At 42.5% G+C, this 144,179-nt stretch overlaps 1 protein-coding gene across 1 annotated transcript; it reads right to left on the reverse strand.

The window, feature by feature from the left end:
* Positions 1 to 15,476: 15,476 nt before the first annotated feature.
* On the reverse strand, positions 15,477 to 111,873 carry PARM1 (prostate androgen-regulated mucin-like protein 1). Its single transcript, XM_029235638.1, has 4 exons — positions 111,579 to 111,873; positions 47,150 to 47,845; positions 27,263 to 27,341; positions 15,477 to 15,783 (listed from the first exon to the last, which is right to left on the reverse strand). Exons 1-4 carry the CDS (start codon positions 111,619 to 111,621, stop codon positions 15,699 to 15,701), a joined length of 903 nt encoding a protein of 300 aa, XP_029091471.1. The 5' UTR covers positions 111,622 to 111,873; the 3' UTR covers positions 15,477 to 15,698.
* Positions 111,874 to 144,179: the final 32,306 nt, after the last annotated feature.

Genomic DNA, 144,179 nt, shown 5'->3' on the forward strand with positions numbered 1-144,179 from the left:
GTCACCTGGAATAGCTGGCCATGAAATAGGCCACAGGTTCTCATTTTAAAAAGTAGAGTGAAAGTCGTAAATACAAATAGTGGCTACTTAGTGCCTTAAGTTCAGTGTATTACGTAAAAAATTGGGCAGAAGTAAAACCTACTGACGGTAGGCAGAACACAGAGAGCCTGTTGCGTGGGTGGCAGTGGAATTGTTCAATGTGTAAACAGTGGTGATCTGGGATGCTCCGTAGCTGACACCATGACTTTGGGCCCCAAGAAGAGAATCCAACTGGGCCTGCCTGTCTTCTGACTTATAGAACTGGGTGTTGTTTTAGGCTGTTAAATTTATGGTAATTTTTTACAGCAAAAGAAAATGAATACAATTTGTTCCAGAGGGTTGGAAATAAACCCTAAGGAGATCCAGGGGCCCACAGCATCAATGTAATTTTTAGTCTAATGGTCTGGAGCACTCTGGAACATTCTCTCTAGTTGTGGGCAGATTATTGCCTCTTGCACTTCCCACCACCAGGAAAGAAGACAATGCCTGATAGGTGTCTCTGCTCTCTGGGTGCAGCACACTGGGAATGTTGATTCAATCCATTTACGGGGTGACATGGAAGATGGCCAGCTCTGTGTGGGTCTCAGAGCAGACAAGGGATCTGCAGTAGGTCCAGGCTCACGGGCCCTTTCACACTGGGTTTGGCACCTATTCCAAACATGGGTTTGCCTTTTCTGCTGGCAAGGCCTCGGCCAGCACCACTGACCGAGGCTCACGAAGTGCTTGATCCATAAACGTGGGCTCCCACATAAAATTGCATTGGCTCAAGAGACCAACCCTATGCAGCAAAGGAGGTGAATGGTGGGTACGTGACCATGGTGTCTACAGTCCTATCACATACCCCACCCCCCCACAGGCTGCTGGACCCACAGCACACGGGCGCAGTCTGTTGGAGATCCAGCTGAGGTGCCATCTTGGAGAGAACACTCTGTGCATATGGGACGCCATCCTCTAAGATGGAGCCGATGCTTCAAGTCATTACATATTATATGGTGCTGTGTTTGCAAGATGTGGAAGGTATGGATCCTGAAAGCAAAACGTGAAAGCAGTAGTGACTTTGCTAACATCAGCCCCGGTGGCCCCTTTGGGGGGTTTGTGCTTCCCTTCTCCGCAACTTTGGATTCTAACGTTTCATTGTCTTGGTTCTTAAAGGGATGATGGGTTCATCAAGGAACACAGCAAGACCCTATTAAGGTCATTAACAGGATTTAGCTCCTGCTCGGTTACTTTAAAGATCTTTCTCCAAGAGACCAGCAGGCAAAGAGAGTAGTCACCATACTGGCAGGAGTAATTGACCCTGACCATCAGGCAGAGGTAGGGCAGCTAGTGGCAGGAAGAATATATCTGACACTCAGGTGATCCACTTGGGATGCTCTTGGTAACTGTTTGCCCAGTTTTGATGGTAAATGTAGCAGCAAACACAGCCTGGGAAGGTCATGGTGACCAGTGGCCCATGGCCACTCTCTTTTTAAAAAATGTATTTTATTGAAGTATAGTTGAATTACAATGTTGTGTTAATTTCTGCTGTATAGCAAAGTGATCCAGTTATACATATATATATATATATATATATATATATATATATATATACATTCTTTTTCATACTCTTTTCCATTATGGTTTATCACAGGATATTGAACGTAGTTCCCTGTGCTGTACAGTAGGACTTTGTTGTTTATTCACCCTATATATAATAGCTTGAATCTGCTAATCCCAAACTCTCAATCCATCCCTTCTCCCCGTCCCTCCTCGGCAACCACAAATCTGTTCTCTATGTCTGTGAGTCTGTTTCCGTTTTGTAGATAAGTTCATTTGTGTCGTATTTTAGATTCCACATATAAGTCATATCATATGGTATTAGTCTTTCTCTTTCTGCCTTCAGTTAGTATGATAATCTCTAGGTCCATCCACGTTGCTGCAAATGGCATTATTTCATTCTTTTTTATGGCTGAGTAATATTCTATGGTATAGATGTACCACATCTTCTTTATCCATTCATCTTTCGATGGACATTTAGGTTGTTTCCATGTCTTGGCTATTGTGAATAGTGCTGCTATGAATATAGGGGTGCATGTATCTCTTTGAATTGTAGTTTTGTAGAGATATATGCCAAAGAGTGGGATTCTTTGGATCATATGGCAACTCTATTTTTCGTTTTTTGAGGAACCTCCATACTGTTTTCCACAGTACTGTAGCTGCACCAATTTATATTCCCACCAACAGTGTAGGAAGACTCCCTTTTCTCCATCCCTCTCCAGCATTTGTTATTTGTAGATTTTTTAACGGTGGCCATTCTGACTGGTGTGAGGTGATACCTCACTGTAGTTTTGATTTGCATTTCTCTAATAATTAGTGATGTTGAGCATATTTTCACATGCCTGTTGGTCATGGCCACTCTTATCCAGAGATAAGTGTCTGTGTCATCTCTGTAACCTAGCCACCTAGACCAGCAGAGGCGCTAGTTGAGGGCAGAGAGATTCTAGAATAGGTGGTGGAGGACAGGCAGAATGAGTGTCTGTTACTGCCTGTTCAATGGCAGGGATGGCAGCTTTTCTTACTAACCTTCCTCTTGTAAGATTCTCCTAGGAAAAGAAGCCAAACAGAATACTGGAAGATTTTCTTCCAGAATTTATTAGATGAAGCAAGTGGATCCAAGGGGAGCAAGGAGTTATCTACACGGGATGCCACGGTGTGCCACCCAGATCCCCCTCCAGCTTGTTTCATTCATTCCCCCAGCTGGAAAGAGTGTTGGTGGCAGGTAGCTCTCAGAGAGTTCCCTTTCTGGGACTTTCTGTAGGATGGAGAGAGCTGCCTTGTGCAAAGTTATGCAGAGGAGAGCCTGTCATTAATACCCCAATTTGAGACAACTTTGGAGGATCACCTCAGCCCCAGAGCTTCCTGTGGGATTGACTGAGACCTTTGTTGCCATGGTATTGCAATTCCAATTCACCTCTCCCCATCCCCAATCACTCCCCAATAAGCCTCTTGCACACAAATCTCTATCTGGGAGTATGACTCTTGAATTTCCGACCAGTGACAGAAGGATTGTGCCAGATTGTATCCCACTAGAAATACATGAAATGATAGTTTCATCGCAGAATCTCTGGTATTGGATACCTTGGTTTTTAAAGTTGAGGATTTTTTTATCGTGGTTATCTATAAACTTATGACGCAATATGGTGCACTAGTTTTATTTAGAATTTAAAAAATTACTAGCAAGGTTGAAAATATTCTTACATGTTCATTTGTAAAATGTTTCTAGGCATGACTACTATTGGACCTGGTCTTTATATGTCATTTGGGTCAATGGCCATTTCTTTGTCACTTTCCTACTACTTTCATGTGGCATACAGCAGAAGATTTTGACGCACGCTCGTCTTGTTTACCGTCAAATAAGACACTACTTTGTCCTCCAACTTCGCAAATTCCTAGAAGGGCAAATTCATGAAATTGGGTTGGGAATATGCTCAATATAAATAAGTTGTTTATTAAAGGGCTGTGAACATACCTCATGGCTTCTCTTCGTTTAAGCTTTTCAAGCTTGTGACTTCAACTCTTCCAAGGCTAGGCTATTTTCTCTGGATTCAGGGCTACATATTTTAGGACTAAATGTGCAGACATGTCACTCAGCATCCATGGCTCTGTATTGGGATCCCCTTCAGACTGACAAAAACTTCAGCTTTTATCTAATTTCATTAGGAAAGATTAAACAATATTAGGATATTTAGAAGCCTTTTCAAAAGTCAGAAATACTTTAATAACCCTCCAAACCGTACTGACATTTAAAAACTTGATTATGCAAAGAACTTCGTCTCTGGGACATGGGATTGCTGACTGCCAAAAATAATTCAGTTGAGACCTGGAATCTTTTTTTTAGCTCCAAGAGAAGCGCTGTTAGTAGGATTAGTTAACAGACCCGAATCCCCATTTTGAGCAAAGACATCATATGTGATTAATGTAATATTTGGAAACAGATACCCCATAACTTAGGATGGCTTAACTTGAGAAGTTCAAATCTTTACAGGCTTATCATAAATAGCACTTTAACCATAATGAACAAACTTTGTATTTATGAATACCTAATAGCTGAAGCTGATGTGCTTTTCGAATAGACTTAAGTCAATGCAAATAATCAGTGACAGCACAAGGCGGTGTGTTGATTTGAAAGGTGAAAACAACTTTTGATTATATGAATTCATGATTGGCTAAAGAGCATGCATGCTCTGAACTAAGCTATAAATTCTTAGCTTATCAATAAGGCATTGGTTGTCACTTTAAAAAAGTCTTATGAACAGAGCTTGGGAAACCAACGGGAAAAGGTGGTAAGTGGAGTAAAGGATGGGTTAGTCATTCAGAAAGATACCTGGCTGGCAAATTTCAGATTTCAGGGGAAGCTGAAGGGGCTGATATAAAGACAGGGAAGGCTTCTCTGGAGAAGTGAGCTGATGTCTTCAAAGATGAAGGGTACTGTTAAGATAGGTGCTTCATGCTTTTGAAAAAGGAGCAGGGTGGTCTCTGTAAGAGAAGTCACCTTTGAAACTCCTCCCTTAGAGTTGACCATTCACACTCATTCACTCATCAGTGGAAAATTCTTCCCCAAGAGAACCAAATATTGAACACTTCCAGGGTCCCTAGAGCAGTGAAAACTGCTGACTGTGATTACTAAGAAAATTCCCAGGAAAAGACAACATCTTCAGTCCAATTTTCAGGAACCAAACAGCCTATGCCCACCCTCACCCTCAAGATATTTTAAAATATAGATTTATATTCTGTGTTTGTTTTTACATATTAAATATGTTTGTCAAAGTGTGTATCCAAAGCGAGGGTGTTTTCCCATGATTATTTTATATTTTAATTATATGGAATGGATTTTATGGAGTGAAAGTCCAATTCAAGAGTCAACTCTGGGACTCTCCTAGCTGTCATCCACAAACTTTATTGTATATCATGTGTCAATAATATTTGCATTTCTAATTCCAGTTTGTCATACCTTCTGAGGCACGGAGAAAGGAAAAGAAGAAATGAGGGTTAACAGCCATTGAGCAGTGCTCAGTTTGCAGACAATATGCATAAAATATCTTACTTAGTCTTTATAAGCACCATTGCCAAGTAAGTATTATCATCTACATTCTTTTAGGGGAGGAATCTGAGGCTCAGGGAGGTTAAGCAGTGTGTCCAGGGTCATCAAAGTTAGTAATTGGCAGAACTGGGACCTAACTGCAGGTTTATTTTTGGAGGCTGCTTTTACCAATAATCTATCCTATAAGAAGATAAAGGTATGGCATTACATTATTAATTTGAAAGTGACCTTTGTGAGTTTTACTTCTTTTTATCCAAAATATGCCTAGCTCCTTGCTGGGTACACAGTAGAAGACCAACGGGGCTAGGTGAGGAAATGGATAAAGCATGACATTTGGAACTGTAGCTCTCAGGCTCCAGAGCCAACCCCCGGGGCTCAATTCCTGGATTCACCACTAAACAAAAACGTACCCTGTGGCAAGTCTGTTTATTCATATGGCAAAATGGGGATACTACTACTTATCTTTCAGGGTGGTTGTAAGGATTAATTGAGTTGATGCTACTAAATTACTTAAAATAGTGTCTGGTACATAATCAGTTCTCAGTGAATATCACTTTTTTTTTTTTTCCGATACACGGGCCTCTCACTGTTGGGGCCTCTCCCGTTGCGGAGCACAGGCTCCGGACGCACAGGCTCAGCGGCCATGGCTCACGGGCCCAGCCGCTCCGCGGCATGTGGGATCTTCCTGGACCAGGGCACGAACCCGCGTTCCCTGCATCGGCAGGCGGACTCTCAACCACTGCGCCACCAGGGAAGCCCTGAATATTAGTTTTTATTATGACTGATCAGACAGATTCTGTCAGATTGTAGGTATGTGAACTTGGGTAAGCCTCAGTTTCCTCATCTGTAAAATATGGAAAAATAATTTGTCTTGCATGGCTATTTTATTTAGCAAGCATAGCTTTTGTCTGCATTCAGCAGGTATTAATTCACTTAACGCTGGGTAGCAGCCTAAAGAGGCAGGTACCCTTCTGATCCCCATTTCACAGATGAAGAAACTGAGGCACTGAGAGGGTAAATGTTTTTTTCAAGGTAATACAACTGGTAATTAGTTGAATTGAGATTCAAACCCAGACACTCCAGCTCAGAGTTTGAATTTGTAATGATGACTCAATGCTACAGATGTAATGAAATAATATTTGTAAAGCATTTGTCCAGTTCCTGACACATAGCAGAAGCTTAGTAGGTATCAGCTCTTCTCCCATCTTCTCAATAAATACCTTTTGAAATTCTCATGGGATGCTAAATGATGTGAATTTATCAGCTGGTCTACTTGCTTTCCTAACATGTCCAAGCTTGTGTGATAGCAACATCTCTGTGCTCTTTGGGGGTACCCAGAAATATGTGAACATCTTTCCCTCAGATTAGGCCCATCTTAGATCATCTTTTCTGTTAACGCGTTGGAGTACCAGGAAGAAAGACATCAACGTGCACTCATGCGTGTGCAGTGATATCCTGGAGAGCAGCTGTCAGCGATGACAGTTTGCAGCAGAACAGCTGGAGGGCAGAGCTGATGTTTCTAATGACTGAGAACAAGTAATGGAAGTAAGGCAGCCAAAGAGATGGTGCCCGCAGCAGTGCACACCGCCCCACGCTACTGTTCAGAGTTCCCTGATGAGGAAGCCGTAAGAATTCCAGGTGGGACAATTCTGTGCCGTGCAGGACTGTCCTTAGAAAATCAACCTGGATTATCTCACACGTTGTCGGATTTGTAGCATTCTTCACTCTCAGATACGAAATGCCAGTAACTCCACTGGTCATACCAACGACTAAAATTCAAAAGTAAGCTATGCTTCCACACGTTGCTTCCCTGCCGTTAAGAGGTGGTGTATCACCTCTGTTGAGAACTGCTTCTGGTCAGGCCCACGGGGCTCACCTGGGATTATGAGTAGAAGGCTTCATTTTATATTGCCTTGCAGCTTACAGTCAGGGGGCAGCCTGGAAACCTTAGCATCAGCGCCCCCTGGGAGCTTATTACAAATGCAGAATTTATGCCCCACCCCCAGACTATGACTCAAAATCTGCATTTTAACAAGATCCCCTGTGATTTGCATGCACATTAAAGTTTGAGAAGCATTATCATACTATTAGAAGATGGGCTTTGGAGTAAGAAGGACGGGATTGAAATCGAGACTGCCTCTTACTAGCTCTGCGACCATGGGAGGGTCACTTAACCTTTCTGAGCCTCAGTTTCTCCATTCTGGAGGAGAAGAGGTCAACAGCCAGGTGACGCTGGGAACCCTTGAAAGGCAACGGAAGTCTCAAAACTGTGCCCCCATGAGGAGGGCTGCTCGGTGAGCTTGACTGCTTTTCAGAAATGGATGTTCAGGAGGAGACAGCACAACCGCTCAAACAGCCTCTGGGCCTCAGGACCTGAGATTTAATCCCGTATTTCATTGATCACTTATCAGTTCCAGAGCTTGTTTTCCTGGCTCAGCAAACCCATCTGCAGCCTGGAGTGTCCTCATAGGTGGGAGGTCGATTGGAGGGATGCGGAGGGCAGTGTGGCTGTTGGAACTTCCACGGTGAAAGTGAAAAATTAAAGGAAACCCTGCTCATCCCAGCAGGTCGCTTTATCATGCTCCAGCTTTCGGAAATCTGCATCCTTCTCCTCACAAGACCGCAAGCAGAGGCAGGGAGCTGGGAGCCATCGGTGGGTGGATGGGGGCAGGGATGGCCATGGCTCTGCCTGCAGCAAGCAAAATGCTGAGAGGGGTCTTGAACCCTTTGTCTATCTTCTCCCACCACCTTTTTTTTTTTTTTTTTTGCGATACGCGGGCCTCTCGCCGCTGTGGCCTCGCCCGCTGCGGAGCGCAGGCTCCGGATGCGCAGGCTCAGCGGCCATGGCTCACGGGCCCAGCCGCTCCCCTCACCTTCTTTTTCTATTTGTTGGGAGTGGATGAGTGGGCTGGAGGGCTAGTGGGAGGGGAGAGGGAAGGGCAATCAAAGTAGGGAGGGGAGAGGATTTGGTACATTTTATGCAATGTGAGCTGTTCTCTCTCCCTCTCTCTCTTCCGTGTTCATTTAAAATTTAGGTCAAAATAAAAATATATGCATTTTGTGGGTTCATAAAACTTCATTTACTGTATCTTTAAAGAAAACAGAAGTAACAGCAATAAAAGTAATGATTTAATGACTATGAGCAAGACAAAGCAATAGCGTCCAGTTCAGTAGCTCCCTTTCTCCAGTCCCCAAGTTGTACTCACATTTTGACAGAACATTTGCGTTGCCACGTAAAGAACCACGACCGGAGGAGATGGTGGCTGAGGATAAAAGGAGCCTGCGAGTGGAAGAAGCAAGCTATGGACAGCAACGTGTCACGTGACTCGCTGCTGAAAGGAAGTTTTTTGTACCTATGTATATTCTCCTCCTTGCTTTGATAGGGATATAGGTATATATATTAACCAGTTCCTTTTCTCTCCTTTCTCATGCCCCCTCTAGCCAATATAAAGCAGCTAACCCTATACTTTGGCATTTAAGTCACAGGAAAGCAAAGGAATATTGCATCTGAACTAGGAATGAATATTCTCGGAGATAAGGTGACATATGGGAGGCAGTGTCTTTCTTTTCCAGGAGCAGGTGAGCGTATCCTCAGTTATGTAAGGGACAGTCGTATCACATTAGGGATAACATGATGTTATGTCTTCTGGGGGAAGTTCTAATCTGGGGAAAGACGAATGGACTGTACTGTCTGTTCAGCTCAGCGTCGTTACCACCCTGTGCTCTGCAATACAGAGGAGAGGGCAGGAGCCACGCTTCTTGCAATTCCCTTTCCTGAAAGGTTCTGGCTAGAACTCGTCCGTAAGAGGTTCTCAGGTACAATATGGAAAAGGCAAGGCCATTCTCCGGAAGCTGTCGCCAGCAGGTGTGTGGGCAGCTGCGGCCCCCCCCCCCCGTGAGCTCCTGAGAATGACCTGCATCACTACTGCAGCCTGAGACATTGCAGCCTCCCGGAGACCCAAGAATGTCAGCAGTTATTTGGCACGGTTTCCCTCACCTCTTCTCCTCCCGCTCTCGCAAAGCCCGCGTAAGACTCTCATTTCTATCTGAAATCCTTAACTTCATAGTAAGATTTTAATATACATCCCAGAAATTCAAGGAAAAGTGTTTTTTGTTTTTTTTTTCCCCTGGTGAACCCTAGTTACAGGGCTGAATGTCCTGGCACAGGGGCTGAGCTGTGGGCATTTGTGTCTCACACCACCCGACAACATCTGGCTTCTGACTGACTGGAACTTTTCAACACTCTGCCCAGCAGTGTTTGTTGCGGTGGTTTCTGTCCAAGTGTCAAGGGAGACATGGTCAGTGGGGGAATAAGAGGGCGGTCTGGACCATCTGACCGTAGCTGCTGTGTGGTCTGGGGCCTGGGAAGGGTCAGCCTGGAGTCCCCTGCTGTTGATTACGGTGGTTGTCAGGTGGGTGACCTTGGCTGGCAGTGCCAGAATCTACACAGAGGCAGCTTAGAGTCTGGTCGGCCGGGTGCCCTGAGAGTGGCCCCCTGGCTACTCTAGAAACCTTCCTATAGGCAGGGATCTTGCTTCTGCAGTGGGTACCCAGCCTCGGGTTGTCCCACTGGGTTCACTGGGATGGCTGGCCCAGTGTACGTGCCAGGAACCTCTGGCACACAGTGAGGGCTCCGTGGAAGTGGTCAAGGGCATGGACTCTGGAGGTCCACTGGTGATATCTGAATTCTGCCCCACCACTTACCAGCTGTATGACCTGGGGCAAGCTTCTAAACCTTTTGGCCCTTAGTCTTCTCATCTGTACCGATGGGGATATTAACAATATCTCTTCACAGGGATGTTAATCCATGTAAAATGCTTAGAACGGTATCTTTGACACAGTTAGTCTATGTGAGAATAAGCATTATTATGACGACCCCAAGGAAAGACGAGTTAGCGCAATGATGGAGCCTTCAGACAAGAGGGGACAGTGACACCAATGGCAGCGTCGCTAGTCCAAGGCTGCTGGGGACTCACATCCGACCTGGGGAGAGCAGGGAGGCTGCATGGGGACAATAAGAGAGAGGTTTTCACTAAAACGCTGGGTGACAGCGGGGGCCTGTGCTCTTGCAGAACTGGGGGGAGGGGAGGCAGTCTTCCCCTTGGTAGAGAACACTGCCCAGCAGGGCAGCAGGAGTCAGCAGAAGGGTGACAGTGCCTGGCAGGGGGTACGTGCTCAGGAGCTGACTGGGCTCGCTCTGGGGTCCATACCAGGCACCCTCGAGATGGCCCAAAATAGCTGAGGGGGACTTTGCAAGGGATCTGACAGTTTTAAGACCTGGGTTATATTTACATCAGATACCAGTCCCGTGGGTGGAAATGGCTCTGCTGACAGACAGACCTGGTTTGAATCCCACCTCTGCCACTTACTAAACTGTAAATGCTTGGATAGCAGGGGGCGTCGCATTCACTGTGGAGCACACAGAAGGATTCAGTCCATGCGTGAATGAATTTAATATCCTGGAACTTCAGTTTCCCCATCTGTAAGATGGCAAGAGTGTAATGACCCCTAAAGCTGATGCAAGGGTTACATTAGACAATTGCCCACAGGCACCTAAAATTCCTAGTGAAGAAAATGTAGTCCATTCTACACTTGCCAAAGACTACATCCTTTTTTTTTTTTTTTTTTTTTTTTTTTCGGTACGCAGGTCCGGCCCAGCGGCCATGGCTCACGGGCCCAGCCGCTCCGCGGCATGTGGGATCTTCCCGGACCGGGGCACGAACCCGTGTCCCCTGCATCGGCAGGCGGACTCTCAACCACTGCGCCACCAGGGAAGCCCCAAAGACTACATCTTTTAAGAGAAGAGGTCATACCTCTTACAGGTGTTTTCCCAATCTGATCAGTGTTTTTCAGTGTCATTCATGACTCAGTCCTTTCTGACAAAAATCAAAATATAGCTACTAGCTATTGGTGCATACTGTTGAATAGTAGGAGAGTAAAAGACTGAAGACAGGTTACTCAGTGATTGAAACAGATTATGACCTGACTTGGAAAAGCTATAATACAGGGAAAAAATTAATCTGGAACCAAAAATTCATAATATGTAAACACTACACATTATTATTAGGCTTTTTCTTTCTATACACACGTAATGTGTTTTCCAACCAATCCTGTTCAGGCAAGGTTGGAATAATGGAGTTGTTACTTGCTTTCGTGCCCATGGCAGGTCTTCGAGAAATGACCGAATGATCAACGGTGAAGGGTCTGTTTCACGTCTGGTTCTCTTTGTTCATCTTGAGTCCTCCCCAGCAATCCTCCATGCTGTGCCACTGGAAGCCAGGTACCTAAACATATTAAATCTGACCTCGATTTTAAATCCATCATCAAATCAACTTGCTCTAGCTTGCAGGTGGATCCGCTGCTCTCCTGTGTTGCAAGATACATGGGCTTTGTTATTGCTGCGTTCTTCAGAATCAGAATAGTCTTTGGTTGGCTTCTGGAGGTGGAAATTATATCCTGGATGATTGAAGTTGCTTGCTATTTAACTGTCGGATGGATGGGTATGCTGAATTATTTGAAGGAGAGCAAAGCAAGTATCAAATGTACTGCTACTGCCTTAACGTGACTTAACATGGATCACTACCTGTTATTGAATCAAAGTGTTTATTTTTATAACTATTTTATAAGGCATGGTCTACGGTTAAGAGTAAAATCATTGCTTGGAAAGTTTCTTCATTTCTGACATCCTTCAATTCTGTTTCAAGATCAGAGAGAACTTCCCACTCTGCAGAAAGTATTATTTATTGATGTGGGATAAATTTTCTCTAAGAACAAGCCAGGACTACTTAATCTGAGCAGTACTGAGCATAGGAACCGAATGGCTTGAATAACAAAACATATCAAAATGTGAATCAACACTGTCAGATGCAAGCTTTTAAGAACTTTAATTGATATAATTATCGTTAGTATGCAATACGTCTTACAACAAATGTAGATACAATGAGATCAAATATCAAAGAACTTGCAAGTTTTTCCATCTTGAAATGATGTTGGCTAACTCACCCCAAAAAAGCAATCTGGCATTGGTCTCTTGGTTAGCACTATTACCAATATCAACTAGCACTTTAAAATCAAAGTTGAAATGGTACATTCATTTGCCAAAAAGAGATAAAAGGCAAAGAAGGTGAATCAACGTGCAAATTAGCATCTGGCCCAGTTGCAAAATTCATTTCCCAGATGCGAGGGATTGAACCATGCACCCTTGCAAGCAAGATAAAGGGCAAACAGATGACAGTATACCAAAATCAACTCCACAAAGAACTCAGAAAACTTTGGGATGGTAAAGGCCAGGTCTACTGCTGTTAGCGTTCAGGTATCCATATGTGTTACCCTAACTCAATAGTCTGTGAGACCTATGTCCTGGGCCATCCTTTCATTCAGGGATGGAAACCATCCTTCATGGTCCCAGGAGTCAGGCGGCGGCACTGGGGGTTAGCCTGGAGTTTTAACAGCTGTCTGTATCTAGTTACTATACAGCTGTCGTTTCATAGATTTAAGTAAAAACAACACATCAGTCAAACAAGAAACTGAGATCACTTATACATTTATGTAGTACTTAAAATGTCTATAAATATTTTTCTCCAGAAATTGAAAACACTGTAGACATGATTTCATTAATCCTCACAACACATTTGTGAGGTAGCATGGGGTGAGGTCCATAGGACAGCATCACGCCCGACTAAGAAATGAAGACACAGACGTCCAGGGAGGGCAGGAGACTTCATTGGGGCCACGGTAAAAGAAAACAAACTTGAACCCCACTCTGTCATTTGCAATCTGTGATCTAGAAGAGGCTGCTGGCCTCTCTCCTGCTCTGACATTCTCTCTAATGCATTATGACTAGTCCGGTCCCTGGAGAGTACATGGTTGTTTTAGGCCAACTGGAGCCATTTCCCTTAAGTAGGCCTGAACAGACTCGCTCCCTGAGGTAAAGGACGTCAGTTATTGGCATATATTTCAGGGGTGTGTGTGTGTGTGTGTGTGAGTGTGAGTGTGTTAAGCAATATTTGTTGAATGCAGTTGTTAACATTTTTGGCCAACTCAAAAATAGAAAAATGTACTTGGCAAAATAAGGTTCAACCCATCGGTATTTTACACTAACATAACAAGGAGTGTTAGTTTATGGGAAGCTGTCACCTTGCTGAATGCATCTGCCGTAGGTCCAGATCCCTCTCTCTACCCTAAGGATCCGGAAATTAATAAGAGCAACCAACCCATCAAGTGCTCTTGTACAACAGCAGCCTTGGTAGGGAAAGATGCTAGCTGAGTCAGGGTTCCCTGGGAAGAGGCTGGTCCCTCTCACCCAGTATTTATGACTGAAGCAACACCTAGAAGACCATCTCTCCAAAGGTGCTTCATGGACGTTTTGTCAACACATCTGTGGCCGAGGGAGGAAAAAAACATATGGAATGTCCTGTCATTGTTGAATTGTCCTTTGCCGAACCGAAAGCCTATAAAGGGGGTGAGGGTAGGAAAGAAGGATAATTACTCAGGCCAAGCATGGTCAGAAGGGGTACCCTTGGTCATTCCTGGCCATTTTTCTGAGAATGTCCACTTTCTTTGTCCAATTTCTTTCAGAGCGGGGGATTGGCACATCATGGAAAGTGTCACCGGCCCTAATGTCTCTGCCCCCAGAGAAGTTTAGCCCAGCACGGTAGCGGCTGTTTTCATGTCAGTACTTTTGCTGGGCCACAGTGAGTGACAGGAGGAGTTGAGGGTCAAGTTTCTGGAAACTAAACAGAGTCATGGCAGCAGGTCCAAGTTTAGAAATAAAATATGATGCAGTTTCAAGTTCTTTATGATAGCATAGGACACTATGACACATTCTGAAACAGAACCCAATGTATATTTTCTACGCTATGAAATCAGGACTAAAATGCCGGCTGCTAATACACAGGTGTTTCAGGAGGACAGGGTTAGAGCCATGAAATAAAGCTATCTAGAAAACACACAGAAATAAAAAGGCAACCATGCACAGCAAAAACAACCCATCCACCAACACTAAATACTTTTGAGATAAAAATTGAACGAATCGTTTCATTTAGGTAAAAGTAAAAACTATCCCTAACCTGGGGCGTCTTGTTTTGTCGCAACGAGCATCACAATAAATTAGGGTTTCTCACACTCGACACTATTGACCTTTGGGGCCAGATAACTCTTAGTTGGGGTAGGCTATTCTGTACATCGTGGGATGTTTAGTGCCTCCATGGCCTCTACCCAGTGGTAGCACCCCCAGATTGTGACACTCAGAAAGTATCACCAGGCATTTTCAAATGTTCCCTGGATGGGGGAGGGGAAGCAAAATTACCTGCTGCTGAGAAGCACTGCTGGAAACGGATGCCCACAAAGATGATCAGCTCTTTCTCAAAATTCGTGATGCAGGATTTTAAAACTAGGTACCCAGGGGTGTCCATTTATCAAACAGCAGAATTAGTAAGGTAAACATTTGGGAAAAATAAACGGATTAATCACTGTGTCTGTACGGAAAAGCCTCACTGAGCAACTGCAGACAAACTGGTGCCTTTAAAAAATTAACAGCAACAAGAACAACCAGTTTACAGCCTTTATCGAACAGACAGTAAGGCAGTGAACCAGTTGCTTTGTGGGTAGAAAGCAAGGAGTCTACTGGCTCCTTCAGGCAGTGGATGTCTCTGACAGTTACTGAGGGCTGCTCTTACCTTCCCTAATGAGGTACGCGGTGTATGTTACACGGCCCTTCCCTCCCACCCTCCTCAACGCCCCCATTGCACACTCACTTCACACGTCTCTCCCTTTCTTTTCTACATCTCGCAGCCTTCTCCTGTGGAACCGCTGAAAGCTTGTGGGCTGGGGTCCCAGCTGCGGTTGACTAGAACGGGCAACCTCAGCAGAGACAGGTGTCCTGGAGGGGAGGCCAGGTAGCAGGCGGGCTGAGATCTGACAGCAGCCTGCTACTCTGCCCCTCGGCCAGCTGGCCTCCCCCAGGGCACCTTCTAGGTTCCTCTTTCCTTAATTAGGCAGCTAAGAAACTGGCATCCAGCTAGCAGAGCCGAGCAGGTGTCCTGTGGGACACAACCAGATAAATTGAGATTAAAAAGGAATCTGAGAAACCCCTGCTTCCTTACCTGCAGGGCAAACTCCTCCCAGCACTCATTGCCTTTCCCCTCATTGAGACTTAATGTAATCTCCTAAAGAAAAGTTTAAGAAATACCACACACCGAAAGTTCCCCTAAAAGTAACCCTTGACGACACAACTTGATCCCTCTTCCTGTTTCTTCTCGCAGTGGGACCTGCGCTGGGTACAGACACCTCCACCGTGGCATCCGGCCTGGACGGCTTAGGGTTGGCCCATGTCAGCTGCATGTCAGACTCCACTCACTTTTAAATAATTTTCTTTCTTTCTTTCTTTTTTTTTTTTTTTTGGTACCAGAAAGGGGAAGTTGTAGCAGCCAGAGGAGAGGGAGGAAAACAAAACAACCAAACATACAAAACAAGGCTTAGGATTGTCGCTCAATGCACATCAGGTACTTGTTATTAATTCTACTGGATAAGCACTGATAAATAAAGACAGTTATTCCTCATCCCAGGCCACCTTCCTTTGTTAGGAGTCGTCGTACAGAGGATTGTTGTAGTTTCCCCAGGACCCGTAGTCGTGGTCATCCAAGAGCCTTCCGTAGGAGGAATGCCTGGTGGGAAGGAGAAGAAGGGTGTGGTTATTTGGAGAAGTTGCCCATCTGCGGACAGCCCCGTGCCCTGGGGCGTGAACCAGGGAGAGGAGACACAATCCCTCGGTAGCAGACGCACCAAGCCGGGAGGCCCCAGTCCGCAAACACCTTGTAAGTTATGACTGATCCACTGGGAGCCCAACTGGCGCCTTCTGTTGAGATCAGCTGGCTCCTTGTCTCTCTCCTTGATCTCCAATGCTGGAGGAGGAAGAGGCCCCTTTTTCATGGCTATTTAATAAGAAGTAATGGGAAAGGGAAGGTTGCATTCCTGGCATTTTGGCTTAGGTCCTGGACTTCATCTTCCCTGAAATGGTAACGACACAACCAGAACCGCTGTTGCTCTCACCACCCCCTCCTGACCTTTATATAATGTTTTATAATCTACAAAGTTCTTCTATGTTCCGTGTTCACTTGATCCTCAGAATAAAACCATGGGCCAGGTATTGTTCATCCTTATTTCTCCGATGAGGAAAATGGGGCTCAGAGATGTTAACTGACATGCCCAAAGTCACCCAACTGAGCTATGAGTCGAGCCCTCACCTCCGGGATCTGAACCCAGTTCTCTGAGCTCAGCTCCCTGGAGCCTGCTTAGCACCTTAGCTCAGCGGCAATATGGGTTTATCCGGCTTTGCTGGCTCCTTCTGGCAACCTGTTCCACAATTAATGTTCTTTCAGAAAGAAACTGAAATCAGATGCTTATCACTCTTCCGTTTGAAGCCTTTAAGTGGCCCGTCATCCTACACAGAGTCAAAGCCAAAGTCACCACGATGGTTTGCAAAGCCCTGCAGGGTCTGGCTCCTGTTACTTTTCTGAGCAAATCAGCTACTATGCCAGTGCCTTTTGCTCGGTTCCAACCACACTGGCCTCTTTGCTCTCTCCTCTCATGCCTGACACACTCTTGCCTCAGGGTCTTTGCACTTACTGTTCCCTCAGCTTGGAGCAACTGTCCTCCAGATCTCCACATAGCTCATTCCCTCTTTTCCTTACATCTGCCCAAATGTCACCTTCTCAGGGAAGCCTTCCTTAGGAGCTCTATTTAACTTGCAATTCCCCGCCCAAAGCACTCCCTGCTTAATTTTTCTCATAGCACTCACCACCTTCTAACATGCGATACAATTTACGTATTTATTTTGTGACTGCCTCTCTCCTCAAATTAGACTATACATATGGATTATTTGCCTGTCTTGTTTGTTCTTGCCTCTATCTCCAGCACCTAGAGGAGTAAGTCCTCGATAAATGTTTGTGGCAGAAACAGTGATAGGAAATAATACATCCTGAACTTCCAATCTGTTCACAAGGTGGGAGCTGCTTCCTGGAAATGATTATGGCATTTTAAGAATAAAACCAATGACAGGATTTGGAGAACACCACAAAATGAGCATCTGGTGCCTCTGAGGTTCAGGCTAGCTTGTGAATTTTGACACCTCGCCACTGGAAATCAGGTAGGCTCTCTATAGTACAGATGAACATACCCACTTCCCCTAACTTTTTTCCCAGCTAGATATGAAAATTAAACAAAATGAAAATACAGCCCGAGAGGCACAAGAAGCATTTGCTATATACTTTTATCTGTTGCTAAAATAAGCGCTGTCACTCTTCTAAGCTTATTTACATCTGTCAGGTAGTTGAAAAGAGATGCTTGACGGGCTGGCTTCAGACTCTTAGCTTTCAAAATTCTGATTTCAGTCCCGAGGGCTGGCTCAGTTGACCCAGTCTATATACCTGGAAACTTCCACAATATAGTTTGTTTTCCCTGAAGACCCACACTCATTTCTGTGGGTGTAAGAAGGAAAGAGGTCACAAATAACACACCACTGATCTACTGATTGGCAGGAATAGGGGAGGGCAGTGTTGGTAAATGAGGTCCCGCCCATCCATCGCCAACACTTCACCCACACCTAAAACCTCCAATTCCAATCAAATTCTTTAATAGGAGGGTTGAGAAATGGAAGTTATAGACTGAACAAGTAGAAACCTAGGGATTACAAGACTGGAGCTGGGCCTAAGTTTCAGCATGACTTACTGTGACAAGTCTGGCCAAAAGGGACCCAATAGGCACCTTCTTTTATTGATAGGATACTCTGTCTCACCGCTGTGTGCTTTCTCACAGCATTTTTATATCTATCATATAATTTGATTCTCATAAAATGTCAGTTGAGCCTACAGATGTATGTCCTTGAATATATTTTTAACTCCCTGTTTCTTCATCTATAAAACGGAGAAACAAAAAAATTGCGTTAGGATTGGTGGGTGGATTAAATGAGGTAATGCATATAAAAGACCTGGCACGTAGTAAATGCACAATAAATGTTGCCCAATATTGCTTTTTAATTTTTATTATAATGAAACTTACACAAGCGCATGACAGATCTGCAAATAGAAAAGGATACTGAGTGAAAAGTGCGCCTCCCTCACTTTCTCCAGGAACTCCTGAAACTATGCCCCAGGCATAGTTATAAAACCAGCTTCTTATATTACAACTTAAAAAAAATTATTATCATGCGAGAGTGGGGTTAGAGGATTAAAAATCTTCTGGGCGTCAGGTCTTACTGCTCGTGGTTATTGTAGGCAAGACTATTTGATCAGAGCTATACCTGAATCTGCTGTATTATAAGAGATGTCTACTACACACACACTAGTAAAATAAAGGAAAAAGATGGAGCTTTCATTTTTCTTTGTCTTCTCATTTGAATGGACTGTGACTTGAGCAAAATACTGATAAATGAGGGAAGCAAAGCAAGAAATAGAGATAAACCATGTTTGGGAGTACACTGAACCTGTAGGGCATGTTTTAATGTAATAATGAGCCTAAACAAGAAGAATTGGGTGTGCTGGGATTCAAGCCAGGTTTGGATAAATCCTGTAATACTGTGGAAAGAGGAAGACAGACACATTTTGTGTGTGAGTGTGTGTGTGTGAGATAAGAAGAGAATCATTAATGATCACTTTAAACTATCTCTCTTGGTCAGAACCTCTTAAATCATGGCATGTTTTAGATGGAAATGGGGGAATTTTTCAGATTGGCATTTGTCAGGTCTAAAGTGGTGAAAAAACTCCCACTCTCGGGGCTTCCCTGGTGGTACAGTGGTTAAGAATCTGCCTGCCAATGCAAGGGACACAGGTTTGAGCCCTGGCCCGGGAAGATCCCACATGCCGCGGAGCAACTAAGCCCGTGTGCCACAACTACTGAGCCCATGTGCCACAACTACTGAAGCCCACGCACCTAGAGCCCGTGCTCCGCAACAAAGAGTAGCCCCCGCTCACCGCAACTAGAGAAAAGCCCGCACACAGCAACGAAGACCCAACACAGCCATAAATAAATAAATAAATAAATAAATAAATAAATAAATAAAAACCCCTCCCATTCTCAAGATTAAGAAGGTGGGGCTCGGCCCAAGGGATCTGGAAGACTGTCACTGTGACGTACTGGGAGAGGTGGTACTAAAACTAAGGCCTGTTGGCTCTGTACTGCAAGGCTGCTGCATTTAATTTCAATCTTAAGAGCACTCTGTATGAATGACATCCTCGTCATGTCAAGGCAGTTTCATTTACTCCATTTCTTCATAAAGACCGGCACCCAGCAAGCCAGCATAGCTAAGTTTTCCATTTGCTGTGCGTTGGCTTCCTTAGACAGTAAACCTTCCAGGGGCAGACTACGTCTTACTTTGCTTCTCATTTTCTGAATGTCTGATATGTTGCTCTTAATGCGATGGTACTTTTATAAATACTTGATAATAACTGCTTACATCCAGTAGCATATAAACAGTACACGGAGTAAATACACAGAGTTTACTTTGTCAATACCAGCGGGGATTAGTATGGCCTGTGGCAATTCATTGCGCAATATAACCATGGCAAAGTGAAAATACCTTATTAAAGAAGAGAAAGGGCCAAAGCCACCATTTTAACCTTAAAGATAGGAAGAGGAAAGAGAACTACAACTCAATTTCTCCCGTGTGATGACATGGCTTTGAAGCACTCAGTATAGGCCCACAGTCCTTGTAAATCAATGACACTGTGCTTACTGTCACTATTGTTCTAATGCGATGGATGATTTAGTTAGCTAAAAGCAGAACCTGAGGGGACAAAATAGGGAATGATTTCTGTGAAGCCCTTGCCTCATTGCTTCCTTCTCAAGTGGTTTTGCTCTAACAAAGCAACACTCCCCACCCCCCGCAGTCACCACTGGTGATGCTTTGTTGGTGACAACTGGTAAATGTGGTGTGACATTTATGGTTTGAGGCCTTCTCCACAACTGTGAAAAGGTACCTATTTTAAGATAGCTATAGCATCAATACTTAATGGAACTCAACGCTCTTTGAAAATGAATGAGGTGTTTAACTTTTTTCTGTGTTGAGACAAACATATTTTAGAAAACACCTTCTCCTTTATAAGGGTCAACCCCGGTTCTCCAGCAGGTCTCCAACTTTGTTTATTACTACTCCTTCCAAAGTCCTCTCATCTCTAGTAAAGTGAGTCTTGCCATTCAATCACTGGTGCTTATCATGTGCTAAGAAGGAGAGTTATAAAGATGAATAAGATATGGCTTAGTGCTGGGAAAACACAACTGAACTTGCAGCTCCTTGGTCATTAGCCATTAGGCCTTAGACTCTTAATCATCCACTAGCAAAGCTAGTTTGGTGCAGCTGTCACTGGCTCTTTTGTTTTCGTTGGTGGCTTTCTTTTTCTGATTGTCATTTCCCTGCCTGGCTCCTTTCATTTATTCATTGAAAAGTTATCATTGATCAGTCCTTATTTTGGGATTTGGGGAATACTTCAGTGAAGTAAGAGACAGAAATCCCTGTCCTAAGGGGGCTTACATTCTAATGGGGGAAGACACAACAAATAAGACATGAAAAATAATATGGCAGATGGTAATAAGTACAATAGAGGAAAATAAAGCAAGGAAGCAGAATGAGGGGTTCCATATGGGAAGTGGGGATTGTAATTTTGAATATGGTGATCGGGAAAGTCTCACGAAGATGTCATTTGAGCAGACACATAAAGGAGATGTGGATGAGCCATGGGGATGCCTGAGGCAGACCCTACAGACAGAGAGAACAGCATGTGCAAAGGCTCTGGGGCAGAAGCAAACAACACATCTGTGTGGTAGCTACTGACCTATAATTAAAAAAAACTTTCTATATTGGGATGGTTTTAGATTCATAGAAAAATTGCGAAGATAGTACAAAGAATTCCCATGAGCCCTTCACCCAACTTCCCTTGATGTTAACATCTGACATAACCATGGCCCATTAGTCAAAACTAAGAAATTAACATTGTGAACTACCAATTTGAAGCTAAGAAATCTGTGACCATTAGTGGTGAATTTATCTGCCCACAGTTAACCACTGCAAGTTAGTGGCAACAGTTAGAGTATCATAATTCAGTATCTTTAAATAATCACCTTTACTTTGAAGGGGCAGGTAAAATTTATTTTATATCTTAATATCATACTGGCAGACACTCATAACAGAAGAGGCCTGCACGTCGGAACACCTGCCTATTTGTCAACAAGTTCAGAGTCACGAGATAACTAGGGGAAATCTATGGTTTAACAGATTCCCATCGCTTCCCCTTCTCTAAACCTAGTTTCTCTGGAATAAACCAACACTGCTGCTGCACCCCAAACTTTCTTACCCAGAATCATTCACTCAGCCAGCAAGTATCTATAAAGCAGCTCTTATGTGTCAGGTGTTGCCAGGGGCTCTCTGACCTTCTAGTGGAGGAGACTGGCAGTGGACGCAATGATTCCAGTACAGGGAAGTGAATGGTACGAAGGAGGCATGGGCAGCATGAAATTCACTGTCTAGAGGGTGAGGGTGGGAGCTTCCCAGAGAAGATCTCTTTTGAGCTAGACAACTTGGAATTAGCCAGATAAGAAAGAGGTGAACCAAACACCTCTGGCCAGGGATCAGCACGTTCAAAAAAAACAAAGGCACGAAACAGCAGAGCATTATACCTGGGAAACTTTAGAGCCAAGTGTGTTTGGAGTGTTGGGAGGAAAGGGTAGAGTGGGGTTACTCAAAGTCTGGTCCTTGGACCAGCAGTACTGGCATCACCCGTGAGCTGGTGAGAGCTGCCACTGCATGGGCCCCACCCTGACACACTGAGTCAGAACTTATGGGGCTGAGACCCAGGAAACTGTGTTTTTAACAAGCTTGTCCACTGGTTCTTTTTGTTTTTTTTTAAATAAATTTATTTATTTATTTTTGGCTGCTTTGGTTCTTCGTTGCTGTGCGGGGCTTTCTCTAGTTGTGGCGAGCAGGGGCTACTCTTTGGTGTGGTGCATGGGCTTCTTATTGCGATGGCTTCTATTGTTGTGGAGCACAGGCTCTAGGCACGTGGGCTCAGTAGGGCTCTAGAGCGCAGGCTCAGTAGTTGTGGCGCACAGGCTTAGTTGCTCTGCGGCATGTAGGATCTTCCCGGACCAGGGCTCGAACCCGTGTCCCCTGCATTGGCAGGTGGATTCTTAACCACCACGCCACCAGGGAGGCCCTCGCCCATTGGTTCTTATGCACATTGAAGTCTTGAGAATCACTGAGGTAGAGAATCAAGTCAACTAGACCTACAGAATGCCAGAAGCTGACCGGAAAAGGTCAACCTGTAGTTAGCAAACACTAGAAGATCTTAGACTTCATGGCTGGCTCTTTATGCGCCTAGTTTTTCAACCTAACGACAACCAGGAAGAATCCAGTTGTAGAAAATGTCATCACTAGAAAGACTTAAAGCAAAACAGGTGACTTCTACAAAGATGTCTTAAGGGCAAGGCCCTGTTGTGTCTACAAATCAAGATCACATTTATTTTTGTGAAGGGAACAGCCGTGTTGTCTGTCTGGGCTACCAGCACACCTAATTATAGCAGCATCCGCGTTGCTGGCGATAGCAGATATGGTCTCCTGCCCAGGAGATTATCTCGTGGCTGAACAGTTTTGAGCCAACTTAAACAAAACAGAACTGACTTACCTCATTCTTCAATCATCACTAATTAAAGACAACCTTCTGCTAGAGGCAGGTGGGGCTTTTGCTTTCTTTCAGAGTTGCCCTGGAATAAAGATTTCTCAGAGATAGCTTCTATTAATGAATGTATGATGTGGATGCCACTTCAGAGGCGTTTAAAAAAAGCACAATTGAAATTGCCAAGATGGAACATGGAAGTCTGCACGTCAACAGGTAATTAGAAAACGGAGCTTCTGTGCCGTCTTCCTCCTCCTCCACCTCTCCTCTCTCCTTTGAATCCCTGATGCCTACGGAACGGGGTTGCTGGTGGCTACAGTTTACTGAGCACCTAAGTAGGAAGCGTATAATGACAATTACAACGAGGACAGCAGTTGGCCCTTCCATGGCCCTCACTTCAATCCCGGAACTGCGTGTTTACTGTATCATAGTTTAATCCTCATAACAAGCCTGAGTTAGGTATTAGTATTCTAGTCCTATTTTACAAACAAGGAAAGTGAGTGCAGAGTGATTAATGAACTTGCCCTAGAGTCCATATTCTTTACCATGTTATACGGTCTTTCCAGGTCATCTACATTCATTACTCCACTTCATCTTCAAGACAACCTTGAAAGATAGGTGTTATCAGCTCTATTTTTGCAGGTGAAGAAATGAAGGATCAGGGAGATTATAAATTTGCCCAAAGCCACCTAAATAGTAAGTAGAAGGGTCAGTATCGAACCTGATTGCAAAGCCCACGTTCCTCCCTCCACCCCACATTGTTGCTGGCTACAGTGCGGGGGTGGATAGTAGAAAAGAGCCTCCTTGGAAGGTTCTGGGCAGTTCATTTTTATAAATTGCATCCAAAAGCGGCTTAGGTTAGAGTGCCCTTTTTCTGGTGGTGAGGCTGCCCTTTCAAGCAGATCTTCTTTTGCCTTTGCCGGGACATCGGCTGGGCCTGGGGTGATAGGGCGTGGTTGCAGGCCAGAAGCTAATGGTTCCCTCATGGGCTGTGATTTCAGTCACTTGCTGCTCCAGCCAAGTGAGCTAAAAAAACCACAGACAACATACCTCTGTCATGTTATTGTTCTCCGAAATGTGGGACAATAGGAATGGAGGAAATTTCCAGCCAAGGCAAAGCTCAACCTTAGGTACACACACACACACACACACACACACACACACACACACACACACACACACACACACACATGCATGCACAGTTGTCAATTGAGCCAAGTGTATTTTTGATGAATGATTAGTGGGGCTTTCCAAGAATCTGGCAAAATAACACTTGAAGGGGTTTTAGCACAGCCTTGAGATGCATGAGAGCTATTAACCTCCTTATGTTATCATTTTTCCAAAATAATTACCAGAGCAGCAGAAAGAGGTTTTCCTTAGGGGGTTTCTAAACAGGGGTCTGATCACTTTATCCATCCTTAAGTTTGTAGTGCCAAAGATAAATAACAACGTTATACTTACACCATGGGGGCCTTTCTACATTAAGAGGGAGGAACTACATTACAGGGGAGAGAAACAACGACTAGTTCAATTTAATCATTCACTGAATTTATCTAGTGTTGAGAATGCTTGGAGAAAAAATATAATTTTTTAAATTTAAAAAAATTTTTTTAATTTAAAATTTAAATAAAATTTAAATAATTTTTTAAATTTTAGAATTAAATTTTATTTAATTTTTTAAAATTTAAATTTAAAAAATTTTTAAATTTTTTAAGTAAAATGTTATACAATTTTAACCAGCACTCATTAGAACCAATTTTAATGGCATGCTAACAAAATTTTCCAAACCCAGTAAGTTCTGAGATGGCAGAACTGTGTCTCATGACTGATGTGACCCCATTGCTTAGAAGAGTTCCTGGCACATGGCTAATGCTCGGTAACTATCTATTGACCAGCTGTCCTACTGGCGTTCCTTCCAGCTGACCACTTTGATGATAATGATGGCAGTGCTATGTACTTGGGAAGCAGCATCCATTAATCCTTCCAACGATGCTACCAAGTAGTTAAAATTACGGTCCTCATCTTACAGAGGAGGGAAAGTGAGGGATAGTGAAGCTCTGTTACATGCCCAGGTGATGGTAGAAGCTGCTAGAAAGTGGTAGGGCTGAGATTGGAACTGAGATCTCCCTGCTCCTGGAGTCTGAGTTCTTAGTCACTGTTCTAGTCTGTCTGTCTATCATCAGTGGTAGGCTTCAGGTGGTGAAGTTGAGTTCTTGCCTGGAGTCAAGAAGAAGAGTCCTGGGGTTATTTTAACATCATTTCTGGCAAGTGTGTGGCGAGAGGGAAGTGTTTCTATTTTGTTCCATACACTGTGGAGGCATTTTTGGTGACATAGCCCTTTGGAACTCACCACTGGTGATTCCAGAATGTCTCTAAAATTTCTCTGTAAGTTCCTTTCTTTGAGCCCCACCCAGAATCTCCCAAACACAAAAAGAAACTCTGTTACAAAGTGGGAATGAGGTACCCAGACTGGTTCATAAAAGCCAATTTAACTAATAATTAAAATACAGTGTATCTACCGTGATAAACTAGTAATTAAGCCAGACGGAAAAGGGTAGCATTCAGTAAGCTATAATTCATGAAACTGTTTGATGCTCAAGGAAATATAGACTTAATGAAGAGAAAGATTTTTTTTTAATTGGAAGACCACTGGATCCTTTCATAAAGGCTTTTAGACACAGGTAATGCTAGCACTTTAATTCCATTTTCTCTTTGAAACCTGGCTTTCCTGTTCTTTGTACTTTAGGTAGGGGTGATATTACAAGGCACTCTCATACTTGACACCAGTCATTAGATTGATTTTGTTCATGTGTAGAACAAAAGATGGAGGGAGATAAAAGGGAAGGGTGAGGGGAGGGTTCCCCACTGGGCGCTGGGCTGGGCTGGGGTGACCGGAGGAGATGAGAGAGGGCAGCAGAGGGGATGTGTGTGTAGAGATGAGAAACTAAATACGTGAGCTCCACGTGGGGAACCAGGACATGCCTCTTGAGGGAGAAGCACAGCTGTGATGAGAAAAAGTCAAGAGTGTGCATGTGTGCACAATCGTGCCTGTGTGTTCTTACGTTCAGTTGTGCATTTATTCAATTTATCGAGCATCTTCTTTATGCCAGCTCTGTGCTCACAGATAAAGTCTGGGTCCTCAGGTAGTTCACATTTTTGTGGGGAAAAGAGACAAAAGACAAGCAAACAAGCATATAAAAAAAAAACAAATAAAATCACATACAGTGAAAACAGCCAGGATGAAACTAATTAAGGCACTAGGAGAATAAATAACAAAGGCACCAAACTGGAAGGGAAGTCTCCTGGAGAATGTGACTCGAAAGCCATGTATGAGGAAGAACTAGAAGAAGAACATTTCAGGGAGAGGGACCAGCAAGAACCAAGGGCCTGGAGAGACAAAGTACCTGGTGTGTTCTAAGAACTGGATGGAAAGCCAGTGTGACTGCAGCTCAGTGGTTAACAGGGAGAGAAATGTGTGATGAGCAAGAAGACGTGGCACGGTGGGTCCATGAAGGAACTCACGCCAAGCTGAAGGGTCAGTTTAATTCTAAGGGCAGGGGGAAAGCCACTGGGGGCGTTTGAGGGAGGGAGTGACAGGTCGAAGGAGCTTCCACAAAGATGGGCTTGGCTGTTGGGAGGAGAACGCATTGGGGGGTCAGGGACCAGTTGTGCTCATCATGGTGGCATGCGTCCTCCTGTCCCTGTTATAGGCACTGGGCAGACTGGGGAACCAGACAGCCACTTGCCTTTTGGCATTTTACAGCTGGAAGGACACTCAGTGTGAGTAACGTGGTTTTTGAGAGTTTTGATTTTATAGACGGTAGACGACAAAAGTGGAGGGCTCACAGGGTACTGCAACTTTCTCTTTGGCTAAAGAAAGTAAAAACTCAACTACCATCTGTGATCACATTCTTTTCATAAGAGAAAGGATATTTTAAAACCCAAACTATAAGGATATAATCTCGGGGGGAAAAAAACCCAATTTTGTAGAAAACACTACGCTTTCCTTGTATTTTCAACATTTTGCTTTAGAAGCGGTGAGAACCTCCTTCCAGGCTGGGTACACACTCCCACATCAGTGTTCAGAACATCAGTGTTTTGGAACCATTGAGCCTGCCCATCTCGCCCATTTCACAGGTGAGACAAAGTGAGGTTCAGGAGGCATGCGGCTTTCTCAGGGTGATGATGTGAGTTAAGGGCAGAGGGCCAAGGCCCCAGTCCCCTCACTCCAGGTTCATTCTCCTTCCATTACATCATCACGCTGTATAGTCCGGATGATTTCTTCTGCTTTGCCAACTTTCAGATACTGCCCCATCTATTCCTGTCCAGGGTGCAGTACGCCGGCCATTTTCACTTCCCTGCCAAGATTTCTGAGAGCTGAGATACTTATGAAGAAACAAGAACTCAGCAAAACAGCTCACAGCCCAGAGCCTGATAAAAAGGAATTCCATTCTTTATAAAGAAGAGGAGGGTGGTGTCTTACCTGATCTTTAGATAGGCTGCAACTCCAAACACCAGCAACACCACAGCAATGACTGTCACCGTAATGGCGGCGATGCTGCCTGGGAAGGAGAAGAGGCACAGAAAGAAGATGAAGGAAGGGTGTTCACTCCAGATCATTCTGCAATGCGAAACCCAGGAGCTTAATTCTGTTATCAAAATGCTTCTCAGGCTAGGCTAAGTTCGGTAAATGGCCAATATTTATGAAGACCTTTTGTCTGGCCTTGAGTTCAGAAAACAGTTCACAGTAATATTTGATCATTTTTTTAAGAATGCCACCGATCTGTTGCTGCTGCCGCTGCCGTCTGCAGGGGTAGTGGATTTAAAATCTGCTGAAGTACTATTTTCTTCTTTCATGTGCTTTAGCTTGTCCTTCTAGCATTTGCAAAATATTGGAAGACCTAGGATGCTTAGTCAAGGGTCATGACAAAATAACGCTGTTGATTTTTTAATAAAGCAGAACCACAGCGCTATGTCAGTAGTGGCCACTTCAAAAGGGTCATCTTGGTAGGAGATGCACTAATTTTAATGATGCCATCAAATCAAAGCATTTTAAAAGAACACCTCTTTGGGTGATGTGTCCAGTTTTCAGCCCTGAAAGGTGAATCTGATTTTGTAGAGGATAAAGTCAAGTTTGGTGTATAAAATAAGGTCAAGTCTGGTAGGTAACGCTATGTTTTGTTTGTAGAAATAACCAGGCACAATTATAAAGTAACATGAAGGTTTTATTGTGTAGTTTAAAATCTGTTTCCAAAGCCACCTATTAATGGGCAGTTAAAAAACAAAAAACCCTTTGAGCACATAGCCTTGTAAGAATAACCATACTGCTTCCAGAGATTACTACTTTGGGGCACAATGCTCCTTTTGTATGAGTTGGAGGCTAATAATGTATATATTTCAGTTTTATTTCACCTCAGAAATACCAAGAATCAATTGGGCTTTTGTCTCCTCATTGTTAAAGTGACTTTTTAGCATTAAAGTTGGTACTAGGGATCCCATTTACTCGTTCAGGCCACTGAGAAATTATTTTTTACTTCAACAAATGAATGGGACTCTTAAACACATTGGAAAGAGCATCAGATCTGGAGTCTGAATATGTGGATTCAAGTGTGGTTCTATCATTAGCTGTCTGACTATGGGCTAATTACTTAACCCTGTGGACCACTCACCTGCTGTGACAGAGAAAGAAGAGCTGTTCTACCTGCCCACATAATTTGAAGAAAATTAAATGAGGTGCCCTGTGCACCAAGCTAAAGTCCTATCCAGATATACCTTCCTGGACCAGTGCCCATCTTTCATGAACTACATCGCAAAGGTGATGGATCTGTCCCACATTTTTGGAGATTTACTATTTGTGGATGGTTTTGCCACTTCTCCTTCTATTTTTTCCCCCCTCTCTTATGAATGCCTTTTGTATATTGTTCTTCTCATTAGCCCTTCCACCAAAGGAATTAGAGCAGAGCTAAGAAGCAAATGAGTCTACTCATTAACTCTTTAGTAACTCCCGCAAAGGTTTGGGTGAAAGAAGGCTACAGGAGACATGCATGCCCCTGCTGGTTATAATTTCTAAAAGGCCAGGGAAGTATTGCTAACATTGAGACTAAGACCAGAACTTGATGTGTCTACACAGACTGACCATAATGTACCATTTTAGAGCTTCCACACTTCTGGACACTCACACGCCCATCTCTTTGCTCCTAGAGTCCTTTAGGGCCAGATTGGTATAATTATCAGTACAGTTCTCTTTCCTTTTTACTATTGTCAAGGTAGAATTATGGCACTGAACACTCAAATATGAAGACTGGATCAAGTAGAGAAAGTTTGAGGTCAGTCCCCTTATGGATAACCTCTACTCTGCACTTAGCTTCTCAGCCTCCAAACTGAGCTGAAATTAGAACAATTGAAAGTTCACTGAAGCCTCTTAACAGCTCTTTTAAGAGCTTGTGAAATGAGGATTATTACTGCAAGGTAAGGTGATGGGGGTATTTCAAGATTCAAAAAGGTACACTGATTGCAATTAGGAGCTTTGAAAACTGACCTTTAAATTTAATTTCCTCCTTTCAAAAAAATGGGAGGAGAGAAAGAATATAGTTGATTTCTCTATAAGACCCTTCTTTCTTGCCCCAGGATACATTTAATTTAGGAAATCATAGGTTTGTCCTTCAAAGTTTCTTCCCTAACTCTAGGCAGTTGGATCTCCTCCAACTCTGCGATTTACTGGATATATTTAAATACCACCTCTACTGAAGATAAAACAGGCAGTTCCCCAACTCAAGTGCTGTTTCTTTTTCTTTTTTTTTGAAACAGAAGGTAGTAGAATGACCGGCTTCCTCTCCATGTGACTGGTGGCTGTCTGGCTCTCCGTGTAGACCAGTCTTCAAACAGGGCTCTTCAAGGCCACCCTTCTTGTTCACAAAGGACAGCCGTGCAACAAGAGATGGAATTAGCAGGTGATTCCCCCCATGGGCCCTTGAGGGCAGCTGAGCGAAGGGGTGTTTCTGAGGGTTCATATTGCCCCAAAGGAGGCCAAAACGTGTGAGGTGAAATAGATGGTACTTAAATATTCGGGCCACCTCCTTAACTATTCTGCCACCCACCAGCTCTTCTCAGAGGGTGCCACCATGGGGGCAAGGGTCTTCTGGAACTAGAAGGGCTTCATCAGGCCCCCAGCCTGGGAGGGCTTGTGTCCTAAGCTCGCTTTCACCTCCACGGCAGCTGCAGCTGCCCCCCTCCGAAGCAGCCGGGAAGTTCATGCTGGGAAGTTCCACGCCTCAGGGCATCGCGGTTTGAGCATCTGAGGGGTTTGCTGAGCTGACAGTAGCCGAGGGTAGCAGGACTTTATGCGGAACCGAAAAGGCCTGATTTCCTCCTTGTGAAAACAAATGCCATTTCCCCCTGAGTTCTGTTTAAAGTAAACTGGATACTTCATGACCTTTTTTTTCCCCTTAGATTCCATATATATGTGTTAGAATACGGTATTTGTTTTTCTCTGGGATAAGGAGGGTGGGAGGGAGGGAGACGTAAGAGGGAAGAGATATGGGAACATATGTATATGTATAACTGATTCACTTTGTTATAAAGCAGAAACTAACATACCATTGTAAAGCAATTATACTCCAATAAAGATGTTAAAAAGAAAAAAAAATAAAAATACAACAGGGTATTGCTTTTATCTGTATTTTCATTAGCATTCAGTCAACTCAAAAAATGTATTAATTAATTAATGACTGCATTTTGTATGTGTCAGTCATAGGATGGGTTATTACTATAATAGCAGAAATTAAAATACCATTTATAAGGAAAAAAAAATAAAGTAAATTGGAATTCCCCTTCTCGTACTTCGTCTTTCGAGGCAGGGCAGGGAGAGGAAAGATGAGGAAGGTGTGGCTAGGGCAGGGAAGCTCTGCCCTATGAGGAAGGTGTGTACACTGGGTGAGCAGTGCCCTGGGGATGGGGGATGGGGAGGTGGCTGGCATTTCTGTCTTCCTCATCTTCCCTGTTGGCACGTGTGAGTTTCAGACTGGGTGTGATTCACTCTGTGAAGCCCTGGAACCAGAAGAAATTAAGAGAGAACCGGAGGAAATTTATGTATTTTCTAAGCCGAGATGCTAGAATATTCCACTGTGCCAACATGTTCTGCCTGACCAGAGGGCTGTTGAAGAGCCACGAGCCAAAGCCTCCTTGAAGTCTGGGTCTCTCTGATGGGGTTTCTCAGGGGGCCATTTCCCCACTTTCATAACAACTCAGAACAAAAAAACAGAACAGGCTAAAGAATGATCTGTTCTACACTTGTGGGTGGTTACTTCGGTCTGGTGCTGGGCCAAGAACTTTACAGCTCCCATCTCATTGAATTCTCTTTATGAGATGAAGAGAATGATTCCCATTTGATGGATGAGCAAGTTAAGGCTCAGAGAGATTTAAGAACTTGATTCAGGTTTTATAAGCTGGTAAATGATTAAGCTGTCATTTGAACCCAGGACTATTTCCTAGGTTTTGCATGTTTAATCATTAATATACTGGTGACATCCCTGGCCCTTTTCTCAGCTTGGCCAGCTCCTACACTTTCTTTATGACAACTAAATATCAACCCTTCTGGGAAGCTTTCCTGACACCCCCAAGCAAGCTGTAGTGTTGTTGTGTGTTCTCAGCTCTTTGTGTCTGCTTCCCTTAAACACTCTGTGTTGTATTTTTGAGCTTCCCCAGACAGATTCTAATCATATTCATCTTGCATCTTATCCCCCTTCTCCCTGAACTCTCCGCACTGGGCACAGTCTCTAGCCCATAGTGGGTATTTAAATTATTTTTTTTTAATGTTGAATGATTAAAAGTAATACTGGCAAAAAAAAAAATAAAAAAGATAACTGGCAGTTTTTGAGACTAGTCACTGTGCTAAGAAGGTCCCCAAGCAGCAGCCTCTCCACCTGTCCATCGTGGAACCCCTGCTCCAGCTCTTACCTCGGCATCTACTCCTATGACTCTACAGCTATGGTCCAACTGCCCCAGTGTGTGCTTGCGAGTCCCCATGGACGACTGAGCTGGAAGAGAGTTATTTTAGGACTCTCTGTCTGAATAAAGTCAGAAAATATCCTTGAAGTAACCAGAACAAAATCGCAGAAGCCCACGCTTCTGGTTGGACCTGGTCAGACCACCCGAGGGAGAGGGTTTCCCTGGAGGGCATCACTTGCCCTGCTTCGACTCTGTTCTGTGCCCGTGCAGTCCTGGAATAAACTATGACATCATTTACAGGCTCTCTCCGCCGCCCCCAACACCTGCCTCTCTTTACTACGCTTCGGCTAGTCCTTCGCAGACACAGGACGTCCTCCACACTAGAAGGGACTCTGCTCCTGTCCAGACTACCTCCCCGTCACTTGTCCTAAAGGTGTCCTTCTGTCTTCCTGGGCTTAGCAATGTTCCCAAACCTCAAATGTTCCCCTGGGGACTCTTCTCATTGAGGGATTTCCCCCCCATTTTAAACATGAAAGAAACGTTTCATCTGACCTCTTTGGCAGGATACTTGCCAATCATATCCAAAAATGAGAATATTAGGATGTGATAGGATGAACCCGAATGACCTCCAAAAGAAAGAGCTTTCCTAGGCTCTTTAAAAAAGTTGTTATTGCTCTGAGAGAGCCGGGGACAGGGGAGGTGACGGTGGGGTGTTCTCAGGATGATAAAAGAAGGTGAGTGTCTTGCTGCTATCTGTGGATGACTTCCGGACTACATCTCATTGGGAATTCATCAGTCAGGCTTGTTTAGAATGCCCGTGTAAATGCTTTGACCAAGTTCCTGGGTATGCATGTGTGTGTGTCTGATCTATTTTGAGAAGTCTTTAACAAAACCTCTGGACTGTTTTTCAATGTTCTTACTCTTTTCTTTCCTCTTTCCCGTCTAGAGAATAGGTAAGAAACGGAAAATAGGAGCAGGTGGCCACTTCAGAGAGCGTGGTGGCTTCTTCAGTCAAGGTCACCAAGAGGAAAGGAACATTCTGTCTCAGAGGAATTCTTCCTCTTTAAACGCATGTGTCTGCAGGGCTTCCCTGGTGGCGCAGTGGTTGAGAGTCCGCCTGCCGATGCAGGGGACACGGGTTTGTGCCCCGGTCCGGGAAGATCCCGCATGCCGCGGAGCGGCTGGGCCCGTGAGCCATGGCCGCTGAGCCTGCGCGTCCGGAGCCTGTGCTCCACAACGGGAGAGGCCACAACAGTGAGAGGCCCACGTACAGCAAAAAAAAAAAAGCCAGAGTAGGGAAGAGGTGGGAATGAAGATGTTCTCTAAAGGATGGGCTGAACTTGGACAGAGAGCAATGAAATTTTTAGGCAAGAACCAGCTAGATGGAGGTACATATATACAATGGAATACTACTCAGCCATAAAAAAGAATGCAATTGGGCCATCTGTAGAGACTTGGATGGACCTAGAGACTGTCATACAGAGTGAAGTTAAGTCAGAAAGAGAAAAACAAATACCATATCCTAACACATGTATATGGAATCTAAAAAAAAAAAGGTTATGAAGAACCTAGGGACAGGGCAGGAATAATAAAGACACAGATGTAGAGAATGGACTTTAGGACACGGGTTGGGGGGAAGGGTAAGCTGGGACAAAGTGAGAGAGTGGCATGGACATATATACACTACCAAATGTAAAATAGATAGCTAGTGGGAAGCAGCTGCATAGCACAGGGAGATCAGCTGGGTGCTTTGTGACCACCTAGAGGGGTGGGATAGGGAGGGTGGGAGGGAGACGCAAGAGGGAGGGGATATGGGGATATATGTATATGTAGAGCTGATTCACTTTGTTATAGAAAAACTAACACACCATTGTAAAGCAATTGTAAAGGTGTTAAAAGAAATTAAAAAATAAAGGACATTAAAAAGAAAAAGAATAAAATAACTGATTCTTCTGAAAGTGTAGCTATTTGTTAAACTGAACTTTATAAGTAGTTATGATGCAAAATTAAAACTCCTTTATAAGGCATACAGCTTGCATGCAAATATGATACAGAACTGTTTTTTTTTTTGCGGTACGTGGGTCTCTCACTGCTGTGGCCTCTCCAGTTGCGGAGAACAGGCTCCGGACGCGCAGGCTCAGCGGCCATGGCTCACGGGCCCAGCCGCTCCGCGGCATGCGGGATCTTCCCGGACCGGGGCACGAACCCGTGTCCCCTGCATCGGCAGGCGGACTCTCAACCACTGTGCCACCAGGGAAGCCCAATACAGAACTGTTTTTAATTAGCACGATCCAAGTTTGTCTCCGTGTTAGTCCTTCTCTCTGCTGCCCCATCCCCTCAAATCTTTAAATCATTAAAGTACTGCTTAATCATTTCTTCACACAGTGGCAGAGGTAAACTTTATTAAAATTAGTCAAATATGACCACAATTGGAATCTTTTACTTCATGTTTATACTATTTCTTAAAAGCTAGTTAGTTTGCAGGATTGGTCAGTGGGCAGACTTGGGATTCAAACTCTGGGCAGGATCCCTGATATTTATACTTTTCCACTTCCTGTCATCAGAAGCCCTGGTTCGGGGACTGGCTTTACTTTTGTCTAAAAGCATTTTACCTACTTGTGTAGCATATAGTTAAAAATGTATACTAGAAACACAAATCTCTGTTGAGATAATAAAAGATTTGCATTCACCCAAGCAAGTGTGTGTTTCTTTTTTCTTCATTTCTCTCTCCTGCAGGCACATAGCTGTACTTGAAGGATGCAGGGAGCACAGGTTTGTAATCAATGCCAAACGGGGCACACAAGTCGGCACAGTTCCTGGTTACCATGGTTTTAAAATTTCCTTACTTCACTTACAATCACAATCTTTCCCAACACAAATGAAGCCTCGTTCCCACCTGGAATTTTTTATAACTACCTGTTTAGGTCGCCCAACCCCAGCTCTCCTTTGACACCTGTAATGTAAACTAGGCTGGGTTTCTAAGAATAGCAAACAGTGCCCCTCATCCCCTTTCCCTATAGCATCCTGACAAGCTGATGTCCACACAGCAGCTTCCCATCAACATCACGTCAGGGAGCACTCCTCTCACTCAGTGCTCTCCAGACCAAAAGGAGCCCACGGAGAGTAAGAATTCTTCCCGAAACAGGGGTGACCCCAACATCTGTATGCTATTAACAGACTCTCCTTAAAGACTGAATTCAGTCTTGGCTTAACAACATTTCTCAGGGGACAGCTCTAGTATTGTGCCAAGAACAGTAATAAAAGCATTAAGAAAAACAATCGTGGTCATAAAAGTCTCAGCAGCCATCCTTTACTGCAGTTCCCTGTGCCAGGCATTGAGCTAGGCAGAGCGGGGTAGGTATCTCCACTTAGGAGTTTAGCAAAAGCAGTTAACAAAAATCTATTCAACTGGTTAGTATGCAGAAATGGGATTCAACCTCTGAGGCTGGATTCCCCAAACTTATGCTTCTCTACTTTCTGTGACCAGAAGACCTGGCGTGAAGACTGGCTTTATACATGCACTAGCTGAACAGTCTTGGGCAAGTCGCTTTACTCCTTTGCGCCTCTATGGCCTCATTTGTGTCCCTATCTCTACCTGTAAAGTGAGAATTCGTTCAATCATTCACACAACTGATGTTTATTGTTTACTACGTGCCCAACTTTGATGAATCGCTTGCTTCCTCTCAGAGTGCTTTTACAAATTAAACAGTGTATTTAAAATGCTTTGTCCATCATGAAGTGCATTACAAAAGTCTCAGTCTCTGGGCATCTCTTATCCATAAAAACTCTGAAGCCAGGAAGAAACTTGAATCCAGAAAAGATCGGAGCCAGCCCTAGTATTCGAAATGATTGCGGATCTCAAGCTCAAGTTTTGCTTCCAGCCTGATCATGACCAATGGAATAATGTAATTTTACTGTTGAAAGGAAATTAAGAAGGTTCATTGCCTCTAACCCCTTCATTTTACAGATGATAACATAGAAATTAAGAGATTTGGCTGAGATCAGACTCCATCAGTGGCAGAGCTGGGACTAGATACCTTTGAATTCCTGGTTTGCCTTCTTTTAAATTTTCTACCTCTTGGTCTTATCCCAAGTAAAAGCCTTAAGCCACTGATAGCTGAGGCAATAAACAAAGACAAGACCCCATCCTCTATGTCACGACAATGTTTTCAAAATTCAAACATCTCTATACCACTCTCATGATTTTTGCCATGTCCACATCACTGATACTATTATTTTCTTAATATCTGTCCTTTTTTTTTTTTTTTTTTTTTTTGCGGTATGTGGGCCTCTCACTGCTGTGGCCTCTCCCGTTGTGGAGCACAGGCTCTGGACGCGCAGGCTCAGCGGCCATGGCTCACGGGCCCAGCCGCTCTGTGGCATGTGCGATCTTCCCGGACCAGGGCACGAAACTGTGTCCCCTGCATCGGCAGGCGGACTCTCAACCACTGTGCCACCAGGGAAGCCCTAATATCTGTCTTTTAATTAAATTATTTTTCTTTAGATACTGACTACATATAGCCACACCCTAAGCAATGATAGCTATGAAATCATGAGTTTGATGTGTTATTTTAGTTTTTTTTCAAATTCATACTGAAACAAAAACATAGATTTATTAGAATGAAAAAGGTTCATCCTCTTGCATACTACCTGTGTAGGGACTTAAATCATACTTTTGGGAACACTGCTCCCACGAACCAAATTTTCACAAAGAAACTCGGGGTGAGATGCTGGATTGGGGGTAGATCACAGCCCTCAGATCCCCTGGAGGAGGCCAGGAAGAATGGAGGGCAGAGAGTCGGGGTCATCAGGGCCAGTGTCAACACCTGTCACTACTTTAGGGAATGTGGCAGCTTCATGAATACTGCTTCTTGGTGGAGGCCAAAACAGGGGAAATGTGGCATAGAAGGGACAGCTGTCCTGACTTACCCAACCCCCGGGGTGGCAGTGCAGACATGAACAGAGACTGTATTTCTAAGACCGTGATGCTAACTAAGCCCTGATAACTGTCCCTAAACATGCTTCGTGTCAGTTTCTGCTTCTCATTCTTTCCTGCAGGGCAGAGTCACAGTGCCTGGCTTTATAAGCCTATCATAACTCTTTCAAAGTTACCTTATATCATAACTCTTTCAAAGTTACCTTGACATGAATGGGGATCTCAGCTCTGAGTCAGACCTACCCTAGACCTCTTGAGGGATGGAGGGACATCCTGGGAGATGGACATGTTGGAGAGATTTCTGGGGAATCATTTAAAAAAAAGATCAGAGAATCCCCTCTACTGTTTGTCCTGGATGAGGAGAAGTCTCCTTCTCCCCTTGTGAAAATTCTGATCTATAGTGTGAGTGGGTGAGCAGTATCATGTTAGGTCACCAAATCCTTTGACTGAAGGACAAAGATATTTCTATTCAGGAGTCAAATCAGAAAGAGGGAAAGAAATCCTGACATCTCTCTGCTATCGGAGTATCTTTAATGCAATTAGCCTTGAGAGTATCAAAAAGATACTGGAGGGCTTCCCTGGTGGCGCAGTGGTTGAGAGTCCGCCTGCCAATGCAGGGGACGCGAGTTCGTGCCCTGGTCCGGGAGTATCCCACATGCCGCGGAGCGGCTGGGCCCGTGAGCCATGGCCGCTGAGCCTGCGCATACGGAGCCTGTGCTCCGCAACGGGAGAGGCCACAACAGTGAGAGGCCCGCGTACTGCAAAAAAAAAAAAAAAAAGATACTGGAACAACTAGCCGTGTGGCAGTGGGAAGGAGGAGGTATGTGTAGGCTGAGAAGTCAGTCTTTTGTAGCCTCTGACTTTCAACTTAAGGGGCCAAGTTGGGGATCTCAACTCTGAAGTCATCCCTTTGCAAATTCCCCACAGAGAGGGGAGAATCATGTATCGCAGGTGCCATTTACCTGCATGAAGACAGAAAAAGAAGGTTTTTTGGTTGTTCTCTTTAGTATTTCCTCTATCTCTTCAGTATTCCAGTGATGAAAATGAAACATGACCACAGATAAAACAATACTGAAGGGGAAAATAAACCAGAAAAATTGGTATATGCCGTTTTTGAGACTCATCTAGTCTGCAGGTGAAGGCTCAGACCCCTTTGAGGCTCATCAGCCTTGGCAAGTAAGGCCTTCCATGCTGGCATTTTCTTGGTTCCAAGGACACGGCAAGAAGGAAGGGAGGAACTTCTTAGGGCCCAAGACAGAGTCCTAACCCTGTTTGCGATGATAAACTTGCAGTGTGCAAGTTTATCATTTTTTATCATGGAAAAATGACTCTCGCTAGGGAGCAGAGAGTCAGTTTCAGGTCACCTGTCTCAACATCTTGACAAAGGGCAGTGACACTATAATTCCTGCAGCCCAAGGACTTGGGGATCTCTCCAGAATCATTAGTTAATTTAGCTTTGCCTCCATGTAATTAATCACCTAGGCAAGGTAGGAACCTGCTTTTGGAGACTGTATTTTATTTACCAAGCTTTAATTTCTCCCAGACTCAGGATCCCAAGGTTTTAGAGTTAAAAACTTTGGAAAGAAAATAATTTCCAAACTTTGATGCCAGTTAGGGAAAGAAGGCAACCTCCAGCTCTTAATTCCCCACCCTCAGGTGCAAGTGGAGCCTGGGCAAAATCCTGTAAGCTCAGCTTTTGTATCCTCCCTCCTCCATGATTTATTTTCTCCCAGCTAGAAATCTCTAGTTGTATGCACTCTTCAACCCTTAGCTTTGGATTTTCCAAGTTTCATGAAAGTGCTACTATTTCCAATGTGAACATAGTTACTTTTCTCTTTCACACTTTTTGGATTATCCTTTTCTGTATTGTGTTATAGGCAGGTGCTAAAATGGATCTTGATTACCTAATCTTTACAGTAATAATCCTTTTGGGAGTCTTGAAGTGTTGTCACAAACATTTTATTTTTTCAAGTTAACAAAACACAAAGTCTAGAAGAGTCAAACTCTTGCTGGTAACCACACTGAGAATTAGGGACCCGACTGTAATAATAAGAGCAGCCAACATTTATTTAGTGCTATGTAAGGGACTCTTTATATACTTGTCTCATTTAACTCTAAAAAGAATCCTATAAGGCAATTATAGTACTATTATTACCCTCATTTTACAGATGAGGAAAATGTGACACTCAGTGATGAATAAACTTGCCAGGTCATCCATCCAGTAAATGGCATTGGTGAGATCTGAACCAGGCAGTCTGATGCCAAAGTTCATACTACAAGTAACACTCTTACCCTCCTAGGGCCTGGCTTTGAAATGATGCCATAATTTCACCAAACAAATATGGCAAAGTGTTTTTGATGGCCCCTTTCATGGACTTACTGAGATTTTATGACTTTAACCTAAGTTCACCTTAAATTTTGAGCCCGTGTTCTATCCCTGAAGGCCTGTGGGTCTGATGATAAAAGCAAGATACTGTTAAATAAAACTCTGTCTCTTACTGGCCGATATTTTTCTTTCCCAGGACCAGAGAACAAGGCATACCGAGGACAATATCAACCTAGTATCCATTATGTGTTCTCCTCACGCAATACTCCTGACTCAACCCACTTCAGGGGGGATGTTCTAGCACCTTTTCTGAGGAAGACAATCGGTTAGTGCTGATCTGGTCTCACTTTCCTGTTATTATTTTGAACAAAAAAAGACATGCTCTTCTGAGTCAGATTACAGTAAGTTCAGTCTGGATATGGAATCGGGAATATTCCAACCAGTTTTCCCAGTGAGCCAACAAGCCATAGATTCATTTATGATATCAGCAGCTGTGCTTACAAGCTAAATTCCACTTTCTCAGTGAAGTATTTCCAAAATCACTTTAGTCATATGTGACTAGTGAAAATATTTGAAGCAGAAAAAAAGAAAGTGTTCCATGGAGACAAAGTCTCTAAATGTAATGAAAGGTGAGACAAAGTATGCGATGGAGTTGCATTGCTACTAGATAACAATACCAATGGTAACTAGCTGATTTTATTACCTTGCCATATATTTTTCAAAGGATATTTTGGAAATATTTTAAAACCAGATTAAGATTTAGGCAGTAAAAGTAAACCAAAGGAGAAATAAAAGTAGTAGAGACAAGAATTTAGAATATTTTTTTTACCTGAAATATTATCTGACAGTTGGAGCTCCTTATGGGGGTTTACTTGCTGTAAGCAAGCTTAGAGGTTTAGCTTAAGTTTAAAGAATTGGGCACAAAAGAAAAAATGTGAGTGAGGATTTATAATCCATACTCTTGTCAGCCTTGCAGTCCACGTGGACCAAAGATAGGAGCCAGCATGATGGGAAAAGAGAGATGTGGTGGGATTATGGGAGCTTTGACATGAGAATGAGAGTGAAGAGAAGTGGGTGAATTTGGGACCTACTAAGAGTTCAAACCAACAGTTCTCGGTGATGGAAAGAACACAGAGAAGGAAGGAGGATTGGACTAAAAGATGTTGGCACCATTCACTGTTAGAGGCCAGGCCTGGGCATGTCATGATTTAATATTTGTAAAACTGAGTCTAGGATAGATACAATATTTTTTAGGATTATTGCTTTCTGATATATTTTGGGCAATCTGGAAGAATCTGATCAATAAATGTTTAATGCTCTTTTACATTTTTTTGTTAAATCCTCATTTCCCCCTTTAATATATTTTGAATAGATCATCGAAATATAATGGTCATTAACTTACTATTGTATTACTTACAATACATATATATTTTTTTACTCCTAAAATCTTTCTATGTATACTTTAAAAATGATTCTTCCCCCTTTTCTAGGAGTTAATTCATTTTTCAAATCTATATTTATCCTAAGAGTTGGTCTGGAATAAGGAGGTGTTTTGACAGCTGAAAGTCCCTTGCAGGTATGGATGCAGAGGGGATTAGATATCTGTGCCTGCCTGGTGTCCTTTCTTTCAGGGTATTTATTAGCACAGTTCGTACTGAATAAATCTGGAGTCAGACTAGCAAATTAAAGTTCAAAGGCCTTCACCCATTTTCACAATTATGAGTCCTTCTCTTTGTAATGGAAAGCATAGGACAGCGTAAGACCAGGGGCCACTTGGATTTTACAGACAAAAGAGAATACCCAGTCTGCAACAAGCCGAGTGACTATAATTTTAAAGTTTGCATATGTAGGAATTGGGGACGATTCGAGTATAACTTGGTGTGCAGTATCAGTTTATCCCTTAAGCATTCACACAGCACCATTCAGTTCAGTTCAGGACGTCACAAACACACTGTAGTCATAGCTTCCACCCTTGAAGAGCGCTGATTTAATAACCCAGACGATCCATATTTAACACATCACATCTCTCTCTCTTTTCCTTTAAAAGCAAAACAAAAACTGAAAAACGAAAATGAAAACTCGTTTCTTCTGCACAGCTGCTTTTGGATGGCTGCGGCTACCACCTGCTTCTCCTCCCATCGGGAAGCTCCACCCCTCAGGCCCAGCTGGCAGCCCTGGGCGTTTGACAACATCCCATGTGGTTCATGTCCACAGCAGGTCTGGAGGCCGTAGGTCCTTCCCAACTTTTCAGCTAGGATGGGTTCAGTGGAAGGAAGACCTGACTTCGGGTCACTCAGGAGAACTGAATTTGAATCCTGGCCTGGTCACTCAAGTGAGGACTTAAGTCACTAAACCTCTCTGTGCCTGTTTTGTCACCTACAGCAGAGATACACCATCCAGCTCACCTCGCTGGAATGTTCTGAAGATTAGATGGAGGGTTACCTGTGCGAGTCACGAGCCCAGTTCTTAGAACACGTATATTCTCAGTAAGCCTCATATGAATGTGAATCTCATTCCTTCTGCCTTGGATAATTCTAGTAAACAACTTTTGTGGTATGATAAGCCAACAACAACAACAAAACCCCTGGAAGATTGTCTCTCTTGTGTTCAGTTTATAATGAAGAAAGCTTAAAGTCAGAGCAGCTAAATGACATGGTCTGTCAGTGACAACGGCCAACCGGAAACCAGGTATAAACCGGTCTACGTGTTACCAGTCCTGAACTCCCTGCAGTTTACGTACATGGATTCCTGCCAGTTGAATATTCTTAAGTATAATTCTGAACATGTTCTGCCTCTGATCAAAAGCCTTTGGTGACTATCAATGGCTTGTCAAGTAAAGTAAGTTGCCTCATCCTGTTACTCAGGGTCCTCTAACACTTGTCCTGAAATCTTCCTTCCGGCTTCTCCTGCAATGTCTTCCTCCACACATCCTGGGATCCATCCTGGGATCCACAGGCTACTTGCCATGCTGGGTACACGCGACACTGTAAACGCCACAAGGGTGGCGATCGTCTCATTCATGGCCAAATCCTCACTGTCTAGCCAGATGCCTGACTCACAGTGAGAGCTCAATAAGAGTTCGTTGAAGATGATGGGCAGTCTTCATTATGATAAACACAGTAACAATGATAATAGCAATCACAACAACAAAATAACAACAATAATGATGCTGCTGCTGATACTGGTAAATAATAGTAAAACAACAAGCATAGACATCAACAGAGTCATAGCTCAACAGCCACTATGCTGTACATAGACCCTCGCCAGGTCTCTCTGGTGAGGGTGTGGTGAGTAGTGAGATCAGTTACAGGGGTATTTAGTTTCTTATCTCAACTAAACTTTTTAATGACCCCATCATTTGGAGACTACCCTTATCCCATTTTATTGGTGAGAAGACCAAGGCTCAGAGAGATTAAACAGCTTCCCTGGTACTGGCTGATTGCCTCTTTCATACATTTATCCAACAAGTGTCTCATTTCAAGTCTACCATGTGTCAGGCTCTGTCTCAGGGGTTGGGGATGTAACCTACATCCTCGTTGTTTGTGAGCAACGTCCTTGCTTTCATGGAGCTGACAGTCTAGTGGCAGAAAGCAGACACCTACTCAGCAAATAAATGAGATAATGTCAGCAAGTGGTAAGTGATTAAAAGGAAAGTAAAGCAGGATAAAGGGATCCATGGCGATGGATGCGATTACTGTTTCAGAGAGGGGTATGAGGAAAGGCTCCTGAGGGGATGACAGCTGAACAAAGTCCTTCCTGATGACAAGGAGCGAGCCACTGAAGACCCAGCAGGAAAATGTTTCAGGCAGAGGGAATGGTAAGTGCAAAGGCCCTGGGGCAAGAGTGTCTGCGGTCTGTTCAAGAAGCCGTAAGATTGCAGTGTGTTTGCTGGTGAAAGTGGGAGCAGGTGAGAGCACTGAGGCAGGGCGGGTTCCGAGTGTGCTGAGCACCGCAGGCATGACGCAGACTTCAGCTTTTACTCTGATTCAGAAGGGCAAGCACATGGAGTGTTAGAGCTGAGGAGGGACAGGATCTGTCCTGGGTTTTGAAAAGGGTCGCTCCGGCAAGGGTGTGGTGAGTAGTGAGATCAGTTACGGGGGTATTAAAGTCCCACAGGTGAGAGAGGACCGAGGGGTGAGAGGAAACTGGGTTCTGAGGGACCAGATGCAGCGTATGTGAGAGATGAAAGAAGTCTAGGATTATCCCACAGTTTCTGAGGGAGGACTGGACGGAGGGGTGAGGAAATCAGTAATTCATCTGATCCGTATGACATCTGAAATGCCTAAGAGCCACCCAAGTGGAGACCATGAGTTAGCTGACAGCTGGGTGTCGACATGTTTTTAGTTCAATGAAACAAAACAGGGACAGAATTTTACATCTCCGGGCTATCAGCATGTGGGTGGCATTTTTTTTTTCTTTATTTTTTTTTAAAATTTATTTTGTTTTTTTTTTACATCTTTATTGGAGTATAACTGCTTTACAATGGTGTGTTAGTTTCTGCTTTATAACAAAATGAATCAGTTATACATATACATATGTTCCCGTATCTCTTCCCTCTTGCGTCTCCCTCCCTCCCACCCCTCTAGGTGGTCACAAAGCACCGAGCTGATCTCCCTGTGCTATGCGGCTGCTTCCCACTAGTTATCTATTTTACATTTGGTTTAAGTCACGAGATGTGATGAGGTAATCTCAGGAGTGAGTGTGGGGAGAAGAGGAGAGCGTGTGTGTGGAGAGCTGCAGGAGAGGAAGACAGTGTTGGCCCTGGGGTGCTCCAGTGTAGGAAGGTGAGGGGGTGAAGTAAGGCGACAGACACGGAGAAGGAGCAGTGTGACGAACCAAGAGAGACTGTCCTGGAGGTCAAGTGGAAACAGTGCTTCAAAATGAGGGCAGTGACCATCCGTGTCAAATGCTGCTGCTAGGTCGGGTATGCCAGGACTCTGAATTAACCCTCAGAGCTGGCAGTATAGAGGGTACCAGATACCCCGACCAGAGCAATTTCTGTGCTTGCAACTGCCGGCTGGATTCTGCACCCAGGTATGTGCAGCACACAGGTGCCTGAATCTCCCCTTGCCCTGTCTTCTCCTCGGGCCGCAATTCCCTTCATCTCCTACAACTCAGTTCACGTGCTCCCTCTATCATGAAACCTTCCCTAATCCCGCCAGTCAAATCTAACTCCCATAACATTTACCTTGTTTTTGAATTATTTATTGGTGACTATGTCTGGATACTTGTTGAATGGACAAGTCCTTGGATTATAGAAATATGCTATGTGAACTCATACAGAAGAAGACAACATGCTCAACAAAAGTGCAGTATGATTACTGCCACTATGAAAGCAGCACAAGAGTCTCTAAAACAAAAACATCTGCAGACAGTCACCTGTGAGCACAGTGCCACAGGGTGCTGCCTAGTCTGCTGGGCTGATGGTGGAGCAGTGCGGCAATGCTGGTGCTTAAAGAAGACCCAACGGTGGTTTAAAGGATTTGGGCTCTGGGCCCAGCTTTACCACTGGGCGGTGTAACCTTGGGTGAGTCACTCCAAACTTCTGGGACGCAATTTCTTCACCCTTGAAATGAATAGCTTGTATCACATCTGCTCAAAGATCCTCCCACCCACCCTGGTTCATTCTCAGATCAGAAACTGAGTGGTGTTAAGAGTTACTTGTGTCCTTTCTTTTTACTTAAACTGTAAAATCTCAGAGGACAGGTCTTACGCTTATTAACACTTCTTTGCATCAAGCACCGGGTCCTGGTGGATACACAATAAATATTCTTTGATTTAACAGATCATAAGGGATGAATCCCCTTGGGTCTATGAAATGTACACTGGCCATGCTCAGTGATCTCCCTCTGACCTGTCACACCTTCCTCTCAAGTCAAGCAATCTTTCCTTCATTCATTTACCCTGGAGTTCTTACTGGGGGCCATATTCCCTAGAACTATAAAGTTCTGGTTCATGACCCAGCTCTGTCACTAATTTTGTGTCTCTTAGCCCTGCTGGCTTTGAGTTGAGGAAATCAAGACACACGGTCGAAAACACAAGCCAGAACAGTGGAACAGGGCTGTCTTGGATAATCTAGCCCATGAAACTGAGGGACTTGGAAAAAGTAGTAGGTTACGCCACATTAGGGAGTCTCTTGCATGCCAAGCTCAGAATTTGTGCTCGGTATATTGATCCACCATGTCTACGGTATCCTGGAGGGGGCAAAGGGAGGAGGAAGGGAAACCAGTTAGAAAACTGAAAAAGTAGTGCAGGTGGTCGTGAGGTCTGAACTAGGAAAGGGAAGAGATGGGGCCACTGCCTCAAGCCTGTTCTTGGATGGCAGCTTTGTTAGGGACAGACCTGAGGACCCTAAGTCAACACCCACTCTCCTCCAGGTACCGAGTCCATTCTTGAGATATTCCCTGCATGCTGGCAGCATGGAAAGTATCAGACAGAAAGTGGGGATGTGGCAGAAAGTAAAGACAGAAAGTACACATCTAAACACAGCGTGCTAAGTACTGGCCGGAGGTACAAACAGGGCGCTAATGGGGACGGGGCTACGCAGAGGAAGCTATGTTTGGACTGCGAGTGCCGGATTCCCTCCTTTTGCCTCTGCAGATCCACTCTCCACCTTTCTCCACTTTGCTCTCTGACTTGCCCTCCAGGAGGCTGAACTGTCTGCACCACAATGGGCTTCCTTGTCCTTGGCTTCTGGCTGCATATCAGAGTAGGGGGGGAGAGGGAGGGCAGAGTATAGATTCCCTTCACTCCCAGAGGTTAACCTTGAGTTAGTTGTGCCCCTCCCCCAAGAGTCCCGACTCCTCCCAGGGTGGTCTATTCTACAAGACCCTCCTTCTGGGTTCTGGTTACTATTCTCTCCTCCTAGGTCTGACTCATGACAGCTCTGCAATTATGATCCCCTGTGGTTTTCTTATACACCACCAGCTGTACCTTTGTAATTCATTCCTTTAGCCCAGTTTGATTGCATCTCTCTCTCTTGTTGGGACTCTCACTGATATACACTGGGCCTTTGAAATAAGAATTTGCAATTCTTTGGGACCTTATCCCTTAGTAAACTGTGAGCTCTTCCATGAGGAGTTATGTCTTGTTAATCTGAGCTCTGTTTCTCCCCACCTCCACTGTTTACCAGAGTTTCCATTCCTAATGGTTGTTTATCAATTATTTGTTAAAAGATGTTAATTTCTCCTCAGTCACAGCCATTTCTTTGACCCCAGCTGGTGCTGTGTGGCTCAGTCCCAAATACTCCCCTCTGAGTCCATGGCCCCTGGCAAGACGACTTAGGCACGGCCTAAAGCTCCATTTTCCCCTTCATCTGCTGGCTGCTCTCACCTCACTGCTTCTTAATCAAGAGGCCAAATGTTCCTACTAAGGCCTTTTCCTGCCCAATGCCCTGAAGTTTCCAGACTTCACCTCAATGTCAGATGCATGTGACCTCAGAAAAGACCCTAAATCTCTCTCTATCATAATTTCCAAGACTGCAAAATCAAGATAAAAATAATACTAACTTTACAGGGCTGCTGGGAGAATAAAAACAAACGTGACATTCCACAAAAGTTGTTGTCTTTCCCATGAAATATATCAGTGACTCTAAAGAATAAGCACATTCTCTCCACCCCCGGCCCTACTTTCTTTGACTGTTTCCATGAGGTAAACACTGCATTAATACATCGAGCAAAATCATAATAACAACTGACATTTCCTGAGTACTTACTCTCTTCCGGGAACTATTCTAGGCACTTTATATGTCATTTCATTTAATCTCCACAAGAACCATGTATGATACAGCTTTCTTTATCCCTATTTTACAGATGAGGAAAAATAAGGGCACCCTGATGAAGTAATTTGCCCAAGGTCAGGAGCCAGAACTGAAACCTAGGAAGCTCAACCCAAAGCCTTTGCTTAACCAGTCTCATTGGTTTACATACATGAAGACATATGTGAAGACAAATTATAAAGATTGGCCACAATTAATGAACTATCGCGGGGAAATTATTAAGAGACTAAAAGTAAAGTTTGCACTTGTGGAAATTCTTACGAATTATAATTCTGCTAGGTGTTGCACTCCAAAATTCAAACCTAATCCACTGTGTTTGGTTAGCTGAATGGCATTCTTAGCACCTCAGTGTCATCAAGGCCACGTGCTCTAGCCAGAGACTCACCTGAACTTAGCGCATGCTCCACTTCCTGCATGATCACCCCGGGCGGGGCAGTGGTGGTCCCCGTGTCTATCAGCATACAGGTCACTCTGGGGGGCACAGTTGCTTGGGCCGTGGTCTCGGTGGGCACTGGCTCGGCGGGGGCATGTGAAGTGGCTATGTGGCCAGAGATGTGCTCCTCCGCTGGGGGCTCTGATGTGGTTAGAGCTCCTGTGGGCTTGGTGCTGGCCTCAGCGGAGTTATGGTTGGTGCTCACAGAGGCAGAGGGAACCTCCTCTGGTGGTGAGGTTGATGGGGGTGAAGGTGATGAGGCTGGCGCTTGAGGGGAGGTGAGTGCGGGAGACTCAACGGGGGGCTGCGACCCTGTAGCTGCCACCCTGGCCTCGGGAGTGTCTGAAGTGTGTTCCTCGAGCGTGGGTGTTAAGTGGACCCCACCGCTTGTTGGTGAGGCGTCTGTGTCTGTGCCCTCCCAGTTGGAGGCTGGGCTGGTGGGTTCCTCTTCTCTGGGCTCTGTGGAGACGTTCTTGGCAGATGGAGATGTCCAGGCCGATGCTGTATCTGGGAGAACCGAGTTGGTGGGTGTTCCACCGGTAGGGGAGGCGGGAGGGCTTTGCGGAGAGAAGGCCGTTGGTGGGCTGCTCTTTGCCGGAAGAGAAACAGGCGAGAGGGCTGATTCAGACGCGCTCTGTAGCCTCAGTCCTGTAGAAGAGCCAGTACAAAGGTGGTTAATGTGTGAAAACCTGCGCGGCGAGGCCGTTTTACAGTATTTTCACGTCTTTCTCATTTTACACTGTGCCTCTGTAATTGTGAAGGTGACTTTAAAAATACTTTCTTCCCACTGTTGCTCTCTCCTCCCTTGGTGACTATCAGTAGGAACCAGCCTGAAGGCTCTGCAGGAGCAATTAGTGGATCGGTCAACACAAGTTAAGCCAGTACACAGCATGAACTAACCTTGTCTTCTGCTTGCTGAAAACCAGGCCCTTAAAAACCGAGACACTCTGCGGAACTGATTTTATGAGAATTCGTCTGGACAGTCGAGGGAGCTGTTGCACAACGCTTGCGGGGATGCCCAGCCTGTGTGATGGGTGTGGGGAAAAGGCATGGTTGGTGAGTGCAAAGCCAACCACTCACTGATTGGCTCGTCCCTGTCAGAGGAGCTCATTGATTGGCTGTTCCCTGCCGTAGGAGCTCACTGATTGGTTGCTCCCTGTTAGGGTTGTGAGCTCCGCAACCTTGTACAGGGATGCAAGGGTTATGGGCTTGTCCACCGGGGTGAATAAAGCTATGAGCACATTTCCTGTGGAGGAGTAAAGGGGGAGGTCCCAGATTAAAAGCTGAGAGGAAGAAGGAATCTGAAGTTTGGAAATATTTTCTTAGACTCGAACCTAGTTCTCCCAAATTCTAGCCTGGTGTCTTTACCATCATGTCATTTCGCCAAATATTCTCTTTCATATTTTGTAAAATTTAGAGTTAGTTTCCTTTCTTCATTCCTCCCTACCTCCATTTACCCAGTTTCATTCATTCATTCATTCATTCATTCATTCATTCAAGTATTTAATAAATGGCTTCTATGTACTAGCGCTCTGCTAGACCCTGAGTTTATGATTTCACTTTTTATGTAACACATCTCTTGATTGCCTCTCCACACCCCTTACCATTCCCCAACTAGCTTTTCCTCTAGTCATTTCCATCTCAGTGGATGGCAAGACCTATCAGTTGCTCAGTTGAAAACCCAGATATCCTTAATGCATCTCTTTCCCTCACTGCCCCTCCTCCATCCAATCCATCAGCAAATCATGATGACTCTACCTTAAAAAGATAGCCCGATCCAATCTCTGCTCATCACCTCCCTTATTATCTCAACATCACCTGAGCCACCAGTCACTTGTCTAGACAACTGCCACAGTCTGGTTTTTTTTTGTTTTTTTTTTTTTGCGGTACGCAGGCCTCTCACTGTTGTGGCCTCTCCCGTTGCGGAGCACAGGCTCCGGACGCGCAGGCTCAGCGGCCATGGCTCACGGGCCCAGCCGCTCCGCGGCACGTGGGATCCTCCCGGACCGGGGCACGAACCCGTGTCCCCTGCATCGGCAGGTGGACTCTCAACCACTGCGCCACCAGGGAAGCCCTGCCACAGTCTCTTAATTGGTCTTCTAGCTTCCAGATTTCTTCCTTTCAGTCTACTTTTCACATGGCAGCCAGTATAATATTTTAAAGTGGCAAATCAGATTAACTGACCAAAACCTTCCCAAGGTTGTGCTTAGAACAAAATCCAAAACTACTCCCCTATGTCATCATCCCATGTTCTCTCATCATTCTAGTTGATCTCTACTCAAATGTCAGCTCCTCCCCAGAGGAGCCTTCCCCAGACAGTCCTAACCAAAGTCATTCCTACTCCTTCCCCTTGCTTATTTTTTAAAAGATTTTTTGATTGTTAAAATATACATAACATTTTAACCATTTTTAAGTGTACAGTTCATTGGCCCTAAGTACCTTTTCACTATTGTTCAACCATCACCACCATCCATCTCCAGAACTTTTTCATCTTCCCAAACTGAAATCCTGTACCCATTAAACGATAACTCTCTATTCTTCCCTTTCCTCGGCTCCTGGAAACCACTATTCTACTTTCTATCTCTATGAATATGACTGCTTTAGGTACCTCATATAAATAGAATCATACAATATGTGCCCTTTTGTTTCTGACTTATTTCACTTATTAGCAAAATATTGTCAAGGTTCATCCATGTTACAGCACATGCCAGAATTTCCTTGCTTTCTAAGGCGAAATAATATTCCATTGTATGTATACACCACATTTTGTTTATCCATTCATCCACTGATGGCCACTTGGGTTTCTTCCATCTTTTGCCTATTGTGAATTATGCTGCTCTGAATATGTGTGCACAAATATCTGTCTGAGACCATGCTTTCAATTGTTTGGGGTCTATACACTCAAAAGTGGAATTGGTGGTTCATATGGTAATTTTATGTTTAATTTTTTGAGAAACTGTCACACCCTTTGCTCATTTTTATTTTTCATAAAATAAATAAAATAGTTTCTTCTTGAAACTACATATTATTTATTTGCCTAATTTACCTCTCTTCTACCAGAATGTAAGCTCCATAAGGGTACAGGGACCTGGTCTTATTTATTGCTGTTTCCTCCAAGCCTAGAAGAGTGCCTAGGTCATCATAATTGCTCAATAAGTACTTGAGGAAAGGAGGAAGGAAGGGGGGAAGGAAGGAAGGAAGAGAGGGAGGGAGGGAGGAAGGAAGGAGAGAGGAAAGGAGAGAGTAAGGGAGATAAGGAGAGAGGTAAAGAGGGAGCATGGAAAAATGAATTAACTTAGGAACTTTATTTAAAACAATACCCCAGTATTTCTCTACTCCCTTCAACACATCACTTAGTATGGCCACATCCATCATAGCTGCCGGGGGGCTGGCTGCCTACCTGGTGTTATTTGAAGGCAGGAAACTTGCTTAAAATGTCAACCTCTGTCCTTCCACCACAACATACACTGATGCCTGATGTCTTGTTAGGTCTTCAACTATTTAACTCTCCAAACTCTGAGGAGATTTCCTTGGGGGTAGCATATAGGTAACAGCCAAACATGATCAAGATTCATAAGGGAAAAAAAAATGGGCCAGATTTTCACACAGAGGAAGGGAGAAAAGAGGAATGCAGAGGGATGTAAGCATTTGGGATAAGATCTGCTCACTTCTTCATTCATCTGCATGACAGACTCAGTAGCTGATGGAAAATTGTGCTATAGAATTTAACCTGAAAACAGAGTTTTCTCAATATTTAACTGAATTTAACACTTGGATTGTTATCAAAATGATTGGTTTAATTTTTTTTTCTGAGAGGAAGTTACATTTTAATCAGTAAGTATCACGACAGAGGGACTTTTGTTAGCTAATTCATGATATCTGTGTATAAAGCTACAGTTTCCATCCATCTATGGGATCCTGAAAAGTTCTCTGTGTACTGACTGTATTTTCCAGTGGCTTATCATTTTAGCGATGTTGCGTGTTCATTTCTGATGGGCTTTCACCTGACCCCTGCCAAGCTGATTGGTTTAATTTTATTTAAAGGTGTTGGTCAAGACCGTAAACTACAGGAAAGTTACTCTCCTAGTAAACTGGGGGCACGCCTCCCAAATTAAGCCACATAACAGTCCATGTTTCTGTGGCTGACTTTTGGGAGCTGTGAAGTGTCAACAATTTCAGGATGAATATAGGTCAAGCGGTCTTTGAAATATGGACAAAACAACAGTTGGGACAAATATTATGAAAATATCAAATCTTCATATGTGACCTTAGAGCATACTGGCTTTGCATCCTGGTAACTCTCATAGCTCATTAAAGATTCTGAGGCCAAAAAAAAAAAGACAATGTTTAACTACTGTTTATAGTATCATATAATAGGTGGGCAGATGAAGGTAGAGCCTTAGTCTGGCAGCTGAGTCAGAGTGTTTGGAATTCTGGGATGAATGAAGAATGAGTCATATGCAAAGGAGCAAGACTTCATTCATTCATTCAAGCTTTTATTGAGTAACTTCTATGTCCATGGCCTTACCCTCAAAGAGTTCACTATCTAACAGAACAGAAAGGACACACAACTTTCTGTAATATGATGTGATAAGCATCTTATGGAATTACAAGCAAGTTGCATTGGGAGCCCCAAGGAAAGATGAATAAATATTGTATGGGGACTGTGGAATGCAAAAATATACAAAGTCATTTTCAAATGACATTTAGAAAAGTCACAGAAGAGATGACATTTGAGTTGGTTCTGAAAGGATGAGACTACACAAGATGCCATTAAAGTGTATGATATTCAGGGTGACACCTGCATTGTCATTTCCAGTGGAGCTAAAAGCTGTACTATGGAAATCATTATAGTGCTGAAAATGACATGCTGCAAGAATTAGTTTTGTGGCTGGAGACATCCATTTTCTTGTTTAATTCTGACTCGTATACTTTTATAACTCCTACCCTCCCTGCTTCCAAAGAGGACTGAGGTGGTCATTCCCGTGGCTACCTATTTAGTACTTATTTAAAGTACTTTGCAGTCTCGTTCAGATAATTCCGACTCCTAACAAACAGCAATGCATAGAAATTGTGGGACAACGCTGCTCATCTTCACTTGGACAAGGCATTAAAAGCCTCTGCTTTGCCTGTTCGATGATACATTCCATATTGCTCTGAGTACATGAGGGTTGGTCTTCATGAAGATATCCAAGGCTCAGGCACCATGAAGATATCCAAGGCTCAGGCACCATGACTTTCATCATGGAGATATCCAGGCTCAGGCGCCATGAAGATATCCAAGGCTCAGGTGCCATGACTTTCATCATGAAGATATCCAAGGCTCAGGTGCCATGACTTTCATTATGAAGATATCCAAGGCTCGGGTGCCATGAAGATATCCAAGGCTCAGGTGCCATGACTTTCATCATGAAGATATCCAAGGCTCAGGTGCCATGAAGATATCCAAGGCTCAAGTGCCATGACTTTCATCATGAAGATATCCAAGGCTCAGGCGCCATGACTATCCTAGAGAATGCTTGCTGTCCTAGTTGGCTCAGGCTGCCAGAAAAAAGTACCATAGACTAGGTGGCTTTAACAATAGAAATTTGCTTCTCACAGTTTGGAGGCTGAGAAGTCTGATGTGGGCCAATTCAGGTTCTTGTGAGAGCTCTCTGTTCCTGGCTTGTAAGTGGCAACCTTCTTGCTGTGACCTCACATGGCCTTTCCTTGGTATGTGCTTGGGGGAGAGGGTGGTGAAGAAAGCCCTCTGGTGTCTCTTCTAATAAGAACATTAATCTCATGATGTGGGCACCGCCCTCATCTAACCCTAATTACTTCCCAAAAGCTCCATCTCCAAATGCCATCCCATTGGTTTCAACATTGAGAATCACTGAGATAGCCTGAGAAAATATCATTTCTGCTTTATCATAGGTAGGACCCGTGTTTCCACAGGACTACAAAATTGATTAACTCAAACAGCTAAGGATATATCCCAGGATTTCAAAAAAATTTTTAGAGCTAGAGAGGGTCTAAGTGATGCATGATTACAGCCCCTCATTTGATAAATGAGGGAACAGACACAGGGAGGGGAAGTGATGTAATTGACCTTACACATCTAAGAGAAGAAGTTGGGCAGTGTTGCCTGGAAAGAATCATGTAGAGACAGGGCCAGAATTAGAATTCCCCACCAGCACACTGTGCCCAGCCTCAAAAAGGCCGGTAGAACGTACTTTAGCAACCACCATTATAGAATAAGCAAGGAGGAGCCCATGTGAGACTGCACAGCTAAAGAAGTTAAAATAATGTACCAACAAGGACCTACTGTATAGCACAGGGAACTATACTCAACATTTTGTAATAACCTATAAGGGAAACGCATCTGAAAAAGAATAGGCATATGTATAACTGAATCACTTAGCTGTACACCTGAAACTAACACAATATTGTAAATCCACTATACTTCCAAAAAGTCATTAAAAGTAAAAGTAAACAAAACCAACCCCCCCCCCCAAAATAATGTAGTGCCCCATACACCTTCCCACCCAAAGTAGAGCTACTTTCTGAAGAAAAGAATTAGTTCTAATATTTCCTTGAGAAAATGGCAGAGTAAATAGAATAAAGAAATTGAACCCATTAACCGCTAAATTAGAGGTGACTTTACCAGACATGGTGTCCGTGCCCAGGCAGTGACAGGCTCACGTGCCTGAAATGGAGTGACTCAAAGAAGGAAATCTCTCAGACTTGGCCCAAACGAGAGATCTAGGGGTATAAGGGCCAACTTAATCTGAAATTCCTCCTTGTAAATTTACAAATGGAAGTCTTTCCTGAAGTTTGGTCAAATTAAAGCTTTTATGTTGTAAGCATAGCTGCCAGATTGTTGCTCAGAAGAAAAGCAGATTCTTAGGTGGATAGAAAACTATTTGTTTCCATGTGTACTATCCTTTGATATGTGAAAAAAAACAGGTCTGGCTTGAGTCCGGGTTTCTTGCCTTGCTAGGAAGAGAGATTTGGGGGCTGATGGCTGGGACAGGTAGGCGAGTTCTCCCAGTGCTGAAGGGAGTTACAGGATATTCCAGGGGGGAGAGTCTGCGTTCTGTCGATGTGCTCTTGCCTCCTGCCCAACTGGGTGTCAGGAAGATAGGTCTGCAACGTTGGCAGCCGCTGGATAATGAGTGCCCTGAACTGTCACTTCTTCCTGGGTTTTGTGAGCAGCAAACTGGGTCAGTGCCAGAGTCCCAGATGGCCTGATTACCTGTGTTGCTCACCTGTTTTCTCCCCCTAATCCCCCACAGCATGTCCTCTCCTGCCCTTGGCTTGTCAAGTGCCTGAGAAAACATGTGACAAAGCTTTGGCAAATTCGGTGAAATTCGATCAAAACACAGTCAAGTGCTCTCCTGGGCGGCCAAGTCAGCCCGAGTGGTGCCTTGGCCTGCGGTCTCGGGGGATCACGCCAGGCCTGCCTCGCAGAGACCCGACAGCTGCTGAAGGTCTCCACGCTAAGGAACTGCTAACGGTCAAGGCCAACTGGACCATGTCACTCCCCTTTGAGGGTGGAGGGGAGGAAAGGAAGCCTGCACAGAGGATAAAACTTCACATCCCCACTGAGGCCTAGAAGGCTCTTTGTGATCCAAGCCCAGTGTTGCCTCTTCAGGCTTGCTCCCCACCAGATCCCAGAACAAACCAGCTTTTTTTTTTTTTTTTTTTTTTGCGGTACGCGGGCCTCTCACTGTTGTGGCCTCTCCCGTTGCGAAGGACAGGCTCCGGACGCGCAGGCTCAGCGGCCATGGCTCACGGGCCCAGCCGCTCCGCGGCATGTGGGATCTTCCCGGACCGGGGCACGAACCCGTGTCCCCTGCATCGGCAGGCGGACTCTCAACCACTGTGCCACCAGGGAAGCCCCAAACCAGCTTTCTATTGTACTCTAGTCCTTCTGCCTCAACAGCTCTCCCTCTTACGCCTGCCTGAGTTACTCCTATTCATCCTTTAGTGTTAGCTTAAGGGCCTTTGCTGATTCTTTAAATCCACCCCCCTCCTCCAGCCTCAACCCTTTATGTGCTCAGAGCACCTTGTATCTTAACTTCATAGCACTGAAATTGGCATGTAGCTAGGTAATCACTTATGGGAAGCTTTGTTTAATGCATGCCTCCCCCTTTAGACTCTAAGATTCACATGGAGTGGGGACTGTAGTGGATTTGCTCACCACATATCCTCATTGTCTGATCCGCAGTAGGAATTCAAATATATACCTATATATGAATGAGAGAATGAACCGAGGACTCTATGAAGGACACTGTGCTGACCACTTTCTATGCATCATCTCTTCAATAGTAATATCCATTGTTATCTTGGTTTCACAGATGACAAAACAGAGGATCAGAAAAGTTAAGCAACCTCCCTAAGGTCACACAGCTAGTACATGGCACAGCCGAAGCGTGAACCTGAAACTGTCGGGCTCCAGGCTAACCTTATAACCATCCCACTGTATTGTACTGGGAAATGCAAGGGTGTTTTTGAAGTCTGGGCCCCATGTTTGTATGGTAATCAAGCACCAGTTTTCCTCTGTCTCCCATAATACATTCTCTAGTGTGGGCCAATAGAGTGGGCTTTAAAAAAATTACCCGACCATGTGAACGCTTTTATTACCTTTTATCCTGCTGCAGGCTCCATAATGGATGGCCTCAGGATAAATTCCGAACTCCTTGGTTCAGCACATAACACCTTTTATGATTTCCCAACCCCACCCTTCACGAGCCTTGCGATTCTAGCCATCAGAATCAGCGTGCATTCCTGAACTGTCTGCTGTCTCCCTCCCTACATTTGCATCTGCTGTTCTTCCCACCCTGGCTCCCCTCTCCCCAGCCCAGTTCTGAGAACTCTGGAGCCTCACGTCCTCTGTGAAGATCCACCCACTTGAAAGAGCCCTTCTTCTCTGTGTGGCCACAGCACTAATCGTAGCACACATTATCCTGAGCCATTTCTCCCCATGCTTGTCTCCTATCAGGCTGGGAGCCCTAATAACAGGGACCGCAGCTTATTGTTTGTGTCCTAGTGCCTGGCCCAGAGAAAGTGCTCCATAAATATTCATTCAGTAAAAACATGGATTTTTCTACCTTTTGAAAAACAAATATTCTCTGGCTTATACGCTGGGCCGTGATGGCAGAAATGCATCTTCCCTTTGATATGTCTGTACGTTCCATAAAAACTACCAGCTAATAGGATATTTTGGACCAGTCTCTAAACATACTTCTGCTGTTTTTGCTCACTTGTTTCCACTTTGGAAACTGCAGGGATTTCTTCTCTCTGTGCATGATATAGACCAGAGTCACCAGCTATTGAAATGCTGGCCATCAGTCGGCCTAAACACAGGTGGGCCTTACCATCCCTGCACTGAATGGGCTAAACTTCAGCAAGTTTTTAAGAGAGGGAGAGAGTACAAAATAATCTTGAAATGATATGTATACTTGAACATAAAAGCTACGTCTTAATGTTGTTTAGGTTGAGTGAAGCCACTGTTTGGGACCCTCACACTTAACCAAAATTCCCCATGTTGCGTTTGGTTGGGCTGCTAAGGGCACTCCAGAAGGTTCATCTAACATCTGCAGACCCATTACTAATCAGAGTCTGGTCCAACCATATGGCATTTGAAAGCCCTCATAGGTCCAGACAGAATGTGCATGCCCCAAAGCCATCAAACTGTGTTTAAGAAGACACTTGTTCAAAGCAGAAGAGCCATATCCTCCTGAGTGTTTTGTTGATGGAAATGAGATCTAATTCTAGTCCGAAAAGAGGAAAAGACCTTCTGTTTTCCAGCCATCAAATCAGAACGGGCAGAACTGGCGTATGGCTCAATTTCTCTATGGGTGAAATCAGGACTCATGATATCATCAGGCTCCCTGTGGAGGCTGTGAGTGCTAATGAGAAAATAACGTTTGTGAAGAATGTCGTGCTTCCTGGGGAAAGGAAATACACCATTTTCTTTTCTTTTCGCCAGAAGCAGCATCTGTCTTTGTCAGTCAGATGCCCCCCAAAACTCACTATCTTTAAGTTGGAGGCTGACTGTGGTGGCCGGCCTCAGGAGGAGGCTTTGCTGAGCAGGGATGCCAGCGGATACCCGAAATTCTGGAGGAACCACATTGGGGCTTCTCTGGGTGGGGCAGCGAAGAGAAAGAGGACGTAGGGAGGGTGAGTACCTTCTCTTCGGCCGCTTTGCGGTTAAGGTAGATATGGGCGTAAGCCATGGGTAGTGAGATGGGAGAAGAAGATGACCTAACGCCTCCTTCAGGTTGAAGGGGATCTTCTGAACCAGTATTAGGTTTTGCAGTGGGCCCAGTCCCAACGTGTATGGGGTCCAGGGCAAGGGTGTACACAAAGGCCCACAATGAGGATGTGTAACTGTTACAGATTCACAGCCTGTGTTCCATCTAGAGCCCTGCAGCCTTCGGAAGAGGGGGATCCCTCTGGTGACTGGAGACTAAGGGGACCAGGGAAGTGCTGGGGCAGCGCGGGCCAAAGCCGGGCCTGGGACCACCTGAACCCAGGATGGAGACTGATACGGTTGAAAAGGAAAAAAAAGGCTTTGTGTTCGGGTGTCATAAAATGCAGCAGTCTCGGGGCTTCCCTGGTGGCGCAGTGGTTGAGAGTCCGCCTGCCGATGCAGGGGACACGGGTTTGTGCCTCGGTCTGGGAAGATCCCATATGCCGCGGAGTGGCTGGGCCCGTGAGCCATGGCCGCTGAGCCTGCGCGTCCGGAACCTGTGCTCCGCAACGGGAGAGGCCACAACAGTGAGAGGCCCGCGTACCGCAAAGATTAAAAAAAAAAAAAAATGCAGCAGTCTCTTGCCTGGTCGAAGGTCACACCCCTTCCTTCCACTCCACCTCCCACAGGCCCAAATCACAATCAAGTCATTTCTTATACCCTGCAGCCCTGGAAAGTACCAGAACTTAAGAAAGTCCATAGTATCGGTCTGCTTTGACTCTGAACCATTTCCTTCAGAGGATCTTTTTGAAGCTTAGAATTGCCCAAAGGGCTGAGGCAGCCCTGATGCCTTCTCAGCCCCACTGCCTTGTCAGCCTAAATGCCCTTGTCCATTTCTTGCCTCGCTTTGTCTCCAGCTCAGTGGGTGCACCATCCATGCCTTCTTGTTCCACGAAGAGCCAGAGCTCTTTAGGTGGTCAGCTCCATGGAAATCTGCCTTTGGCAGGACAGTTCTTGGGGGCATTCCCAGGCTGATGCATCCTGGCATTCTGACTGGTGAATCTGTAGGCAATTTGACTACTAACAGGATAACGCCCATGAAATGCAGAGAGATGTTGTATTCCTGTTTGCCTCACCACCAAAGTCCACCACTGATCACCTAGGAGTCAGACAAGAGGGCAGGGATGGCTCCAGTGCAAACACATCTCCAAGACTGGGAATATGACACAGAGGAGATTTCCTGTGCTGTAGGAGAGGGCCGCGGGGGCTTTCTGAGAGAAGAGGAATGACCCATGATATTGGTGGGCCTCCTTTCCCTTCCTGCCAACATTTTCTTCTGAGGGTTTTCTGCAAAGGTGTCAGTCAGTATGAATGGTTATGGTTACGCTTCCTAGTTTCTTTTTAAAATTTTTGTGTCCTTTTAAGACAGAAGAATAACTTATATACAATAAAATGCATACATCTTACGTGCACAAATCAATGAATTTTTACATGTGTATATACCTGCATAACCACGACTCAGATCAAGATATAGAACTTTGGGGATTGACATGTATACACTGATGTGTATAAAATGGGTGACTAATAAGAACCTGCTGTATAAAAAAATAAAGGAAAAAAAAAGATATAGAACTTTTCCAGCACCCCGGAAAGTTCCCTCGTACCTTCTCACAGACATAATCCTCTGAAGGAAACTCATTCTGACTTTCATCACTACAGATTAGCTTTGCCTGTTTTTTGAACTTCAAATCAATGGAGTCATATGGTGCGTACTCTTTCATGTCTGAATTATGAGACTCACTCACTGTGAGACTCTCTTATGTTGTTGTGTATTTTAATAACTCATCATTTCTCATTGCTGGAGAGCATTCAATTGCATGAATATACCACAATTTATTAACCCATTTTACCAATGGTAGGCTATTTCCACTTTAGGGTTATTATAAATGAAGCTGCTTGCTTCATAGCTTCTTAGCTAACACTTCTCCAATGCTTATTAAAAGCCAAATCCTGTAATACTTTTCAAGTATTAGGTCACTTAATCTTTACAATAAACCTAGGATAATTATTATTATTATCCCCATTTGACAAGTGAGCAAACTGAGGCAGAACGAGGTTAAATAACTTCCCAGGATATATAACTAGAAAGTAGTACAACTTGGATTCAAACTCTAGAAGGTAGTCTATCTCAATAACCTGTCTTCTTAACCATCTTGCTAGATAGCTGCCTGTTATTGTTAAAGCTATTAGCCAGACCACTTATTTGCTGCATGACCTTGGGCAAGTCTCTTAATTATTATCTCCTCGTTGGCCAACTTAGGATAACAACAGTACTTCCATTCATAGAGTTATTGAGAGGATTAAATAAATAATCCATATAAGGCAGAAACTGTTGCTTGACTAACCCAATAGCCATTCCCAATCCCCTCTTGCCAGTCTACCTACAGAAGCTATAAAAGCGAAATGCTCCTTTTCTAGCCTCCTTTGCACTTACAGGTGTCTATGTGCCCCAGTTCTGCAAAATGAGGTTGATGAGATATAGGCTAAGGGGTTTCTGGAAAAATTTTGCTTCCATATAAAAACAATATATAAGGAAGAGAAATTCTCTTAGTGCCTACTTGTCCCTCCTCCTTCCTACCTTTAATGTAGATGTGATGTCTGGCACAGTGGCAGCCATCTCGTGAAGCTAAGGATGAAAGTCAACCCACTAGGGATGATGGAAGTGAAAGAGAGAAAGAAACTTTCTCCTTGATGATACTGTTGATCTTGCCAAACCAGGACTAGAATGCCTGACTTCAGACTTCCTATTAAAGCAACAACAAATGCCTTTGGGGATTAAGGTATTGTTCAGGTTTTCCATTACTTGCAGTATAGATGACAGACCATGTAGAATGCTTATCACAATGCCTGGCACAAAGTAAGAGCTCAATAAATACTAGGCTATTATGTGGATCTCTGTCTAATTGGAACCTGGGCCCAAATGCCTTCACCTTCTTTAATTTGTTAATGATTTGCAAAAGGCACTTTTCAGGCGTCATTAAAGAGGAACTATTCCTCCTCCTGGCGTCAGCTGTGAGCCTCCAGGATGGAGTGCTCCCCACGTCCTTCGACAAAGCCATAGGCAGCTGGACCTGTCAGTGTTCCTGGCGGTATATTCTCTAGGCTGATGTCTACGAAAGCTGAGCCTCCTCCCACACCCACAGAATGCATCAGAAAGGAAAAAAAAAAACACCACACAGCTAAATAGGATTTGTATTTCTCCACCTTATTAAAAAAATGTTCAGAAACATCGTGCGGCAGTTTTCACCACAAGTCTTGTTAAGAACATGCGTGGGGCTAGGTGGCTGCAGCAGGCTGAGGAAGGAGAGCAAAGAGCCCTCAACAACAATCAGGGACAAGGGCCTTGGTACTGTTAGACAAGCTGGCCTGCCTTGGTCAGAGCCATGAGGTGTAAGTCATGAGACACACTCACTAGAATGGCATCCTACTCTCGTTTTTAAACTTTAAGCATCACTTAGCAGTTTACTTTTAAAATATTTGATTAGACTTTTGTTTGTCTAGATCCAGTTCAACAAATACGTATTGAGCGCCTGCTCCGACCAAGGCACCCAGGTATCTAAGTGATTATGGAGGAAGGCAGACTAGAAGAGAGAGAAATTTGTTTTATATTTCATATAGCCTTTCCATGGACAGCTGCAATTTGACTCTGTTTTCCCCTCGTGTAAGCTGACGCTTAGGGCCTTTTGCCCCTGACCTTTCCAGATAAAGACTTCTGATATTGGCACTGTCATGTTCCTCCTCTCTCACCTCTTCTCCACGCAGATTGTCTGTTTTGTCAAGTATGCTGAAAGGCCAGTGCTGTGGTCTGAATGTTTATGTCTCCCGCCTAACTTCATATGTTGAAATCCTAATGCCCAGTGTGTTGGTAATAGGAGGTGAGGTCTTTGGGAGGTGCTTACCTCGTAAGTGTGGAGCCCCCAGGAATGGGATTAGTGGCCTTATGAAAGAGACCCCACAGGACTCCTAGCCTCTTCTACCATGTGAGGACACAGAGAGAGGCTGTCGGCTAGGAAACAGGAAGAGGGCCTTCTCTGGAATGCGACCATGCTGGTGCCTTGGTTTTTGGACTTCCAGCCTCCAGAACTGTGAAAAGTAAATTTCTGTTGTTTATAGGCCACCCAGTTTGTGGAATTTTGTTACAGCAGCCCCAATGGACTAAAGAGAGAAGGGAATAAACAATTAGGTGAAAGGGATTAAGTAAGACTCTAAAGTAAGATACTCATTAATTATCATTTCTTCCCTTTAATCCTCTTTCTGCTTTTTAAGCTATCTCCTAAACAACAACAACTACACTAAAATTGTAAGTTTACAAACTCATGTGTCAGGGCAAAATTCCTAGAATCTGAAGATTATTGTCCCCTAAGACATGGAAATGAGAATGAAGTTGTTACTCACTTGAGTCAAGTTCTAGGCTGGAAGTGCAGAGGTAGAATCTGCAGCCCTGAAGCTACCTGGTTTTGTGGGTGTCGAGGCCTTCGTTCCTTGGACAAGCTGCTTCTCTTTAAGACTCAGTTTCCCTGATTATTAACCCACTTCCCCATAAGGGACCCTCAACGCTGTGCTTGGCCTCTCTGCTGAGAGGGGTCATTTTCAGAACTAGAACTGGGTGGAAGATGACAGCTGTGGATGGAACCATGCACAGCAAGACCCGACTCATCACCAGAGACTCCAGGAGGGACCTTGTGTTTTACTGTCTCCCGGAATGTGGTCCAAGTCCTGATATGCGGTCAAAGATAGATGGACCATCCCTGGAGACTGGGAACCAGGTGCCCATTTGTTCCCGAATAAAGAGAAGGGGCCAGGAGAACAGGAATCAGTCATTAGGAAGTTCCAGGTACACGTGCAAGCTAAGAGCTCACACGAAGATATGAAGAGCACAAGCTAAGGGCAGACAAATCTTGTCTCCAGTTTATGTGTGATAAGGGTAATCTATTAACTTTGTAGGAGTGAATTTTCTCTGCAGAAATGTTCCTTATAATGAACAGAATCCATTGAAATCAATATGAGGAACCATGCTTTATGTAAGAGATGTTGTGGGTAATGAATTTTAATCAAGTACGTTAAGTGACGAGGGGATCTGGCTGTTTGAAGGAATTCCATGGTGAATCCTCATTTAATGTGATTAATTACCACTTAATCTGTCACCTGTGTAAAGCATTCTGTAGCCTAAAAATCCGGACCTCAGAATCTTCTGATGAAAATCTTTGGGACCCATTAAAATACTATGCCACAGCCACTGCTGACAGATGCTATTAAACACATCAATCTGGAAGGACAGACTCTGATGACGCAAGCTGAGTTGGGTGAATTGCAGAAGCTGGATAAAAATTGGCTCTGCTGGTAGCTCAGCTTGCAGAATGATTTTGCTTTGGGTCTACTTATTTAGAATAAATGTGTAAGTGTTGCTGCTTAGAAAAGAATTATTCAAAAAGTAAAGTTGCCCATGCTATACCTCATGAACCACATCTTCCATCTATTCCTAGGTTCCCTCTGGCCACGTTGGGATTAGACAGGGACCCTCTAAATGTACACATGCTGAATTTGAGGCAGAGGCAGCTCTACCTCATGGCTTTATTTCAAAAGTAATTCCCAGGTCTAAATAACCAGCCTGGCGTTCCCTCCTGTGTTCCAGTCCTCTGGCTCCAAATGCCTTTTGGGTTTTGCCCTCAAAGTCAGTAAGTCTCTCAACTGGTTTTTCATTCCCCATCCAACCAGCTCCTCTGGGTTTATTTCTGTCATCACTCTTCCCCTTATCCAAGTTCTTTTTATTTTTAAAATAAAACTTGCATACATTTAAGGTGTACAACATGATGATTTGATAGACATATACACAATGACATGATTACTACAGTTCAGCTAATTAACAGGTCATCTCCTCACATAGTTACCATATTTTGTGTGTGATGAATCTGAAATCTGAAACACCTGAAATCTACTCTCTTAGATTTTAGCAAATCTCTCTTAGCAAATTTCCAAGATTCAATACAGTATTACTAACTACAGTCATCATGCAGTACATGAGCTGTCTAGACTTATTCGTCCTATAGAATGGATCCTATAGAACTTTGTACCCGTTGATCAATATCTCCCCATTTCCCCCACCTCCCCACCCTGGTAACCACCATTCTACTCTCTACTTCAACGTTTTTAGGTTCCACATAGAAGTGAGATCATGTAATGTTTTTCTTTTTATGTCTGGCTTTTTTCACTTAGCATAATGTCCTCGAGGTTCATCCAGGTTGCTGTAAACGGCAACATTTTCTTTATCCATTCATCCAAAGCCACACAAAGCAACCCTGGTGTTTGGGGCTGGGTATGTCTTTCCAGTAATCCTTCGGGTCCTTTTGTAAGGAGGATCTTATTCCTGTAGATATGGAGGCTACTAAGGGAAGCACTTTGTTTGCACTGTGGTGAAACACACAGACACACACACACACAGACCCCCGCACCACTACCACACCCCTCTAAATGATCCTTCAGAAAGGAAGAATTTTTTTCTGCCTAGCCAAACATACGAACTCCTCACATAGCTAACCAAAAGGAAATGGGTGGGCCGTTCCTTAGTCCATAGGACAGATGCCCTCATGTCCTTCGGCAGGGGCTATCTGCCAGCCGGACTACGGGGACACCTCTCTCTAGCTCAGAGGCTGCTTTTAGCAAACAGATTCACATCTCACCCTAAAAGCACTTATCAACTGTTAGTCAGGTCTCTGAAGGCTGGAGCAGAAGCGCTTTGCCTTGGTAAGATTATGGGGCTGTAATTGCATTCACAAGTCTTCATCCAGAAAATCTACTTTTTATTAAGTCCTGCTCAAATAATATATAGACAAGCCAAACTTATTCTTCAGAGGATCAGTAATATCTATTTGCTGTGTAATTAAATCCAGAGCATTTCAGCTTTGGCTTCTCTCTCTGAGATCTACCCTTTCATTCACAACCTAAGCAAGCAACAGCAGAATAAAAAAGATACAAGCAAACTTTCTGAACAGTACAAAGAAAAGTAATTCTCCTTCCTACGTTATGGCTGAATACACAACGTAGAAAGGAATATGCCAGGTATTAATTTTGATTTCTGGTTTCACCAGAATAAAGCCACAATCAGTCTAGCTAAATACTACTTAGCAAAGTGAGGAAAGCAAAATTCTCTTTAAAAAAAGTGGTAAAATTAGCAAGTCTGAATCTTCCAGCCTCACAAATGAGCCCCGATTCCATCATTCCAGCTGCACACAGGGCGTTTCTTCTTGGATAACACTTTATCACCAAATTCAACAGGTCCCAATCTAAACTGAGCAACTCCAAAGTAATTCTCTTAAATGCTCCCTTGATGTTTCCAATGGCACTAGTTATGTTTAATGTATTAAAAGAAAGTTTGACATAGAAACAGTGGGTACAGAGTAGTGGTTACCAGAGGCAAAGGGATGGCGGTGGAGAGCTGGGTGAAATGGGTAAAGGGGATCAACTGTGTGGAGAGAGACGGAAACTAAGTTTTTGGTGGTGACCATGTTGTGCGGTATACAGAAGTAGCAATATGATGTTGTACACATGAAACTTATATAATGATATAAATCTATGTTACCTCAATAAAAATTAAAGTCTTTTCAAAAAAAAAGTTTGATTTTTAACATCCTATCAAACTCATTCCTTGTTTATCCTTCAATTAAAAAAATTATCTGGAGTCCACTATGTATTTGATACCATGCTAAGTGTTGGGGAGAAAAGAATGAACAAGGTCATTGACCTCACGGAACTTAATATTCAGTGGAGTGGGCCAATGAGTGATGGTACAGGGCAATGTCCGAGCACGTCAGAGAGGGCCTAAGGCACACGTGGTTCAGGGTGTTAGAGCACTTTTGAGCGAAGTGACCTCTCAGATTGGATGTGAGGGGTGAGTAGACGTTAGTCCATGAAGAACAGGGAGGAAGGTGGAAAGGATGGGGAACATTTTAAAGGGAAAGAGCATCATCTACAAAATCCCAGAATGAGAGAGTATGAAGTCTTATGTCTGGAACCTAGAATGCAAAATGATCCGGGACCAGATTATGTTGGGCCTCAGAAGGCACGTAGTAGTTCTGGAGTTTATCCCAGTGATTTTGAACAGAAGTGTGATGGGATCAGCTCTGGGCTTTTGGTAGATCACCCGGTTGAGGGTACAGCATTGATTGGAGGCTGGCAAGTGTGGAACCAGGGAAAGCAGCAAGAGGCTGTTTCAGAGAAGAGGAGTCACTGTCCTGGACTCGGGTAGTGGCCACGGAGACGAAGAGAAAGGAGGGACTTGGAATGTGTCTTGGACTGGGCTCCTTTAATATCACTCTCAGTACCATCATGTGGCCTGCACAGAGTCAGTGCGTGAGGATCTGCAGAGCGTACACAGAAATCTGGGGCCAGATGGCTCTGTTCAAACCCTGCCTCTGTTCCTCATTAGCTTTGTGACCATGGGTAAGTTATTTAACTTCTTGGGGCCTCAAATGTAAAATAGGGATAATAATAGTGTATATTCCATAGTAAATAAACATTAAATGCATAGTTAATACATGTAAGCATTTAGAATGGTGCCAGGAACATATGAAGCACTCAACAAATATTAATTATTATTATTATTAATGTGTTTGGTATTGTCATTTCCTTTATTCACAATCTCATCAAACTTCACCCAGTCTACTCCAAAATGGCATCTAAAATAGCCTTCCCACCTTATTCTTCCCTTACCTAATTCTACTCTGTACATGACTTCTAGATTAATCTTCAAGACATCTTTCACCATGTCATTCCCTTTTCCAGATTTTATAAGCCTCCCAGGTAAGTCCAAAATCCTTAATCTAATGATTAAAACTCTTTCTTATCCTGGTCTTATTCTTTTCTAAGCTTATTTCCCATTATAGTGATACTCCAGGGTATGCCAGTTTGGCTTACGAGAATCTAAATTTGCAAGGGATTTCATGTAATATCTACTCTGGCTTATGATGGTGCATTTATTTACGTTTATGAGAACTGCTTTGGAAGATGTGCACCTCCCAAGTAGCTGAGAGCCAGGAAACAAGAGCCCCTATGAGGTCACCTTTCCAGCAGTGAAATATTTCCAGTATTTCTGGTTTGCAAGTCCATAGCAGTTGACAATCTTATGCACCATTTGCGTTGCTTTTATTGATTTACTTTGTCTTTTGTGGGCTAAAAAAGGACAGTAAAGTTTTAAGGGTATGGTATAGAATAGTTATAAATGAACTGGATAAAGGCATTCAGCCTTATCACAGGGTAATTAATGAAGGGAAATTGCCTTGGAAGGCCATGCCATGACAACTAATGTCATCTACTGAAGTGAGAGTGTTCATCTTAAGGGGATTTGGTGTTGTTTTAATATAAGTGGCTTAATTTCAGGGCTCAGGAAGTACCAACATCTCTTGAAATTATCAGTAATTATGTTTTAGACTTTATAGGAATTTGCCTTATGGAGGTTTTCTGGAAGAAATTACCCTGGAAAGATAGAGGAAGACTGTTTTCTTCAAAAGTCATACTCTGCTTAATGTTGGGCACTGACTTCTTCTCCTCCACACACATGACCAATTCCTGCTTCCTGGCCCTGGTGGTACTCTGCCCTCTGCCTCAGGTCCTCCCCATCTTTCTTCTACCATTTTACCAAAGCCTGATTATTGCTAGGTCCTCTGTCCTCTGTGAAGTCTCTTGTAATAATTACAACTCAGATTGATGTTTCTCTTCTCTAAACTTCTATTGTCTGTTTTTTATACTTTTATTTATATCTTTTTTGAGTATATAAATAATGTATAATTAATGTACAGTAAACAGTTTATATTTAGAGTGTACAAAACTGAGATCTGACATACATATACTCCTCTGAAACCATCACTGCAAATTAAGATAATGAACATATCCATCACCCCCCAACGTTTCCTCATACCCTTCTGTAAGCCCACTCTTCTTCATACCCTGCCTTGTCCCCAGTCCAATAAAAATATTAAATTGCCATACAGTTCCTTTTTTTATCTGTTATAAAGTGAAAATCCATTGTTGATATTCTTGCCTTAAACACTCAATTATCTTGTAAAGACATGTAGAAAAAAATAAATAAATAAGGGGAAAAGTATTTTATATTTATCCCCATATATATTCCACTTCCTCTCTCCTGATGTATCAGCTACACATCGTTGCATAACAAACTACCCCCAAACCGAGTAGCTTAAAACAACATGTATTATTTCAAAGTTTCTGGGGGTCAGAAATTAGGGTGCAGCTTAGTCAGGTGCTCTGTGTCACCTCACAAAGCTACAAACAAAGTGTCCAGAGCTTCAGTCAAAACAAGGCTCAAGTGGGGAAGGCTCTGCTTCTACCATTCATGCATTTGCTGGTTGGCATGATTCTGGTGAGCTTTTGGACTGAAGACCTCAATGTCTTCACGGCTGTTGGCCAGAGGCTAGCCTCAGTTCTTTACCACATGGGCCTCTCTATAGTGTAGCACACAGCATGGTAGACTACACCATCTGAGGGAGCAAGAAGAAACAGAGGAAGAGTGTGAGCAAGAGGGAAGTCACAGTCTTTTACAGTCTCCTTGGAAGTGATGTCTTAGCACTCTTGTTGCATTGCATTCGTTAGAAGCAAGTCTCTAGGTCCATCTCATACACAGGGAAGCGAGATTATACCAGGAAGTGGGGATCATTGGGAACTACTATAGAAGCTTCCTAATACTACATTTGGGGGGGTATATATTTTACAGGGCACAACATACTGCTATCATTTTTGTTTCAAAAAGACAATTCCTGGAGCTCTTCATTCCTTTGTTTAGATCCAATTTCCATCTGGCATTATTTTCCTTCTGCTTGAAGGAGTTCCTTTAACATTTCTTACATTGCTTGTCTCTTGACAGCACATTCTTTAAGCTTTTGTGTCTGAAGAAATCTTTACTTTGGCTTTGTTTTTCTTGTTCTTTTTTGTTTTTTTGGTTTTTTTTTTTTTGTGGTACACGGGCCTCTCACTGCTGTGGCCTCTCCCGTTGTGGAGCACAGGTTCCGGACACACGGGCTCAGTGACCATGGCTCACGGGCCCAGCCACTCCACCGGATGTGGGATCCTCCCGGGCCGGGGCATGAACCCATGTCCCCTGCATTGGCAGGCGGACTCTCAACCACTGCGCCACCAAGGAAGCCGTTGGCTTTGTTTTTTTGGCTTTGTTTTTGAAAGTTATTTTTGCTGGGTACAGAATTCTAGATTGATCATTTTTTTATTTCAGTACTTTAAAGCTGTTGCTTCACTTTCTTCTCATTTGTGTTGTTTCCAATGATAAGTCTGCTGTAATCTTTATCTTTGTTTTTTTATTAATTGTGTCTTTTTTTCTGGATGCTTTAAATTCATTCTCCTTTTCATTAATCTTAAACATTTCATTAAGATGTGGCTTGATACAGTTTTCTTCATTTTTCTTTTGTGTGAGGTTTGTTAAACCTCTTGGATTTCTAAGTGTATAGTTTTAATCAAATTTGGCAAAATTTCAGCCATTAGGTTTTCAAGTATTTTTTCTGTACTCCTCATTTCCTCCAAGGACATGTATATTAGGCCACCTGAACTTGTCCCACAACTCATTACTGCTTTGTTCATTTATTTTTAAAGTCTTTTTTCTCACTCTGTCATTTTGGAAAATTTCTATTGCTTTGTCTTCAAATTTACTAATTTTTCTTAGGCTGTGTCTAGGTTCTGTTAGTCCCATTCAGTGTATTTTTCATATTAGACATTGCAATCTTTTTCTATAGGTTTGATTTGGCTCTTTTAAAAAATCTTCCACATTCTCTCCTTAAAATGCTCATTTCTCCTCTATCTTCTTGAACATACCAAGTATATTTATTATAAGTATTTTAATGTTATTTTCCATTAATTCTATTACCTGTATCATTTCTAGATCTGGATCTATTGATCACATTTTCTCCTCGTTATGAGTAGTATTTTATTGCTTCTGTATATGCCTGATAAGTTTTGATTAGATGACAGACACTGTATCTTTTTATTGGGCTGGCCAAGAAGTTCCTTCGTTTTTTTAAGTAAAAATAAAAGACACATTTTTCATTTTCACCAAGAACTTTATTGAACAATGTATTCACCCTTTTGTTCCACTACCTTCTGCCATTTTTCAGGCAACATCATAATTCCACCTTCCCAAAACTTTTTATCTTTTTGAGCAGAGAACTGCTCCAGGTGCCTTTTACAGTCTTCCAGGGAATTGAAATTTTTCCATTAAGAGATTTTTGTAAACACTGAAATAAATGGAAATCTTAAGGTGCAATGTCTGGTGAATACAGTGGATGAATCAGAACTTCCCAGCCAAACTGTAACAGTTTTTGCTTGGTCATCAAGGAAACATGTGGTCTTGAGTTATTCTGATGGAAGATTGTGCGTTTTTTTGACTAATTCCAGGTGCTCTTCATCGAGTGCTGCTTTCAGTTGGTCTAATTGGGAGCAGTACTTGTTGGAATTAATCGTTTGGTTTTCTGGAAGGAGCTCATAATAGATGACTCCCTTTCAATCCCACCGTATACACAGCATCACCTTCTTTGGATGAAGACCGGCCTTTGGTGTGGTTGGTGGTGGTTCATTTCACTTGCCCCACGATCTCTTCCATTTCACATTATTGTACAGTATCCACTTTTCATCACCTGTCACAATTTGTTTTAAAAAAGGAATGTTTTTGTTACGCTTAAGTAGAGAATTTCATGCGAAATACGGTCAAGAAATTTTTTTTTCCCTGCTTCATTTATGTGGAACCCAAACATCAAAGCGATTCACATAACCAAGCTGGTGCAAATGATTTTCAGGGCTTGATTTGGATATCTTGAGTATGTTGGCTATCTCCCGTGTGGTATAATGTTGATTGTTCTCAATTAATGTCTCGATTTGATTGCTATCAACTTCAACTGGTCTACCCGACCGTGGAGCATCGTCCAGCGAGAAATCTCCAGCATGAAACTTTGCAAAGCACTTTTGACATGTTCCATCAGTCACAGCACCTTCTCCATACATTGCACAAATCTTTTTGTGCGTTTCAGTTACGTTTTACCTTTCTTGAAATAATAAAGCATAATGTGCTGAAAATGTTGCTTTTTTTCTTCCATCTTCAATATTAAAATGGCTACACAGTAATTCACCAATTTTGATAAGTTTTTCAAAAAAATCCACGCTGATATGACAGTTGTCACCATACAATCTAACAAGATTGTCTGGATGAAGTTAAAGACAACTAAGTGCTGTTAGAGCCAGCATAAGGAAAACACGAATGAACTTTTTGGCCAGCCCCCAAAATCTGGTCTCTGTTCCTTCATCATGTTCAGAAGTAGAAATCTGTTTCATATCCTTTAGTAACCTATAACACAGTTTACCCTTCCAGCCCCAATTTTCATATATCCCTTGTGCTCATAAAAAACATGCTCCTGGAGGGCAGAACCCATATCACCTGACTTCTTTTGCACCATGAACAGTGCTGTGCACATGTTGAAAATATATATGTCTCTTTACATAGTCTCTTGGAAGGACTGGCTGTGAAGTATCTTCCCTTTGCTTTTATAATAGTGCATCCTTGTGGTCCTTCTCTTATTTCTGTCTTCTCCATATTTAGTCCTCTTTCCACTCTGTACAAATACAGGAGCTCTCCTTCACAACGTCACCCAATGTGATGGCTTCAGCTATTATCTTTGTCAACTACTTGGTGGCAACTTTACAACAACAGAGGGTTTTAAACTGGAATTTATGTGCCAAATATTTTAAAGGTGAACAGAGGTGAAAAACTGCCATCTGGCAAAATTAGTCTGATTATTCTAATTACTATGCTTGGTTGACCCCCATTATTTAGGCCAACTCCCCACCTTCTGATCCTAAGCTCACACCCTCTACTGTGATTTTCAGTGTCTGCCCAGCTCAGCTGGTAGTAACCTGTGACTTTCCAAGACTTTCCCTGGATGGTCCTAACTCCCTGTCTCTTGCATCACAGACAGAGCCTGAGGTCCATTTGCTGTTTGCAGTACTGTTCCTGCATAGCTAAGTTTCATCTCTGGCTAGATCTGTATTGTGCCGAGGCCAAGATTATTCCGGAGGCACTCACTAATCCCTATTTATACTGCAGTTGCAAAATCCTTCCTCCTTCCAGCAGGAAAAACTGGTTTTGTAGATGAAGATATCAATGAAATTGCTACCTCATAGGTGCAAGTCACTCCCTTAAGGACCTATTGCAGTGACTTCCAGACCTTACATGCTTGTATTACAAACCCTACCAGTGGATGTGCTACACATTTCCATGTGGATACTCTGCTCTCACCTCAAGTCTAGTATATCCACCCTTCCCTGCTAATCTGATCCTTCCACTGTGGTTTCCATGGTCATTAATGGTGCCTCCAACCTGCTAAGCTCAGGAGTCATCTTTGACATCTTGGTCTCTTAATATTTTTACTTGACCTGTTTTCTAGTTCCAACAGTTTTACACTTAGGATGTCTCCTGTGTGTCTGTTTCTCTTATTCATTTGTTTTCTATACATCCCCATTTTCACTCATCCCTGATGCCCCCACCTCTAGCATCACCAGTCCATCCAAAACTGCATTTCCAGGTAAATCCCCTTCAAGGACAGCTTGCTTGTGTGAATTTCCTTTTCAAGTTTCAACAGCTCTTCACTGTCTACAAAGCTAAGCCCAAACGAATCCTCCAGCACTGAAGGCCCCTTCCTCAGTGATTTTGGCTTATATTACCTTTGTAATCTCGGCCATTGGGCCTCCCCCCCAACCGAATGCTGTCAACTCCAGTTTAATTGGACTTGTAGCTTCTCTTGGAATTCTCTCAGGCCCATCGATGCCTGTTGAAACCCATGAATGTGAACTTCAAGGTTCAGTACACATGCCAACTCCTTCGTGTCATTTTCTCAGAGTTTCTATCCAGAAGTGATAGCAATGTGCTCATGCTCAGAATAGTGCCTTGGCACACACTGGGCACACAAGGAGTATTTATTTGATTAGTGAACCACCCTTTCTCTTTTATACTTTCGTAACATTTTGTACTTGTTCAATAGCACTTTTATCATCCTGCCTTGATGCACTGACTAGTTCATTCGTGCAAAAAGAAATGACCGAGCACCTGGGATGTGCAAGGTTCCACGCTACAGAGCTAACTGAATGATGGTTTTCTCTTTCACAGCAGTGTGAACATGCCCACTGTACACACGAGCGTCTCTCTCAAGGTGGTGTGAGTGTGTCCACTTGTACACACGGCCGTCTCTCCCACAGTGACATCCCCAAGGGAACAGACCACATCCTACTCCTCTTGGCTTCATGCATGCACCCTAGCGCTGGGCCTTGCATGACACACAGTAAATGCTGAACTGAAAAGAAATGAATTCTCTTCTGAATTAATAAAATAAACACAGCTCATACAAGAGTCGGGATGCTGACATTCTGTTTATGTCTCAGATAATTGAAAGGAGGACAAAGATGATTTAATATCCCAGAAGGAAGTAGGTGCTGACTTGCTTCTTTGTATTTGACTTTATTCCTTTCAAAACGGAACAGTCTGTCCTTATTGATCAGTCATAAGAGAAAGCCACAAACAACACAAAATCTGTCAAGTTCAGTTTCTTCAAAAGGTGATCAAGCTAACTGAATGGCAAACTTTAAAACTTTAACCATCTCCTGACCTTGATGTAACCTGGTTAGATAACACCTCAAATATTTTAATTTTTAATATACACAATGAATATTCTTGTAGCTATTATTTCAGATTTTTAAAAAAGTCTTTACAAATAATTTTAGTGCATGATATTCTTAGGTACTATTTAAGATAAGGTTTGATTTACACACCTTTCCTTAATATAATTACTGTTTTTAGATAGGACTACTAGAACATTCATTGTCTTTCAATAACTATCAGTATTTAGGGTGGATGTGTTATGAAAATGCTATGTCTCTTCTCTTCTAAGAATGAATACCCCCACCTAACAAAGGAGTGGTCCCTGCAGTCTCGCCCAAACACCGTGGTCCTGTTTTCCAATCACAGCTGACCCAATGGGGTTGCAACCTGACTCAAGTTAGACCAAGCAGATTCCATCCTCCAGGAAATGGTATTTGAGACTGACACATTAGGTAGTCTGCCAGAACTACTGTTTAAATGGGGAGGGCATCTTCCCATGTGCACAAAGAAGAAGGGGAAGCCAATTTGCAGATGAAAAATAATGTAGCAAACATGAAAGAAAAAGACAAACGACACTGAGCATTTAGTATGTGTCAGGTACTATCTTATTTAATTCTTACAGAGCTTAACTAAACTCAAGTGTTTGCAGTTGAGGAAACTGAGGCAAAGAGGGATGAATGGAAGTGGCAGAGCCGGGATGGGAATCGAGGAGTCTGACTTCAGAGCACAGGTTAGCGTGACATTCTCCTGCCCTGGAGCAGCAGACTAGGATGAATGACCTCGAGACTCCGGAGAGCAGAGCCAGCTGGCTTCCTTATCGAGAGGTTTACTGGTCTGGCCTGAGACTTGTCTGAATTGTCTGCCTTTGGGTATAAGGAAGACCAATCTCTTTCATTAAGTTCTCCCCCTTTGCTTGAACGATTTCAGAGCTTTCAGTTACCTACAATCCCGAAGTCACGTACTAGAGCTCTGCCCCGTTCATTTACACTCATTGTCAGACCCAGAGTTGTCACTGTCATTGAAGTTCACGTGCATATGCTCACATCCCCATTTCCAGCAACCTCCCCTGCTGTTTGTGTTCCTTTCCCACACACAGGTACACATGCACGGCACGTCTTTGCACCTGCTTCTGTGTTGTACCTACAAATCAGTTACTTGCTTGTGGAAATGTAGGGAGGATAATGCAAAGAGCTAGGAAGATAGCTGGCACCTTGCTTAATTGATGGGCCTGGTGAAATTATGAGGGAATATTTTATTGTGAGTCGCTGTTCGTAATACCTGCAATTAATGCTCTTAGTGTAATTAAGCAGTTCGAACATTAGGGAGAGAAGGGTAATTAAATCTGTGTTTTGTCTTTCATAGTGCAAAGGAAACCTTTCAAAACAACTGGGAAAGGTAAAACCTAGCCAAATCCATTTTTTTACCAGGAAAGTTTCTGGCAAACTTTTGCTGGCATCTAAACATATGTAAATCTTCAAATGGGTTGTGTATTGCAGGTCCCATGCATTGTAAAAATGCCAACTTTCAGCATTATTGTTATTAAGGGAAGAATTCAGGTATGTAATTTCAGTCTTGTCCTTGTGGTTCTTGGCTTTCTGCCAAATAAAATGAGGCAATTTTATGTCATTTGGGCTCTGCATCAGGGTTAAGTCATTGGGTTAAACCAGATCAGGCTTAAATCAGATCAGGGTTCAGTCATTGCTTACCACCTATGAGCTATGCAACCTGGGGCAAGTCACTTTTGAACTTGGGCAACTTACTTTTGACCTTGGGCAAGTTAATCTGTTATTTTCTGTCCTCTGAGCCTCAGTTTCTTCATCTGTAAAACGGGATAAGAGTTGTGTCTCCTTCACAGGATTGCGGTGAGGATGAAAGGGACAATCCATTGTTGGGAAAGCGGCCTGCCAAGGGCCCAAACACCTGTGCATTTCTTTGCTGAGTGTGCCAGACTACAAGCCATCATGGCCGTCTGACACTGAGCCATTTCTGTAGCTAGTCACCTGGCCAATTAAGTAGGTCAAAGTGACACAGAGTGACTACCATCTGACCACTGGCTCCTTGGCTTGTCCACTACTTGCTATAAAAGGTGAGCCCTAGGTCCTGGATTCCTCAACTGCAGCACAATTGCCTGCATTGGCGCCATCTGGGCCCACTGTGCCATGTGGGATTTAGCGGCAGAGGAACGGGTCCAGCCGTGAGATGCTCCTGCTACTTGCTGTGCCGTAAATAAAAACTGTCTTGCTCTTATTCACTGAGTCTCATTGCCGACTCTCAGCCACTTGGAGTTTTGGCGAGCCAGTCTTCTTGCTTGCTGACTCATGTCCTTTGGATCGTTTTTGAGGGCTGGTTACCCCTTGCCATCCTCTCTGACAGAAGTTGGCAAGCTTTCTGTAAGGACCAGACAGTAAATATTTTAGGCTTTGGGGCCACAGATCATCTCTATTGTGTATTTTCCTTTGTGTACTTCTGTCTTTAACAACCTTTTAAAAATGTAAAAAAAAGTTTGTAATTCACAGGTTAAACAAAAATAGGCTGAGGGCAGGATATAATTCCACTCTCAGGAGGCTGGTCTTCTTCCCTGATATCCACACAAAGCACTTAACACAGCATGTTCTAGATTAGTGAAAAGTCAAGAAACGTTAGCTATTCTTACACTAATACTTTCTGTTTGTTAATCTCTAAACCCGAGGCAATCCTGTTAGTACTCAAAATAATGTTCCCAGATAGTAGAGAAATTTGTTACACGTATAATGCACAATTACTAGTTCTTTCCATTCTTACAAGTGAGTTCTGCTTCTTTGGTAACAGGACAATTCTTTATATCGGCTTCCCAATGTGGTACCAAGAACAGGTTACAGGTGTATATGTAGACACCGAACCCCTTAAACTTCAGAGCATCTGGGTAACTGGTCCTGGGCACTCTCTTCTGTTTACCCTAATGTGCTGTGCAAATGTTATCATTTTCTATATGTTCCAAGTCCTGCCAAAGGTTGTTAAGCCCTGCTACAAGTCATTAAGTTATTGTTTCACGAAGTACGGCTTTGGTGTATAATATAAGGAGGCTTTACATTTTGCGAGCACTCTTTCAACCAGAGTGTAAGAGGCATGGCACTCGGAGAGGCTCACGGGTTCTTTTACCAATCCCAGGTGACTGCAGAACGCTCTCTCCAACTGGCAAGGTGATAAAAATAAGCCACACTAACTGGTTAACTCTTAATGGTCCAGACAGCCTCTGAGGAGAAAGATGAACAAAAACCAGCCAGGAAGACATCAGTGACATCAAGAAAAAAGACAACGAGACAGGTCTTGAAGGCTTGCTGGACTGAAAGGCGAAGGTTTAAGGAGAAAGGGTAACCAAAGGGAACTAATAGTTCACCGTTTCCACAAATTTCCACGCACTGGTTCTGGTTAAAAAGGCAAACTCTCTAGACACCAAACCTAAGAAAAAATGAAGACAGGAAAAGTAGTGGAAGAAAGAAGGAACAGGCGGGGAGGAGGGCAGGAAGCTGAAGGTAAGGGGCTATGGGCTGCAGAGGCTGCACAGGGGACTGGAGACATTCACAGGGTGACATAGATCAGGGCCAGGCATGGCGCCCAGCAGAGCCAGGCCTCAGGACAGGGCGATAAATTCCTACTGCTGTCTAGTGGCTGGACCACACCAGCATCCCACGGCATCACTGCATCACGGAAGTTCTGTAACAATGACCTTGAGTAACCCAGAGATGCAAGGATAATGCACAGTCCGCTTTGCTTTCTGAGTCAGGAAAGCATACATTTCAGGAAGATTTCCCTCAAAAAACAGTCATGAGTCAAAAAGACTTCAAAAACTCCCTCCATAAAAACATAGAGATATTAGTTTTCTGTAAAACCTCATCCCCAGACCATATTTGGGAAGGAAAGCCACACTCTACTACGAATCTCATAGTGTGTGAGGGGTGGGGTGCAGGTCAGCGTTCTTTTTTTTTCTTTTTTCTGCGGTACACGGGCCTCTCACTGTTGTGGCCTCTCCCGTTGCGGAGCACAGGCTCCGGACGCGCAGGCTCAGTGGCCATGGCTCACGGACCCAGCCGCTCCGCGGCATGTGGGATCTTCCCGGACCGGGGCACGAACCCATGTCCCCTGCATCGGCAGGCGGACTCTCAACCACTGTGCCACCAGGGAAGCCCCAGGTCAGCGTTCTTAATGAGCCTTTCCTGGTCCTGAACGTAGTCAATTCCTCTAGTTTTCCCTCTGAGTGTAAGATTCTGAGATATCCTTGCACATACATGACAGTATCTGATGCCTGGAACAATTTTGTGTGTGTGTGTGTGATGTTGAGGGTGAGAGGGTGGTGAAAATCTGATTTTTTTCTGCTACAGTGTTAATGGAAAAGTAGGGGAAGATTCATAAGGCTAACAAGCATGTTTTACAGGGTCAGAGACCAGAATCTGCTGAACAGTGAGCTGATGGACCCGGGGTGATAAATGACTGACTGCATGAAAAGAGTTAGAATGAAAACTCTATGTGTCTTCGAATAATGGCAACTTAATTCAGGCATATCATTGGGGAAACTGCTTTAGAATTTTTTTTCTCTTACAGCTTGACTGAACATCTCAGAAAATGTTCCTGAAGGAAGTGTTTCTGAAAGTTGTCCCGGAAATGGAAGGCCATTGCCTCTGGAGTAGGTCTGCATTCACCAACAGTGGCCGTGTTTCTAGCCTTATTCCGAGGCATCAGCAACTTTATTTGAAAAACACACTCATGCGCTAAGGGTGACCAGTGGTGATCTTTGGATGGCTGGAAGAGGAAGTTGCTGTTTTTTTTTTAAGTTTGCTTGCTGAAAGTTTCTAATTTTCTACAGTACGTATATATCACAACTGTAATAATGCAAAGCTCTTAAAAAAAAAAAAAAAAGAACTATGTCCAAGCCATTGTGGGAGGGTCCATTACGTAGAGGTTGGTGTACAGTTTGCTTGCTTTCTCTGATCACGTTAATCTTATTAATACAATGAATGGAGTCAAAGGTAATGCATTACGAGTGCTTTACAAACTTCTCTGGTATGTAGGTGCCTGTAAAACGTCTGGGAAATGTCAAAACCTAGTAAGGAATATCCCTTCCCTTATTCACAGACAGACTACTGTCTTTCAACTATCCCAAAGTTCATAAAGTGGATCAAGGAAACAGAGATCACTAAACTACTGCTGGTTGGAGCTTTATGGCCCATGTTTTTTGTTTTATTTTGTTTTGTTTTCCAGAAACAAAACCAAAATCACAACCTAACATGACTGGGAAATCCAAAACGCTCGCTAACTACGCTGTCTGGTTATGTCTAAGAAGAGCTCATTTATTGCTAAAGCTAGGCAAAAGATGGTTTTTAAAACAATGATACATCAGAATTTACGCATCTAATAGAGGCTGCAATCTTTCAAGAATTGGATGCCATGATCTACCTGTCTTAGTGTTCAGAGACTGCACTGACATTTAAAGCCTGGGGTGGCGGGGAGGGAGGAGAAATGTGCAAACTGTCTCTTGAGGAACATGCAATGGTAGCTTCGGCTTTCAGAGCGGGGCAGGGCTGTGCATAGTCTGACTGACACAGTAGAGTGGGGTGGCAGGGCAGCGGCAGTGTCCAATGTTGCCCCTGAAAGTCGTCCCCTCAAATTGTAAGCGGTCACAGTGTTTGTCTCCACATTCACCTTTCTCCACTGTGGTTGCGACCACTTCCGCAATCTATGCTAATTAACCAGAATGAGGAATGCAAATATTCTGGCAGGCAGGTATGGCCAATAAAAGACTTACATGTCTCCATGTCTCCTGACCTTGAATGGGCAGAGCCAGATTGAAAGAACTCCTCTGGAAACCAGTTCATCACGTGTGACGATCTTCTGTGGTCCCCTATCCTAGGGGCAGCTACTGCAGAGAGCTTATTTATGGTCAACTTAGGAAAAGTCAGAGCGGGAGTCAGATGCTTTTCCTGTGATCTCTTTCAAGCTTCAACTTAACTACATTTCTCTGTATGATGTTATCTCTTCTACAGGCTCCTAGAGCACCAAAGATGAATCATAAATCTGTATATGTGAGAGCTGCTAATTAAAGTATCTTTATTAAAATTATCTTTTTGTAAGAATGTTGTTGTTGCTAAAATAAATGCCATTTAAAAATGCACACACACACAAAAGACCAAGGACATTTGTAAATACTGGTATCGAGTCACTTTTGACTCCATTCATTGTATTAATTAGATTAATCTGGTTAGGAGAGGCAAGCAAATTGTACACCAAACTCTGTGTAATGAACCCTCCCACGATGACTTGCGTATAGTTTTCTTTTTCGTTTTCTTTTATAGCTTTGCATTATTACAGTTGAGATATATATATATATATATATATATATATATGCATACATGGTAGAAAATTAGAAAATTCAGACAAGAAAACTTAGAAAAAAATAACAACTTCCTCTTAAATAAATATGGAAGTCTAAAAATCTGGACAAGTCCTCTTGGTGTGATTCAACAATTTCCAGTAGCCCATCCTCCCAGCGTCATATCTTTGCTATGTCAGGAGGGAGCCGTGGGTCCCAGTGTCCTGAAATCTGAGGGAGGTGGCCTGAGTTCCCTTGGCCAACACCTCAGGAACTTGTGTCAGGAAGGAAGAGACAGCCAGAATCTACAAAGTATGGACAGTATAGGTTTTTTACACCCAAAAAATGTATATTTAACTTAATGGCCAGCTAGAGGCTTGTGCCACTGTAAGAGGGTCCAGGGGGAGAATCTGAGGTTACCCAGACCTTCAGGGCAGGATTTGGTCTTCAACTTGTACTCCCTTCCTGGACTCAGATGCAGATAAGGAGACCTGACTCTCCAGTGGTCCAGAAGAGATCATGTCCCCAGCTCTACCCTGGCATGATGATTTAACACTGGGGAAGTGCCCAGTGTTAAAGTTTTCAAGATGCTGAGATCTTTAGAGGGAAATAGAAGTATTTTATATGCTGAGGTCATTTATTCTTTTAAACTCTTTAAAATCTGTTCATAGTTATTGGAAAAAAATGTTACTCTCTTCCACATATATTTTTCCAGCATCATCTAATTGGCAGGTTTTGCTAATTTTTCTCTTTCAAGTTTATGTTGCATATGACGTGTACCACTCTGAAAACACCCAGGTTTTACACTTTGCTGACTGAAAAACAAAAACAAAAATCAAAATTCAAACCAGCAAAACCATAAACAAGGCTTCTAAAAGCAATGGAGAAGTGGGAGGAAGAGGTAAGTTTAAATACTACTGCGTAATGGGGATTGTAGGAGGTACGTTCGTATATTATTTTGTTTAATCTTCAGAATAACACTGTGGGGTATTATTGTCTCCTCATTTACAACTGAGAAAATGAGGCTCAGAGAAATAAAATTCGCATAGCAGAAAAGCGGCAGAGCTGATGTTTTCAACTGCCACCTGCCTGAAACAAAACCCATGCCTTCCCCTCTGTACTGGACAGGCTTCCAGACGCCCTCAACCCTCCTATGCCCAAACTGTAAATTTCATTTCATCTCGCTGCCTGGAAACATCAAGATGACATCATTAGGGACTTCCCACTGGAAATAAAATAATCCAGAGAACACAGAGAGTCGGCTGTTAATAGGCTCAGATCGATCTGTTACTTTCTTAGGGTCTCTGCCCATCAGAATAAGAAATCATGGAGTACTACTTTGTGTATTTACCAGAAGAGTTTTCACAAGGATGTGAAAGTAAAAGACAAGTCCCCTAAATGGAACTCTTGATTCTGGAACCTATTTACAGCAGAATGTCAGAACTCACACGATGCAACTAGAAAGCTGCGCTATAAACATGTTGAGAACATTCAGATTCAGCTGGAATGTTTACAAAGGCAGAGATTTCAGAAAGGTTTTAACTTAGATTTGTGTTTCTCTCTGAAGTTATCTTGTTGTTATGAAACAGACACACACACAACTCGATACTAAACGGACTAAATGGAGCGTTCTGAAAGAAACACACAGAGAGGTTTCAAAACCAAGTAAGCAAATGTGGTTGAAAGGAAGTGTTGTCACAGGCTTTAAAAATAATCTTTTTTACACTGTAAAAACCAAAACAAAACAAATCCAATGTTTAGGGCAAAAAAGCAGGGATCCCTAATGGTGGAATGAGGTCTTGCATAGGATGGGGAGGTTCCAGGGCCATGCAGCCCTGCCTCTAGCTCATCCTCCCTCCATCTCTGGAGATGCTCAGGGAGCTGGTGCAGACAGTGCTGCTCCTCCAGGCGTGATTCGGAATCTTCAGGATTTTCACCCCATGTCCCGCTCAGAGCCAGGGACATGCATGTTATCAGTGCCCTGGCTCACCTGTGCACAGCCCCGGCCAGACCCCCACTGCCAGTCACCTCGAGGAGCTGTATGTGAGTAAAGAAGCAACCCTGATATCAAATCCTGGTGCTCGTGGCTGTCTTCTGGTCCTTGTGGGGACTGGCACCGTCCTGCTAATCGGCGCTGCAGAAAGAACGTGTCCCTACACCTTGGACGTCTCAGAAACCTTCAGGACTGTCTCCTGGAAAGAGTAGAACTAGACCAGGCTGGGAAAAGGTGGGATAAGGTCATTAAAAAGTTAAGCCAGGGCCTCATTAACTTCACTGGTGGGGAAAGGCCCTGGAAGGGACAATTCAGGAAAGCAGCACTCGGAACCTCAGAGCTCACCTTGCCCAGCTGCTACATTGTCAGATGAACAAGCCCAGCACAGAAACACGACCTCAAAGGCAGTAATTCTCAGCCGCACTGTTATTTCATGCACCATTAAGAGAGGTGAAATGCTGCCGATAAACTAAGGTAGGCCGTCGATCGTGAGATGCATCCCAGTTTCAGAGGTGGTAAATGTAAAGAAAAACAAGTTGGTGTCTTAGAGTGGTTGAGATGTACTAAGCCACTTGCCCCCAAATGCTCAGAGCTCAGTCCTTAAGGACTTTTTTTTTTTTTTTCCTCTGCTACACTCTGTAGCTGCATTCACGAACAAAAATCCCAAAGCTCAGAGCTTAAGTGACTTATGCAAAGTCACTGAGCTAATAAAGAGAGAGGCAGGACTTGAACTAGACCCGGAACTCCTTCAAGATGGCTCCCATGACTCTATGTGGCCTTTGCTCCAAGGTATTGATCTCTGGCTCTGGAAAACTAAACTGAATTCCTCGGCAGAACATTTGTCTCCTGATTAGGTTTTGCATATGATAATATAAAAATTAATAAACTGCTTCCTTGATCACATGCAAACAGGTCGAGAGCAACCAGAGTAAGCATTTGCCAGTGGGGAGGACATCGCCTCTGGATTTACAACGTGCTCAGGAAAATCTATGAAGTAGGTAATCCGCAGGCCTGGCAATGAAAGAGCTACTTGTGGCAGTTAGAGTTGATGTTTTATTAGGTCTTACTGGAATACAGGAGAGGGGTGAGAACAATTTTATTTTCCATAGGCCTAGCCCTTCCCTTCACCCCAAAGCTAGCGTGCTAAGATTCCTCCACAACTCCTGTGCCCACGAGTAAATGACAAAAGCTTACCCTGCTTGCCACTAAATGCTCCAGGGGCTGATGTGTGAACTCCCCAGCCCCAGGTGACCCAGAACCCCCTCAGACTTGAGAAGAGGGACAAGGCCACACAAGAGGACAGCTCCCTCTGCAGTGTCATCTCTGGCCAGGCTGGCATCAAGGCACAAATTAGGCCTGGAAGAGAATGATGTGGAATGTCTCACCTGGCTGGCTCCCCAGGAACCCTGGATACCGTGTACCTCCTGTTCACACACTGTCACTTCGAAGTTTAGCTTAGGGAGGCACGGCCTCTGATTCCTCGTATGGGGACAAGCTTCCTTTAACTCAGAATGTTCCAACATCTGGATTACAGGTGAACCTAGTCCCTGGGCTGGGGTGAACTGCCTTGATTTTGATTCTCATTTTTTTTTTAACATCTTTATTGGAGTATAATTGCTTTACAATGGTGTGTTAGTTTCTGCTTTATAACAAAGTGAATCAGTTATACATATACATATGTTCCCATATCTCTTCCCTCTTGCGTCTCCCTCCCTCCCACGATTTTGATTCTTATTGATATTGGATCTTGAGTACTCCAATGACTTGGACAATAAAAAAGGTTGCATCCAGACTCACTTGGCCCCTGTAAGGTGCCCTGCCAGCTCAGCCCACAGATTATCTCAAGATGAGGGTGCAGTGCACTGTGATCTCAAAAACAGTGGGAAACCAAACCCCGAGGCTCCCTGGCCACTCTTGCTGCCGGCCTGGTAGCAAGGTGTTGGGGAGTGCCCCAAAGAGAAAGAGCCGGGGAAGGAACAAAGGTATGGCCTTCTCAGGAGGTGTTTGGTTCCATTGCCCCACCGCCCAGGCTTTTGGCCTTTATCTTCTTTGCTTTCCCTGCCTTGTGAAGAAAGGCAACACTTTCAGAACTGCACCTTCAAACAAGCTGCTTAAGAAAATGTATCACTGCTCTTGAGACACTGTTTGCACCAGCAAGATGGGCACGTTAGCTCTTGTGATGAAATGGGAGGCCGCCTGCACTCTCTGTCCTCTTCTGGCTCTGGAGGACCACTGTGTGGGTCTGGAAGGCGACACGTGGGTGCTGGCGCTGGAGAAGATGCGGTGGCCGCTGCACGCAGATCTGGTGTCTGCTTGCCAGCAACCTGGACGATACAGCCTTCTGGGTGCCGGGCTGTACGCCCTGCCTCTGAGTCCCTCCTTGTGTGTATGTTAAGCAAGAGTTATGGCTTGTGCTTTCCCTCTGAATGCCTGCAAATGCTCTTTAAGTGACCGAACACAGCCAGGAAGGCGCCCTGGACCCTCCAACACGACCACCAGGGCCCGTGAGCTTGGTTTCTCTGGGCACTCCTGAAAGTGAGAAAGAGCAGCCGGAGAATGTCAGCTGCCCCTCCTCACGCCCTTCCTTGTCGTCAGGAGAAGCCCTATGTACACATACCATGGCGACCTTGACAACATCCACCTGCAAGGAGAGACGGGCAGCCAAAACACAGTTTACTGCATATACGTACACAGTCGAGTCTGGGTCTCTGGGAGGTTATTTCTAGTTGTGAACATGAACAGCTTTGCAGACCAGCTCATCCTAGGCTATTATTGTCTTCCACAGCCTTTCTTTCTTTCTCCCTTTTTCTTTCTTTCTTCTTTCTTTCCTTTCTTTCTTTTTCTTTCTTTCTTTCTTTCCTTTCTTTCTTTCTCCTTTCTTTCTTTCTTTTCCTTTCTTTCCCTTTCTCTTCCTTCCTTCCTTCCTCTCTCTCTCTCTTTCTTTCTTGCTTTTTCTATCTTTCTCTCTCTCCTCCCTCCCTCCCTTCCCTCCTTTTTCCCTTTCTTTCTCTTTCTTTCCTTTTACAAAGAAATATTTTTTACAACTGTGGTTTTTCACTCCTGAGCTGTACATTACAATGATGTTACAAAATTACCAGCGTTCAAGCTCACCCCCAGTTTCAGGTTAAATGCTCTGGTGTGGGGCAGTGACACTGGAATGGCACAGTGTCAAACCTCAAGACACTAATCATGCAGTTGGAGACATTCTCGATTCCTCACAGCCTTTCTTAAACATAGGAAAGCACCATGACTCTTGGAATGAGCAGAAACCAAAAATCCTACAGAACTGCCTATATTTCTAGGACACGATCTTAACCTTCCCAAACTTAAGCTTGGTTTAATTCTCTCCAATGAAATTACACCATTTACTTTGCTACCTTTGAGTAAGGAGGAGACAGAAGTACGTGATCAAAAGGAAAAGTTCTTTCTTTTGTTCTGGGAAAAAAATTGGATGCAAAATTGGCAAAAGAAAACATAGCAGACAACTGATCCTAAAGTACCTTTTCTCTCTGTAGTCAGCAGGACCATGGCAGGGGCTGGAGGCTGGTTCCACAATTAATTAGTTTCAGTTAATGTAAGTGCCAGTATTATTTCCCCCTCCTTCTCTTCTTCCATATACACTGACAAATAATCAGGGTATGACATGTAAAAATTTCAAAACTCATTTGAAGTTGAGGTGGTATAGAATTCAGGAAGCACAGAAGTCTAATTACAGAATACAGTACCCACACAAAGGATGAGGCATAAAACCAGAATAAATCGACTTTCTTATTTCCTGACCTGTACAAACTAAATTATCCAGACCTGATATTTTAGTAATCTGATTTCCAAACGATGCAATGTTTTTTCCTTAATTTTTCTTGAGACAAATGCTCTAATGTTATATGTAGTATTTGGGGGAAAGTAAAGTTCAGTGTCTAATTTTTTCTGATCTGTTTAGAGCTATTTTCCTCTGCTTTCTAGGAGACAAAATAGAGAAACAGAAATGGGATCAAATTCTATAAATAAATTATGGTTGGCTTGTCCTTAAATATTATAAACTGCTGAAAAGCAATGAAGTCACAGACGTATATTAATTTTATTTTGAAAGCTGGCTAAGAGATGGCATTAAAATTAAAGAGCTTTGCAAGAAGGAAAATGAAAGGAGGGTGAAAAAAACCCTGCGAAGACTTCAGAAATAATGCAACAGTTACGTTTCTTTGCCAGCCTCTTCCGAGACATCAGGATCCTATGTTCGCTGCTTTACCCACTGTGCTGGTGTGATACTTAAGTAACCACCAAAGTTGGGGTAAAACCTGACAACCTGTCAGTGTGTTGCTTAATAACGGTTACGTTTTGCCCAATATTCTAGCCACTGTTTCACCTTCTCCATATATTAAAATATCCCCTAAGGAAAAAACCACAAGTTCAATAACAGCAGAACAAGAGGACCTTACAGGTAGACATGGGTTTGCTTGGATTTTATGAACTTCTTTCATCTCCTTTCAGAATTTAAGAGTTAGGAGAGTCAGAATGTGTTAGCTTATGAAATTTATTTTGGAACTGAAACCAAAAGAAAAGAAAAAAAAAGAACAAGTTTAAACTTAAGTTTTCACCAGCTCAGCCCATGTGCCAGTGTCAGCCTCCATCAGCCCTCCCCACAAGCTCTCCCCATGACACAGTCTATCTCTCTGCAGACCGAGCCCTAAGCTGCCCCGCAGCCAAAGCCAGGTGGAGAAATGGGGCTGTGTGAAGGTAATTTTAGGTCAGAATACAGGCCAAAACACAAAGCTGGTTCTGCTTGATATTGCCCGGGTGTCCTCATTTCGTCACTTGGCTTTACATGGAAACACAGTGCTCCAAAGCTTACCCAAATTACAAACCACCGTGACATTTTACACCAAGACTAATGCAAAGGGGGACTGAGCTTATCAATTTTTTGCAGACCTGGATATGTTAATGTGAATGAATGTGCTGGACCAGCCCAGAGGGAAGGAAAGCCCTCCTGTAGTTCATCCCTTGACCTCAACTGGCAGACGTATGGGATTTGTGTGTGCGCTGTGAGTAAAGTTCTTCCATCTGCAGAAGGACCTTTCGACTGGAAAAATGACTTCTGCCTAATGGATTCTAGGTACCAAACCATCTGTAAAATTAGATGCCAAATCCTCAAAGCTTGCTGTCTCCAGACACAGAAGCCAATCAATTTGGGAGGAAACTGGTTCATACAGCATTAACCCGGTCATGCCAGCGGCCAAGATCCAAATGCTGAATGTGGAATCACAGGTGGAATCTGCTCCCGGGCTGCACCATGCCAAGACTATGGATGCAACCGAATAACCTGGATAGGAGTCAAGCAGGGTGAATGCTGGTAGTACAGGCGCCACTCAAATGGGAATCAGATGGTATTGGCATGACTGATGATGACAAAGCCTCTCTCCACTTCAGTCAAGGTCCTCTGAGCCCTCTTGTCTGGACCTCCACCTTGGGGCCCCCTCATGCCCCTCCCCATCCTGTCTTTGGCCTGCCTAGCCCAGTCTGAGCAAGAATCCTGCTAAGTCAGTTTAGTGAGAATCCCCCCACCTTTGATTTCTGATCACCTTTGATACCTGACCAAGTTCCTCATCCCTCACCTTTGATGTAAATAAAAGTCCTTGGCCTGCTTTGAGCAAGATTCCTGCTAAGTTGGTTTAGCCAGAATCACCCACCCCTTGATATCTCCTCTTGGTGATTTTCCATCCACTGACCCTTTCACCCTGCTCCTTGGGGGATCCCCACTTGAAATTGTCGTGTTCAGAGGTGAGCTCCATCTCTCTCCTCTATTGCGATAGCCTTGACTCTTATTTCAATAGTCTCAAATAAAGTCTTCCTCGCCATTTTAACAAGCGTCAGAATATTTTTTTTTTTTCTTTAACAGCGATGACTGTACTGCATTAGGGGCCGAAACCTTGACCTTTGGCGACAGTGACAGTGACAACAAATGTCACGGTCTGCTTGGCAGAGAGTTTTCCTTTTTGTGATAACTTTGTTTAAATAAACTTCTTTTTAAAACTTTAGTCATTTATTTTACTGCCTTCCCCTACTAGTCTAACGAAGAACCAATACTGACTATTTTAGTCTTGAGGCTTTATCTTTAAATAAACGGCTTATTTTGGAATAATTTTAGATTTACAGAAAACAGTGGCTATTTTAGTTATGAGGCTTTACCTTTAAATAAACTGTTCATTTTGGAGTAATTTTAGCTTCACAGAAAAGTTGCAGAAATGTTACAGAGAATTGCCATTTACCCTTCACCCAGTTTCTCCACTGTTAGTATCCTATTAAGAAATTGTCATTGACACACTACTATTAATTAAACTTTTAAATTTAATTAAAACCAATATTAATTAGACTTTATTTGGATTTCATCCATTTTTCCATTCATGTCCTCTTTCTGTTCCAGGATCCAATCCAGGTACCACATAAATGCTGGCTGACCTGCCCATGCCTCCCTCAGCTCTGCCCCCTGCCCCTCCCACGCCCCACCCACTGCTCAGGAAGGAGGGGAACGAGGCAGCAAACACGCAGGTCAGCTCCCAGACACCATGTGCCATTCCTACCCAGGGTCTGCTACAGAGAAGGGCAAAAGTTTCTCTTTGCAGAGGAAGGAAAGAGCTATGTTTGTAGACCAGGTACCACAACAGTCTCCCAGCAGATCTGCCTCTGAGTTCAAGGATAAATAACTACACGGGCTGTTGCAAAGACTTGTGTCTGCACCTGATCATTCCTCCTTAACGAATGATTCAGCTAAGTGAGTCATTCAATCACCTCACAGTCCAAGGATAAAGAATTTGGGCTCGTATTCTGTAAATAGTAAAAGGTGGTCTGTATTTTTGTTGACACTTTGGTTTAACCACCAGGCAAAGTAACAAAAACAACAACAAAAATACTCCAGTATAATGACAACAAAAAAGTACTAGCTATGAAAACAGTGTTCTGGGCATTTTGTACTCAGTGAGCTGTGGCCAATACATAATGTTTTCCATTAGCATTTGTCAAAATCAGGGACTAAAATATCTGTCAGTGAGTTATGGATTATTGGGGATTTACTGGGTGCAGCATTTATGTTAGAAAAAAAGGACCAGAAATGTACATGGTAGGGAAGAGAGAGGTGGTTGACAGTGACAACAGAAACCATGAAGCTTAGGCAAGATGCCTTCTAAAGTAGAGAGGATAATCCAACCAAACTTCAGGATAATAAGAGCCCAGGCCAGGATGCCAAAAGACCCGCTGGGCTCTAGCGCTAAGTCTATCATGTCCGTGTGACCCTAGGAAAGTCAGCTTCCCTCTCTGAGCCTCCATTTCCACAACTGTAAAATGGTAGTGCATGGGGGGAGGGGAGAATGAGGAAAGTTTATATCAATCTCTACGGTCCCCTGTATTCTAAACATTTTGTGGTTCCACGACTCTACACCTCCACTGTCTAACAGAGTAGCCATTAGGCACATGTAGTCATTTACATTTAATAAAATTAAATAAGATAAAAGTGCAGTTTCTCAGTTGCACTGGTCACATTTCAAATGCTCAGTAGCCAGAGAGAGCTAACGGCTAGTGAAGTGGCTGGTGCAGAAAGAGAACATTTCCGTCATCACAGAAGGTTTTATTGGACAACCCTGTTTTTCTTTATAAAAGACACTTGAGAAGTCTAATAGGAACACTATTCATGTTTTCCGTTATTGATTTTATTGTAAAATTAATGATTGCTATGACGAATACCACTACTAAGAGTTGACATTTATTGAGCACTACTATTGCTGGAATTGTAGCAATTAGTCTATTTTGATTTAATCCTCACAACAACCCTCTGATAGGTACCATTATTTTCTGCATTTTATAAATGAGGAAAACAAGATTCAGAGTGACAATGTGCGTTGTTCAGAGCCACATCTGAGAAGCGGCAGAGCTAGGCCTTGAGCCCTTTGACTGTTGTAATCCAGACCCCCAGTGTTTCACCCTGGCCCCAAGTTTGGTCTCTGGTCTTGTTGTCTCATGGCCGAGCCTCATGGATTCCTCACAATCCCCCTAATTGTGGACACTGGGCCTCTGTACGTGCTTTGTCTATGATGCCTTCCCTTTCCTCCTTTCCTTTGTTTGGGAACTTCCTATTTATCTTCTTAAAATATCTAAATATTACTTCTCCATCTGGCAAAATAGTTACCCTGTCTGCTTTAGGTTTCCATCACACTCCATTCATACCTCAAACATGGAGCCCACCAGGCTGCATTACAGTATCTGTTTGCAAGTCTGGTCTCCCACTAGGCTTAGTGCATTCAAGACGAAGTGTGTGCCCAGTACTTACTTACAGTTTAAAAAAGGTGCTGAGTCAATGTTTGCTAAATGAAAATGTCAAAATCTCCTTCTAAGATTAGGTCACCACTTTTTCCAACCACTCCAGCTTATCTAGATGCTTTCCACTTTCCCTGGAATTTGCAGTTTAGATGCATTCATTATCTGCAAGCAGAGGGCTCCAGGGCCTTCAGGCAGGGAGCAAAGTTAAATACACACATACATACATAATCATTTTGCAGACATGAAATTCTTCCCGAGTCTTTCTGCAAGCAGGCTGTCACCTACAAGCAAGGAAATCTGACACTTCCTACCAAGTCTGGTGACGTTTTGCCCACATTTTCTACCACGTACCAGGCCTCGGCAGTGCACTGGGCTACCTGCTTATAGCGACAGAGGCCATTCAGAAGTACTGCAGGCCAACAGGGTGTAGCTTGGCTGCTGTCTTGCTTCAACCCTTCCCCAAAGCAACAGGACCGCAGCAGCTTTATAAAGTGATGTTAAAATTACTCACAAGGGTCTTGATGCACAGTTAAAAAGACACCTGGTCACCTCACACATTCTCTCTGGGACCAGACGGCACCAGCCCACTCCCTGCCCGGTAGCTATTCACCCCAGACAGAAGATGGAAGAAAAAAAAAGTTATCCCTGCCTTTCCTGTCCTCTAAAATCATACAGGTACCTCTATTTAGAGTCATCTTTTTGCTTCTGCATTTTAAAAACAGCTGAGGTAGGTCAAAACCTAAAGTAAAAAAACAAAAGGAAACGAAAAGAAAAAAAAAACCCTAATTAATTGACCAAACAAATTCAGAATTATTACCAGAATAAAGTGTGGGAAGAGAAATACTATTTATCGAAGACCTTCTGTATATCAGGATTGTTCTGGGTAAATTAACCTCTTAAAATGCAACAACCCTAGTGCTTCCCTGGTGGCGCAGTGGTTGAGAGTCCGCCTGCCGATGCAGGGGACACGGGTTCGTGCCCCGGTCCGGGAAGATCCCACATGCCGCGGAGCGGCTGAGCCCGTGAGCCATAGCCGCTGAGCCTGCGCGTCCGGAGCCTGTGCTCCGCAACGGGAGAGGCCACAACAGTCAGAGGCCCGCCTACCGTAAAAAAAAAAAAAAAAAAAAGCAACGACCCTAAAAGATATCTTTAATGATCACATTTTACAGATGGAGACATGGGAGTGCAGAAAAGAGGTGCTGAATCATTGAAAGAGCACGGGTTTAATGGCCGAGAGATCTGGGTTCAAATTTGGAATCCATTAGCTCTGTGGCTTTAGAGGAATTACTGGACCTCTTCAAGCCTCTGTTTTCTCATTCAGAAGCAGAAACCAATAGCACCAACCTTCCAGGGCTGTTGTAGAGTCGGAAAAGAAAATGTCTATAACGTGCCTAAACACGATGGCGGGCATCTTACTAGGTTTCGTGTTAATTTCCCTTCCCCCCTGCTTGTCTGGCTAAATGGCAGAGCTGGAATTCAAAAGCAGAATCATGGGCACCAAACCAAGGTCTTTGCAGATCTGTAATGAGAACTATTTTGAGCGGCTCCTCTACCACTGTGGTGACAGAATCAAACTAGCTGAAGCTGAGCCATTCTTACCTTTGTACTGGCAAAACACTCTCTACTGTTTTATATATCTATGCCCAGATGTAAATCTTTCAGAAGTTAAAATCAAAACAAATAAATCATGTATCTCTCAGTGTATTATAATGCCCTCTCAGCACAGCCTGATCACAAAAATATCTCTTCCAGCCACTTAATGTCATATAACTACTTAGGAAAAAGGTTTAACGTTGGCAAAAGATAATAGAATAATTATTGGGTTTCAGTTCCTATGGAATTTGCAAAAAGCCAGTAAGACATAGGGAGAAATAATAGCCTTTTTTGTCCTCAATCTTCCTCGTAGTCTCCCAGCTTTGAAGTAGGCTATGTATGCTCTGGAAAAAAAAAAAAGTAAGTCCACAGAAAAAGTTCTTGTAAAAAGGTGTAGGCTGCATTTAGAACTGGGGAGGAGTTCAGTCTTGGTATTTTCTTGTTGGTCAGAGATATATTTGTCCTTTGCTTGGTATGGAGAAAGATTCTGAACTTGTAGAAAATTCTTCAAATCTACACTCCAGGGAACGCACTGTCTATGTTACCACAGAATGTATTTTGCAGACAGTTTTCTCGCCAATGCGCAAGTCTATGAAAATGGTCTGACCTGACAACATATGTCCCAGTCTGTGCACCCCTCGCCTACCCCCAATGCCCTGAGAACACTGTAGAGACAGCTGTGCTGCCACGAACAGGTGCAAAGTTGGAGTCGTGAGATCAGCCTGGAGTTCTGACTCTGCCCCTTTCTCTGTGGCTTTGGGTTGTGTCAACTCACTTCTATGAGTCTCGTTTTTTCTCATCTATATAATGGGTGTGCTGGCTGGCTGCCAAGAGCTTGTGAGTACTGAGTGTCAGTTTGCGCCTGAAAGCTCTGTGGAAACCATAAGATGCTATGTGAATGTTTTTATTAGAATTTAAGGACCAGGAGCCTAAAGAACGGTAGGCTCAGGGCAGTATTTTCCATTTTTAGATTGAAATTCATACTTGCCACTAGTCCAATTAATTTTGGATCATTTTTTGGGGGGGCCTAGAGTTTGGAGACCTTAAGTAACACAAGTGGCTTCCAAAATACTGAGCTGCGTGCAGGAATATGCAGCTTTTATGACATCCTATATAACACACTGTAATGGAAAGAAAACCAGTCCAGCAAGTCAAAACACCCATGGCTGACTCCCCAGGATCTCACTGACTGCCTCAGTGACACATCTCTGAGCCACTTTGCTATTCCCCTCCCCAATTCTATAGCCTTAATTTGAAAGGACAATCTCCACCTTTGTGGGTGACCCAAGGCGAGGTGAATGCATGTAATAATAATCTGTACTTTGAAAGCCACAGCCCAAATAAACATAAGCAAGCACTACCGCAGTGTAAGGGCGCCCTCAAGCACCACACCACCCCTAGGTACCTTATGAATTGTCAAAGAAAGAGTAAATCCTTTAAGGGTTAAATGAATCACAGAATGAATATTAGACGCTCTTAAATTTATTGGAGAGCCAGAGTTCAAGTACTGGATACAATCTATGGAACGTCTCCCAAGAAAAAGAAGGCACAGAAGTTCATTCATGCAATGTTGGATACGATGTTCTGTGAATTTCCTGGAGCTCATTTATGGATCATCTAAATTTGGAAGGTCTCAGGTTAAGAATCTGTTTTGGATCATAAAGAGTAGATGCTAAAGCTCATCTCATTTAAACCTCTTATTTAACAGATGACAAGTGGAGGCATGGAACTTATCAGTGACCTTACCATAAATGTTAGACATGGTTTTAAATATGCTGTTATTTTTCCAATTAAAAAAATCAGCAACCCACATAAGAGTACAGAGAAAGCTCAGTTATTCGGACTATTTCATTTACCAGAATATTTACTTCATCATCCCTGTTAAATCAAGACCAGCTTATGCATATCTTATCCATTTTCCATACCGTAAATTGAATTTATACCTTGAAATGATGCCGTGTAGCAAGGAAGCACAGACTGAATTAATCCAATGTCCCACTGAACGCCAAACTGCTAATGCTTTTAGAAGGATACTTTATCCACTAGGGCTTAAATCTAAATTCTTAGATGAATTCGGATCTAACTGCTAATCAGGTTTCCTGAATTCACTCAGGTTTCCTGAATTCACACAGCTTCCGGGCTAACTGCCTATATTCTGCCAGATTCCTCATCAAAAATAAAAATCAAGTGTTGCTTAACTCTGATGCTAAGAAAAATGCATTTTTATAAAAATAAAATCAAGAAAACGCGTGAACAATATAATTTGCACGTTTAGGAGCCTGGGTAATGAAGGCCAACATTCCCATCGCAGACTGGGATTTGGTGCCTACTTTTTATTCACTGTCAGCACAACCAGTGGGAATGGCTCTTTTGCAGGTACAGCAGGGTTGGCTGTGTCTTCTGAACACAGTGTCGGGACAGGCCAACAGCATCACAAGGGCAAAGAAAATGGGCAGGTAGAACCCTTGCGTTTACAGCAAGGTCCGATCGCCACATTGCGCATTGTAATTGCAACACTGCGGCATTTCTTTTGTTGGACATTTTGAGTCAAACAAGGTCATATTTGGGTTGTTAAACACCCGGCAGTAAGTGCTCGGCAAAGAACATAGGTGCCTTTTCACATCCAGCGGTAAAGTTTCATCAGTACGGCTTGGCACAGCTGTATGGAAGACAAATGATGTCACTTTGGCTAGTGAAGACCTGACAAAGTACAACTGGCACACGCCAATGAACCCGTCTCTCTAATTCAAGTTTTATGTGCCTTCCTAGAAAGCCAATCCTGTCTAAGTCAAAGGGAAATTGAGTCTTTTCCCTAGAATTCCTGTCCCTTCATACATCATCTCAGAAGGCTTTGTGCTTTTCCTGGGTAGTTCTTGTTTTTGTTTTTGTTTTTTTTTTATTGAAGTATACTTGATTTACAATGTTGTGTTAATTACTGCTGTACAGCAAAGTGATTCAGTTATACATCTAAATATATATTTTCTTTTTTTATATATTCTTTTCCATTATGGTTTATCATAGGATACTGAACATAGGTTCCCTGAGCTGTACAGTAGGACCTTGTTGTTCATCCATATATAATGGCTTACATCTGCTAACCCCAGCCTCCCACTCCATCCCCCCCAAATCCCCTTCCCCTTGGCAACCACCAGTCTGTTCTCTATGTCCGTGAACCTGTTTCTGTTTCATAGATAGGTGCACTTGTGTCATATTTTAGATTCCACATATAAGTGACATCACATGGTATTTGTCTTTCTCCTTCTGACTTACTTCACTTAGTATGATAATCTCCAGTTGCATCCATGTTGCTGCAAATGGCATTACTTCATTCTTTTTTTATGGCTGAGTAGTATTCCTGGGTAGTTCTTGATTAAATAGTGAATGATCTCTTCCCAGTGATTTTGAGAAGAATTTATTGTGGGTATTGAGCCTTAGCGCTTCACAAGGTATATTCCAGATCTACTCCTAGTTTCTGCCTCATGTGCCATGGATTCCCAAGCAGCAGCCATGCTACCCTCAGAGAGGAGGTTTCAAGGTGGCCAGGCCAGCTACCATACAATTGGTGTCCCCCAAATCGGCCAGCGTGACTTGTCAAGGGAAACAAGCTGTCTCACCAGACGTGACCCACTTTCCTTCTACCTCCTGTCAGGTCCCTTTAGGGTTCGAGCCCCAGCTGGCTCATCTGCTTTCCTCAGTCAAATGTCTCTGGAGAGGCTAGGATGCTCTCAGATGTCAGTAACGGTGGGGATCACTTTTCAAACTTTCATGTTTCTTGTCACTTCTTTCATTCTGAAAGAATTATCCTAAAGTCCAATCTTCCGTGGAAAAGTTTGGTCATTCCAAGCATGTGCCCCAAACCAGATATATGAGCTGGTTGACCTGCTCACCATTATATAACCTCAGATTTCCTGATTAACTCCTTTAATCTTAATTGTTTTAGAAAAAAATTCAAAGCTTCTAAAGCTCTTTACTCCTAGTCTCTTGGGCACTGACATTGGGTCCCAGGCTGTCTTACCACATTGCTTTGGCAAAACAATGGCTCTCCCTGGGATTTTAAAAATATAATGAGGCTGTTCTGTTGCTTTGTAACTTTTTATCTCAGCATGAACTCAGCTCTCATCAAGGAGCTGTGTTTATAGTGTCAGAGCTTTAAATTTTTTTTTAATTCTTTTAAGAATAACCCAGGTCAATAAAGGCTTCAGTAGACCTCTCAGTTTTCTTAGAATATTTCTCTTGCCTATATAAGCAAAACTATCTAAGTAATTAAATCTCCTATAAGTGAAATTATATTTTTTCCAAGGGAAAGACTTGCCAGTGTGATGTTCACTCTAATTTATAAGGAAAGCTATGATTCCAAAAACCCATTGAATAGGCAGCTACAGAACAAAATAAATGCCCATGTTCTTCCTAATTAATATCCTAGTTACGAATCAGAAGACATGGATGCACATGATTATGGCTGTTCCGTGTTGTAGGATAACCTGCTATTTTATGGGGAGGAAGTGTTGAATTTTACATATTACAGAAAAAGCATGAATCCACTGAATATCAATTTTCCCTGAAAAAGACATTCTTTCTACGCTACTTGGTCTCCTCCTTTTAAAATTCTTCTAAATATTTTAGTAAGGAAGGAAGCAGGTAAGAAAGGAGGGAAACACACATCCTACCCACAAATAAACACACACCGCCACACACTTTTCATGTTGGCAGACTGAAATCCACTGTTCTACAATGTCACAATTTCTACATTTTTCCACGAAAGATTCCTGTGACCTCTTGTGTCCCACATCCAATAATACATTACTCAGAAGTGAGGAAAAGAGACTCTTTAGGGAGTGGATCATGCCGTCTCTGCACAGAGGGGAAAGGTATGGTATCTATAAGCAATGAGCTCCACTGCCGAAGGGCAGAAACTATTTTGATCTCCTGGCACTTTTGCTCTTTCTGTACTGCATCCTGAGCCTACTTCATCCCCAAGGTTGCACACAATATAGTATTAAGCATGGCAGAGAAAAAGTGACACAGTACCTTCCAAATAGTCCACATGTCCAAATCAGAATGTTCCTGAAGCCTCTAGAGGCCTCTCACAGTTGGCAGACTGGCTGAGTACGTTCTGAGTAGGAGAACTGCTATTGCTTAGGACAACCCATTCTGTGTGGGTCTCTAAGAAGGGCCATTAAAAATCTCATTAATGTAGACCTTTGGTTTTCAGTGAGCCTGATAAGTTTAGAAATGTGTGAAGGCATTTCCTCCCTCTTTCCTTTCTTACCTTCTTTTTTTTTTTTTCTCTATTTTTCTCTTATTTTGCTTGTCACAATTCCTGTAAGGTACTACTGTGATTTAGCATTCAAGGGCCAAGGGATGCTATCCACGTGTTATATCCCCTCCAAATGCCCAGAACACTCTGGTTGAGAAATACCTGATTTAAACAGTCTCAACCAAACTTCTACCATCAAGAGCAATAAATAAACAGATAAGTAAACAAGTAAATAAAAACACAAGCCAATGAACACCCGGGGCTACCAGAAACTGGTAGAAGCAAAGAAGGATCCTCCCCTTGAGGCTTTGAAGGGAGCGTGGTCCTGCTGAAACCTCGATTTTTAACTTCTAGTTTCCAAAACAGTGAGAGAATCAATTTCTGTTGTTTTAAGCCATCCCAGTTTGTGGTAATTTGTTATGGCAACCCTAGGACAATAATAGCTATTCTATATTTGTCCCAAGCTTGGAAGGTTGGCATAGTTCAAGGAAGCAAGGAGTTCGCAGCAAACTGGGGCGAGTAATGTTTGGGGACAGACACTTTCTAACCGGCAACCTCTGCTGGGTAACTGAGAAGCCAGGAGAAGGTTTCCCTTTCTATCCAGGAAGGTACACTACCTCTTACATTCCTCTACCTGTGAATCCTCTAAAGACAATCTTCACTGGATTCACTTAGCCAGAGTGGAATTTTATTTCATAAAGACGTGCAGGTAAGGGTGGTCCCCCAAAGGTAGCAAGCTTGTCTGGAAGTTGACTCTCATTCCTTTCCAGATTTCCCGTGCTGATGTGTGATGGCGTGAAGCAGGCTAACTGGATCTCCTCTCCTTTCTGTGCTACCCCTGGAGCCTTTCGGTGTTCAGTGCATTCACCATGCCTCGCACTGTGCAACTCCTCATCCAGGTGATGTCCCAGCTTCCAGGCCACTTTCCACTATCTCAAGGTTTCTGTCCTCTAGGCCACTCCCTCAGGCTCCACGCTCATCTACGCGCCAGCGCATGGCAACGTGGTGATCTTCTATTTTCACTATGCCGTCTTCGTTAGCTGGAATACGTGTATGGAGACAGTCAGTTATCCCATCATCTAATATTTGGTCACCCAGTGTACACCTCATAAAATAAATGCATAAGATCAATCAATCAATTGAAACAACTCTTTTATCTATTATTTTTCAAAATAATGTGTTGGTTAATTAGCATCCTCTAATGGAGATCAGTGAAGTTTCGTGTAATAATTGATTTGTTTTTGGTACCATTATGAACTCATGAGCTCAAACAATGTGATTCAGTCCTTTGAAATTATCGTTATGGATGTTCCAACTGTTCTATCTTTGGCCAGTGGGAGCCTCAGTAAGTGGTTCTGAGTCCTTTTGACAGGAGGCTCGTAGTATTTTTTTTTTTTTTTTTAGCGGTACGCGGGCCTCTCACTGCTGTGGCCTCTTGCATCGCGGAGCACAGGCTCCGGACGCGCAGGATCAGCGGCCATGGCTCACGGGTGCAGCCGCTCCGTGTCATGTGGGATCTTCCCGGACCGGGGCACGAACCCGTGTCCCCTGCATCGGCAGGCGGACTCTCAACCACTGAGCCACCAGGGAAGCCCTCGTAGTCTTTGATAACATCCCTGCTGTCTGGTATAACAAGATCCTCCAGGCTCATCTTATACATTTCCTAACCCCGACCTGGAGTTAGCCATTTCTCCTGGAGCTTTCATTCCTTGTACTGGAAATAAAATTTAGCAACCTGAATGACTCTTAGGCAGATCCGAGTCTGCTTCTCCTTCTTTGGAGGGAAGCAAGCAATTTGGCCTGGCTTGAATGAGTCCTCACAGACTGTGAGAAGAGGAAGCGTGACAAGTGACCATTTGGAGTTACTGTAACAGTCCAGGATGAGATGATAAGGTTCTCAACCAAGGCTGTAGCTGTGGGGATGGCGAAGAGGATCAGAGTTGGGAGAGATTCTAGAGACTAAATTTACACAAGAGGATTTATCAACTGACTTGGCAGTTCAAGGCAAAAGATAGCAGACCTGGGTTCAAAGCCTAGCTCTGTCACTCACCGACTGTGAGATCTGCATCTCATTACTCAACTTCTGAGACTTAAAAACCTGAACTACAAAATGGGAATAGACTGCCTATCTCTTGGGGTGGTTGGGAGGATTAGATGAAGCTGCAGATGAAATGAACATAGTATCAAGGGTGATAACTACGACAGCTAAAAATTAAACATGTGAATTTCCCCTCTTCCCAACAGGCCTAGATTTTTCTACAAAATGAAGGGGTTGGCCCAGATCACACCAAAGCCTCTTCCAGCCCTGTCTGCTCCAGCCCCCTCTCCCTAGTGTTCTTCTCTGATAACGCCATGGAGTATTAATAATGGATCTCCCAGCATTTTCCTAAACCACATTGTATTGATTATTTTATTGAAAAGATGATATAACAGATTTAAATGTTGCCAAAAGGGAAATATATCGTATATTCTTCTGAGGGCTGTGTTTCTTATTTGACATCAAAGTTGACAAATTTCATTTTAGAAAATCTTAGAGTGATGTTTTAATTTAAAATTGCTTCCATAAGAGGCCAACACTGAAGATATTAAAAACGAACAAAGTACCTTAAACACTGATCAGTTAGCTCAGAGCCTCTTAAAAGACTTTCCAAGATGGCTGTCCTGATCAATGATTTATGCAGCACTCTGGCTTTAGAAAATATAATATTACTTTGTCAATCCCTTCCCAGAACCTTCCTTGCCCATTAAGTCAGTGATATCCTGTAAACCTTTCTGAAGTTATTTGTTTTTCTAAGATCTTATTTTTGAGGACTCTGTTGGAAGGTTTTTTTTTTTTTTTTGCGGTACGCGGGCCTCTCACTGTTGTGGCCTCTCCCGTTGCGGAGCACAGGCTCCGGACGCGCAGGCTCAGCGGCCATGGCTCACGAGCCCAGTCGCTCCGCGGCACGTGGGATCCTCCCGGACCGGGGCACAAACCTGTGTCCCCTGCATCGGCAGGCGGACTCTCAACCACCGTGCCACCGGGGAAGCCCGGAAGGATTTTTGAATCAAGATTTTGAGGACAGTAGTAGCCATCTAGCAGTTACTAGAGCCACATTGACTGTTGATAAAGAGGGATTAAAATACTGATTACAACGTTACTTTTTAAATTGTGAAGGCAATACAAACATTAAAATAAACTTCAGGCCAAACAAATGAGCATAAAACGTGAGACTGACCCAAAACTCATTTGACGGAAATAACCAGTGTAAACTTCTAAACTCTTTTCTCCATAGGCACACACATGACGTTTTAACTATTTTATCATGAGGTGCATTTTATTCCTTCGCTTGCTCTTTTGATATGTTGTGAAATATAAAGTTGCAATATAGTAGTTCAATATATTGTCACCATTTCTACCTGTCAGTACGTAAATGAGCCACCTCATTCTTTTAAGCAATTGCTGAATATTGCCCAGTTGAATAAACATGGAACTGTTCACTATGATCTGACTAGTACTTTATAATTACATATTTACATTGCTCCCAATTTATTAATATTTTTTAAAAGTTCTTTTGGGATTGACATATATACACTAATATGTATAACATGGATAACTTATTTAAAAAAAAGTTCTTAACCAAGACAAACAAATAAGACTTAATTGGGTCTGACAAATTCTTGTCAATTTCTGTGTATTTTACAGTTTCCATAATAAAAAAAGAAAAACAAATCAGTGCTTGAGTGCAACTTTGAAAAACTGTTATAAAATGAGAGACAACTGTCACTTAAGGACATTCAACTTTTTTTAAACAAAGACTTGGCTGTAAATTTCTGAATGTCAAAACCCCCATCTCCCCTCTGCCTGATAACTCTCCAAACTGAAACCCCATCCTCGGTGATGCAGTAATTTTTGCTCTTTCAGCAGCCACACTTGGCTTTGAGACTTTGGGTGTCAAAAGCCTCCTCTTGTCAATGTCTGTTCCTTTTCCTTCCAGTGGCACTCACGACCCCAGACACAGTTTCCGGTCGGTCCTGCCGCACAAGGGTCGGCCTCGCATCCGTGCCCCTCCTCTGTTCACGGTCCATCCTGCTCTTCAAGATGATGGAGCGTCTTCCCACCTCAAGAATGGACAAGTGACCTCACTGAACAAGCAAGGAGCATGTTTTTCATATAAAGAATCATCTTTTCCCTTCTTTGGTTGGTTTATAGGTTGCTCTTCAAGTTGGTATCATCTTAAATTTTACTATTATCCCTTAGGCTTCAAGACCGGCATGTTGTTCTTTTTCAAGATCATGTTCTTTTTGGCAGCTGCTAAATGAGTAGATGTTTTTATTTAAGGCAGAAAGTAACATGAGTCTTTGTTGGGTGATGAAGCTGGGGGATATGCCAGCCTGGGTGACTTTAACACCAGCCACGCCAAGGGGTGTCAGCCCTGCAGGGTGGAGAACAAGTGCATACAGGATACAGGTCTGATTTTAGTCAGGACTTCTCATCACTTCTATCTATCGCCTGGACTAAAACACAATTCATATTTCAGGATCACCAATGAAGACAGAAAGAGTCTGTAAGGCCAGGAAATCTCCTATTCTGTCCTTCAGCTTATTTGTGACTAACTTACACCCTCAATACTCAGCATTTGAATTGACTTAACATCCTCAGACGTTACTGGGACATTGGCAGTCATGCCTCCCTTTGACTTAAATCACTTTCATCACCAGGCTCTTTTTAGCTCTTCAGAAAATTCTCAAAAATGTTCAAATAGTAGAAGTACCTTTATCTTCTCTAGCTGAGCTCAAAGGTGACATTTTCTTAATTGGCCAGAGAGTATAAGAAGTTTCAGCTATTTTCAAGTGATAGCCATGGTAAAAAATAAAAGGCTTACATTTGTAAAAGAAGTGTTTTATATGTGCATAGCTTTAAAAAAGCTGATTTTCAAGTTTAGCTTTTGTAACCCTCAATGAAAACGAAAAGCCTGACTCTTTTTGAAAAAACAGCTATTTGGAAACACTAGACAACAAGCACTTGATAGTAAGCAAGTCTGCCAATGTCTCCTTTTGGGGGGATCTAAGGTGAAATTTAAATTAAGTCTTCATTGTGCCAGCCCTCAAAAATATATTTTAATCCTTCAGTTCAACAAATATTTTGAGTACCCCCCTTAGTGCCACACAGCACTGGGGATACCACAGCAAACAAGAGACACAAAAATCCCAGGATGGGGTGGGGGACTAGGGATAAAGGAAGAGAGACATTAAAGGAAAAAGTAGAGGCAAGAGGCAGATGAGGGGCAATGGGAATACGGTGTCGGCAGGCAGAACAGACTGCAAATTTAAAAATGCTGGTCAAGGAGAATAAAAGAAATCAAAGAGCAAAAAAGTGCATGTTCTATGAGGTCCAGATTAAGAAGCATTGATGAAACTGACCAAAGCAAGGCTTGCTATTTTTAGTATGTATTACACATTTTCTTAATAAAGTAAGATTGTCCGCACGATTAATCTCTCTGGTGGATTTTGAGCAGAAATTCAGGATAAAGATCAGGTTTCCAGGACTGACTGTAAATATGTTCATCCTTTGGGAACACAGGAAAGGAAATCTAATGATGCAGAAATAATCATAGAGCGGCCAGGAAAGAAAGAGACCAGAAGGGGAAGGGCAGACTGGAGGCTACAGCCAAAGAGCCTGAAGTCAGTAATCAAACACCTCCTCAAAGTATGCTTGACAATTTCAAGGGGTGGGGGAAATAAAAGAGTAACTGACAAAAAAATAAATAAAAATGTTGGTAAGGTAAGTCTCACTGAGAAGGTGACATCTGAGTAAAGGTTTTAGGAAGGTGACGGAATTAACCACATGTATATTTAGAGAAAATATGTTCCAGAGAGAGGAACCAGCCATGGCGTGCAATAAGGAAACCAGTGTGGCTGGTGCCAGGGGAGCAGAGGAGAGGTAGAAGCCCTGGTCCAAGATGAAGGGGGAGCAGCTCAAGTGGGTCTGGATGGCTGCTTTAAAGACTTGGGCTGAGATTTCACTCTGAGCACAACAGAAAGCCACTGCAGAGCTGTGAACAGAGCAATGTCGTCATCTGATACATTTCCACTGGATCGACAGCTGCTCCGTAGAGACTAGACCTTAGGAGGAAAAGGGTAAAAGCTGAGAAGCCGGAGAGGAGGCCCCTGCAGGATTCTGGGAGAAAGAGGAGTGGGGCTCACACCACAGACAGCAATGGAGGTGGCAGAAAGTGTCTGACTTTATGTATTTTAAAGGCAGGGCGAACAGATTTTCTTGAAGCATTGGATGAGGGGTGTTGAGAGAAAAAGAGACTCAAACATGACTCACGATTTTCAGCCTAAGCAACTGGAAAGTTGGAGTTGCCATTAATTGGGATGGGGAAGGCTTCTGCTGGGGACTATTCTGGGAGAAAAGTCCAAGAGTTCATATTTGGACGTGTTGCGTTTAAGATGACTGTGAGATGAGATGGTCAGCTACTGATTTTCTTCTGACCAAGTCAATCGCCCTCAAAGAACATAAGTTCCCTGAGGGCAGACTTCTATTTTGTTCATTGCTGTATCTCCAGAGCCTTAGACAACACATGAAGATTCTCTATTAAAAATTAATTTAACAGGGACTTCCCTGGTGGTCCAGTGGTTAAGAATCTGCCTTCCAATGAAGGGGACACGGGTTTGATCCCTGGCTGGGGAACTAAGATCCCACATGCCACAATGAAGATCCCACAGGCCGCAACTAAGACCCGACACAACCAAATAAGTAAGTAAATAAATAAATATATTAAAAAATTAATATAACACATATTTGCTAGGCACTCATTACATGTCTTGCTCTGTTCTCCATGCTGGGGACACAGCCTGGACAGAACAGCTAAAATTCTCATGCATCTTATATTCTAGGAGTGTGAGGCGGATGTGCCAATGAAGTAAAATAAAATCTTCTATGCATTGTTTAATAAACTTTTGTTGAATGTTTACTCACATGGCACTTGATGTGTATTATCATAACTCTACAAGGAGGAGACCGAGACCCCAGAGTTGGCATCACACCAGCCTGTCTTCCTCCAAAGCCTCTTCCACCATACCATGTAGCCTCTCAGAGAAAGTAACACAAATCCCATCCTCATCGGGTAAATACCAGGGTTGTGTTTCTCTCCAAATAAGCATTGAATGGGGAATCTGCTCAAAACAGGACTCTTCGTGAAGAGCAGTCTAGGAGGCCAGCCCGGAAGCGGGCAACCCCAGGTCACTCAGCCCTCCTTCATGCAACCAAACCACGCAGCTGAATTCCTCTTGACATTTCTGGGCATTTTCTTATTCTTCTGCCCCTTTCACAATGCTGAGGGTACCTGAATTACCTGCCATTAAGGGCTGTCACATCCGTTTCCTCTGAAAGGCTCAATTTGCAACCTTTCACAAAACTAGAAAGGTGTACTAAAAGAGGATGGATGTGCATATACATTTGAGAAGGAATCTCTTATCTCCTTCACCTAAAAATGAAACTTGATGAATTTTCCATTCCCAGTAGCAGCATCAAGGAGGTGGTTTGGTCATTAGTAGCCCACAGTAATTTCAACAATCACTTCCCCCTCGTTCAGCCACCTGACGTTCTCTCCATCTCATGCAACAGACCACTCCCAGCCTCTTCCACGTATCCTATGCAGAAATTCTGAAACAGCCATGGCCCCTGCCCTCTGTCCATTTCTTATCCAGTTTCCACATGGAATGTGATATCACACTTCCTTCCCCTCCTACATTTCCTAGAAGGTAAACGATGAATGATCATTTATCCTCAAAAACTGATAATTCTTTCTCATGCTCAGACCTGTCTGAACAGTTCTTCAAAAAGGACAATTCCACGGCTCTCTCCTCTGGAATGCCATCTCTGACAACATTGTAATTTTTAAGACCAAACATGCCGAGTTCCCTTTGGTTGGGTGACGGCCGTATTCAGCTTGATGTTACCTCCCACGCAGTTGACCCATCAACAGCGAGAATTTCCATGACCAGCCGAGTGTGCGATCCACCAATAACTTGCCTCTTTTCCCAAACCAACAAAGCGGTGGTTCAAGTCCACCAGATTTCTCTAGGACCCTCTCATGGACAAATGGGCTTTGAGACTCCCTCATGTAATTCTGAGATGTACTGAGTCCTCTCCTAATGTGACACATTACCTTAGCTCAATAGAACGACCAGAGTCTTAAACATTTCCCTAAACACATATAGCTTTTGCATGGTGAATAAAGAGGGCATCCTTTTATCTTTACAATAATTATTACTGCTCTTCCTAAAGAATCTAAATTACAGTACAAAGCAAGAATCATATAGTGTGGAGGGTTTAACAATGAAATAACTGTTCAACGCCAGTATAATGGTAGCTGCCTGTCGTCTACCTGTGGATCACAAAAGCTTTTCCAATGGAAAATGAAAAGATTTTATAAGGGGCAGACAACCCCAGTAACAACCCATCGTGGATAAAACAGTGGGTGAAAAAACTCTCTCAGGAATGAGGTTATGCTTCTGGACTACACAAGCTGGCAAGAATATCATAATTTTAAAGGTAACATATATTTTAATAACCCCATACAGGGAAATATAATATGTTCTATCCAGTGAGAAGCTTGAATGATAGCTTTAAGTTTACAACCATGGCCAAAAAAATGAAAAATGAATTATACCTTCCCTCCTCCAATTCTTCTCATGTGCAACACCTGCCCTAAAGTTTCTGTGCCCTTATTTCCTCCTTCATGGAAAAGAAAATCAGGTGTCAGAATTTGGACTGTAACTGGAAGATATTATCATCAAAGCCGTATTCTATCATGCATCTTATTTTGTATTGAATAGACATGTTTTCTAAATATCACACCTGGTAACTTTCCACAATTTTTTTTCCACTTAACAAATTACCTAGTCGCAGATTTGGCCTTAAGTATAAAGGCACAAATTTCCACCACAGTCTAATTGCTGGAAGGACTTTTTTTCCCCCAATCTGCCTTGAAATTCTGTCTAATATGCTGCTTCAGGCCCCATATAGCCACAGATTCCAAGTGATACCTATAGACCTATCCTGCAGGAATTATGCAAACCTTATATAATAATTGTGAGATGTGTTAAGATGCTGGCACAGAAGACAGCATTGAAATCCAAAGCTGTTCTATTAACTTTCTTTTTTAATCAACTGCCTGCTGGATTCTGGAAGGCTCTTAGCTCCAGCTCCTATGCAAGAACACTGTTACCATTTCAAATAGTATACTGTTTGTTGTTTTTTTTTAAGAAAAGGTCACAAAAGGGTAAAGTAATGTAGCCTCAGGGAGGCTACAGAAATCCCACCGATTGTTCAGAAAATCACAACAGTGCACAGTAAATGGATATGCAATCCGATTCAAAAAGTTCCATTGGAGAGCTGCCTCTGAATCCTAACGTTGTAAGTTGCTCTCAGAGAGACAGAGCTGCTTTGAAATCTCCGAGTCGTCTTCCCATGAACAGATTGTAATGAATGAATGAAATGGAGTGGGATGGCTAAAGCCGGGTGGGGCAGGGTTCAAAATAAAGCCAATCCTATGTCAAAGCCATTGCACTGATGAACCACACATGGAAGGCCAAAGGTAGAGTTGCTAGAATACAGGATGATCAGTTACATTTGAATTCAAGATAAACAACGAAGAGTTATTTAGCTTAAGTGTGTCCCAAGTACTATGTGGGATAGACTTAGAATTCACTATTTATTTGAAATTCAAATTGGACTGGGCAACCTATATTTTTAATTGCTAAATCTGGCAACACTAGCCAAAGGAAAATTAAAACAGCTTATTTTCAATTGACATTATGCCACCTTGCACCAATGAAAAGCACAGATGACAACAATTATATAATCACCTATTTTGTTGTAAATGATTTCGATTACGTATAAAATGGCAGAAGTCTCAAGGTTTATAAACGATATTAAAACAGGTAAAAGAAATGGGCTATGCTGCATTAAAGGATCATGAAGACCATTTCAAGATCCACACCTCAGAAAATCTGATGTTACATCAATCCCCGTCCTTTAAATAATGTAAGCTGTGACTACGAAATGTCATGCCATGAACTACATACACAAATCGGTCTTAGTTTATAGTAACCCTACTTGCACATTAACTGGATGATAACCTATTAGCCCTGCACTTCCAACTAAAAAGCAATCGTTGCATAAGGCAGGTACCCACTATTTGCCTACCTCTTTTCATAACCACTGCTGTCTTCTAAATGAAACATTAATTTTTCCTAGGCAACTGTTTTATTCAATACCTTGCTAGCAAAGCAAAGACAGCCATCTCTCTGTATCTGTGGGATCTGCATCAACCTTGGGCCAAAACTACTGGGAAAAAAAATTCCTGAATCCAAAAAGCAAAACTTGAACTTGTTGCATGCTGGTAACTATTTACACGGCATTTACATTGCGTTAGGTATTACAAGCAACCTAGAGATGATTTAGAGTATACAGGAGGATGTGCGTAGGTTATATGCAAATACTACACCATTTTATATAAGAACCTTGAGCATCTGAGGATTTTGGTATGGGGGCCAGGTTCTGGATACTTAGGGATGACTCTATTTGATTCCTAAACTAACGTATCCAATTTCAGTAACTTCTAAAAGGGAGAAAACCATCGTGCATGTTAGAGCAGGATTCCTTTCATTGGGTGTTAAAACAGTCAATACACTTTGAAAATATTGTTTAAATGTCCCTCTTCGTTGTTTCCAGTGGATGCTGTACCCCCCAGCCCCACCCCTGTCCCCCCAAAAATTGTAGTTTAAGAAAATCTGCTCCAACGGCGTCAATATTTGGCCAATATTTTTCTTATAAAAGCACAAGCACGATGAAAGCACCACTAGACCAGGCCCAAATGACCAAGTTAAATTAGACATCCGGCCATTATTGATGTTTTTGGATTCTGGAGAGAGCCATTCTGGATCATTCACACGCCATGAAATGCCTTTTCCTAGGTTGTTTGATCAGAATTATCCAAAATTTGTGGCTCTGGGAACCTGACCTTAAGGTTTGGCTGAGTTGGGCTTTTGAAACACACCAGTCTGCAAAAGACTTTGTGGAAGAAATAGCATCTTCCGTGAGACTTGACTTCTGTTTGTTACTGAGCGTTTTTTGGACTGTTGTGCTAAATTTGAGCCGGCAAATTATTAACCTTTTCAAATTAGGCATTTAGTAGGCTCAGCTGAATCTTTTCTTAATTTGCACATGAGTGTTTGCCAGAACAGCTGGCATTGTGCTGGAATATTAGTTCAAATCTTCAATTTACATAGTCCAAGCACAGACACGTAAACTTTGGACAGGATGACCTAACTGGTGCCAAACACAGTCAACTTTATTAATAAGAATAAGAGCAACAACAACTGCTAACAGTTATTGAGCGCTTACTATGTCCCAGGCATTATAGGTATATCCAGTTATTTACCACTTTTAACAGTCTGATGAAGTTTTATTTCCCCATTTTTGTAGATAAGAAAACTTGAGAGGTTAGATTACGTGCCCTAAATGATACAATTAGTAAGTAGTAAAACTTCGCTTTGTACTGAGGCAATCTAGCTGCAGAACCTGCAGCCGTGCTTCACCACTGCTCAACACTGTCTCAGTAAATCTATCCCATAATAATGGAGAACTTCCACCTTCTCAGGTAGGTTTCACAGCGAAGGAGGTGTCACTCTGTGACACAGACTTCAGGGGAATAGGAGGTAACCAGGCTAAAGGGATGCAAGCCACCCTTCACCTCCACTCCCAACCAACCTTAGGCAACCTTGCCGTTCCCATAAATGTGTGTGCATTTTTGGGTTTATTTTTAACATGTTTATGATAAGATTTACGATATGGCTTTAATATGCTTATGATAAAGCCCTGCCATATATCAGGACCTATACTGAGAAGAGAGCCATAAATGTGTAGGGTGGGGTCTTCCTTTGAGGATAAGGACGTTCGAGATGTTAGTCACTTGGAGAAGAGCTAGCTGACAGGCCTGGGACACAAATAGGCTCTCTAGCTGGGTGGCAGACTGGAATCTAGCTCTGCTGGTCTTGATCACCAAGGGGCCAATAAGTCAGCTTGGGTAATGGAGCAGATTGCAGTACTCTCCCTGGGGTGGGGCAGACAGGGCAGAACCTAAGGCAGGAAAAACTGGGTCAAGGGATTTTTGCCTCTCTTACCTATGCTTGTTTCCCCTTGAACTCCTTGAATGTTTGGAAAAGGACTCTGGGAAGTTCCAGTATACCTCAGATGTCTCAGTGAGGGAATTTTTTAACATATTGAGCCATAGAGCACTGGAGAGCAGCAACGACGGTGGTGGGAATGAACGAACTGAATCTAGAGAGGAGAGGGAGAGGGATGAAGATGGAAGCTTCCTGTGGCCTGCCATCCTCCCTCCATTCTTGGTTCTGCTGCCTGCCCTTGGAGGTTCTGGCTTGTAATTTAGAGGCAGTACTCCTGTATGCCTAGAGTACTGGCCTTAGAGGTGTTTGGGAACGGTTTGTAAAACAGCCATGCTAGTTTTCTACCCCAATCAACTCTGAGAGAACTGAAGACAGCCCACGGTTTCTCTCTTCCTTCTTTTTAAAATACAAGTGAATAAGTGTAGAGATCTACTTTTGCTGTGTTGTTGACAATGCACAGGTATTTACAAGTGTCCATTATACAGGCTGGACAAAACACTATGTATATGTATTGAGTAGATTTATTAAGCTAAAAAAGTCCCCTGCTAAGCCCCATTCCTGGCTCAAGAAAGTATCACCTCAAGAGTTTTATGGAAAATTTCCTGAATTCTCTAAAGATGGGGTGGGGGGAAAGCAACTGCCTGATGAAACTATCTAGAGCTTTGCCAAGGGAGCCCCAGGATGATCCACTGAAACACGCATGCCACTTTCATTTCAAGAACCCTTGTCCCTCTCTCCTTTACAACTTTTTCTAGAAAAGTTATATTTTAGTTTCTCAAAACACCTTACTTTGGGATGTAAACAACCTTGTACGGTATTTATGCCTATTTTTATATTATTTTCCTGATAACTTATTGCAAGTAGCTCTAACAACACACTGACCCCCGAAGAGATTCCTTCAGAGGCACAAACTCAGAGGAAAGGACGCTTCATCAACTCAGGGAGATGTACTCAGAAACATAACTATGTCTTCCGGGGTCAGGGGAACCCCAGAACTGGGAGGCTGTGATCTTCTTTGTTCTGGCTTCGACACGTGTGCAGGGATGAGTGAGGTTGCGCAGTGGGTCCCCAGCTACCAGCCTCCTCAGTCTGGGCCGTGAACAAGGTCAAGGTTCTTGCCACAGCAATAGCGAGGCTAAACTCTAAAACTGGCCAAGAAAAAAAATAATAAATTAAAAAAAAAATATATATATATATATCTTGAGCTCCTTAGGGAGGAAAAAACCCCACAATACACTGCCTTAGTAGGGTTAATCCCGGCGTTGCCAACTGCCAGAGTTGTTAAAAAAATAAAAATTAAAGACAAGCCACTAAATAAAATTAGCCAACAAACCTACCTACCGGCTCTACTGGCTCACTGAAGGTTTTCTGAGCCTCAAGCCTCATGAAAGGATTTCTAGAGAGGAGAAAGAAAGGCACCTTTCCTGTCATTTCGTAAACGTCTCTTGGCAATCCCGGGGCTAGGGAGTCGGCTGTCACACTTGGGGATACAGGCGCTACCAGCCTGGCCCAAGGCTGTGCAACCAAAGCGGCAGGAGACCGGGAACCCTCTGCGGACGCGCCTCCAAACCTTGCAGACACCAGAAAGAAAAGGGAGCTTTCTCAGGCGTTCAGCAAGTAGAGGAAAAAGACCCGCTCTAGCCTCAAGTTGGGAAACTTTTCCTCAAAACTGCATTATCTGTTGTGAGCTGCCTGGAAACCCCTAGCTTCTTTTCAAGGGATTGTAACGACTTGTGTCCACAATTACAGGAACCCAAGCAATTCAGGAGGAAAAAAAATACACACACGGACTACAAGCATGAGTCAAATGGCTTGTGTATGTGGCTTTGGAACATTCTTATCTAAACACGCCGGTGTCCCCGCACTCGGGCTGCTTTTTCCACCAGTGCCTCATCCGTAGTCAGTTGTCCCTTGCCTGCCTACATTTTCTGGAAAAACTGGATACCCCACCCTCAGACTTAAAGAGCTGTTCTGAATCTCTCCTCTACGCCCACCAAGCCGAGCTCAGTCCTCCGGCTCCTCTCTCCCCAGGCCCTGCTTGGAGGCCGCTACCATCCGTGGTCCTGAGGCCAGCGATGCGCGCGTGGGGAAGCCGTCCGGAGGGTGAGTGTGTGTAGGGGGAGTGGGTGGAATGGGGAGGATGCTAGTTTTAGCCAAGTTAACAGTTTCTGCCAGGGCACATATTTGGGGGGAGTTTCCAGGCCATAGGGTAGAATTGCAAATCCCCAGGGGTGATCACGAGCTCGAGCCGGGTCGGAGCAGCTGCCCTGAGACTGTTAAGGCCGCATCACCCCCACGCGTAACTAGGAAGGGTCGCCGGAGATGAGAGACCACCAAATCTCGGGCAACGCAAACCAGCCCCGCCGGGTGCGCGGCCACGGCTTAAAGCTTTCCCAGATGCGATCCCCCCTGCTTCTCCTTCTTATCCCTCCCTGAGTCCAACCGCGTCAAGAGGTCTGGTGCCCAACTCTGGCAGGGTGTGCTCGGAGACCCGAGAAGCCTCTAGTTTCAGTCAGTGTCGCCAACCCGGGTTTCAAACGCATCGTGCAGCCACCTGTTTCACAAAGCCCGTAGTTTGTGCGGGCGCGGGCTGCGGCCGGAAGAACCCTGTCATCCCCTCGGTCCGGCTCGGCCCAGGATCTCCAAAAACGCACATCGCTCTAAATCCAAGTGCGCACGCAGCTCTGAGAAACGCTGGAGGCTCGCACCACTCCGGCCCCCAGCGCGCGGCGACTTATTTCCCGGTCTCCCCGGTTCAGCCCCCGCCCCCAGCGCTGGTCGCCGGGCCAGCCCTCCGCCAGATTGGCGCCCCAAAATACCTGCCGTGAAGATGCAGAGAGCGAAGAGAGTCTTGTAGACCATGGTACCCTGGTGCTTGGTGCCGAACCCGGCGCGGGCAGCGGGAGAGTTTGCCGGGACTGACCGAGCGCCCAGAGCGCAGGCAGCTCCTCCTCTGTCCGCTGGTTGCGGTGGGAGCCGGGCGACCGGGCGGCGGTAGGGGAAGCTAGGCGAGCGCCGCGCGGCTCCGTCAGCTGCTTGTACTCCGGCGCCCGGCGCGCTTCTGCTCCATCCCAGCCGCCCGGGCCGCCTCCGCCGCCGCGACTGCTGCCGCCAAACCCCTCCCACCCGGGTCCCGCGGAGATGACAAGGCCACCCCTGGCCTTTCCTCTCCCAGCCCTCGTGTCCCGGGAGTCGCGGCCCAGGGCGGCCTCTGCTGGACAGTCAGGGCGCGAGACCCGAGTCTCGACCCGGTTCAGCAAATGTTTGGGGCGGCTAGCACTGTGCTGGGAACTAAGGGGAGGCAGAGAAGTGGGAGCAGATTTCTGCCCTCAGGAATTTCTCTCAGCTTTTCTTACAGGAGTAACAACCTTTAAACACGTGACCGTGTGCCATCTTAGGTGTCACCTCGAAGAGCCAAGACCCCACTACTGCAAGAGAACATACACTTCTTTCCAAGTATGAGAACCTTTTCCTTTTCTTTCATTTCTCCAAACGTTCCTGCATGTACGTTAAACCCTCACACACATTCAACCCCACTGCATTTCCTGGTGCCTGGGCCAGGAGCTCTGCCGTCCTACTCAGCTTCTTACGAGAAGAAACAGTACTAATGTCAGGTAACAGTGATCATGCGATAATTATGAGCCAGGCACCCTACTGGGTGTTGTATCATGATGCTTCTAACAACCCTACGACATAAGAATTATTATTTCATTTTAAAGATAAAAAAACGAAGGCACAGAGAAGTTAGGTAATGTGCTCAAGGTCACATAGCTGGTAAGGGCTGGATCCCGTAACTGAAGAGTTTGTGTACCAGGGCATAATAACAAAGGCTGACATTTCCTGAAAATTGCTGTGTGCTAGACAACTGTGCAGTACAGGTATTAACCAGGTCAAGTTCTCAGAACAATTCTTTGAAGTGGGCACTATGATAGCTTCATTTTCAGGGGAGAAAATGAAAGCGTGGAGAGGTTTAAGTACTTGCCCAAGATCACACAGCTAGCTAATGGTACAGATAAGATGCCTGCCTAGGGACCTGGGGTCATCCCTGTACTATACTCTCTCTTCAAAGCCCAAGGTTTCTGTGTGTTCACACAGATCGAAGCTGATCCTTCACTTAATCCTCTCCACCACCTTAGACTTGCTTATTTTCTACACGTCTATCAGACCAGATGCTAGATCATCTTCCAATATCTATGTTACTATGAGCCTGGTGGTCCCCTAGTCACTAGAGCTGGGATTAAGGAGCCTTCTTAAAGAACTGATTTGCTCAGGACCTAGCAGTGCTGGAGAACAGCTTTCTTTCTTTCTTTTTTAAATTTATTTTACTGAAGTATAGTTGATTTACAATGTTGTGTTAATTTCTGCTGTGCAGCAAAGTGATTCAGTTATATATATATATGTTTATATGTGTGTATATCTATCTATATATTTTCATATTCTTTTCCATTATGGTTTATGAAAGGATATTGAATATAGTTCCCCGTGCTATTCAGTAGGACCTTGTTGTTTATCCATCCTATAGAACAGCTTTCTTGTTCTGTGACTTCTTTCTCATATACCAGACAGAGCCCCAAGTAGTATTTTCTCACTCCCTCGGGCCTCATGACTTTATCTGTGATGATGTCAGTTCCTCTTCCTGACCCCACCGTCACCACTTGTAGAGCTTGTCACGCTTCCACAACCAGATTAAACTGAGCTCATGTTTTCTCTTTTGTCTTGGTAAATTTATTGATTCTTGTTGAAATGAGAAGTCAAAGATATTACAACCAAATGCCCAACCCCCTTTCCTCCTCCCTGGTCAAAGAAACTGCAAATTTATTTTTATTAAACAAACTCTCTTAATGCTTTTGACCTTCAGGTCCTTCTGGTTTCTAGGCTAATCTATGTGATGATGAAGAATTACTGCATCTGTGTGGTGACTGCCATGGAGGCAGGGACCACACACAGATGGAATTTTGCAAGCATGTTCTGTAAGGCACTGGTGCCTTTAGATGGAGCCATTTAAGTAAGTGACCCTATGACAGAAATAAAGATTTTCAAAAACACTTCACAGAAAAAAATTGTTCAGTTGAAACTCAACAGACATTAATGGAGTCCCTTAGTAGTGTAAAGCATGTGTGACAGGCTTTGATATCTAAGATGATAGTTTTGTACCCAAAGGATTGTCATTCCCACGTATGAATCAGTTAAAATCTCCAAAGCTTTTCGTTGTATACAGAATAGAGTTGAAAATAATTTCTTTAACTAAAAATAATTCATTTTTATTAACAATTAAAACTTTTGATTTATTAATTTAGTGAAAACATATTTGATCACTTACTAGGTGCCAGACCTTATACTAGGCTGTGGGTAGGCTGTGGGTAGGCTGTGGGTAGTAGGCAGAACCTACTAGGTAGGTTCTGCTGCTGTAATAAACCACCCCGAAGTCTCAGAGGCTTAAGCAATAAAGGTTTACTTCTGCTTATCATCTTCTGCTTTGGATCCAGGCTACTCCCCAGAGTAGATACCTTCTACATCAGGATTCGGTGTTATACTCCATATCAGAAACTGCTTCTATACTCAGGAAAGAAAGAGGAGGAGAGTTATGTGCAGCATTTATGTCTTCCACCTGGAAGTGACGATTCTTTACTTTTTAAAATTAATTAATTAATTTATTTATTTTTGGCTGCGTTGGGCCTTTGTTACTACACGCGGGCTTTCTCTAGTTGTGTCGAGTAGGGGCTACTCTTCGTTGTGGTGTGCAGGCTTCTCGTTGCAGTGGCTTCTCTTGTTGCAGAGCACGGGCTCTAGGCGCGCGGGCTTCAGTAGTTGTGGCATGCGGGCTCCGTAGTTGTGTCTAGCAGGCTCGAGAGCGCAGGCTCAGTAGTTGTGGCGCACAGGCTTAGTTGCTCCGCGGCATGTGGGATCTTCCCGGACCGGGGCTTGAACCCGTGTCCCCTGCATTGGCAGGCGGATTCTTAACCACTGCGCCACTATGGAAGTTCAGAAGTGACGATTCCGCTCATATTTTACCGGTTAAAGGAAGTCAGTGGCCATGCATAACTTCAAGAAAGCAAGGAAGCACATTCTTCATGGTTGTGATGTATGCCACAGTGGTTAATTGTCCCTGCCACATCAGGAAGCTTATATTCTAGTAGTGAGGAGTCAAACATTGAATGATCCCAAAAGTATATGCAATAATTTATTATGTTAAAGTGGTGGGAGATGGGAGAAACAGGTGAACTGTTTTATCGTTGTTTGTTAAAATAAATTGAAAAAAAAAGAGTTCAAAATATATGCAATACTTTATTATGTGAAATGCTATAAATAATAATACCCACTAACATGTATTGAGCTTCTGCTCTATGTTCTGTTAGGGATTGTTTCAAGCATTTTGTGTAATCTGTAAACTTTACACTCTGTAAGTTTATACCAATTTTGCAAATAAAGAGACTGAGAGATACTTAACAAAAGTTTAAGTAGGAAGGAAACCAAAAGATGCTAAGATATTATGGCAGGGGGACTTGCACTCCTCATTGGGGTCAGGGATGGAATTTGCATGTAACTTTTTAGTCATGCCTTATAGCAAAAGCCAGTTTCTTCAGAGATTTCTTGGTTCTTTCATAATGCTCCACTGGGATAAAATCTAAGATAAACCTGCCTTTTACTGACTCCCACTCTTTTTTTGATCACTGATTAAATGAATTGCTAGGGTTGTAGACGTTCAATATTTTAAAAATATTGCCCTTGGTTGACTTAGCTTTCGACATCCTAAATTTATCATAATTTATAGATAAAGTCGGGTAATACATTTTAGGTAATATGGAAGTGTTAGCTCTGGACTCTTGGATTCATCATGGCCTAGGAGAGACAGAATAACTCGGTTGAGAGAGCTGGGTAAGTAAGGCAGTCTGTGCAGCGGTTAGAGGCTGAGTTCTGATGTCTATTCCATGGTCCCCATAGGCTGGGTTCCAATCCCCCCTCTTCCATCTACTAACTGACATTACTTGGTATCTCTCTGCCTCAGTTTCTTCCTGCCTTCATTGGGAAGATTAAGTGGATTACATATGTGAAAGGCTTGGCATGTTCTAGGTGCCAGTAAACGTTAGCTATTATTAGAGGAGAAACTTTGAGGTACATTTAAAACTCATTTGGGGATCTAAAGTACAAGGAGAAAACATTAATGCCTGCTGTAGCTATTTCTTCATATAAAAGGTTACGAAACTTGGATTCTCCCCTGGGCATTTCCACTCCTGCTACATCTGAGTTGCAGGGGAAAGCTCTAAACTATCTCTGACAGCCCCTCCCCCAACCCCTCATCCCCAAAGGCAGGAGTGCAGCAGTTTCAAGACCCTGATATATTTTGTCTTGGTTTCATTTCTCTTCCCAAGCTGCACTGCAAAAATATCTCCGTGGCTTTTGCTATATACTTAATTACATAACTTTGCTTCTCTCTTAACTCCAATTTCCTTTTAAAAATATTAATCGTAAAAAAGATTAAAGGCAGTGATGCAATATGAGAAAAACAGGAAATTTGGAACTTTGCCAAGAAATATTTGTTTGAACAAAGGCAGTTTTAAAAGCACATGATGAAACATAATTGTTTCCCTGATTTAAATAAACTTGTTTGGAGCGCTTTGAGGACACTAAACCCCATGTCACTAATTTTTATTTTAATTAAGGAGGAGACCCTTAAAATATTTCAGGAAGGAAGGAACTGGCCTCTTGGAGGTGATGCACGTAATGAAACCGCTTTTTAAACTTGATTGAGTTGATACTGTAGATTTGCGTTGTCCAATAGAAGTAAAATACAAATCATATATGTAATTTTTAAATTTCTAAAAGTCATATTTTGAAAAAGGAGAAAGAAACAAGTGAATTTAATTTTAATGCTATGATTTATTTAACTTGATGTATCTAAACTATTTATCATTTCAGCATGTAATGAATAGCAAAACATTAATAGGATATTTTACATTCTTTTTCTTATTGTAAGTCTTCAAAATCCAATGTTTATTCTACATTTATACAACATCTCAATTCAGACTAGGTACATTTTGAATACTCAGTAACAAAACATGGCTAGCAGCTATCATAACGGGCAGTGTGGCTATAGAGAACTGGGCCCAGTCTCTTGCCTTGCCTCACGGATATCTTCTGTAAAAGTACAGAGCAGTGCTGGTGGGACTTTCTTAACTGACAGTGGAGTAGTTGGAAGCCTAAGACTTGCTGATTGCGTGGCCTCTAACCCTCATTAACTTCTCTAAATCTCAGTTTTCCCCTCGATGAAGTGAAGACCGTGATAATCGTTACACCTTACTTCAGAGGATTACCGGATATAATCCTTATATTATTAATTAATTAATTAATGCATGGAAAACATTTAGGACAGACCCTAGACAGAGCAGAGCCTTAATAAATGTTTACTTGTTATATTTGGTAAGAATGGTTATGACGATGATTACAAAATGAGTATTAATAGTAAAATCTTCCCAATTGTCAGTGTAGTATTAGTGATTCCTTACCACTCAGAGGCATTGACAATATTGCTTGTCCCTAGAAGTCTACTTTTACATAGTTTAGAGCAGCATTTATCAAACATTTTGGTCTCAGGACCCCTTTGCACTTCTAAAATTAGAACTCTGAAAACTATTTGTTTAAGGGCCCTTTCAGGTAATTGGGGGTTTTGTTCTTTTATATTGCAACAAAACTCAATAAACAGTGGTTTCTTAAAAGTTAGTAGCAAGGTGGAATCTGAAAGCATCTCAATAAAATTTTCATATTCTGTTACATTAAAATCCATTGGTCTATTTTGCACTTTGGATGTGTCTTTTACCCATGTGTGATTTTGTAACATCATGCATCGATCATATAGAAAATATTGGTTCACTGAGTTACGCAGATCTTCCGAATTTTAACACATTTCATTATACAACATCAAAAACTATACTTGTTAACATCTCCACTCATATCACCAAAAAAGTCTTTAAATATTGGGAAGCTATCAAGTTAGTGGTAGAAGATACAAGTTTGGCAAAATTCTAATTTTCACTTGAAAGCTTGGTTGCTTTCCTTGAAGTGACATCTAACATCACAGAAAAAATGCCTGACAAATATCCAAGTCTGAATAACCATAGTTTGTCTTTTAGTTGTTCTTTTAAGTAAAAAAAAAAAAAGTGGTTAGTTAAGCTTGTGACTCAAGTAATCACATAAGTGCATTTCCTTGAGACAATCACCTCCCTTTGGCATGCAGCAAACATGCTTTATGCATACTTCCCATTTATTTACATAAAATATGAAAAAATATACATAGTCAAAATCAAGATCTAACAAAGTTAATAATTTTTACTCCTCTTTAAGGGAGTTCTTAAGTGAAACATGCTTTTTTCCCCTTTAAACTAGACATGCATTGTGTTGAAGAATACAATGCCTACGAATATAATTTGGAGCCACTGCTTCATTTATGCTGAGGCACCAGACATTTTCCCACAATCGCTTTTGCATCATCAATGCAAAAATTTTAAAAAAGGACTAAAAAATTAAAAAGGTAAATAGCATCTTAGTATTATTATGAAAATAGTCTTGACTTTTCAGACCTGAAAGGATCTTGGGGATCCCTAGGAGTCTGTGGACCACACCTTGAGAACTGCTGGTTTAGCAAAAACATCTAAGAAGGTTGCTGAGAACATCAACTGTTTTATCTGTCCAGAGCAGCCCTTTCTTCAGAGAAATGCTCTTTTCCCTTCTCCAAGCAAGTTGTTCCAATAGTGGTTGCATCTTCCTGTGGAGCCTGCCTCTTTTTTCAGTGATTGGTATAGGGTGGACATCAGGCTCTGTTTGTCCTACTCAGTGCACTTCCCCAGGATTTTCAAACTTGGGACCAGAAAATACCACTAATAGTTGTGCTCTGAGATGAAGTTATGGGGTTCTGGTACTCTGGTGGACCACTCCAGCATGTGGAAGGAACTGGTCTGAATTAGGATACAGAAACTTGATTCTTGGAGAGAAGTAGAAATGGGAGAAAAGATGCCCAGTGGCATTTTGGTCCCTAGTCACACTAGTCCCTAGTCCCTAGTCTCTAAGGTTCAACCACATCCTTGCCCTTCTCCCCCCACCCCACCCCCCACTCTGTGAGCATTTTCATGAATTTCCCCTTTTGGTCCAGCTAGTTCAAAGTGGGTTTCTGCCACCTGCAACCTAAAGAAATTGGCTAATGCAGAGGGTAGCAAAAGCTAATTTCCAAAGTCACTCAGTGTTCAGTAATAGTGACTGAGGATAGCTCTTCCCATTCAGAAAAATTTAATTACCAGCTCTGGGCTAAAAATAATCATAATAAAAACATACCACCGTTACGTTATTGAACTGATGTATGACAGAGCAAGTCAGGATATTCAGCTTCTATTTCTGAAAAACATTCATGTAAATGAAAATGGTTAAGCCCATGAAAGCAAGTGAGGTTCGCCATTGATACTAAAGGTTTAATAATACATGATAAATTTGAATAATTTCCACAAATATTTGTAATGAAAAATACAATGAATAACCTGGGCTTTAAATACCTTACTTTTTCACAATATTTGTGAATTTGTCCAATAAGGCCTTTTTTGTGCTCTACACGTATTTTTACCACCGTCAATTGTAACACATCTTAGTAGATTCCATTTCAGGTTGTACTGAATTGATGTTTTTTTTAGGTTCCTTGAAAATATTCTTGGACTTCCCTGGTGGCACAGTGGTTAAGAATCTGCCTGCCAATTCAGGGGACATGGGTTAGAGCCCTTGTCTGGGAAGATCCCACATGCCACGGAGCAACTAAGCCCGTGCGTCACAACAACTGAGCCTGCACTCTAGCGCCCACGACCCACAGCTACTGAGCCCGCGTGCCACAACTACCGAAGCCTGCAAGCCTAGAGCCCGTGCTCTGCAACAAGAGAAGCCACTGCAATGAGAAGCCTGCACGCTGCAACAAAAAGTATCCCCTGCTTGCTGCACCTAGAGAAAGCCTGTGCACAGCAATGAACACCCAATGCAGCCAAAAATAAATAAATTAATTTAAAAAATATTCTTGACTCTAGTTTTACTCAGAATATTCATAGGGTGAATTTTTCAGTCATTTCAAACTTGGTGTTGAATCCTCAAATAACTACAACAGAACACTATTGGTAACATCTATTGATTCATTAAGAAGCAAGGAAAACCATTAGAAATCAGTTTTGTTGTTGTTGTTTTTAAGTTGACTATTGATGTTGCTTCTCATGTTCTCAACTCTTTGAACAACTGTTCTCACAGAGAGCCTAATAGTGCAAACAAGTTTATTTTCTCTGGAAACTCTTTTTTTGGCCGCTGCAAACAAATACAATTTAATTAACTCACAATGGTAAACCATTTTTCTTGCTTAGTTAACCAATGAGCCACTTGGAAAGTTATGTTGATTGTAGCTTCACTTTGATTTTTAATTTTTGTGGAAAAATCCTGATCTAATAAGATATTTGTTTTAAATTTTCTAATTTTTCTGGGAAAAATTAGTAATAGTGACTGAGAATATTGTGGAATATTGGGAATATTGTGCGCTGGCAAGAGTGTGACAATTACCTAGGTTGGTAATATTGACCTATATTGTATTCTCTTAGCATAGCAATGGCATAATTCTTTGCAGTTTAGATAAAATATCCATGTTCCATTGTGCCTTAAAAGTGTGATGCTTGGAGTCTACATTTCTTTTCATTTTTCTTCTTTGTTTCTTTTGACTTGATGGGTACGCAATAAAAAAAATGTGGTGGTAGGGTGATATGTGTGACACTCAAAACGCTATCAGGCTATGACCACATCACTGTGATTTGTAGTGCACTGAGCAGCAGTGTGAGGCCATGAGAGTACCACATGAAGGCTCTGTCACAGCTAGTCAACACCACACTGCTGCCGTAGTGTGAAAGTAGTTGTAGGCAATATGAAAAACAAATAAGAGTAGCATGTAGCTGTGTTGCAATAAAACTTTAGTTATAGACACTGAAATTTGAATTTCATGTAATTTTTATTTGTCACGAAATACTCTTCTTTTGATTCTTTTCAAACATTCTGAGCTCACAGGCAGTACAAAAACAAATTTGGTCTCCTGGCCATAGTTTGCCAACCCCTGCTCTACAGAAGATTTGCATTTGATTCTGCTAGATATCCTGGATTGGTTCAAACCTATGTCAATTTCAGCTTATTAACCTGGGTTTTCCTGAACTGAGTCATGTATATTCAGACTCCATATTCATGTGAGGTTAGGGCTATAGTTCTGACTTATGAGGGAGATTCTTCTTCTTCTTTTTTTTTTTTTTTTTTTTCCTTTTTCTTCTGGAGCTGAGCTGAGACCCTGATACACAAATCACATTTTGTGTCTCCTTTTACCATCAGACATATGTATTTTTTCTAGCTTACCTTTTTATTTAGGTTGTAGTCATCCTTCAAGGACCCTTTCTTTATGCAAAAAAACCCTAATCCCATTACTGCTATTTATGCAAGTCAAGCCCTTATCTCTTGTTCCCTATGTGGTCATTAAACCTGGGGCATCTACACCTTCAGAACTGCTGACCACTCTAATAACAGCTTCATTCTCTGTCTCTGTGGGGAAGAGGGACAGGGGATTTCCTTAGCTTTGTTGTGAGTCCAGTTATATATTTACAAATTTTATAGTAGTTTACCCAGCATTTTAAAGTTATTTTGCATCAGGAGGTGGTTTTTAAGAATAACTAGACCTACATATTTACAGATGTAAAAGTTCCTTGTATTTTCTTAGTCATTTTTCCCTCCTTTTCTTCCCTTTACTTTCTATAAGTCAGTTTCTATTTTTTAAAAACATATTTATTGGAGTATAATTGCTTTACAATGGTGTGTTAGTTTCTGCTGTACAATGAAGTGAATCAGCTATACGTATACATATATCCCCTCCCTCTTGGACCTCCCTCCCACCCCACCCCCATCCCACCCATCTAGGTCATCACAGAGCACCAAACTGAGCTCCCTGTGCTACACAGCATGTTCGCACTAGCTATCTATTTTACACATGGTAGTGTATTTATGTCAAACCTAATCTCCCAATTCTTCCCACCCTCCCCTTCCCCTGCTGTGTCCACATGTCCTTTTCCTATGTCTAAGTCTCTATTCCTGCCCTACAAATAGGTTCATCTGTACCATTTTTCTAGATTCCATGTATATGTGCTAATATATGATATTTGTTTTTCTCTTTCTGGCTTACTTCACTCTGTATGGCAGACTCCAGGTTCATCCACATCTCTACAAATAACCCAATTTCATTCCTTTTTATGGCTGAGTAATATTCCATTGTATATATGTACCACATCTTCTTTATCCATTCATCTATTGTTGGACATTTAGGTTGTTTCCATGTCCTGGCTATCGTAAATAGTGCTGCAATGAACATTGGGGTACATGTGTCATTTTGAATTATGGTTCTCTCAGGGTATATGCCCAGTAGTTGGATTGCTGGGTCATATGGTAGTTCTATTTTTAGTTTTTTATGGAACCTCCATACTGTTCTCCATAGTGGCTGTATCAATTTACATTCCCACCAACAGTGCAAGAGGGTTCCCTTTTCTCCACACCCTCTCCAGCATTTATTGTTTCTAGATTTTTTGATGATGGCCATTCTGACTGGTGTGAGGTGTTACCTCATTGTAGTTTTGATTTTTATCTCTCTAATAATTAGTGATGTTGATCATCTTTTCATGTGCCTTTTGGCCATCTGTATGTCTTCTTTGGTGAAATGTCTATTTAGGTCTTCTATCTGAGATTAATCATAATTTGTGATATTTCATATCTTTATTCTAAATTCTTTTTGAATAATAGAATAGTTATAATAATTATTGATATAATTAATTAATATAATTAATATTAATAATTATATTGATATTGGGCAAAAACCTTGGAGATACTATTGTCTACTCTTTTCATTTCACAGATGAGAAAACTATACCACAGAGATGTTAAACGATATGTCCCAAACTGTAGTTAATTTTTTTCAGAGAGAAACTTAGACCCAGTTCAAACAACTTCTAGTTTGCTACTCTTTTCATTCTACCCAAAGACTGTAGAGCCATCTTCATTAGCCTTCTCAGTTTTAGTTTGTTTACTTCTCAGACAGTAGTATCTGTTTTCCTGTGGGGACTTCCCAGCCCAAGGGTAGAATGAAAAGAGTAGCATTGGTTTCAGTACTATCTGAAGTGTGAAGCTAATGAGGATAGTTAGTATGACCTGATTGGCTATGTCTTTCTTTTGTAAGCTGTCCTGTTGTTGTATCAGACTAGGAATAAGCCAGCTAATTATGAACAGACTTTTAGTAGCTGTCCTTTATTGGTGTGGGCAATGATGCGTCTCTGATTCCATGGCAGTATCTGTTTTAAATATTTCGTCCTATTATTTTTTCACATAAGTGCACCTCCAAATCAGAACCAAAATTGGTCAGGTCATGTTGACCCCACTTTATTAATTTTCCCTTTCACTTTTCCCTCTCCTCATTTTCTTCCTTCTAAAATACAGTTATATCCAAAATGAACATAAATAAGGAAACACGAGCTTTAAATGATAAATTAAATAAGATGGATTTAATTGATATTTAGAGGACATTCCATCCAAAAACAACAGAATAGACTTTCTTCTCAAGTGGTCATGGAACATTCTCCAGGATAGACCATATCTTGGGTCACAAATCAAGCCTTGGTAAATTTATGAAAATTGAAATCATATCAGGTATCTTTTGCGACCACAATGCTATGAGACTAGATATCAACTGCAGGAAAAAATCTCTAAAAAATACAAACACATGGAGGCTAAACAATACAGTACTAAATAACCAAGAGATTACTGAAGAAATCAAAGAGGAAATCAAAAAATACCTAGAAACAAATGACAATGAAAACACAATGACCCAAAACCTATGGGATGCAGCAAAAGCAGTTCTGAGAGGGAAGTCTATAGCAATACAATCCTACATCAAGAAACAAGAAACATCTCAAATAAACAACCTAACCTTACACCTAAAGCAATTAGAGAAAGAAGAACAAAAAAGCCCCAAAGTTAGCAGAAGGAAAGAAATCATAAAGATCAGATCAGAAATAAATGAAAAAGAAATGAAGGAAACAATAGCAAAGATCAATAAAACTGGTTCTTTCAGAAGATAAAAAAATTGATAAACCATTAGCCAGACTCATCAAGAAAAAAAGGGAGAAGGCTCAAATCAATAGAATTAGGAATGAAAAAGGAGAAGTAACAACTGACACTGCAGAAATACAAAGGATCATGAGAGATTACTAAAAGCAATTATATACCAATAAAATGGACAACCTGGAAGAAGTGGACAAATTCTTTGAAAAGCACAACCTTCTGAGACTGAACCAGGAAGAAATAGAAAATATGAAGAGACCAATCACAAGCACTGAAATTGAAACTGTGATTAAAAACCTTCCAACAAACAAAAACCCAGGACCAGATGGCTTCACAGGCGAATTCTATCAAACGTTTAGAGAAGAGCTAACACCTATCCTTCTCAAACTCTTCCAAAATATAGCGGAGGGAGGAACACTCCCAAACTCATTCTACACCATCACCCTGATACAAAAACCAGACAAAGGTGTCACAAAGAAAGAAAACTACAGGTTAAGTTTTTCTGTGAAAGAGAAATTAAGGAAACACTCACATTTAACATTGCAACAAAAAGAATAAAATACCTAGGAATAAACCTACCTAGGGAGACAAAATACCTGTATGCAGAAAACTGTGACACTGATGAAAGAAATTAAAGATGATACCAACATATGGAGAAATATACCATGTTCTTGGATTGGAAGAATCAATATTTTGAAAATGACTATACTACCCAAAGCAATCTACAGATTCAATGCAATCCTTATCAAATTACCAATGGCATTTTCTACAGAACTAGAACAAAATATCTAAAAATTTGCATGGAGACACCAAAGACCCCGAATAGCCAAAGCAGTCTTGAGGGAAAAAAACGGAGCAGAAGGAATATGACTCCCTGACTTCAGACTATACTACAAAGCTACAGTCATCAAGACAATATGGTACTGGCACAAAAACAGAAACATAGATCAATGGAACAAGATAGAAAGCCCAGAGATAAACCCACACACCTATGGTCAACTAATCTATGACAAAGGAGGCAAGGATATACAATGGAGAAAAGACAGGCTCTTCAATAAGTGGTTCTGGGAAAACTGGACAGCTACATGTAAAAGAATGAAATTAGAACACTCCTTAATACCATACACAAAAATAAATTCAAAATGGATTCGAGACCTAAATGTAAGTCTGAACGTTATAAAACTCTTAGAGGAAAATGTAGAAAGAACACTCTTGGACATAAATCACAGCAAGATCTTTTTTGATCCACCTCTTAGAGTAATGGAAATAAAAAGAAAAATAAACAAATGGGACCTAATGAAAGTTCAAAGCTTTTGCACAGCAAAGGAAACCATAAACAAGACGAAAAGACAACCCTCAGAATGGGAGAAAATATTTGCAAATGAATCAATGGACAAAGGATTAATCTCCAAAATATATAAACAGCTCATGCAGCTCAGTATTAAAGAAACAAACAACCCAATCCAAAAATGGGCAGAAGACCTAAATAGACATTTATCCAAAGGAGACAGACAGATGGCCAAGAAGCACATGAAAAGCTGCTCAACATGACTAATTATTAGAGAAATGAAAATCAAAACTACAATGAGGTATCACCTCACACCAGTTAGAATGGGCATCATCAGAAAATCTACAAACAACAAATGATGGTGAGGGTATGGAGAAAAGGGGAACCTTTTGCACTGTTTGTGAGAATGTAAATTGATACAGTCACTATGGAGAACAGAATGGAGGTTCCTTAGAAAACTAAAAATAGAATTATCATGTGATCCAGCAATCCCACTACTGGGCATATTCCCAGAGAAAACCATAATTCAAAAAGATGCATGCATCACAATGTTCATTGCAGCACTATGTACAATAGCCAGGTCATGGAAGCAACCTAAATGCCCATTGACAGACGAATGGATAAAGAAGTTGTGGTACATATATATACAATAGAATATTACTCAGCCATAAAAAGGAACTAAATTGGGTCATTTCTTGAGATGTGGATGGATCTAGAGACTGTCATACAGAGTGAAGTAAGTCAGAAAGAGAAAAACAAATATCGTATATTAACACATGTATGTGGAACCTAGAAAAATGGTACAGATGAACCGGTTTGCAGGGCAGAAGTTGAGACACAGATGTAGAGAACAAACGTATGGACACCAAGGGGAGAAAGCCGTGGGGGGGTGGGGATGGTGGTGAGATGAATTGGGTGATTGGAATTGACACTTATACACTGATGTGTATAAAATTGATGACTAATAAGAACCTGCTGTATAAAAAAATAAATAAAATTAAATTTAAAAATTAAAAAAAATCAGTAGCATTTCTATACACTAACAAGTCATCTGAAAAAGAAATAAAGAAAACAATCCCATTTACAATAGTATCATAGACAAAAATACTTAGTAATAAATTTAACCAAGGAGGTGAAAGAGCTCTATACTGAAAATTATGACATTGATGAAAGAATTTGAGGAAGATATAAGTAAATGGAACAATATCCCATGTTCATGGATTGGAAGAATTAATGCTATTAAAATGTCTATACTCCTCAAAGTCAACTATAGATTTAATGCAATCCCTGTCAAGATTCCAATGGCAGTTTTTACAGAACTGGGAAAAAACTATCCTAAAATTTGTTTGGAACCACAAAGGACCCCAAAAGCCAACATCTTGAGAAAGAAGAATAAAGTGGAGGCATTACATATCCTGATTTCAAACTATATCACAAACCTATAGTAATCAAAACAGTATGGTATTGGCATAAAAACAGACACATAGACCAATGGAACAGAATTGAGAGCCCAGAAATAAACCCATGCATATACACTCAACTAATATTTGACAAGGGAACCAAGAATACTAAAGGAGACAGTCTCTGAATTAAATGGTGCTGGGAAAGTTGGATATTCATATGTAAAAAAAGAGAACTAAACCCCTATCTTACACTACTCAAATTAAAATTGAGTAGTGTAGAAGAAAACTTGGAGGAAAAGCTCCTTGACTTTGGTTTTGGCAATGATTGTTTTGATTATAACACCTAAAGCACAAGCAACAAAATAAAAAATAAACAAATGGGACTACATCAAACTAAAAGGCTTCTGCACAGCAACAGAAGCAATCAACAATATGAAAAGGGAACCTATGAAATAGGACAAAATATTTGCAAACCACATATCTGATTAGAGGTTAATAACCAAAATATAAAAAGAACTCATACAACTCATTAGCAAAAAAATCAAATAATCCAATTAAAAAGTGGTCAAAAGACCTGAATAGACATTTTTCCAAAGAAGATAAATAACCAACATGTACATGAGAATGTGTTCAACATCACTCATCATTGGGGAAATGCAAATCAAAATCACAATGAGATATCATTTCAAACCTGTTAAGATGGTTATCATCAAAATGACAAAAGATAAACACTGAGTAGGATGTGGGGAAAAGGAATCCCTTGTGCAGTGTTGGTGGGAATGTAAATTGGAGAAGTCACTGTGAAAAATAGTGTGGAGATTCCTCAAAAAATTGAAGACAGAACTACCACACGTTCTGGCAATTCTCCTTCTGGGTATATATCCAAAGAAAACAAAAGTACTATATGGGGGTTTCCCTGGTGGTGCAGTGGTTAAGAATCCACCTGCCAATGCAGGAGACGCGGGTTCGAGCTGTGGTCCTGGAAGATCCCACATGCCGCGGAGCAACTAAACCTGTGCGCCACAACTACGGAGCCTGCGCTCTAGAACCCACGAGCCACAACTACTGAGCCTGAGTGCCACAACTACTGAAGGCCACGCGCCTAGATCCCGTGCTCTGCAATGAGAGAAGCCACCGCAATGAGAAGCCTGCGCACTGCAATGAAGAGTAGCCCCCCCTAGCCACAGCTAGAGAAAAACCCACATGCAGCAACGAAGACCCAACGCAGCCAAAACTAAATTAATTAATTAATTTTTAAAAAGTACTATATTGAAGAAATATCTACATCCCTGTACTTACTGCAGAATTATTTATAATAGCCAAGATACTGAAACAACCTAAGTGTTCAAAAAATGTGGTATATATAAACAATGGATATATTAGATATTACTTAATATATTTAATAAATAAATGAATATTATTCAGCCATGAGAAAGAAGGAAATCCTGCCAGTTGTGACAGCATGGAAGGAACTTAAGGGCATTATTATAGGTGAAATAAGTAAGACAGAGAAAGACAAATACTGTATGGTCTCTCCTATACATGGTATCTAAAAACCTCAAACTAATAGAAACAGAGAACAGACTGGTGATTGCCAGATGTGGGGTAAGGGTTGGGAATATGGGTAAAGGTAGTCAAAAGGTAAAATCTTCCAGTTATATGATATGTAAGTTCAGAGCATGTAATGTACAGCATGATGACTATGGTTAATAATACCATAGGCATATTTGAAAGTTGCTGAGAGGAGAGCCTAAAAGTTCTCCTCATAAGAAAGCAAAATGTAACTATGTGAGGTGATGGATGTTAACTAGACTTACGGTGGTAATCATTTGGCAATATATACATATATCAAATCATCGTTTTGTATACCTTTAACTTATGTATTTCAGTAAAACTGGAAAAATATAAAAAAGAAAAGAAAAGGAGATATTTTTGACTTTTAGGTATACCTAATAATTTATTTAGCAAAATACATCTTTGTTAGTAAATAACTTCAGTATTTTTCTTAACTGAAGTATAACACATTCTGAATTGAAGAAATCAGTTAATCAGGTTTTATTATATATTTTTGAATTATTTTTGCTTTGGTTACCCCAAGTTTTGGCAAGCATAACACGAGGTTTAAAAATCAAGAGCTTAATTTAATGAATATCATGTTAGATGAACATGATTACTTATAGTCTTAAAGGCCAACCAGCCTGGTTTTTACTGGAATAACTAGAGAAGAGCATCTCAAAAATTAAGATCTTTCTTTAAAAAATCCTGTCTTATTCTCACTTTAACTAATGCTCTTAACAAAATGTCCTCTCTGCTTAAATATTACATCTGTGTGCTATAGACTGCAAGTTTGTGTTCCCCCCATATCATATGTTCAATCCTAATGCCTAATGTTATGGTATTTGGAGGTGGAGCCTTTTGGAAGTGATTAGGCCATGAGGGTGGAGCCCTCATGCTTGGGATTTGTGCTGTTGTAAAAGGGACCCCTCTACTCCCCTGTGAGGACACAGCGAGAAGATGGCCATCTATGGACCAGGACACAAGCCCTCACCAGATATCAAGTCTGCTGGTACTTTAATTTGAACTTCCCAGCCTCCAGAACTCTGAGAAAGAAACTTCTGCTGTTTATAAGCCACCAGTCTATGGTATTCTGTTATAACATCTTGAACAGACAAAGACACTGTGTAACAGTAAATTTTTTTAGGAAAGGAAAATAGATACTTTGGCTCCAAGAGAACGAATGTACCAATGACCAATGGCCAGAACACATATGACAACAGAACTCTGACCCACAACCTCTGTAGGAACCAGTCCAGAATGGTCAAGACTTGGTCAATTACTGTCAACTTCCCTATTTTTTTCTCTTGTTTCCAACACAAGACCAACCAAAGAAAGCCAACGCACTCCCCAAACCAATCATATAAGATGCCTTGCTTCTAGGTAGCCTCCTTCCGGTTTCCCCATCCAGCAACTTCCGAACATATCATACCTGAAGCCATCCCTTTTTTTTTCCCACTATAAAACTTTCATATTCCCTTGCCCATCTTTCAGTCTCTCCCAAACACAAGTGATGGTGTTGACTCCTTTGCTATAGCAAACTTCGAACAAATAGCCTATGTTGGTTCTCATTTGGGTGGTCTTTGTTTACTCGTGTTTTCTTTGAGATCCCACCAAGATGCAGTGTGCACTGCTCAATGCTGTGAACCCCAGCCTTCAACCTGGTGCGGTACCCACAGAGGTCCCTTGTGCTTGCTGCTCATGACTTGTCAGATTCATGCTGACATGGAAAGTCAGCACCTGGTCTGAACTATGCTCTCTTTGTGTTGCATTCCTTGGCTGTTTATTCACAGTTTAATACTCAGGTTTTGTTATTGGTTTCCACTTGTTTGGCATCCTTGGTAGAATCAAGCCATTCCTTTTCATCCTTTTCTGCTCTCTTTGGACTTCGTTTTTGTGTTATCTAATACTGTTACTTGTCATAAGAAGGAGAGGCAAAGGGTGGACAAATGACCTTAAACAAATCAACCTGTAATAATTTTTTCTTTTTTTCTAGAAGAGAGGGACACAACAAAGTCACAACCTACCGATGATAACCAAGGTTATTCTAAATTTGAACTTAATAACCTATGAAGGGTGGTGGACCAAATACTTGCTACCTGTAAGAGACTAACAGATACAAATATGTGAAACAACTAATGTAAAGTCTTGGTTCTGCCATGAACTACTCCTCTTTCCCTGGCTTTCCGTATACCTCTACCAGATCCCACTTCCTTTGTGTCCAGAATGCCTGGTCCTGTTTGCCTCGGACCAACACCTCATAAACCTTAGGAGTAGTACTCTGAGATTTGTCTGTACAAAGAGACCTTAATTCTATAAATCCTCAAGGATGGAAATTCTGATTCAGACACAAACTCTAACACGATGCCACCCTTGATTATTCAGGTATTCTACCTGGGAGAATTACTGACTCATTGTTTATGCAAACCATCAGAGCAGTACGATTCCCACCTGTGGGAATCATACAACTGGAAAGGACTGTAAGAAACTTATCACTAGCTTTGGCAGAGGTATTAATGCTACCACCTCTGTTTTAGATGGAATACAGATTAGTCTCAACACATTCACATGAATAGTGATGAACAGTTGCATTGCTCTAGATTTCTTGTTCACTAGTCATGGTGGCGTCTTTGCCATTGCTAATTCTTGCTCTACTCGTATCAGTGACAGAACATGGTTGAACAGGTTATACGTCACCATAATGAAAAAGATAGTGGTTTCTCTAAGGTTGATTCTCATGGTTTATGAAATTGGTTCTCGGCCTGGGTTGAGTGATTGGAATTCCTGGTTCAATGATTTGCAATTCCTGGTTCAAGCATTTACAGGAACTGTTAATTGTTCTTGTTGCTATCACAATGCTCGTTATGTCGGTCCATTGCATTCTGCCTCGAATAGCCACTTTCTCATCATATGATCACCATGATTGTATAATAAAAAGGTCAAGACAATCTTGCTCTACAGTTGATTGTGAAGGTGGCTAAACAATCTCTGAGAAATGGAAGTTGGCTCTTTAGCCTTCCATAAATTGGTTACCTCCTGACAAGTAAGATACGGACCAAAAGGGAAGATGAGAGACTGCATATACAACAGTGGCCAGACCATATCATATATGACAATAGAACTCTGACCCACAACCTCTCTGCGGCAACCATTGCAGGAAGTCAAACTACTGCTTCTGCAGCAAGTGTACCACAGTGGGCAGGACATGGTCAGTCACTGTCAGCTTCCATATTTTTTGCCTTTGCTTCCAGCTCAAGACCAACCAGAAAAAGCCAAATATGCTCCCCAAACCAATTACATTTGATGCCCTGCTTTTGTTTTATTTCATTTTAATGGTGGACATGTATTTTATTTATTGTGATGACTGAAAATGTGAGCAGCAATTATGGCAACGTCCATAGAATTTCCCCTGTGGTGTGAAATAACAGATAAGACTTTTATAATATTATCCCTTGATAACTGAAGTTCGCGATGGCTGAAATGCTCTATGGGGCTCAGTGACGCCCTGCTTTTAGTTTTCCCTTCTTCAGCTTCTCAGTGCCATCAGCCTCCAATCAGATCATACTTGAAGCTTCCCCCCTGATCTCCACTATCAAGCTTTCTCACTTCCTTGTTCATCTTTGAGTCTCTGCTAAATGCAAGTGATGGTGGCTGACTTCCTTGCCATTATAAACTGTGAATAAATAGCCTCGTTCGTCCTGATTTCAGCAGTCTTCTGGTCAATGACTTAGCTTTGTTTTAGGATATCTATAATGCTGGGCATAAGGATAGTAAAATTATAAAGTCAGTCTCAGACATGAAAGGTAACCGTGAGGGATAGTAAGGGAAGGTTCTTTCTTAAAATGAAGGAAAAGTGGTTTCTGAAAAATTGCCTAGAAATCTTCTGGAAAATATGAAGGGGAATAAAATTAGTGATTTGTTTGGCTTTGTAAAATGATATGATGGGCTGAATGGAGTCCTTATTTTTTACAATAAGAAAAGAAAGGAGGAAAAAAAAGTTCAGTGCTTTGTGTCTCAGAACAACCTTATCCAGGTTCTAAAAGCCACTTGGCAAAAGTCATCTGGTATCAAGTATTAGAAATCCTTTTTCAAAAATGAGAAGTGAGAGCGCTGTGGATTTTTCCAGGACAGGAGAATAAAGATTTTGTACTTTGCCATTAAATATTCTAATAATTATTTCAGTACCATATTATTCCATAAAGTAGTCTGTACGGCAAGCTTTTATATACTGTGTTATGTATGCTAGGTCAACTCCTAACAGTACAACAAGACAATTAACAGCTTTTGACTTTTAAATCTAGTCTGTTTCTCTCTACTATGTAAAGAAAGCTGGCACTGGAGTTACATATTTATGTGAAGTGATTTTATGGCTTGAAATAATCCTCACACCTCAACTCCATCCACAACGATTTCTATCATCTTGAATTTATTCTCCTTGCCTTGATTCTATAAATAAAGAAAAAAAAACCTCTTGCCTTAATCTTCATTTATCTGCTTTAGTCTGAAAAGTGCTTTAATATTATAAATGTGGCTGTAAATCTAATTTTTTGAAGCACAATTTACCGCTTTAGACTCTATCACGATGCTATGGAAAAAATGATTAGGTGTCTGAAATGCAAGTCACTATTACGTTATTTTTAAATCACAACTTACTGCTGTTATAGTGATTCTTAATTTCCTAGAATGCCTCCAGTGTTATCTAAAATTGTCCAAAATGTTAATGTTAAAAACAACAGCAGGTGTGTGCCAGGTGTGGTTCTTTCCGCAGAGAAACGGGTAGTGAAATGAAATACAAACAGGGCTTAACACTACAGGAAGGTTGGCGGAGGATCTTCCAGTTTTTAAAAGTGGTCTTTCTTTTGCACTCTTGGTTTTTCTCACTGTCAGCGTTAGAATAGGAAACTGGGCTTGGACACTATCACTGACTGGCGGAATATTACAGACCAGCACAATTTTGTGTGTGTGCCTCTGGTTTGCTCTTGTATAGGTGTTGCTACTGTCTGCCTTACTGAGATGACATAAGAATAAATAACACACTGTACTTTTGAGGTTAAGCTTGTCAACCTGGTCATCACTTCTTTCTGATAATCTTTGCTCATTCCTATAATCTTTCGTAAGGATTTCATTTCCCCTTATGTTTTACCTTCTCTTAGTAACTGTATGTTACTCTCCCAGCTTTATTATTCATATTTTTCAAGGGTAGTACATGACATGTAAATATTATTCATATTTTTCAAGGGTAGTACAGCCACTTTCCTGTTATCGGTCTTTGAAGATGGAATTTAATATATGCTCTCCTACTTTTTGATGCCTTCTCACACCAGCAAGACAGTATCTGATCTTCTTGCCCTAATAAAATAGAATTGGTTTTTTATCCATGAATTTTTATCCATGTACTTAACAAATCCATATTGACCGCTTACTAAGTGTCAAAAGCAGAATGTATATATAATCATACATGCATCCCAGATGACAACTGGGGTCCCCTTTCCTTGGATATTTAGGAAAAAATATTCAACACTTACTGTACATCCCAGAGGAAGCCCATCACCTCTGGCAAAGTTTTCTTGTTGTTTGTTGTTGTTTTAGATTCCATGGGCTTATAGTCTCACGGTCACCTCACTCTAATTTCCTGAACACTCCAATGACTTGATTTTCCTTGTGTCCTGCCTTCCATGGCTTTTCTATTTTCTATGCCATGAACAGACCCAGATGTGGAGTTAGCCATTTTCCCTTAATTTCCTGCAAAACATAAGGCATTCTTGCATGCAACGCAAGATAAATGCAATGCAATAAAGTTGCATGCAACTTTATTAAAGATTTGGGGTGATGGAGTGACAGAGGACCAAACAGAAGATAACTGAATGTGAATGCTACCCTACTCCCTTTTTAGAATCTCTTAGGCCACATTCACATATTTATGGAGGTGGCTTGTTCCTTAGGTCTCTCTCTAGTCCCCTTACATTTTTCCCTTGTTTGCCTCCAACCTCCCCAAATTCCTGCTAATTTTAAATGCAAAGCAGTTTCATTATCTCTTAATTTCACTGGACCATTCCAAATCATACTCTGGAGGTCACAGCCAGAATGGACTGTGAACATATTTATTTATTTATTTATTTTTTTGCAGTACGCGGGCCTCTCACTGTTGTGGCCTCTCCCGTTGTGGAGCACAGGCTCCGGACGCGCAGGCTCAGCGGCCATGGCTCACGGGCCCAGCCGCTCTGCGGCATGTGGGATCTTCCCGGACCGGGGCACGAACCCGTGTCCCCTGCATCGGCAGGCGGACTCTCAACCACTGCGCCACCGCGGAAGCCCTGTGAACATATTTTATTCAATAGAAGACTCTCTATAGCTAAAATCTGCCACTGACTTAGAGGCAGAAGTGGCTGCAGTCAGTTTTGGTTTTAAAAAGCAATATAGTTTTCCCTCCCCTGACTTGTGTAAACAACATACTGTGAGAGGAATCATTGCGGAGACCTAGGCAGAATGTGGTGTGATGGTCCAGAGGAGACACTTGGGAGAGGAGAAAAGCTTCACAGAGATTTGAACTGGTTTTAAGGTATGAGAATGTATGTATCAGTCAGAACACTGGGGAAAAGGACAAGAGAACCATTTATTCCAGGTTACTATATAAATATTAGTATAATTAGGGAAACCTATTACTTGTAATTAGTAGAAGTGTGATATCATTTTTTCACCCCTCATATTTAAACTATGTTGTTATTCTTTCTCAGTTCACCCTCTTATCATTTAACCTTTTCAAATCCTCACTCTCATTGCATCTACTGTGTATTTCAACCTCTGCTCCTTTCCCTCTTCTAGTCTTTGGATCCTCTTCTGTCTTGACCTGCCTTCTTACTCTATGATCCACCATTTCGACTATGTTCTCTTTAACAGGCTTGACTGTGTCACCGCCCTCACCAGGAGCTTACACAACTTGTCAGTTCTCAGGTCTGGATAATCCCACATTTCCCCTTTTACTCTGTCTCCTTGCTTGCTATCTCCAGAGAAAATTATGAAATGAGAGCTGAAACTAAAACGATGTCCTGTCTCTGTGCTAAATAATAACTGGGTAGACTTTCCTGTCCCTATGTTAAATAATACTGAGAGCAAGCACAAAATAACTTAACTTCTTGCTCCAGGAAACTATTTCTCCTGAGAAACGTGACTGACAAGTTGATCATCAAGATTCCTTTCAAGGGCTTCCCTGGTGGTGCAGTGGTTGAGAGTCCGCCTGCCGATGCAAGGGACACAGGTTCGTGCCCCGGTCCGGGAAGATCCCACATGCCGTGGAGCGGCTGGGCCCGTGAGCCATGGCCGCTGAGCCTGCGTGTCTGGAGCCTGTGCTGCGCAACGGGAGACGCCACAACAGTGAGAGGCCCGAGTACCGCAAAAAAAAAAAAAAAGATTCCCTTCAAGACCCTTGCCTCCCTGTGCACATTACTCTAAAATTATGATGTCATAACTCTGCATAAGCCGAACCAGCTTCGTGGTTGGCAAGACCTGCCTAAACATCATTCAGTCAGGTTCTAGATCCTACAAGCATCCTCCTCTGACTTGACATCCCTCTTCCAAGATGCTACTAATGCTCTATCAAGGTGCCCTTCTCTCTTCCTGAAGTCTAATAAACTTAGCTTTGCTTGATAAAGACCTTTTCCTGGTGATCTTTAGGGGAGTCAACAAGAAGCGTTCTCATTTGATGTCCTGTAGCTTCATGCTCTAATTTCTGCTCTCTCCTCCCTACAGTCTAGCAATTTTTTCATTCCTCTATTATTCTTTTTTAAACTTTCCCCCCCTAGAATGTCCGTAGCAACACTATCTCTCAATTTCAGCGAATGACCTGATTTCATCTTCTCTGTCCCTAAGAAGATAGGAAATGAACTATAAGGACAGTTACAATTTGGTCTTCTCTCTCCAAACGATCTTCTCCACTGGTTTCTATAGCTCCTGTGATCTTTACCTCACTGCTGCTCTTTCTAACTTGTCTTTTGCCATTTACTCCTTAAATAAAAGTGTTCCACAAAGTTTTTCTTTTACCCTCTGTTTGAGGACAATTTCATTCAGTTTCATAGCTTCACAGTGATCTTTATGCAGGTAGTTTTACTAACCTGCTTTCCTATCTCTAACCTCTTCTTATACGACCTTCAAGCAGAAAACTGTGCCAAGAATAACAAGCCTCAGTTTCAACACAACTCACAATTTACTCAGGCTTCTCCAAGCCCGCGTAGTTGGCCTTGACCTTGGTCCTGTCCTGTCTTTGGCTTGCCCGGCTGAGTCTTAGCAGAGTCCTGCTAAGTCACCTTCCACCTATGGCATCTGATAAGTTCCTCATCTCCTGCCTTTATGGATAAGTCCTTGGCCCACCTTTAGCAAGAACCTTGTTAGGTCAGTTTAGCAAGAATTCCCCTCCCCTCGATATCTTGTCGGAGTAATCTTCTATCCACTGACCCCTTCATTCTGCCCCTTGGCTATAAATCTCCACTTGTCCTGGCTGTATTGGCAGTAGACTCCAATCTCTCTTCCCTATTGCAAACCCCTACTTCAACAGTCGAATAAAATCTTCCTTACCACTGTAACAAGTGTCAGAATCAGTTTTTTTTTTTTTAATAGAACAGAGGACAGCACAGAGACTCAATGCATCCCACCTACCCACCAGCTAGTGCAGGGATGCTATATCAATTTCCCTAAATCCAGACGCCAGCTGGGAGTAACGGAGGGAGTAAACCCTGAATTGAAGAGACATGAACCCAAAGAGCCTGAGTAGTAAACCCCAAGAATTAAGTTGAAATAGTGCCATCAAGCAGTTCTATTTGCAATGAAAATTGGGACTGGTAAGCCAAGTGCAAGTATGGAAAAGTAAAGAAAGTTGTGTGGCTTTGTATATCTCAGCAGCTTTATTTCATTTAAGAGCCACGTACTTCTGAAAAAATATCACGTCTAGGATAATTTAATTTTTTCGACCCCAGAAAAAGAAAATGTACTTTTTGTAGAGGTTGATTACTGTCTGTGTACAGAGCTATTTGCCTTCTCACAGTAACTCTCTATACTTCGAGGGGAGTCAGGGGGCTTCACAAACTTAGTTATTCCTGGGAGTCCTTTACAGTGAGCCTTTCTCATTTATTAAACATTGAGACATTTACAGCCTCAGGTATGCTATGCTTTTCCACCATATAATTTGCATCACTTAATCAGTACTTATTTTTCATTCTTCACAAACCCAATCCAAATGCATACCTGTGTTTACAAGCTCTCCAACTACTAGCCAGAGGGGTCTGTCACACACAGTCTAGCTCTCCACAAAATTTCGTGAGCTGGTATGCATCAGGCAGTAAATGTCAGCCTGACAGATTGCTAAATCCAGAAAGCCCTCTCCTCCCGTCAGTAAGCACTTTTCAGATCATTTTGCTTTTAAGTTTTTTTTCCCCCTTGTTTTTAATAGAAGAGGGAGAGGGGAGAAAAAATAGTAATGTACTTTGCTCAGACTGATTTAGTTATAAGTCTATAGCTTTCCCCCATACAAAGAGAATGTTATTCTTTTTACAGCTCTGGGTCTGGTAGATTTCTGGAAGACCAGGGAAAAAGCACATCACTTTGGAGGTGTAATTTTTTTCTTTATTTTTCTCCTGAGGGACAATGGTAGTAGTTCAAAAAATTGAGTGAAATGATTTTGAAAAATTGAGTGTAGTTAACATATTTATTACTGTCTTTTGCAAATTGTGGAATGCTAGCACTCTGATATTCTAACATATTTTCTGAGGCTTTCTGTATGCAATTTGTCAGTGTATGTGTATAGTTACAAGCGCTCTTTCTTTGGAAAAAGGCCTCTTTGTACTGGAATCTGAAGGAAAAAAAGAGTTTAAACGGGGTGTATTTAAAAATAATCTGCTGAATCAACATATTTGGAACAATGTGTCATTAAATATTCTTTCTCTCTATTTCCTCACCTACAGGCACATAATCAAGGAAAACTCTGAGGCCATGGATGTACCTTCAACTTGAAATGGAATTCAAGGATGAGGACCCTTGCACTGGTATGAGATTGAACTAAACACCTATAAAGCCACTTCCAAATTTGAAACTCACTTTCTCAGATAATTTAAGCTCTTAAATTTTATTTGGCACTAATTAACTGACTAATTCAGGTGATAACATTTTAAGGTATATTTATCATTCAAGTTCAAACTTATATTTCATTTGTAGCTTTCTTGTGCTGGATGGATTCTATTTCCCATATTTCATCTACCACAGAGCCTGGAGATGGCGTTAGAATTCTACGAGTTATCAGACTATCATAACTCCTAAACCATTGCTTTTCATCCTTTGAGCAAAATCTTTCCCTCTCCTGAAGCTCCTATCTTCAGATTTTATCACCTTCCTTGGTGTCGTTCACGTCTACTCAACACCTGGTCTTTCTTTGTGGTCTCTGTCTTTCCATGTTATCTCCTCAAATCCCATGATGAATGACTTCGGCATCCATGGCATCAGTAATCCACCACTGTGAATTCACTGTTCCCTGATGTCCTTACCTTCCATAACTATCATCTAGACTGCAGAAACCTATACCCATGGGCACACCTATGATCTCGCTCTGTGCAACTGTTCCTCTTCTGAAATTCTAAAGTCTATTTTACTCTAACCTCCAAATACACACTCTGTCTTTGACCTCATTGAAATCCTTGACTCAACCATTTCATCCCAGTTTTCACCTCCCTTTATGACAATTTTCTTCCCCTTCTACATTTCTTAGTTAGGATTGCGTTCCACTATAGGAAAGAGAAAATTCAACCAGTGGTTTAGTTTAAATAAGTAGGTGCTTACTTTTCTCATGCAATAGAGAATTTAGAGGTAGAAGGTTACCACAGGGATTTTAGGCACTCTGTATTCATTTTCTAGGGCTGCCATAGCAAAGTACCGCAAACTGAGTGACTTAATAGAAATTTATTGACTAACAGTTTTGGAGGCCAGAAATCCAAGATCAAGGTGACAGCAGGGTGGGTTTTTCCTGAGGTTCGTGAGGAAGAATCTGTTCCATGTCTCCCTCCTATTTTCAGGTGGTTTGCTGGCAATCTTTGGCATTCTTTGACTTTGTAGAAGCATTTCCTGATTTCACCTTTCATCTTTATATGCTGTTTCTCTTTTTATCAGAACACCAGGCATTTTGGATTAAGACTCACCCTACTGACCTCGTTTTGACTTACCTCTGTAAAATCCCTATCTTTAAATAAAGCCACTTTGTGAGGTACTGGGAATTAGGACTTCAATATATGAATTTTGGGGGACACAATTCAACCTATAACATGCTCTGTAACATCATCACGGGTCCAGGCACTTTCCTTCTTTCCTCCCCACCACCCTTAGCTTGTTGGCTTTGATTCTCGTGTGTGTTGCCTCACACTTAACAGATAGCTGCTGTACCTCTAGGACTGCTCCACGTTCAGGGCAGGAAGTGGAAGGAAGTGAAAAAGGGCCACACTGTCCACATCTGGTCCTTTTTATCAAGAAAGCAAGAGCTGCCTTTGGTTTTTATCATGAGGCAGAACTGGATTATGAGGTCAGAACTGGATCATGAGGTCAACTTCAGCTGAAATAAAAACTGGGAAATAAAGTATTTAGCTTTCCAGTCTCACTAGGAGAGGAAGACAAGGGAGAAGAAGGCTGGGAATGGGTGTTGAGTGAACGTCCCTGTATTGTCCACCACAGCAGCTTTAGCCATTTTCTTACCAACCCTCTAATATCCTCAGTATATATGTGTTCGTAGCATCTGCTTTGCTCATCTCCAACCTTAGATGATCCCATCACCTGCCTTCTCTGTTAACAACATCCAGGCCTGGTGGGAGCTCCTGGAGGAAACCTCTCATCCTCTAAACTGGAACCACTGCTAATCCATGGTCTCCAACCAAAGGAGTCTCTAGGATTATTTAGAAATACTTGTGCACATCTCTGATCAGCTCCCTCTTCTGTTCGTCATTGAAATTCCAAACTACTATGGTTTTCTTCATCTACTCTCCTGCCACCCACTCTCTGTCCCTAGGAAAACTGTGGTTATTACTGTGAATAGCCTCAATTTTCTTTTCGCTTACTCTACTGGTCTCGACTTTCCTTCGAGTTCCCTAATCCCCTTTGGCTTGTTCAAAGTTGATTCCTTAATACAGGCTCTTTATCTTATTTCCTCTAGCCTCCCCCGGACTCTGCTGCTTGGATTACTCCCTCTGTTGTCCAATTTTCACCCTTTCCCTTGCTATTATCTTCTTTTTTAGCTATAAACATGTTCAAGTCTCTTCCACTGAAAAGTAACTAAATCCATCATTTCCTGCATACACACATTCTTCTCCAGCTACCACTCTTCTCTATCTTCTAATTTTTCTGATAAACTTCTTGGAGGAATAGCCTTTACTTGTCTTCATCTCTTCTCCTTTTAATCACTCTTAAACTTATTATAGTCAGCACCTTGATCATCTAGTAAGATTGCTGTGGTAATTTCTAGTGACCTCCAAAGTGCCGAGTCCAACCGACTTTTTAAAGTTTCCATCTTATTTCAAGCATTTGACATAGACATTTTCTAATCCCATGGCTTCTGAGATGTGTCTCTGTCTTGACTCCCCTCCTCTCTGATTTTTTTTTCTTTCTGCCCTTTACTTCTCTTCCTTACATGTATTTTGTTCATTTTTTAAATTGAAATATGGTTTTATTTTTTGAATAATTATAATTTTTTAAATAAAATGTTATAAGATCTTTCCAAAGTCAGTTTGCAAGTAGTTTAGAACTAGCGCAGCTCAGAACGCCCTTCTCCAAGGTGTTCCTTTGGGTCATGCCTGGCACCCTGTGACAATATTTCTAAATTGAAGTATAGCTGATTTACAATATTGTAGTAGTTTCAGGTGTATGGCAAAATAATTCGGTTATACATATGTATGCATATATCTATATTCTTTTTTAAAACATTCTTTTCCATTATAGTTTACTACAAGATATTGAATATAGTTCCCTGTGCTATACAGAAAATCCTGTTGTTCATCTATTTTGTATATAGTAGTGTGTATCCGTTAATACCATACTCCCTCACCCCCTTCCCCTTTGGCAACCGTAAGTCTGTTTTCCATGCCTGTGAGTCTGTTTCTGTTTTGTAAATAAGTTCATTTGTATCATATCTTAGATTCCACATATAAGTGATAACATATAACAGTTTGTCTTTCTCTGTCTAACTTACTTCACCTGGCATGATGATCTCCAAGTCCATCTGTGTTGCTGCAAATGGCATCATTTCATTATTTTTATGGCTAATATTCTCTTTTTATTCTCGCCACTGAATGATCGCCACATTTTAAGTTCTTACAGATGAATTTCCTCCTTTTTTCCCCACTGCTCCCTTTGCTTAGCTCGTTATCTTTTGCCTTCTCTAGAGAAATAGGCCTAACTGATGTACCTTCTTCCTGTCTTACAGCCAGTGATCCATCCTCCAACCTCTAAATCGCTGTTACAGTACCTATCAATACAAATTATGTCCATGCTTGAAATAAGGCTACACATAACCAAGTCCTTGCCTCCTTCTCAGGCCTTACGTCTTGCTGTCCCTCCCATCTCTGCATACCCTATGCTCTAGGTGTATCAAATTACTTGCGGTGTTCAGTGAAAAGAATAGTCAATCTGTTTCACACATATATGCCTTTGGTAATATATCCTCTGTCATCATTTGATGATTATCTACTCATCTGAAACTCTCCTTTTATGAAGACATTCCTCACCCCTTCACCACTCTTCAGGGAGAAATGTCTACTCTCTCTTGTGCTCCTTCCGTATCCTTACGTCAAAGCTTCTTGACACTTGGTTACATTTTCTTATTTACATGTCTGCCTTTCCCTTCTAGATTCTAATGAGATGGAGGATAGGGACTGACCCTTGTGCATCTGTGTGGCCACAGCACCTAGAAAGCTTGGCATGCAGTTGTAGGAATGTATGAATGAACTCCTGTTTAGAGGAGTAGAAAATCACACCGAGTTTAAAATTTAAAACGTGAGGCTCAAGTATTGGTTCCACTGATTATCATCTGTGCGACTTTATTTAAACTTTCTGACTCCCAGTTTTATATGAATATTTTTGAGCTCTTATCTCTTGTGCTAATGTGTGCATTTAAGCCACAGGGTTTTTCCCATCTATTGTGAGCTTTTATAGACATAATGTATGTGAAAGCACCTTGTAGGCTGTTAAGATTTATTCCAGTGTCAGGTGTAGTATAATTGCTGTGATCAATGCTTAGATATTAGCAAACATTGACGAAAATAAGAGCACTGATGAGTGACTTTTGGGCAGCAACATGCATTTGCTATTAGTGAGAATAATGACATGCATTTATTTTCATTAGTTGAGTAGTGTTTGTAATTCAAGGTTAATACATATAAGGACTTGTTTTTGTTTATGCCTGAGCAGGCAGGCATATTTGAATTAGTTTCCTTTCCAGAATATCGGTTGATTAAAAGAGGTGAGAAATACCCCTGAAACACTAAATTACATTTATTTGTTTGTCTGTTTGTTAATAGCTAACATCCACTTGCATTTCGATTTTCTCTTTGGAAGTGTGCAAAATTCTCCTTTCTGTCTTCTTAAGTCATTTTAGCAGACTTACTTCATCAAAGCCAATTTGAATTTGACACTGACCATGAAAGTATGTATTTGTATATTTTGTGTGGTATTTCGTGTTTCATTTCTCAGGCTTATGGCCTAATGTTCTGACCTCTGTGCTGTAATCCCGTTCTGGTAGGAGAAGCTGCTTCCCTGCGTGTTTTATGTTCTATTGTTTCATTTGCCCTTGAGATTGTGATATCAAACCCTTCTCTGCAATTGAAGGTAGACACTATCCATGCTTGAATAAATTTTTTTTAGCAAATTTGTGAGGTAGGCAGTATTTACCTGAGATCTATTGATCTCCATGTCTCCTACTGTCGGTGTTTCCTCTCCTAATTTTCCCCACCCATTCCTCTTCCCTCACTGCATACTCTGTATCCGTATTCACTGCCCCCGATAGCAAAGCCATTTCCAACAGAGGAGACAGAGTGAAAGTCATTGTTATGAGTTGAATTGTGTCCCCCTAAATTCATATGTTGAAGCCCTAACCTCCAGTACCTCAGAATGTGACTGTATTTGGAGATAAGGTGTTTAAAGAGGGATTGAGTTAAAATGAGGCCCTTAGGGTGAGTCCTAATCCAATCATGGGAGTCTTTATAAGAAGAGAAAATTTGGACAAACAGAGAGACGCCAGTGATATGAAGGCACCGAGAAGACTGTGTGAGGACACAGGGAGAAGATGGCCATCTGTCAGCCAAGGAGAGAGGCCTCAGGACAAACCAACCTTGTCAACACCTTGATCTTGGACTTCTAGCCTCCAGAACCGTGAGCAAATAAATTCCTGCTGTTTAAATCATGCTGTCTGTGGTACTTTGTTATAGCAGCCCTAGTAAGCTAATATAGCCAGGAAGTAGGACACACCTGGCATCACGTGTGGTTGGAGAGTGATAACTGAGCGGCTGGAGAAGGTAAAAGCCAGGTCATAAGGGCCCTTGTTAGACATTTTAAACTGTATATTACAAGGAATGGGGGGCCACTTTCAGTGTAAATACGGAATGAGTCGGATCAGAGTTCTACTTTAAAATGATCACTTAGGCATTAATGGATTGGATAGAGGGGGTAAATATATGACGAGACCAGTTTGGGAATGGGCTTACTGCTACCTTGGTGGAGATTGTGGTTTGACCTAGAAGAAAGGGTGAGCTTGAGGTGTGAGAGGGAGATAGATCTTGTGTTAGACACTTATTGCTCACAGCAAATTACCCCCAAAACTTGCTGTAACTTGAAACAGCAAACATTTATTATCTCATGGTTTTTGTGGGTCAGAAAGTCCTGAGCGGCTTAGCTGGGTGGGTCTAGTTCAGAGTCTCTCATGAGGTTGCAGTCAAGATGTTGACTGGGCCTGGAGGATCCATTTTAAGAAGACTCGTGTGGTCTCTGTCGGGAGGCTTCAGGTCCTTGCCAACTACTTA

Source organism: Monodon monoceros, unplaced genomic scaffold, assembly GCF_005190385.1.
Source record: "Monodon monoceros isolate NGI ecotype Baffin Bay Population unplaced genomic scaffold, NGI_Narwhal_1 Super_Scaffold_20, whole genome shotgun sequence".
Taxonomy (NCBI): Eukaryota; Metazoa; Chordata; class Mammalia; order Artiodactyla; family Monodontidae; genus Monodon; species Monodon monoceros.

Bases quoted from the DNA above. Each gene is read 5' to 3' on its own strand.
- PARM1 (XM_029235638.1), bottom strand. From the start codon at position 111,621: ATGGTCTACAAGACTCTCTTCGCTCTCTGCATCTTCACGGCAG. The intron at 27,342-47,149 runs GTGAGTCTCTGG...TCTCCTTCCCAG, and splicing joins GGAGCATGCGCTAAGTTCAG to GCAGCATCGCCGCCATTACG. The intron at 15,784-27,262 runs GTAAGACACCAC...CCTTCCCACCAG, and splicing joins GCAGCCTATCTAAAGATCAG to GCATTCCTCCTACGGAAGGC.